The sequence below is a fragment of the Drosophila persimilis genome, unplaced genomic scaffold (genome assembly GCF_003286085.1).
Source record: "Drosophila persimilis strain 14011-0111.01,24,50 unplaced genomic scaffold, DperRS2 tig00000663-arrow-arrow-pilon, whole genome shotgun sequence".
NCBI lineage: Eukaryota > Metazoa > Arthropoda > Insecta > Diptera > Drosophilidae > Drosophila > Drosophila persimilis.
This window is the reverse complement of record NW_020825331.1, coordinates 441,874-585,302: the sequence shown is the minus strand read 5'-3', so window position 1 is coordinate 585,302 and position 143,429 is coordinate 441,874. Positions and strand designations below refer to the sequence as shown.

Genomic DNA, 143,429 nt, shown 5'->3' with positions numbered 1-143,429 from the left:
AATTAAAAAATGGTAAAAAATAAAGAAAAAAAACCTTACTGATGGGACCCATGTGTGTAGGGTTCAACTTGGATGAAATGTTCCAGAAATGCACAGACATACGAAGATGGAGTGGAGTGCAGTGGAGAGGAGTGCATACAATGTGAACTTTCTTAAAGGCTATCTCTTTGCTTAGTCACAATTCTGAACAGTGTCTGGTAAGTAGTTCCTTGCCAGTAGCAAAGTCCTTCCCAACGGTTCAAACATGTTTTTCCCCCATTACCTAAGGACGATCCCGCCGCACAGGATACGCACACGTAAATTAGAAATACTCCTCTTCAGGCCCTGCGAAACATGAAAGGATGATCCGTGCTTCCGAAATTCAAGAACAAACCATATATCCTTTGAGCGTGTGTGGTCCATCTAGCGATCCCAATCTGTTGGCTGGTCGCCTTTTGTTTGTTGTCGCTGGCACTTCAACTGGAGACCACTTGAGGCCGCCAAGCTGTCTGCCTCCGATACTGCCGTAGTCCATGTCCTTGTCAGCTGACAAATGTCTTGTAGCCTGCTTCCGGCACTTGAGGCGGCGGCACAGCAGCGGCGGTCAACCAACAAATTTCCTCACCCAAGCACCAGCCACTTGACCAGACCGGGCCGGGCCATCACAGCCAGAGACAATCTGGCAGACATATCGGAACTTTGGCTATCCAATATCAAATGCGACGACGGAGTGGACGTGGACCCATCCGCCGCGAGGATAATTAATGATTTGTTGTTTTTGGTCGGGATCGTTAAATGTTGTGATCCGAGAGGCGGGCCGAAGGTGCGACGAGAGTTCTAATGATAGATCTCTGCCCACTGATTGATGGAGCTACGGCACCAGTAATGATCTTTGTGGCATCTTGAAGGAAGTGAACGGAACATTTTTAAATTTGAAGAGAGAAACAGAGTGGATTGAATCGGCATTTATTTTGTATTTAAATTCCGTTTGAATAAATATTTCCCCTAGTCCATTTCGCTGGCTGCCATTGTAATTAGCGATGCTATATATTTTTCTTGATTATGTACATTTATCCTTGCGCATATAGTTTCCCATTAATTGGACTTGGAATCTTCTCTCAAATTAATCCTCATTCTTGAGTTTTGTCTGGGAAGCAAAAGCCAGCATCTAAGCCAACTCTTCTACCCATCAAAGCAAACATAATTAATGAGCCAACACACACTGCCACCCATTCGACAGCCCCTTCTATATAGTATACCATTTTCTTTCCATTTGCAGCCGCCTGCTTTGCCCCACACATGTCGGTCAAATTCCGCTGGAAAACTTATTTTAAATTGCTTGGATCAAATGAGAACAAAGAACAAGATCCGACTAGAAGATACCTCTTGGTACCTCTCTCGGTTTGTCACAGATGTTATAGCCAGATGTAGTCTCTGCCAGTACATATATCGACTCATCTTTTGATCATCAACATTAGTGTAATGTTAATAGATAGAACATACCCTTCTACTCAGCGAGTACCCGAGGTACATTTAACAAGCATAGTTTAGCTTATGGCAAGGGAAAGATAAGCAGATGTGGAGAGATATTTCGATATAGGAGAGCAGCATGAAGAGAGTGAGAGTGAGAGTGAGAGAGGGACACAGGGTGACAGTGTGCATGTGTGTGTGTGTGTGTGTGTGTGTGTGTGTGGGTACGTCTGGAGCTGAGTGACAGGACCACCTCAGATGAGGACGCCTCGTGCTGTCACTTTTGACAAATTATAAACGTCATTGCCAGCGACTTTGATGTGTTGTTGGTTCGGTTTGCTGGTTTTGGCTTTTCCCGAGGTTTTTCCCGCCTCAAACTGTAAACTTTCGCTACAGCCAGGAAAGTTTATCCATCTGATTAATGCAATAGTTTCGCCAGACGTGAAATTAATTAAAAATTTGCTTGAGCACAAGACCGGCAGCGGTAGCGGTATGGGAGTCAATCAAATAGGGCCAAAATGTGTCGGGCCATATCCTGCTCAGGGCCAGCAGTCTTCCCGGCAACAGCCATTCTTCACTCTATTTTTTATGAGAACCCATTGTCCCGTCTTCAATTCCAAGTATTTTCCCGAAAAGAATGGGAAACAGAAAACAATTTTGTAACAACTGTCCGAACTGTTGGCTGGGCTAACAACCCCCGAGGGAGCCGATAGCGGATGAAATTTAATAACACTAATAAAGCCATTCAAGGAGCCCAGGCCAACACGGGCCAAGAGCAGCAAGATCCTCAACCTCCCCATCATCATCATGATCGAGGAAGATCATGAAGATCGTGTTGATGGCGCAGGCGTATAATAAATCAATTAACAAACGATCAATACAACAGCCTGAACAGAACTGAAATGTTACTGCCGGATTAGTGTAGGGTGGACCGAGCATATAGTGTGTGCATAGGGAGCCGGGCCATATTTATTGTTTACAGTTCCGGCTGGACGAGCGTGCAATAGGATCATGATCCCAGGCTCTGCCGGGCGATGAGCCATAACGTAGGCGCGTAGCGCGTAGCACGTATCCTTCGTACAGGAAATGGCACGCGTTTTGAGGGCCAGGGTCGGGGCCGCCTAACGTTTCAATTCCAATTAACGCATCTTTGGCATCGGCTTACTCCTTTGTCCCCGTTTTTATGAGGGGTCTTGCCCCATCCCATTCCGAGCCGATCCTCAACAACTGGCGCATATCCTGTGGCACCCACACACGAAGCTGGGGCGAACGTGCCCCGGATAAGTCCCTCGCGTGTGTTCCATGTGTTTGTTTGTTGCTGCAACTCCTCTTAGGGCTAATCCCTGAAAGTAATATCCTTTTGCACTGTATAAATATTCTTTGGTTTGTGCTGTTTCTTGTTACAGCAGCCCATCCTTCTGAAGATAGTTTTCAGTTCTTAGCAGTCGCTGTTGCCTAAGGGAGGGCTCTCTGCGGCGCACCCAACTGTGGCATACTTCTCGGCTCCCAATTGAATGCGCTACCACCACTTGAGCCATAGATGGCGCAAGTGAGATCGATAGCGGAAAGAAGATCGATAGCGGATAGAAGCAATTCACATCTGTATATCGATAGTTTCCGAGTTGCCACACTGAGGATGATTAAATGATCGCATTCAAAATGATATAAGCTATATTTTGGTGGGTTTTTTTGCTTTCCAAAGAAGGAATGGACTGCTTGATCATTAGGGAAAGTAGAAGAACAAAAGTCAATATAATAAAGGAACATAAAACAACTGTAGGTACCGCCACAACTCCACAGGATAGAGGAGTTGCAAAGCCGTGGCATTCCGGTTCTGGATGGCTGTATGGACGATTCAGTTAAGAGAGATGGCACCAGCTTTGCTCAATTGTGGGCTCAGAACTTGTTTAGCCTCCACCGCCAGGGACGAGAGATCCCCTCTGTGTGAGAGTGATGGACTAGTGATTGTGATGCATAAATTCGAGCTTAAAACTACGCTCCATTGCTGTTGGCTTGTATCGATACAGACAGCAGACATATCGAATAGAATACTCACTAAATCACGAAGAAACCTGATAGATGACACCTGACACCACATGATGGATGATACATTTTGCTGGTGAGCCGCCCATTAACTATGATTGACCACAGGAAGAGTTCATCGCACCCATGCATTAGATATGGAAAGGCATACGCAATAGTCAAGTGAGTTTTTTTCTGCCTAGTCGTATTATCTATTGGCCCTATTACTCCTATATCTTGCTTTATAGCCGACTTTCCCCACTGAGAAGAGCTTCCACTGCGTGCGAGAAGGAGACAGCCTCGAACAGGTAAACTCATTAAATAAAAGTCTTCATTCCCATTCTGATGAATGCCTTTTCTGGCCTCTGTTTTGCCGTCTCCCTTGAACTGAAGGATCTCCAAATGACCCGCAAATACGCAAATTCTCTAATACAACTAACGAAGTGGACAAAGGACCCAGGCAATGGGTTTTTGCTGCAGCTCATGATGGGGTGCCTGGGACCTGGGCCCAGGGCCCAGACTCAGACACACAGACACCCCAGAGAAGGCCAGAACAGAGAGCAGACCCCAAAAGAGTTGAAACGAAAACAAAAGTGAAACTATGTGGCCCAGATGGTGGGGGCAGAAAGTGGGGCTGGGGCTCGGGCTGGGGCTGGGCGGCCAGGGGGAGGGTAACACCCATAGAGGCAGAAAGAGTGAGCGAGAGGGGCAGAGGCATGGTCAACAGGAGGAGGTTAAATGAATGAACGGATGAATGGATAAAGGCCACCGCATGTTACACAAGAGTCTGCCCGGCTGACTGGCTACATGTGTATGTGTGAGAGTATCTGTGTCTGTATCGGCGTGTGTGTGTGTGTGCTTCTAAGTGTATCGCTGTGTCCGAGTATTCGTGAGCTTTTGGGTGGTTCACTCTAGTTTACTTTGGGATTTATGAATGCTTTATGGCGGCTTGTCTGGACAAGGTCTGGGTGGCACACAGTCTGCGGAGACTCCAAGAGTGGCATGTGGTGGGGGTGGTGTGTGTGTGGGGTGGGGCGGGGTGGGGTTGGGGGTCTTTTGGGTGGTTGAACACCCAACTAATTTATTGCCAACTTCCGGCAAAGGCGAATAATTTTGTTTAGTTTTTGGTGTTGATAATGAACGAATGGTCAGTGGAATAAGTCAGATGGACACAGAACCCTACCCACTCCACTCCTCTCCATCCCCTTTGCGGCGGTTTTGTGAAAGGGTTGGAAAGCTTTTGAGCCATCAGCTCTCGCTCACTCACTTCTCAGAACTTTCATTTTTGAGATCTACTTTTCATCGTCGTCTCTGGACGGGACTGGACCTGGAGCTGGACCTGGAGCTGGACCTGGACCCACCATTGACTTCCAGCCAACCTCTTCATCCTTCTCCTACTCCTTCTCCTTTTCTTTCGCCCTGTGGGAGTGGGAGTGGCAGTGAGGGGTAGTACGTTTGACCAACCCTCTGAAAATCCTCATTTAATTTTCAGATATTTGCGCATAAAACTTGCCCTGAATTTATTGCTTTTTAAATAAATAAACGAGCAAATAAAGTGCAGAAATTAAGGGGCTAGGCAGATGAGAGGGTTTTCTAAGGGGAGGGGGCAAAGGGAAGGGGTAGCTGCCTCCTTAGTTGCGGCACAACTAATTGAAAGTCACTCAAGTGTGAGAAAGACAGCAACAGAGAGAGAGAGAGAGAGAGGGCTAGATCGGAGGAAAGATAGAAGCAAATTTCCTGTTTGTTTAGTTGGAAAACATTCAAATAAATATTTAATTAAAATATCTAGCAAAAAATTACAATTTTATAGCAAAAGGGGCGCTCAAGGGGGTTCAAGGATACCACACATATATTACAATGATCAGAACCGATTAGCAGTGTTTTATGATTTACAAGAAATACTTAAGATTGGGATTGAAAAATAAAAAATAAATTAGTCAAAAAATATTCCCATTTAAATTTCGAATAAAAGAAATCAATAGCAACTAGGCAAATGTTTATATTTTTGTATTTATAAAATTAAAATATTTTTCGTTTAAGTAAATCCTGTATAAAATATGTTGGATTCAAAATATAAAATACCAATAAATATGCCCAAAATTGTTTCAACGACGGTATATGATTGTGACCTTTCCTTTGGGTAGTGTGAAACCTTCATGGCGGCTCCCAATAGAAGGAGCCGCCAAAGCATATTTGCCCAGCAAAGAAATAATTATCTGAATTAGCCCCAAGTCCACACACAAAAAGCATACGAATGGCAGTGGATTTTTCTTGCCATTTTCTCTCTTTGCTGATAATAAAAAATGTAACTTTCGTTGGATTTTCTTTATGGTTTTGCCATTTGCTTTGTTTGTTTTTGGTAAGCACACACACCACCCCACCCCCTTGGCTAAGCCCTTCCCCCAGCTCTTCCGTCCCCAAACAGTAAAAAGCTTTCAGCAGAAACGCAACCTCAAAATCGTCTGCCATAACTAATTAATGCTATACTAATAGTGATGGCATACCCCGCGCCACCAGCCCGTGGCCCGCAACCCTACCCCTAACAGAGCACTCTGCCACGCCTGCCACAAGGAACACCTAACCCCCAGTGGCAGTCCCCTAATTTCCAACCATCCATATAGATGTATGTATGTAAATCCATATACATGCTATATATATGTGTATGTTCTTCTTTCTGATTCTGTTTTTTATGTGTCTCCGAGATGGTGCTGTTGCTGCGACGGAGGATGCCCCCAGAAGAGGGGGCGGGGGCGGGGGCGTTGGCGGGGGGAAGAAGAGTCGAGACAGCCAACCACAGCTACGCTGAGGCCGAACCACTGCCGCACCGCCAACCCGAACCCGAACCACCCGCTAGGGGCGCCACTTAGAGCAGAGGCCAACAGCAAATGAGAATCACGAAAACTTTCGTTTTTCTATTTTTCACAAATAAACGCACACACACACACACACACACACACACAGAAAGATACGAGAGAATGGGGGAACATTTTGCTTGCATTGCATTTATTTTTGTTTTTCTTCTACTCGTGAAACCCCACCGCCCACCGCCCACCGTCCCACCCATAGCACCCGCCGCTATGCCCGCACCACCCGTACCCCCCGTACCTTGTCTGGCATTCGTTTTGCCATTTTTTGCCCCATCGCCGTCTCTATGGGAATGGGGCATCATCAGCCGCAGCAGCAACAGGAGGCTATGAGGAGGCGGCACCAGAGGAGGCTGCTGTTTTCTGCACTTTTCCAATTTTATTCAGGAGGAAGGAAGGTCGGGGGGCTGCAAGGGGTATGAAAAAATTCTGCGCATGTTCCCTACCAAAAATGGGAATACGCAAAAATGAAACAAAAACTAGAAAAACAAGAAAAACAAGAAAAGCGAAAAGCGAATGCGAAGGCAAAATGTATTGGATGAATGACAAAATCCCGGGGTGCCAAATGCACTGTGCACCGAGTGCTGTGTGTGTGTGTGGGGTGTGTGGGGTGTGTGGGAGTGCCCCTCTGGAGGTTAGTGGAGCACCATTCAACGTACACCAAAATGGCGGAAGAAGCAGTGCACAAAAGTGGCCACGACTATCGGACACTCTTCCTTGAATGAAGGCCAATGGGGCTAATCGGAGATAAAGGCCATCCGGTGGCAACTGCAGCACTGATGAGGCCACCGAATGACAATTCTAGAGGTTTGTTGAATATTTCTTCCGCATTATTATGCAAATCTACGTTTAAAGCAATTTTAGAGTATAGATATTTCTGCAGCACCTTGGATAAATTTTCAAGAATAAAAAGCAATATTTTCTTTCTTTTAAATTGAAAAAAATGACTATTAAAACTGGACTAATATACAATCACTACAATTAATACACTACCCTACATGTACATACAGTCATGCACAAAATACTAGAAACGACATAGCTGTTTTTTCGTATTTTTCAAAGTGATCCTCGGTGCGTATTTATTTTTTTAAGTTTCAATCAGATTAAAAAATTGTTTTGCACCGAAAATACATTTTTATAATTTTTGAAGGGCCTGTTTTAAGATCAAACCCCTTCGCTTTGCCCTACTGTTCAAAATGCCTCTGGTAGCTGAAATGGCCACCCGCCTCATTTTCCTGCACAAAATGAGCAGAAGAGCAAGAAAGTAAAACGAAATTGTCACCCACAAGTATACCCAGGCAGGTCGGGATTGAGGCGCCACCAGCCGCCAGCCGCCAGCCGCCAGCCAGTGGCACACGGCCGCAAAGTGCAGCATGATGAGGAGGTCGAGTGGAGTCGGCAGCCCCCAAAAAGGGGTGCCCCCGCCAGAGGGGGGCGGCCGAGTCACCCTGGGAAACTATTAAGGCATCGAGTCGAGTCGAGTCGACGGTCGGTCCTCTTCCAATCAGCGGATCGGATGGCTGCGCATTTTTCTCATTGCAACAAAAACAACACGAAAACAAAAGGAAAAACGAATGAAAAAAGATGAAAATCCGGGCACAGAAATAAACTAGAAAAGAGACGGCTCCGCCTGCTGCTGCTGCACTTGCAACACACACACACACACAGAGAGAGGGGGTGGGAAACGCCAGATGAAATAAGAGAGACCCGACCCCCTCGCTCGTTCGAGTGAGAGCCGAAACGAGTGAGGCGGCACTGTGAGTGCAACTAAATTGGGAGCCCGCTCGGAGCACAGTGCGATTGTGGCTCAAACAGCAGCTAGAACAGGGTTGCCAGGTGGCCAGCACTTACAGGGTTTATTTATTTAATTTATTTGGTATAATATTTTGCATGCAAAAACCATAAAAACCATAAAGAAATCTTCAAGAAGCGTTAGGTTTTTGCCTAGAACATCCACAGACGCTGGCAACCCTGGACCAAATGCAAATTGAGCCCAAAAAAATACTCAAAATTGCAACTGGGCACGGCAAGGCCATCGGGGCAGCCCAAGGAGGTGGTGAGGGGGGGGGGGGGGGGGGGGGTTTACTGGGGGCAGGCTGTGATTCTTTCTTTTGTTTTTATTGCCTTCTGTCGTGGCACGTGGCACACAGAATGTAAACAAGCCGCAAGAGTGAAGCGCGTGGGAGGTCCACATAGAATCGAATGGATGCAGAGGAGGGGTGGGGTGGGCGAAAGGGTGCCAAGGGTGGGGGGGAAAGGGTGCTTCAAATGTGTCTGGGATTAGGGTTCTGCGGTAAGCAGGAGAGAAGCTTCAGTCCTGCTCCCCTCGAAAGTGCATTAAATTAATGCGAAAGCTGGATAAATAAAATCTGCACATGACAAATAGATTTTGATTGTGTTTGTCAGCTCATCGCTTCAGAATTCTAGTTCTTAATTGACAGAAAATAAGTCCAAAGGTATGGAAGGTTTAGTTGAACAACATTTAAATAAATGTTTATTTGTTTTGATCAGATGAAAAGTATATCAGAAATGATCATTACTATTATTATTATTATTAAATAAGACCAGGGTATGTGTGGTTTCATTAGGTTCTGAAAAGAGTTCCTATTTCCCTATTATTATTTGCGGTAAGGCTTCTCTGGATTTTTCTGGGGCTTCCAGAAGTTCAATTGTAACAGAGAAATCTTTTTCTCATCTCTGATAGGACTGAAAATGGGACTGGTGTTTCAGGTTTAACAAAGGAAGTCCCAAATTGAATAAGAGTTTGGTGCCCATAAGAATGGATACTCCTCTCAGATCAGCCAATCCAGAAAATCCCATTTGTATCCTTAGAGAAGCCTCCCCCCAGGAAAGGCAAAGAAAAGTGTTGCATTTGCTTAATCATGATTGGATTGCCTCGCTGTATTACGCACTTGGCAACGGGGATCGAGGATGTTTCCCCCGGATACGCGGACGAGTACGAGTACTAGTATTTGCCCCACCCATTTCTGGCTCAGCGCCTCCACCTGTTCGACACTCTCTTTCTCTCTCTTTATATCATGCAAAATGGCCGGGCCATGCCGATGCCGTGCTCCGTGCTCCACCTGGTCCGCTGGTCGTTTGGCTCCTCGGATTGCATGTGCATTGGTTTACTTTTGTTTAGCAAAATGTTCATGCAAATCCGCGCTGCATTTGCATTTGCATAAGCGGCCCCAGGACGAGTCGGTGCCGTGGCTGGGTCGGTTTCGTTGTTGGTACGGTTTCGTAGCTCCATCATTAACCGTGGCTGGGGGACGGGGCGGCGTGCACGGGGCACGGGGCTCAGGTTGAGTGCGGGATTCAACTTTTCCGTGCAGCAAGCAGAGTGCGTGCCACGCCATCCAGCCAGCCAGCCAGCCAGCCAGCCAGCCATCCCATGCCTTGCCACGCATATTCTCGCACGCACAATGACTACACGTCGCCCTCCCCTCCCCTGCACATCCGCATCCATTCCCCTTGGCCAGACCATCCCATCTCAACTGAATCCTTTTCGAACTTGCCAAACTGGTTGGTTTAGTTTTCAAAACGGCGCGGCGAGGCGCGTCCTTTACTCCGGCTCCGGCTCCGGCTCCGGCTCTGACTCAGGCTACGACTACGGCTGCGGCACTGGCTTCTGCCTCTGTGTCCTCCTGTGTGTGTGTGTGTGTGTGGAAAACCATTTAAAATTACTGCAAAAAAGCAACAAAAGTTTTTCCCTGCTAAAAGTGGTAATGCACACATGGACAGGGGGCTGGGGGTTGGGTGTTGGGGGTTGGGGGGAGGGGGGAGGGACTACGGGTCTCGCGTTGCGTTAAATTAAAACGCGTATGTTGCACACATTAATTGCCAGGAAGTAGATACAGCAAAAACAACAACGGTCCGAGGGGGGGGGGCGAGGGGTGCTGGATGGAATGGTTGTGGGAGTGTGCGATTGGGTGAGTGGGCGTGGGTGGTGGCGAGTGTTGCAAAGGTTTTTCTAATCATTAACAGAGTTGCCATCGCCATCGCCATCGCCATCGGAGTTTGTTTTGTTTGCAAGGAATTACACACACAAGCACACGTACACACACGCAAACGCACACGCACACGCACGGTCACCGATACGCGTACACATGGAGAAACATTTGCAAATTAGAAATGTCCGTCACACATATGCCAACCTGCCTCTGACTCTGCCTCTGCCTCTGCCCCAGCCGTGTGCCACGCCACGACACGCCTCCCGCCCCTCACCACCACCCCCACCAGAGTGCAGACAAGTTGAAAAGGTCGCATCGACAACGCTCAGATGCCAGCCCGTGGCGGCCCGCTGTAAGGATAATCCTGATGATGTCCTGGGCCCACGCCATTGGAGCACTGCACGGCACGGCACATGTGAAGACAGCCACTGAGGCACAGTGTGGCAAGATCACATTAGAGCGGAAGGGCAGTCCGCTTAGAGCTGTGGAGCCTTCGATGGATAAGCTCGAAGCCCATAAGAGGCCAAATCTCTTCTTAGATGGACTATTTTTGGATTGAAATTATGCTCAAAAAGTAGGCCAAGGCAGGACTTCCAAACACTCTGCGAAGACCAAAAAGATCTGATGTCATGAGGGTTCCAGCATACTAAAAGCGTCTGTAATTATCTTGGAATGTTGATTGACAAAATAAAAATATACTAAGATTAATTGAAGAGCTGAAAAATTTGGTTTTGTTAATGGGAAATTCTTTAGATATTTTCTAGAAATATTTCAAAATTTTTACTAGAGCTATCCCAAAATCATCTGCAACCACTGTGCATTATCTTATTTAAAATAAATATGCAGCACAGAAAACAACAACAACAACAACAAAAACAATTACAATCAATTTAAATTTAAATAGAAACTTGTCTAAGTACAGTCCCGCTCGCCCGTCACACACACTCGCACACACCTGCAGCACCCCCCATCTGGAATAAAAAAAAAAAATAAAAACAAAACAAAACAAAAAAAAAGAAAGAAGAAAGCATCAGACGAGTGTCAGCAGGAAGGAGCATACGAATGCGAATCCGAATCCGAATCCGATTCGAAGTCAGCAACAAACTAATGGCAAATGACGATAGTTCTCTCGCTCTGCCGCCCCTTTGGCGGAAAATAGTTTAAAATTCATTTGATACACACATATATATATATACGTATGCTATATACATATGTATATGTATATATGTAAATGTGTAGCTGAGACTGAGAATGAGAATGAGAGAAACTACTCAACTCTTTCCGGCTCGCTCTGGCGGCACTCAGTCTCTGTGGCCCACTCCGTCTCTGTTGCTCTCCAGCGGCCGCCGTGTGGGACTCTCTTTTGAGTATCGCCTGTATATATAATTCTGAGCGCTCTAACCATATATTATATGTGCATATATCCGTGTATGTTCAGCGTTCTGTGTAAATCTCCTGAAACTACTATATATGCCCGTTTGGGGGTATATTATGTAAAATGTTGCATTTTACTGCTCAAAAAACATTTGCGCCTGGGTGGATGTTGCCGTTGCTTCTGCCACTGCCACTGCCACTGCCAACCCATCTGATTGTTGTTGGAGTTTATGATAATGAGCATTTCGCTCATGTGGCACACACACACATACACACACATGTGTGTATCTGTGTGTATATAGAGCCATCCTATGGAGAGCAGAAAGCCCGCACAAAATATAGCCATCTCGCTTCATTTGTCTATCCCACCGACCCCGACCCCGACCCCCACCCGCCACCTCCATCCCCAAAGCGCATACCGCAAACTTCCTTCCCCACCCCCTACCGCACACTACACGCTCTCACCTCACCCCCCCACCCCCCCAACCCCACCCCCACCCCCATCCCCTCTACACACTCTCTCTATAGGGTTGCTTTCTAGTCAAAAACACACTCACACACCCATACTCGTTTAACCCGTTCAGATAATGATGCAAAATTTATGTATTTTGTGTAGAAATAAAACCTGATTTTCAAATGAGTGAAAATTTTCGAGTTTCCAAAAAGGGGGTGAGGGACAGAGACACAGAAAGAGAGAGAGGGAGTGAGAGAGAGAGAGAGAGAGAGAGTGAGACAGCCAGCGAGCAGGGGGTTGGTCACTCGTTGGTCCATTGGGGGGCGGACTGACCCTGGGGTTGCTCATTTATTATCAAAATTTATTCATTTCCAAAATTTTTGGCGCGCTTCTCCAAGGCCCGAAGAACAACTGACCAAAGGGCCGCCCTTTGGAGGCACTGTGGGTTGGGGTACTACCACTACTACTCCAACTTGAACCCCATCTTGCGCCACTGTTTTGTGCTCTTTTAATTGTTGCATAAAATGTTACGGTAAACACAGGCCCCTCGACAATGAGCCTGAGATCTGAGACCTCGGCCGCTGCGTCGTCGTCGTCGTCGTCGTCGTTTTTGAGCTGAAACTCAATTTCCGTTTGAGTTATTTAAGGCCCTCTGTGCCATATGTGTGTGAGCCGCCACACATATGTATCATCATACCACCCACACACATACACACACACAAACACATGCAGAGAGATAGGAAACGCCGACGTGGCGTTGTTGCTGCTGCTGCCTGCCTGCCTGCCTTCTTTGAAATTTGAAAAGTTTTTTTGTGTGAAAATTTCGAAAATTTTCAGCCCGAGCATTTTCGTGTGCGTGTTATCATTTGCAATTGTGCCGTTAACCGGTTCAAAGCGTCACACGCACGGCACGACAGCAGACTCGGAGACTCGGAGACTCGGAGACGACCCACGCACCAACAACGCATCCTATAGCTCGTTCAGAACGAACTCGTATCGGGCTTCGTGTCGAGGTTCGGGTTCTGGTCGAGGTCGAGGTTCGGCACTGCTTGCCCTTTACCAATTGCAATCTGCAAATCGGGTGCGCTCAAAAGCTGTTGTTGTGCGTGCCATTCGGCGGCACTCGTGTGCGGCACACGAACTGCATTCCCATCCATCCATCCATCCGCAGCAGCAGCGGCAGGCAGCAGGCAGCAGGCAGCAGCAGCGAACCGAAGACAGCTTCTGTGGGGCTCTGGATGCTGTGCAGGTACCCCCAATGTGTCACTCTGCATTCTGACCACTAACTCGCCGGCCGTGTGCTTCCGTTCCGTTTGCGCTCCGTTCCGTTTGCGTAGCCACTACGTGAGTGCGAGACCCTTCGGTGTTCCTTCGCTGCGTTCTCCGCTCCGCGCGCCCTCCCGTTGCAGCTATCGAACGTTATCGAAGTGTATCGCAAGTGATTGAGGAGATCGATCCTGTGAGCGATCGGTTCGTTTTGGATTTGTGTGATCGATCGCCCGAAATATGCCAGGCCAATCGTTTATGTGGATGGTTTTCTTTTTTTTGTTTTGAGTGTGCTCCAGCTTCAGAGCGGCTCTCTGAGCGGCGCCCAAAGGAAAGATCGAAAGTTGAGTACAGTGAAGAGAGAGAGAGAGAGAGAGAGATCTTGCAGAGAAAGAGAAAGAGTTCTGTGTCAAAGATAGTTATAATCGATCAATCCAATCGTTCCAACTGTTCATCATCACACCAGCAGCTGTCGATCCCTTGACACGTGCACTCCGGTGCACACACAGCGGAAGCCAGCGGGTGAGTTATCCGATGGAATTTCTTACATTTTTTGGGGTTCATTTGGGGGTATATTCCGGGAGAGAAAGAGTTCAACTTGAGCGATTACCAATCAATCCTCAAAGTTCTTCAAATAATGCTTTGGAGTGGAATAAATTCAAAGTTGAAGATCTAGAAATTGGCATACACTTCAAGCTCCTTAATAGTTCTCGTATTCGATTCTTTCGAATCACTTTGGCATGAGAAATCTATCCCAAAGGTGATTGAACCATCTTTATAGCTTTGTGATATATCTTTTCTCTTGGGGACAATGGCGAATTCCTTCACATTCATCTGCACAAAGTCTCCGTAAATCCAAAAATATGCATCTTCAAATTATCAACAAATTGGTGGGAGAACATCTGTTGGGCATATTGCAACAATTGGGGAAATAAACTCGCAAACAAATGAATTGGAAATGGAATATTATTTTCTAGATTAGGATGAACGCAGAAAAACATCTAAGAAAAGGTGAATCAATAATTAAGAATAATTCAGGGGATAGGCTCTTTGATCTGGTATTTAATTATAACAATCCAGTTTTAATTATCCAGTACTCATTCACTAAAAAATCGCATCTAAATAAGATATAGAAAAACTTTAGTAAGAGCAATTTTATATATGCTTGAATGGTTAAAGAAATGCTAACAATAACATTAATTGAACGAATTGAATAATTGCATTTCGCAGAAAAACAGAAGCATAGCCGAATGCCAGAGAGAAAGCGTTTCGAAGAGCATTTAATGAAGCACTTGACATGTCAAAAATGCAACCTGCAGTGAACCATTTTTACTTAATGTAATTAATTAAAATTTAACGTATTAATTTCGGGCTACGAGAGTGTCAGTGCGATTGTGTCTGTGTGTATGTGTGTGCAAACAAAGACAACAATTATAGGACAACTATATGTACAGGTGCTCACCCGCACACACAAACACACAGACGTATACGTGTATATGTATACAATATGATACCTTGGAAAACTCATTGGTGAACCGCACTTATGTACCGCAAGTTCAACCGCGAAATTGATAATTCAACGGTTAACCAAGCGGGCCAACAACTAAAAAAAAAGAGACAGAGGAAATACGAAAACAACAGCAGAAAAAGGGCAGCTTCTCCAACGAGTGTTAAACGTTTTAAATCAACTGAAAACAGTTCGTAAAAAAAGCAGAGTATAAATGCAAACAGAACTCAGACGGAGTGGGTCGGATAGAAAGGCACAGAGGAGAGTACTTGACGATACTTATGGGGAATATGGGGAATAGCGTTCATTCATTGGGAAGATTGGAGTTGAATGTGGTAGAGATCAAGCTGTGCTATGCGATCATCCAGCTTGCTTATCCATCCATCTGCTCCGACATTTCGTAGATTTCTCTGGTATATGTATATACAAAGAAGTATCTATCCGCAGTAGTTGTGTTGGTTGATCAAACTTCTAGTTTACTCTCCATTGCAGATAGCGATTCAGTAGATATAAACACAAGTGGAACATGGTCATCGGTAAGCCTTAGATTGGGGGTCAACGATCGGCACAACCAAGAGTACTTGGGGCAAAAAAAACAGAGTAGTAGACTTCAAATATTGTGCATAATCAACAGAGATTCGGATATGGATCCAGGCCAGTGAGGGCGCGCCAGTCAGTCAGTCAGATGAGCCGACAGCTCAAGTGCGAGAGGGATTGCGATTGCGATTGCGAGTGGATTGGAGCCTGATGTTGGACGTGAGCATGGGCAGGGGCATGGGTGTGGAGAAAGGTCGGTGGGCTGTATTTGAAAGTGGTCAACCAACTCGTTGACCGCAAAAGAGAAAAAATAATAAAATGAAATAAACACACGCAGACAGATGGGTCAGACGGATGTATCTGGATCTGTATTTGCAGATGTATCTCTCTCTCTGTCTGTGTGTGTGTGTGTGTGTGTGTGTGTGCAGATGTGTGTATGCGGCCTGGCAGTCAAATCACAAACAAAACAAATTGCAATGGCAACAGCAACAGCAAAAGCAACAAAAAAATGCAAAATTTTTGCAGCCTCCGCTGAAAAGTAGGCAATGAAATTATTATTTTTCCCTTTTTCACTTTATACTTTTTTTTTGTTAACTGCAGAAATGTTGTTTTCCTGTTTTCCCTCATTGTTGTCTCTGTTTTTCCATATATTCATCTATTTTTTTTTTTTGCATGTATTTGCATATGTATGTATATATTTTTGCCACGGCCTAATGCAATGCGACAGTTGAACGTTTCATTTTATAATATGTATTTAATTTAATTTCTATAATTTATTGCGAAATGTTTAGTTTTTGTTGTTGTTGTTGCTGCATTTGCTGCCACTGCCGCTGATTGGCCAATTTGAGAGTTTTGGCTGCCACTTTTTGTGTGCCGGCAAAAGCTTTTGTGTACACTTAATGATTTATTTTAATATGTTAAAATTATATGCGTTTTTTGGGTGGCAAAAAGTTAACAAAATTTTATACTGCACAAAGTCCAACATTTATTGGTTCTGAATGAATTTCATTTGCATTTATTATGCTATGAATTATAATTTTGTATGATTATCACCGAAGTGTTAAATGTTTGTCGTGGATTCGAAATGGCTTGAAGTGAAATAAAATGAAGTCCCATGGAAATCAAAAAATGTTCGCATTCCGCCTGGCATTCGTCAATCAAAAAAAAAAAAAAAAAATAATACAAAAAATAATGCAGTAGGTCCGATGGGAAATGTTTTAGATAAATTTGTGGATGCTTTTTCGAAATTCCAAACTGAGTAATAGCTTTCTGTATATGTTGATCATTCGAGCTGGCATACATATGTGTGTGATTTGGCTATAATAATGATTTAATACAAATTTCAACATAAAATGCCTCGGTTTTGTGTCATATGTCAACTATTTTATCTAGTGTTCTTTGATGCAAGTCCAATTGGAAGTAAAGTGCTTAAAATTGCGAATTTCAAATATAATTTGAATGGAAACCCATATTTAAATGTATCAATTTGATATTTATTCTAGTGCAAAAATTACGAATAAGCTGTGTTCTTTTTCTGTGAAGATTTTCGTGTGGAACTGTGGGTTTATTGAGATAATATTGTTTCCAATCAACACGTTTTTGTAGCACTTTCATTAGCCTCTGATAAAGCTCTAAAATGCATTGTAGTCTCTCCGTATTTCTATTCCACATTTGTTTTTTGTCATAATTACAAATTTTCCGACCATTTAATGGCAAACACCAGAGTGGAGGAGATTGGTTGGGGGTTCGGTTCGTGATGGGATTGTGATATACGGCTGAGTCTCTTTATAGATGAGGGTTGCTTGCAATTATATTGTGCACTGTGTGCGATTGTTGTTGTCTTCGTCTGGGTTTTTGTGTTGTTTTTGTGCGAATGCAACTTTTATCGATTTAAATTAAAAACGCATTGCTGCAAATTGTAAAAATTATTGTGCGTCTGTCTCGCTGCATCTCTCACTCTCTCTCTCTCTCTCTCTCTCTCTCTCTCTACATATGCCTCCTCTGTATGTGTGCTCTCTCTACGTCTCTACGTCTCTGCTGCTTTCTGTTCTCTGTGTGTGTTTCTGTCTCTCTTTGTGTGTTTGTGTGCCAGGAAATGCCAGCACATTAAGTTGGTAGGCCTTTGGACAGCATCCTGGTGGCTTCCATTGCTTCCACTGACATTGCTGCCATCGGCATCGGCATCGCCACCGCCATCGCCACTGCCACCGACCGTTTCGCCGTGCTCCGTTCCCCATGCCGCTGCCGCTGCCGCTGCGACTGCCACTGCCATTGCTACCGCCATGTCCATGTCATTGGCCGGAGCAATGCGGAAAATCGCATTTTCTCATTTGGCTTCTGTCATGCAAAAATATCAAAAGCGCGTTGCGAAAATCTCGTTTATTTTTCACACGCATTTCTGACATTCTCCCACTCTCCTCTTCCTTCTCATTACCACTCCCTTCCCCTGTCCCTTCCCTTCCCTGAACGCTGGTGCAGCAGCAGCAGCAGCAGCAGCAAGGAGATGAAGTAAGAGGAAAGGAGATGGCGGCCAAACAGGAGCCATACAATTCTTTAACGTCTCACACACAAATTGGCTTAAAGTTGTTCGATCTGCGGTCGAGTTGGATGAATTGAGTGAAAGGCCGCTGCAGTGACAACTTCAATTTGCAGTGAAATTCTCCAACATCCAACGTCCAACAGTGTGTCCTTTATTTGATATACTCTCGCACTCGCACTTCGCAATGGACATTCCATGGCATGGCTATTGAATATTGAGTATACGACGCGTTGTCACAGGGACCTTTGCAGTGCTGCATTGGAGAGTTGATGGAAAGGTGAACAAGAGATGCCATCTTGAATCCAATCCAATCCAATAGAATCTTTATTCCGTTTCTAAAGGTATCTCCATGTTAATCTGAAAACAAGTTCGCACATTGAAATCTTTCATTACAGACTCTCTGAATATCAATCAAATAATATGAGAATGAGAATTTATTTACCATAGTTTTGAATAAGTAAATCCTTTCAAGTGTATTCAACTTATTTCGATCCGAATTTCCTACTGGAATTGTCTCTTAAAGACTTAAAGTTATTCGAAATCATTCGTGGATTTCCATATGCCTTCCCATTCCGATTTCGCTTGTTTCTCCAACCAAAGAACGAAAACCTTTCGATTCTACCCATCGCCTGTCGATATCTTTTGCTGCTGCCTCCACAGGATTCCGTATTCCGCACTCCGTGCAGCATTAAATATTCAGGCAACCTGCAATCTGGTGTTCTATTTAAAAATGCGCAAACTGAAAGAGTTAATGCTATGTCCTGAATCCAATGCATTAATGTCCTGGCCGCCATTGCACCAACACCAGCAAAATCCCTGAAAATTAAATACCTATACATGTGCATATATGTATGTAGTGTATTCGTATGTGTTTGGTGGGTGGCGAGGGGACATGCAACAACAGCGCACACAATTAATAAGAATTACAAGTTGCATGATGAGGGGGCGGTGTCTGCCCGACGTTCTCTGCTGTATGCGTGTGTGTCCGCATCCTGGTTGCATCCTGGCCAGCGAGAGGAAACCAGGATAGGGGGCGGACTACCAGCAGCAGCAGCAGCAACAGCCGCACAAGTGCTAATGACTTAATAAATCATCGCGTGCGACAAAGAAATATATGGGATATATGTTCCTGGTCGGTTGCTCCCCAGCAGAAACCGCAGCCAGGAAGAGGCATGGCTGCACTGCCCCCGGGGCCAGTGCGGGCTGAGGTTGTGATTGGTTGCGAGTGGGTGGAGCCGTCCGACCAGCAACAACAGCAACAAAATGCATAATTCAATGAAAATCCTGCAGAATTCCTTTAATCCTCAATATTCATTAAAAAATATGAGCGGACCTCATGTTGCTGCTCCTGCTGCTGTCGATGTCAATGTCGTGGATGCTGTAGTGGATGTTGTTGTGGATGTTTCGATGGATGTCGTTGCACTTGTAGTTGTTGCTGCTGCTGCTCCTGATTCGGTTCATATTGTTGATGATCTGGCGGATCGTTAAGCGTTTTACCCATGGGTTCTATAACTAAATCCTATTGAAATCCCTCTCCACTTTTGCCGCTTCTTGGCTGCAACGCTTCTGCTTCTCCTGTTGCTCCATTTTCCATTTAAAGTGTTTCTGATCTGGGTCCTTGACTCCTTTTCTTTAATTTTTTTCAATTAAAGCTAGTTAAAAACAGCCTCTGTGTGCCTTGTAGTTTATTAAGCCGAACGTGGACATCCTTTTGCCTGCCGGGTTGCTGGTTTCTGCGGCCATCGGCCAGGTGTCACACCTCCCTCTACCCCTTTACCTCTTTATCTGTTTCTGCTTCTGTTTCTGTCTCGTTTTTCTTATTTTTACCATCGCTGTGTGTCTCTTTCGAATGTACGGCATACAGGTCATTACATCTTTATGTGCTTAAGTACATAATATACGGAAATGCCCTGGTGGAGTACATAATGAGTGGAGTGGAGCGGAGGCGGAGTCAGAGTCAGAGGCCGAGCTTAATCAGCAACTTAAATGTGTCGTGTGGCAGAAAGGATTTAATGCATCGGATGATTCTCCCCCGCCCCCCACCCCTGGGCCGCCCACGGGCTACTCCCATGGACGCTGGAGCCTGGGGGCGAAAACTTTTGCTGGCCGGACATTTGCACGTTACAAAAATTAATTCGATTTGCTGCTCGGCGGTCATTTTAATCGTTTGCCGTCGTGCGGTGTCGTTTAATGAAAGGACCGAAACCAGGACATACACACACACACACACGAATACAAAGAAAATGCAATTAAAAATTAAAAACGTGAGCAAAATGCATAATGAGCTCTCCAGCAACACTTCATTAACGCGTTTTCTTTGCCTCCAGCTCCAACTCCAACTCCAAGTGGCCTTCAATCCGTGCTCCTGTTAATCCTCCTGAGCCTTGTCCAGATCCTCCTACTCCTCTGACCCATGCTCCTTCTCCTCCTCCTTGCGTGAGCCTGTCAAAATAGGTTACGCTCCTTTTGTGCGCCCTGCCCTCTGTGTGGCGTGTGGCAGTGGCTGTGGCATGGGTTGTCCGTGTCCAGTTCGTTGCATTTCCCATTGATGGGCGACAAAATGTTAACAAGCTGTTGAAAAATTGGCAAACAGGCAGTGCGTAACCAGAGAAACTCCCACACGCCGAAGAGCCGAAGGACAGAAGCAGCAGGAAGGTCGTAGGGCACGACTGACTGATGACCTGTAAAGCGGCTGGAGGTTGTGCCCCTCTTGAAGTGCGGTCCAAGCCGACTAGAAGCCACCTTAAACGCTGCAGCGGCTCTAAATGGTTCTACCATTCCAAGATTCGGTGCAATTCCTATTGGCAGCAGATTTTATGATTCTTTGAACACATTGAATATGGATCATTTGCCCAAATAAACTTTTTTGGCGGCATTCAATCAGCTGTTCTTCGTTTAGACCATACTTTGACCATTCGCATGTGAACGGAAGCGCAAGTGCTGCGATTATTGTCTTTCAGAATCATTTAATTCGTTTCTTAAGCTACTTTCAAAATCAATTTATTGAAATACATTTCAAAATAATATGAATCAAAGGTCTTTAAATCAATTGTTGTGCAAAATATTGGAATAAATTGAGTGTCGATAATTTTTCGATAATTGAATCCGTTGCTCAACACTGAAAGTAGATTTTCATTCTAAGAAGCAATATTTATTACAAATTACACTTTGTGGCAGTGGAAAACCTAATCAAACAGTTTAATTACGAGTTCACCATTATATATCACCGCTGCTGCTCCTGGGATACCCGTTGCACTACCGAACGAGGGTATCTGGCTGCAACTACTTAACCAGCGTCATAAATTTACACACCAGCCGAGCCAACAAGGCCGAAAATAAAAAATCCACAACAGCCATCAGCAACAGGAGGGGGAGGAGGGGCAGCTCCGTGTCAAAGGATGAGGAGGAGGCACCATGTTACCATTGCCCTGTCCATTCCGCAGTTCGTGGCCTCAATGTTGGCCTCAAAATGCAAAACCCCAAAAAGAAGCAAAATGCAAAAGAACCTGGGCCGATGCGATGTGTGGGAGTAATGGCCCAGGAGGCAGGCCTTTGCATGCCGCGTCGCGATGCGTCGAGTCGCGGCAAACGTGATTGTCAACAAGTTTGACTGCAATGGCTGTTCCTGGGAAGGACTCCCAGTCGCCCTCTCTTTTTCTCTGTGTGTGGGGGCTGTGGCACAAGACGGACCCCACCATGGGCTTGCACTTTTGTTTGCTTGTCTTTTGCCCTTTTTGTTGTGCTTTTTATTGATTTTTTTCCCCCATTTTTCGCTTTTCGCTTTTCGCATGGCGCTTATTACGCATACGCCACGTGTGCAGCGGAAACCAGCCAACTGACCAAACGCGTCCTGCCAGGTCCCGCCGATCAGCCCTGTTTGTCGGTCTGCGTTTGTACAGCTGTCAGACGACCCAATCTCCCCCTTCTTCCCCCATACCCTGTCGCTCCATCTCACGCACCTTACAGCCCGCAGTGCAACGTCATGGTGTACCCGGGACTCGTATACGTATGCGTATAAAGGCGGGGAAAAATGGGGCGCTTGAATGGGGCAGCCCACTGCGTAATTGTTGTTATTGGTCTCGCAGAAAAAAGAATGTGTAAAATAAGTGGTAGCGCTGTCGTTGGGTGTGACGACTGAGGGATACCGTCGATTCTCCGATTCTTTATGTATTTACATATTTTCGTAGAAATATTAGACAAGAAATGTGTCTTTTTCTTCATTGTTTAGTAAAGTGTTGAGCTCCTAAAGTCAAAGTGCATTCGTAAATCTGGTGTTGGGGCTGCTGAGCTTGCCTCTGTGTTCTGCTCGTTCAGGGTATCACAAAAAGTGAAGCGGCTGGCACGGAACCGGGGAGTGCTGGACACGCGTGTTCTCCCATGTTTATTATTGCAGCAACAAATTGGGTGTGGAGCGGAGACCGATGTCCACACGTGGGCTTTGCTGCGGATTGTTGCATTGTCCTTGCCCCAAAGTTGCATTGCAATCGTTTCACTCTCTCTCTCTCTCTCTCCCTTTGCACAGCTCTTTTTTGCTTCTTTGACACTGAACAGACAGAGAGACAGCCAGGGAGGGAGGGAGATCGAGAGAGTTGAAAAAAATTGACCACCAAACAACTCACCTGCTGCCCATCCCCTTCCACCTCCCAAAAAGCACGCCCAAACCACTCGCCATGGGGCTCTTGGGGATATGTATTCTCTGTTTTGGGCCTTTTGTTGGTGGCAACCACATATTTGGTTGCTGATTTTTGGTTTCGTAATTTTTCCTACCCACAATGCAACACAACGGCAACAGCCAACAGCCGACAGCCAACAAGCAACAGCCAATTGTTGTTCCTCTCCGCTGGTTGTTGCATTTGTTTGGACCTTGTTTTTGTTTGCGTGTGTGTTTGGCGGTTTTTACACACAACATTTTTTTGTTTCTTGCACCTTCCTTTTTGCCTGGTCCTGTTGTTTGTTTCCCCGGTTGGGGGTCTCTACAAATTATAACGGGTGTCGCTTTTTCTTCGTTTTTTTTGCGAGATTTGTAAAATTGCTTGGTGATTGAGTACTGGCCGCTTGCTTGCGGTCTTCAGTAGGGGGAGGTCATCATCGTAGATGACAGTTATTGGGGAGCTCTTAAGGGAGCATTGAATTTCAATGATAGCTCAGGAAGGATCATCATAATCCTTACAATAGAAAGTCGAAAGAACCTCTAGAGACATCTTAAAGAATCAAAGGAATTCCCAGCAGACAAAAGCTCTCAATTAAATGGACCCACACCTGCGCCACGTACTGGACACACTCACTGGGGAAATCTGTTCATCTGTCATTCCCGAAATAGAGTTTAGCCGGTTGATTATTTCCTGGCTGCCAGCCTGAGAGGTTTCGTTCATGCACTCTATATTCAATTCATCAATTGGCCGGCATCTCCTCCATCACCCGAATCTGAATGTGCCACACTCTTTTGTGGCACCTGCACCTGCCCATACATATACATACGTGTGTGTGTGTGTGTGTGCGAATAGGTAATAAAAGTATTTGCAACAACAATCATAGCAAAGGCTTTTTGGGTCTACCAATATTATTCCACACAACTTCAAACCCACAAAATGTTGGTTAGTTTTTCATAATAACTTCAAATCTGCACTTGCCACTTTGTGTGTGTGTGTCTGTGTGTCTGTGTGTGTGTGTGTGTGTGTGTCCAGGGGATCCCTAAAATGCAAAATGCAACCACCCGCACAGCCCCACAGGGAGCCACCCAATGTGTTGCATATGCAACGCATCTCATGGGCCCTACAAATTTCAAATGGCATCGAATTTTGTGTTCAGGTTTTCCTCATGTATATCCCATTTTATTTCTTTTTTTTTCTGTTTTTACTCATGGGTTGGGTTGGGTGTTTTGGTTTGGCATTTTGGGTGTAAAAATAATTTAACTAAAAATTGCACACAAATATCTGGGACCCCTTCCCTTCACAGGAACACCGGAACACAGGCACAGACACCGCAAAATGTTGTTGTTGGTCGTTGTTGTTGTTGTTGGTCGTTGTTGTTGTTGTTGTTGGTGGTGGGGCAAAAAGCCCATACGTTGGTTGGGCAAGGTGGTTGAAGGTGCGTGTGATTAGGCCAACTGCAGCCCTGAAATTTACACGGGAATAATGAAATCAGTGACGCAAAAATATACATACACATGTGATGGCGGAGGGCAGACAGACTGAATTACTCAAGTGAGAAAAGCAACAAATTTTTGGGTTGGTATAGAAGCAGCAACGTCCGCTTTAGAAGAACATTTGGGCAAACAATATATATATATTTCGTGTGAAAGAATCAAATAGGATGTAGAGTTTTGTAAGGGACATAAGAAAAAAGGGAATCACAGGGATTTTGTGGAGGCAATTCTAATTGATAGGAATATGTGCATATTTCTTTGGTTGGCTGGCTTTTTATACTGTCTTAAATTGATCTTGCGCTTAGCCGTTGAGAATTTCCCTATAGGTTACGACTTATGACGATGCCGATCTGACTTCAGACATTCTCCCATAACTGATGTATTCTGTTTCGCTTTTGAAAAACTACGAATAACGATGTCTGATAGTTTTCTTTGCAGAGATTTAGATAGATTCCACAAAGGATCGTTCTTCTGGCAAATAAACCGCAAACAGTTCGATTTTCCTCAATAAGGAACAAAAACTTGCACATTAAAAACGTAATAGAAAAGCCCCAAAAAAAAAGCTGACCGCACGTATCCTCCCACGCACGCACACTCCTGCACGAGACACACACAGACAGAGGTGATTGCAATGGCCTGCATCTGGTGGGGGCGGGGTCGCCGTTTGGGGCGACTCAACTAATTTTTGAGTGGAGCAACACAATGGCGAGAGCCAACGAGAGCGAGAGCCCCAGCACGGTTCAACCCTTGCTTGGGGCACGTAAACGAACACGAGCACACGAGTGCAACTCTGCGAGTGAGTGCCTCTGTGCGAGTGAGTGTGCGAGTGAGTGTTTGCGTGAGTGCGAGTGAGTGCTTAATTTGCTAATTGAGAGCCTGCAACGGCGCATTACAGTGAAGACAAAGTGGCACAACGAGTGAGAGCTCGAATGGAGTGCCGGACTCCACTCCGAGTTGAGTGGGGGAGGACACTTGAGTGGAAGTACGAAGCCGCTCAAAGTTGAGCCATAAAAAGTGAACGGAGAAAAAACGAAATGAAATTCAATTTTTATCCTTTTTTCCTGTCCGTATGTATGTACGTATCATCAAAGGCGGCAAAAGGAGCGTCAAAGACGACTCAAATGCCATACACTCCCCCCGCACACAGCCACACATATGTATGTGTGTGTGTGGGCCAACGGGATCCAATGAAATTTGCCTAGCCAAGACAAGGAAACGCTTCAGGATAGCTCGGAGACGAAAAGTGAGAACAAACCCCAACCGACTTCACTCAACTGACGGCAGACAGAATCCGTTTGACACTGCGGTTGCCTCCTGGCATTCCTCCTTGGCTGGCTCCACCCCCTAGTACAAGCCATCTCTATGTGGGTGGCGCCTCCGATACCCACACGCGGGTGTGACTACGAAAATAGTTTTGGCGGCTCGGCCATCCACCGTCTACATATCCACATACACATCTACCCATTTTTTGTCTTTTTACACACATATACCGCATCGAATCCACAAATTGATGTGCAATATTCGCGGTGAATGCTTGAGCGAGAGTTCACCTTTTTTTCAAGAATGAAATGAAAGGAAAGTGAATTTGTGATAGGTGGAATTCAACGAAAGTTCTCGCAGCTAACAAGACAATAAATATTTCTGTATATCTGATTAAGGCCCTCACGAATTAGGAGTCAGAGTGGCTCCAAAAAAGGTCAAAGTATTATAAACGCGATCTAAATTCCCTTCAAGATCTATGCATATGTTCGATTAAAATAATTGCGGCATCTCTTCCCCCAATCTTCTCTCCTCCAGGGCACCTTCGGCCACTGCGACTTCCCCCGCGCTGTGGCACACAGTTTTTTATGGTCCATCGGTTGGGACCAAACAAGGCATAAACAATTTTCTACCTACCACACTATATATCCCCCTTATATGACGACGATCAAGTGCAGTTTTTGTGTATTCCCGTTGTTGAATGAAATTTAATTGCCATAAACATAAACAAAATAAGACGACAGGAGGACGACAAATGGTGTTCTGGGTATGGGATGGGATCGGATCCGAGCAGAGATCATTTCTCATATTTTTCGTTTGGGCGTTTTTGTGTATTTATAAAGACATTAAAGAGAGCGTAGATCGTCAGAGATCGCGGAGATCGCGGAGATCGGCGCAAGACAAAAACGGGTGCGGGTGCGGCCCATAAAAATGTATGAAATGTATCAAAGGCGGCGCAAAAATGATTATTTTGGGTGGTCCAACGGACCAGATGGGAGCTACGGATGAGGGCTGGGCTATGGTGCGGCATAAATAGTTTCGTTTTGTTTTTTTTTTGTGAATATTAATATTCCCTTTGTTGGTGTTGGTGTATGGCCCGAGGCAGACGCAAACCAAAAACCGTTGCAAAACCAAAATGTTGACTGCAGTTGACAACGCGTCATGGAAAGTGCAGTTACCGGGTACGGGTACGGGTACGGGTACGGGTACGGGTACCAACAGCCCTGCCAGCAGCAAACCTTCATCCAGCTTCCTACGTGCTGCACCCTACCCCTGGCCCTGCTCCGGCCCCTGTTCCCCTGCCCTGCAGTGGTCGAGGTGGGGGCCCTGTCAAATGCCTCACATTGCAGGTGAGCCCTGACCCTGTCCCTGCCATCCACACGGCTTTCCTGAGTGTCGAGCAATCAACAGCAATTTGGCATAGTCCAGACGCTGCCCAAACTCCCGTGACTCCATGCTCTCTGGGTGCGGGGAGGGCGGTGGAGCTGGGGGCACATCCGTGTCAAAACAATGTACGCACTAGAAGTCATTTAATTTGTTAAACTCGGTGATTTGGACAAACTCCTCACACACCGGACGATAGGCCGACGACCGATGGGCTCTGAGCATGTCAATTGCTGTACTTTTCATAGCAGGACCCCCGCCACCGAAGAGGGGTGATGTTTGCAGCATGAGACATATGCCAGACATGGGTGATAACATATTACACTGGTCAGCAAGGTGCAAGGTTCCTAGTCCCTTAGAACATGCAATTTTGTGTAGCTGTTCCGGCTTAACAGGCTGTTACCGCTGCAGGTTGCAGATCTCCAGTAACAGCCTGTTACTGCTACTCGCTGCAGCTCTCCGTTAACAGGCTGTTACCGCCACCAGGTACTTACCGCTCTCTGTTAACAGGGTGTTACCGCCGCCAGGTGCTTACCGGCATCTGTTAACAGCCTGTTACAGCACCTGGTTAAAGCTCTCAATTAACAGCATGTTACCGCCACCGGTTTCAGCGAACTGTTAACGCTCGCTGAGAGCGCTGGGAGATCGGTCTCTAGCCGGCCGCCTCTCCACACGGCTCCCCACGGCGCTTAGCTTTCGAACTAGAATTACTTATGCCCCAAATCCCCAATATGAACAGAGGGCAAATATACTGCAGTAAAGTTGTATAACGATTATATGTAGACATATTTGTGCTCACCTCCACCCGACTTTTCATTTTGCTTGCTAATCGTTAGAGTATTCTTTCTTTAGCCATCCTCTACATTACGCTTCCTGAACTATTCTTTTAAGAATGGCTCCCCAAAAATTTGAAGAGTTCCATTCTATAAGAAATTATCTGGACTGTGTCTTCTTCGAATCTAATTGCTAGCTGGACAGTGTTGAAGTGTCTGAAGGTGACACAACACACAGAGTGCAGATGGAGATGGAGACGGAGAACGCCGGACCGAGATGCAGATAGACACGCGTGGCATGGGGCATCATCATCATCATCGAGGCTTGGGTCCTTGGATCCAAGGGTGTGCCTGCCTTCCTGCGTCTGCGGTTGGCGACGATGCAGCTGCCGTTGCCGTTGCAGGCATCGAGAGGCAGCTCTCTCTCTCTCTCTCTCTGTTCAAAGCATCATTTATGCATTTAAACAATCCAATGCCCCAAGGGGTTGGCTTGGGTGGCGTTAGGGGCAGGAAATGCAAATTATGTTTTGTGTCAAGTAACCGGAAAATGCATTTTAATTGCCGTAGAAATACAATATTGAACTTACACCCTCACATGGTCCAACCGGAGTGAATGGGCGTGGCCGAATGGTGGGGGGGTCATGCTTGGGCGCACAGCTTAAGGTGCTAATAAACCGTAAATGGGCGTGCCAGATGGCTTAAAGCAGCTTAAAGATGGAAGCAGCATAAAGAAAAGGCGTGTGGCACAGGACACAGGACACAGAACACAGAGCACAGGAACAGGAACCGGAAGGGGAAGAGGGGAGCGAGTGAAACAATTGCATTATCTCTTTGTGTGTTGCATAGAAAGTGTGGTGGGGTGGGGGCAGGAGCAATGGGGCATGGGGCATGGCCGGCCACATGCATTTCACCGCAAACGAGCCACTCAACGAGTATTTCAAAATAACAGACAGCCGCAACCCTGGCTGACCAGCAAAACCAAATGAAACCAAAACCAAAGCCGACTTCATCAACAACAACAAAAGCAACAAAAGCAACAACAACAGCAGCAACAAAATTTCGGTTGCAACATGCAGCCGAGTCAGAGGCAAGTGCAACCCAGCAGCTGCTCAAAATGCAATTTTTCACTTTACGCCCAGGCCTGTGTAAAATCCAATCAAGCCTCAAAAATGTTAAACGCCTCCAACAGCCTCCGTTCTCCACTCGCCCCACGCACCCCACTCAGCACTCTGCTGCTGCGCCTAGTCCTAGTCAAACTTCTAGTCCTAGTCGTAGTCCTTGTCCTAGTCCGGCTCCTAGTCCTCTGGCTTAAAAGCAAAAGCCAAAGCAAGCTCTGCGGGCAGAAGCAAACAAACCGAGACCGAAACAGAAACAGAAACAGCTCAAACCCGAAATGGCCCCGGCAATGTGCGGTGTGGTGTGGAACGGGGAGCGGAGAGCGGAGAGCGGGGTAGCGCCGTGGATGGATTGCGAGACCTCAGGACAGGACCCAGAAACAGGCTGCAATCTGGACTTATTACGCCACTTAAAGCTTAAACATAACACACAATGGAAGCAGGGAAGTAGAGCAGCAGCCACGCCTTCAACAACGACCTGGAAATACTCTGGGCACAGAGCTTTGTCCTTTGCGGGACAACAAACATGATTCAGTGTGATATCACACGAGTCTGGATTTAAGATTATGTTGCTCTAGCTGTTATAGTCTCTGAGGACTAGGTGTCAAGGTGTCAACACGAGAGACAGACAGACAAGGCTTTATCGATGCGGCTACGGTTGCTGATCAGGAATATATATACTTTATAGGGACGGAAAGACCTCCTTCTAAGCATTACACACATCCACTTTCAACTTTGAGCACCGGCTATAAAAATACAATCAAGTTTTATAGTATGCTTAGGGTCCGTTAAGCAGCAATACGTATTTCCCCTTATGGCAAAGCTTTTCCAAGTCTCAGAATATCTTATGTGGAATCTCCATATACCCCGCTAGACATGGAGCACTTAACACTTAGTCCACACATCCCATCCCCACACAAGACTGAACAAACTCCATCTCCGGTTCGTGTTGGCCTGCGGACATAACGGACCCCTTGACACCTCGGTGAGATAATTCAGTGCGGTGCTCTCTCCAATCCCCATGGACCATCCCCAATACCCATACTCATACCCACACCTATCTCACAAAGGAGGCTCTCATTCCTGGATCTCTTGGCCTTAAATGTCGTCACATTGTCGCCTCAAAAGGGCGAGGGCGGGGGCGGCACTTCCTCGTCGTAGTAGTCGTCGTTTGTCGTTTGTCGTCTCCTCGTCGTTTATCAAATGGCCAACGGGTCGCATGGCCAACAGTCGGCCGTCGGCTAAGTGACAAGCAAAACCGCGAATTGACCAGAGAAAGTCCAACTCTGGCTCCAGTTCCAGTTGCAGGCTGCAGAAGGATGCACGCAGCACCACGATAGAGGCAGAAGGAGAGGCGGAGGCAGAGGCAGAGGCAGAGTCAGAAGCAGGACACGTTGCATGCTGCACACGTTATTAATGCCAGCACACACACGCACAGAGAGAGAGAGCGAGAGAGAGAGAAGAAGAGGCACGAAGGAAGAGCACAAGATGCGTGCCCCATGTGGGTTTTTCTGGAGGGGGCTTACGCACGGAGCGATGCCAGCAGGGAGGTCCTGGGGATTGGGCATTGTTTTGGCCGAAAGTTGACCGAAAACTTGGCATTGTTGGTTGCTCGCTTTTCGGGTTTTTACCCAAACCCCCGCCCTCCCCCACCAACCGCAGGACGCCAGGGCAGACAGAAGGATTGCATTGCATTGCATTGGATTGGATTGGATTGCAGCAAAAACTGCATCCATCTGCCGTTCCAGTCCGAAAGTTCTCCTTCATTTTTTGGAGAACTGCATCTCCTGGTTGGGCAGAAGGCAGAAGGCTGAGCAAGAGCTGAGGGCAGGGCGTGTTACTGCATCAATTTATGGTTGAATTTTGGTGTCCTCCTTTGGCCATCTCTCCTTGCCTCCTGCCTCTCCTATTCTTGGACTGTTGATTCCTGTTTGGATCTGGCTCCGGCTATGGCTCTGGTGTTTTCGTAAATGTTCTCGGCATGCCGGAAATAAGTTTGCTGCCCACAAATTTAGTTGATTTAGGCATTAAAGCGAACGTTGTCGGACTCCTGTTACTTGACTCCCAGGACTCCCAGGCCTCTGGGATCAGGCATCAGGGGCTGGTACTCGTACTTTGGCAGTCCTCTGGTTCTTTCCGGGTGGTTTCTGTGGTCCCCACTTGAGCACTTATAAACAATGTATGACTTAATTTGTTGTTAGTTAGCAAATGTTGTTAATTTCGGGCTTTGCCGCCAGCCAATGTCAGATGGTTGTCCGTGTCAGATGGGACAGATACTCGTACACGTCTGTTGATTGGTTTGGGTAATGGGCTAATGCGAACAGATCGAGTCTCCGGCTGCTGACAGAATCTGGTCCAAGTTGTATCTCATGGGCTTCGAATACTCACTGATAATGTTGGATAGGTTGGGGATTCTTTTATTCAACCTCTTTCTGAGGAAGCAGCACCTTTGACTTGGTTTGTTCTACTAAGAAAATAGCCTTTCTTTGTTGATGACACTATATTTGACCGGACAGTACCCAAAAGGAGTACAATGTCGTTGCGTTTGATAGCATCTATGGCATCGCCGTCGCCGCAAAGGCAGTGGGAGTGGGAAATATATACTTTAGATGTAGTCGGGCTTGATGAAAAACATTTCCAATCGATACTTCAATTTTCTCTATTTTGTATCGCAGCATTCGCCAACTTTTTTCTTGTTGTTTGTTGCCAATAAATATTGCTAAGTATCTTGTAGCACATTATCTTCTTGTTCATACCCAAGGGTTTCATGCGAATGCAAATGTGTTTTTAATCACACGAAAGCGTCGCTTTCCAACACTGATACGCTGCGAACAGCTGATCGGCAGATGTTTTGTATTACATCACTAATGACTGACTGACTGAATTTAGACAAGGTCCCAGGTTTGATTTTCCGTGAGCAAGGGTCGCCGAGAAACCGAAGACGACGATTTCCAAGGGCCGGGCAATGGCAGAAGAAGTGGGGGACTGATTCCTCCTGCAGAAGTCATTGCGAGGGATTGACAGTCCAGAGGCTTGAATGCCCATCTGGCAGTGTCCCGTGATGGGACTTGTACACTACTGAGTCTATACAATGACCCATTAATATTCCAAAAAATGTAGATTGTCGAATAAAATCTTTATGACTTCTTCTCCAGTGGCCAATCAGTTCCAGCACATCGGACTGCCCACACAAGCGACTTCCCTTTTGCTTCTTTAGACTCTTTTTAGCTGCTGTTTCAGCGCTGAAATTGGTTAACTTAATATGGGAGTAAACACACACACACACAGTGTCGTATATAAGCCTGAACCCCTGCGCATACTTGACATAGTTGCTGTTGAAATACCGCAGACGGGGAACAAAAACCCAAAGTCCAATTAAAATTTAACTACATCAAAGTAGCAGCAGCAGCAGCAGCAGTGGCAGTGGCAGTGGCGTCGTCCAGTAGCCCTGTATTAGATGATACTGCGACACCCACACATGTGCCCATATAACCCTAATACACCCACACAGACACAGGCAGAGGCACAGACACACGCACATATTCTATATATACATTTAGCCATAACATTTAACAAGTTTAGTATCTGGGTTTCCCATTTTTTGCCACTCATTCCGAGAGGATTCGATGGGAGCCCAACAGCTGGACACATACCAAACTATGGCTGCGAAACCGCCGCCCCCCTTACACAGATACTGTCACACAAGGGTGGCTCTTCACGTCCAGTGCGTGTGTGTGTGTGTGTGTGTGTGTGTGTGTACCTATGGCATGTCGAAAATTGCGCAGCTTTACGGCAAATGCCGCAAATTGAAACAATTTACATGTTGTACATGTGTGCTGTCCGGATCAGATCGGGTCAGGAGCGCGCAACTGGAGACTGGAGGCTGGAGGCTGGAGCAGGACTGGGAAGAGGTCATCAAAGGGTTAAACTTGCGTGTAACCCATCGCCATCGCCTCCATGGTCCTTGTCTATCGATACCCGGTTGCCGTTTTAACAGAAACCATGAATTTTGATTTAGCCACCCATTCCAGACCCCGGACCAGGGTTCAGGCTTCTGATGAGAAAACAAAAACAAAAAAATGAGTCTGAACCAAGAGGCAGTGGGGCATGGGGCAGCAGCAGCAACAACAATGAGGTGACAAACCGCGCGTGACTCGTTCGCTCAGGTTCGTGATGGTGGCAGTGGCAGGAACTTCTGGGTGACGGCAAGCGCGGATTATGGCGCGTTTGTCGAGCACTTGCCGCTGATTTTTTTCGCTCTTCTCGCATTCTCTTTTATTGTCTCTATGGATGGTCAGATGGCCAGGCACTCTGACCGTTCGTTTAGGCCGTAGAAGCTGTTGAATGACCTGCAAAATGGCCAACTATTGGTGGCTGGTGACCCCGATTGTTGGGCCTTTCCTAGGCTTCCCTCTTAAGAACATTAGTTCGAGTTCTTCTACAGCAAAGCTGGCCTGGTTTATTATAGGGGGCCATCCCCGGCGTGCCCTCGGCTCACTCGCTTCGCCCGCTCGGGAAAATGAAGGTGATCCGTCAGCCTCGGATAGCTGGAGCCACTTCTTTGCCTTAAATTAAGAGTCCAGTCTGCTGCCCCGCCCCCTTCACCGCTTATTTTGAGCTCGGTAATAACCTTTATAAAGTAAATTTACAATAAAAGGCAGGAAAACGAAATGAAAGGCAAATGACGTTGGCGACTGGCGACTGACGACACCGCACCACGCACCACGCACCACGCCCCATACCCATTTGCATATCTCTATAGGTCTTTCTCCCCCCAACCTTTCTCCTTTCTCCTTTTGCACTCTGTTCCTCCTTCTTTTTTTTGTTTTTATGCTTTCTCCCTCTCTCTGTGTGTGTGTGTGTGTGTGTGTGTGGGATGTGTTGTCTGGATTCGCGGCGACACGTTTGGCTTCCGTTGGATTTTTGCCGCGATTTCCTCTTTGGCATTGTTCCTTCTTGTTCCTCTTTCTCCTTCTCCTTTTGCTTCTCTTTTGTGTGACAGGCACGGTTATTTGGTGTCCTGCTTTTTTCACAGCTTTTCATGCCCGGTTTTGTTCGCTTTTTTCTTCTTTTCGTTGGCAACGCTGTTGGCCAAAAGTCAACCCATGAGCTGTGGCATTTTTAAGTAATTTTTATCGGTCAGCAATGTGGGGTCGGCTGTCTGGGAGTGGGAAAAGCCCTGCGGGTACGCGAGAATGGACAACGAGTGGAGAACGACGACATGGGGCAAGGAGGTCGAGATTGAGATTGAGCAGGGTCGAGGGTGGAGAGCATCTATACTGGTGTGCATCTATAAGTGTTACCGAAAAACATTTCCAGTTACGAAATTTTAAAGTTGTTCTGCGAGGAATCATTTAGCCAAAAGAACAACAGCGTATGCGGTCGGGTCAATCTTCCCCCACCACCAGAGGATTTCTTTGTATCTGTGTCTGTGCCTCCAGGTTAATCTTCAGTTCTATGAGCATCTGTATCTGTGGCTCCATTTACTGCTTTAGATCCACCTGTATATCCGGCTATCTCTCTCTTTTTGTGGCATCTGCAGCTGCCTTTCTCCTTTGCACTTCGGGACATGCGTCCAGCATGTCGACAAGTGACAAAATATGCAAGTATCAAACCACAAATTCTCACCCGTGAGTCCACAATCATTTTGACACTGGTTACGGGGTGACGTGTCCCTTGTCCGGGGTGCTGCTGCTGCGTGCTGCGTGCCACTACCCACATGTGCCACATGTGCCACATGCCACACACCCACCCCGACAACCCACACATGAGGCACAAACGCATCCCGCATCGCAACCGGCGCGGATGTCGACTAGATTTGCGTTTCGTTTGGATAGTGCTGCATGCCAGGACATTTCCACACTTCACTCCCGCACACACAAGCACACATACATGTGTATGTATGTGTATATGCCGAGGAGAGCAATGAAGTCCTTTGCAGGAAATTGAAAAGTGCAGCGCAAATTGCGTTCCGCACACACACACACCTCTGATCCCATTCCAAGTGCCTTGTGCTCGTAGTCTTCCTGGTGCTCGTCCGCGTCCTGTTCCAAACCGAGAGAGCCGTCTGAAGCCGTCCCCGTCGAGTGGTTGACAATTGATTTGTGTTTATGGTTGCCATGCCCAGGGCATGCCTGGCCTGCATTGACCTGCAGTTTGGCTCTGGACCTGGACCTGGACCTGGAACTGGGCTTCTGCTTCTGCTTCTGCCTCTGGTTTGGTGACCATGTAATATGCCATTTTGGTACTGTGATTTAAAGACATTAACCTGGGTTAGCTCGCAAATTTTATGGCATGCGACACGACAAGTTGAAATGAAGTTGCTCGGGATGGATTCGCATCGGGGCGATTGATGACCTTATCAACTTGGGGACCCCACAAACATTGACTGCCTTAGTCGTTCTCTCTCTCTCTCTCTCTCCCCCTCTCCAGTACGTGGCTAGATCATTAAGTGTTCTCGTCATTGGATCAATTGGTTTAGATCCTTCTTGATATTCACTCATCCCTTAATCCACCTTTTCAAAATGTGTTTTAACTTCGTGGACTTCGTGAACCATTTTAAAGCCCAAGTATTAGGCAGTACTTTAAGTAGTATTTGGTATTGATAAAAGCGACGATAGGCCGGAATGAGTAGATCACTTCCTTATACTTGAATTTTCCAATATACCCCCAACATCCTCCCCTTTTACAATACACTTACATATATACTAAGAAGTGCTTGTTTAATTATAATGTTAAATGTTTAAGTACAATTCCAAAAAGGTCAAAACAATCATTGTTTAGTGTAATAATTTTCAATAATAAAAGGCCAAGGCTATGGTGGTATAGTAGAGGCTTGGGTCACTGTCCTCTGTGGTTCCTAGGCACTGTTTCTGTTCTCGAAACAAATTTATTCAATTTAAGTGTACTCGTAATTAAGTGTTAACGAAAAAACCGTATTACAACTACAAACTTTGGCGGGCCTTGCGTGCTGGGGTGTCCCTTAGATTGTATCGGTGACGGGGCATCGGCTTTTGGTTACGGCCACGGCGTGACATCAGAACGAAGAGAATGCAGATTAGAAAGATCACAGCTGCTCCCCACTCCAAAGTAGTGGAATGCTCCTGCACCATGGCCAGGACCTTTCCAGCATAGTCGCCAATAGCCACCAGAGATGTTTTGTAGGAGTCCATGGTAGTGTGGAATAATATTTTATTCAATTTTTGATTTTATTTTGTGTGTGCTGTGCTGTGCTGTGCTGTGATGTGCTTTGCCCTCAAAGCTGTAGAAGTTTATTGTAATGACTGCTTTTCGGAGCTGAATTGATTTTATTTTGTTGAAAATTTAAAGGAAATGTGCGATCTATGTAGCCTATCATGCACTGACAAATTGTCAACCAATATTTAACAAAATATACATATATGACCCTCAAGGCCTTAAAGACCCTTATAATGTTAGCAGATATGGTCATCTGATTGATTTTATTATTCTGTATCGTCTCCACACCTTAGAAGTATTATGCCGCATGCAAAATGTATGCACATTTTATTTGATATCCAGGCCTACAAAATGACTGTCACACATGGGGATCTATGGGGAGTATGTATAAGTTGCTATTCCGTCTTAATCTCTTCTTTATATTCTTGCAGCACTATCCACGGTCTTCAAAAGGCAATTTGCTTGAATTCCAACCGACGGTGCGATTAACAGAAGACAAAATTGTGCGATTAAAAAAAGTGCAGGCTCACGCTCAGGGGCAACTGGAGCAGTTTGAGCAGCAGCAGCCACATCCACATCCACATCCAGAACAGCCGCAGCCGCAGCCGCAGCAGCACCACTTGCAACAGCAGCCGCAGCAGCAGTTACACCAACACTATAATCACAACAACCACTTTAATAACACCAATAGCAACAGCAACAACAATCACTTTAACAGCCCCAACAGCAACACAAACAACAATTACAAAATGCATCTAACAACAACCACCACCAATTCGACGGCATCCAATGCCAACAACAACAACAACAATTCGACAACAAACAACAACAACAACTCAACAACAAACAACAACAATAACAGTTCAACAGCGAACAACAACACGAGTAACACCAATGGCACCAACAACACCAACACCAACAACAACAACACGGAGCAGAACACACCACCCACACCCGCCCAATTATTGAACGAGGCATACACGAAAATGACGTCGGACATCCTGGCCGAACGGACCCTCGGTGACTTCCTCACCGAACACCCCGGCGAGCTGATCCGCACGAGCAGTCCGCTGTTCGTCTGCACCGTCCTACCGCCGCACTGGCGGTCCAACAAGACACTGCCGGTGGCCTTCAAGGTGGTGTCGCTAGGCGATATCATGGACGGCACCATGGTCACGGTGCGGGCCGGCAACGATGAGAACTACTGCGCCGAGCTGCGCAACTGCACGGCGGTGATGAAGAACCAGGTGGCCAAGTTCAATGATCTCCGGTTTGTGGGCAGGAGTGGCAGAGGTTAGTATTAAGTATTAAGTTCTTATGTATATGCAATGTCCCTGTCCCTGTTCCTGTTCCTGTGCTTCTCATACATCTCAAGGCGTCCTTAACGTATACTCAACATACCTTCTGCCCCTAATCGCATCGATTCGTTGAGGTTCAGATCATCTTTGATTTAAAAAAATCTAGCTCCTACCGCAAATATGCTACTCTCTTTTAGATCAATGGATATCCTTATATCCTTATATCCACGCTATATCTCAGTGATACGGCAGCCGATCGAGGCGTGGCATGTCTTTTTATGGTAAAGAGAGTCCTGCCTGTCGACTGCCATCCGAAAAAGGGACATCCATTTGTTCACGATTTTTGCAAAAAATCATGATGGTTACATCAATAAATTTGCCAAAAATCGGCCTCCTTTCCGAAGTCGAGATTTTGATGGCAGTCGACAGGCAGGATTCCCACGGTCCTGAAAGAGTAGGTCCTGTACCGATCTGGCCCTATTTGCTTGAGATATAGCCTTCCGAAGATTTGGATGTGCATTTGTATCTTTGAGATAGTGGTTTTCCGGCACGCTATATCTCAGTGATACGGCAGCCGATCGAGGCGTGGCATGTCTTTTTATGGTAAAGAGAGTCCTGCCTGTCGACTGCCATCCGAAAAAGGGACATCCATTTTTCTCACGATTTTTGCAAAAAATCATGATGGTTACATCAATAAATTTGCCAAAAATCGGCCTCCTTTCCGAAGTCGAGATTTTGATGGCAGTCGACAGGCAGGATTCCCACGGTCCTGGGAGAGTAGGTCCTGTACCGATCTGGCCCAATTTGCTTGAGATATAGCCTTCCGAAGATTTGGATGTGCATTTGTATCTTTGAAATAGTGGTTTTCCGGCACGCTATATCTCAGTGATACGGCATCCGATCGGGGCGTGGCAACTCTTTTTATGGTAAAGAGAGTCCTGCCTGTCGACTGCCATCCGAAAAAGGGGCATCCATTTTTTCACGATTTTTGCAAAAATTCAGGATGGTTACATCATTAAATTTGCCAAAAATCGGCCTCCTTTCCGAAGTCGAGATTTTGATGGCACTCGACAGGCAGGACTCCCACGGTCTTGGGAGAGTAAGTCCTGTACCGATCTGCCCTATTTGGTTGAGATAAAGCCTTCCGAAGATTTGGATGTGCATATCTTTCAGATACTGGTTTTTCTGCATATCTTTCTGCATTTCTATATCTCAGTGATACGGCAGCCGATCGAGGCGTGGCATGTCTTTTTATGGTAAAGAGAGTCCTGCCTGTCGACTGCCATCCGAAAAAGGGATATCCATTTTTTCACGATTTTCGCAAAAAATCATGATGGTTATAGCAATGTCCCTGTCCCTGTCCCTGTTCCTGTTCCTGTGCTTCTCATACATCTCAAGGCGTCCTTAACGTATACTCAACATAACTTCTGCCCCTAATCGCATCGATTCGTTGAGGTTCAGATCATCTTTGATTTAAAAAAATCTAGCTCCTACCGCAAATATGCTACTCTCTTTTAGATCAATGGATATCCTTACTCCCGGTCATCCTTTCATGCTTGGATCGGCTAAGAGCTGCTCGAATAATCTGTATCTTGTGACCACTGCAACCTCTGTCTCCAGCTACATTAATCTCTGAGGGACGTCCCCTTCAAGAGAACGCCTCTTCCATCTACAGTTTACAGTTAATCTCTGCTCTTTACGCAAGGACGCAAAAGTTTTTTCGCCAAGTGGCGCCTCTTATTGGCCCTTGTCAGCACTTGAGGACCGCCCAACCCTGTCCCAGCCAAACCAAACCCAACCCAACCCCTTGACTGCACTCGAAACAATTTGTTCAATTATCGCCCAGAGTCGCGTCGAGTTCGCCGAGTGGCAAAACTTTTGCCAGCTCCTGCTCCGGCTTTGGCTCCTGCTTCAGTTCCTGTTGCTCTGTGGCCCCCCTGGTGTGCTCGACTCGCTTTTGTATTATTCCGGGGCACTTTTTGCATTGCTGTCATCTTTTTTTCGGTTCATTTTCTTCCTTCTTTTTTTTTGTGCTTTCTGTTGTCAGTTGTTGGTTTTTGTGCTCGACAGGCTTTTGTATCCTTTTAACCGCTTGTTAAGCGCTGCACAAATTGTCAGCAGTTCATCAGTGGTCGCCATCGCTTCCATTCATAGAATACAAGCGGATTCCTCTGCTCCATTTTATTTTTGTTCCGCCTTTTTTTGTTGGTTGGTGCTTTGTCTTAAAGTGTTTAATAAACTGTCAGAATGGAATGGAACTGAAATGAACTGAATGCCGGAAATGTAGAGAATGGATTGAGCCTAAGGAGACCCCACAAAGCACCGAATTAATGTGGGATTCATTGCGGAGTAATTCCAATATTAAATCGCCTAAATCATTTTCGTAGTATCGTTGAATTCTGAAGAAGTTCTTTCCTCCAGTTGTGCATATATTGTTCCCCTTTTAAAGACTCTTTCGTGGTATCCATTAATCACTTGAACAATCAGCAAATGCAGAGCTAGGACTAGGACGTTGGCCATTTCAGGAGGCCAAGAAATGGTGGGAATGCAGCGGTGGCGGTGGCCGATGGGCGATGATGGGCTTACGCATCCGCTGCGGTAGAACCGCAAAAACCAAAGCCTCAACCAAAGAGGAAGTCGGCGGAGATAGGGAGACGTTCAGAGGGGGGCGACAAGCGGTTTTTGGTGGAGGTGCAGGGGCGCAGCGAATGGATGTCTGCGATTCATTCATTGTCATCATTCGGCCAATGCCAAATGGATATGTGTCCACGTCTATCAGTCACTCCTTCTCTTCACTCTGAGGGCTTTTGTCCATCAGTTTGCCCTCTCTCATACTTTGTGTCATTCGTTTTCCTCTCGTCCATCTTCCATCCCAGCTTTTTCACTTGTATTTCACATTTTCCCAGCGTGCTTGCTCCATTTCCATTTCCATATCCAAATCCCAACTCCGCTCACCAGTTTCCCCAAACGTCGTTTCCCGCATTGAGGCGTTTTAATTGTAAACTTCCCATTCCCATTCCCCATGCCCGACAGGGCGCATGAGACCATATATTCATCATCTTGCATCCATCTTTGCCTACTCCCCCTTCCGGGCTTTCCCATTTTGTGGCCTTTGGCCTATGGTTTTCCTTTCACTAGGCCTCCTATGGGTGCAGGCATAATTTCAATCGAATCTTCAGCTCTTCCCTGCACCAATTAGGCGTTTGAGTGATTTACGCGATTTGACGCGACTGGGGACGCCATTTTGTTTGGTCTGGTGCTGGCTCTGCTCCTGCTGTTGCTTCCGTCTAATTACAATAACAAATGCATAGTGCAACAGTACATTAGCTAGACCGCCGGACGGATGCCGAGGCTCGGGGCTCAGGGCTCGGGACTCGGGACTAGGGACTCGGGTCAGGGTCTGGGTCTGGGTCTGTCATGCAATTTAATTACCCGGCCATCGATTTATTTGGGGGCTCAGCGCCCTGCGTTAGGCTACACTTTTAATTAGCAAAGTGCCATGCACATGCACGCACACGCACACGCACACACACCCACTGCCACACCCACTGCCACACCCACTGCCACACCGACGATGATGATGGGGAATTTGATTGTGGGCAGGTGGTGGAGGGGGGAGCTACATGTTGGGCTCCCTTCGGTGCCAGTTGCCGCCTGTTACGCGCCCCTCTCCCTTCTTTTTTTTGGCTGTGCGTCAATAAATCGCTCAGCAGAACATACGTGAAACAGAGAGAAAATCCAATGGAAAAACATTTCCGCCTAATCGAGAGCAGAAGTTAGCCGAGCCCCCTGCGCCTTCGCTTGAGGTTTTTATTTACACAATTCTTGAGCCATTTAAGACGGCCCCAAAACAGCCGCAAAATGAACTGAGCCAAGAACTCCAAGACCCAAGACTCCCTAAGACAAACAGATTTGCTACCCGAACATTGGGGACAAAAGACACTGTGGGAGCGACCCGAGCCGACCCCAATACCAGACCCAATTCCCACAACCCACCCAAAGATAAATGCCTGGCAAAAGTCGAGGCGTTAAAAAGGCAAAGAAAGAGGGCCGACAGCACGACAAAGCAGCTGCCGAAAAAAAGGGAAACTTTTGCCAGCCACTGACACCTTATCCTGTGAAAAGGACACGCCTGTCTTAACTCAGCCAGGGAACGGGTGGGGGAGCCAGTGGGGGAGTCATGGCAAATTGTGCACAATTTGCCGTTGGCTTTCCTTTTTCTATTTATGTCTTCTTGCCTCGATTTATTTTTCTTTTTCTTTTTTTTTTTTTTTTTGTTCCTCAGCATTTTGTTCTCGTGCTAAAAGTTGGCAATTGTGTGAGGCAGATTCGGTCGGGGGAGATTGGGGTAGGGGGAAAGCAACAGGCAGAAGGCAGAAGACAATGGTGCAATTTATAAATATGATGGGCTGATGGGTTTCAGTGTGGGGCACACAAAGAATTGTATGGGATTGGATTGCGTTGAAAGGTAATTTCAAATTATTCACACGGAAAGGAGAGTCTTAATGGGTTGGCCACTAATTAATAAGCCTGTATCTAGCAGAGCTCTATGGCACCTGCCACCAAAGGCTAGACTCGGGCTTTATGGCATCTGGTCTTATAGCTTCGGATGATCATAATAAAGCAAATCTTCAGAGGCAAACAATAATGGATTTAATAAAATCAGTATCCGTGGCACTATCCCCAGCTTCATGACAACACAATCAATCATCTGAACACATTTTCTTCAGGTAAATACACACAAGAAATCAACAGGCAAACAAATGTGAAAAAAAGAAAATAAAAGAAAACAGCAGAAGATGAAAACCAAAGAAGCCGCAAAATGATTTTCTTTTCGTGTTGAACCGACTTGTTGGCTGACTTGAAAAGCATTTAAGGGCTTAGTGTTTGGCTTGAGAGACTTCAGTCAGGTAAATCGCCGAAAAGATACCCGATACTTGGTTGGGATTTTAAGAGTAGTATTACGCACTCAAGGTTGTATTGTCTTTCCAGCCATCAGATGAATGTTTGCCAACCTGAACAAATATTTGTGCAAAAGGTTGCTTTTGGGGGAAATATGGAGCAAAAATTTTAATTGCAAATAATCCGTAAATTGAATAACGTACGCCCCACACCGATTACGTGGTGGGGGAAGAGCACCAGCAGCAGCATCGACGGAAACTGGCAGCAGGTTGGAGGTAGGGTGGTATGTCTTGGGGGTTCGTTGTTGTTTCTTGGTGATTTGTGACACGGCCACAAGTATTGACAGATGTGATAGGTGTGGGGGTGTGTGTCTTATGGCAGAGCCTACCCCTTATCCATACTCATATATGTATATGTGTATGTATTTGTCGCCTGTCAGCATACCTCTACGAACGACAATCCCCAACCAGCTACACGTGTGTGTGGGTGTGTGTGTGCTTTCATTACCCCCAAATTGATTTATGACGCCTGTGCCTCGGCAAATTGCCAAGGATTTGGCAAGCAGGGATTTCAAGTTATTTGTCAACAGGATTTGATTTTAAATGTCGCAACAAACGGAAGTGTTCTGCTCCTCAAGTGTTGATGTTTCTATTTGTCGGAGTCCGTGGAGGAGTGGGAGGTGTGTGGGGGTCGGGATTAAGATGAATGTGTTCTGGCGGTGGGACAGGTCGCAGGATTAGGCATCGTTGAAATTGGGTCAGGGGCCAAACGCTTGGTTAGGTGAAATCTACTTAAAAATCAAATAAGTACAGATATGGGAAACCATAAACCGATAAACGTACCGGATAAACGGAAAGAAAGAAAGAAAACTATAATAATTCCTATCCTTGCTTTTTACAGAAGAATATATATTTTTTTATTCCAAAAATACTCAAAAAATTGAAGGCATTTTCTAAATTGAAAGACACAATATATATATATTATATTTTTATATACGCCTTTCAAGGCCTTTCAGTAACAGGCTTTGCATGATTTCCCATGTTTAAAATCAGAAATCGAATTAAAGACACGTTTCTTTGTCTCTCTTAAACGATCGATTATATCACTCCCGTACCCCGTACCCCGTATCCCGTACTGTCGGTTTCCCAGGGCCAAACCCATCGAAAGTGGCAAAGAATTGCGCAACAATGAACTGCACTTGATGGCAGTAAACACAAAAGTGTTTTCTCATTTCACCGCCCCTCACGCCCCGCCCCTCGAGACGGCCCGAGAAGGACTACCAATTCATTTTTTATGCAGGAAGGTTAAAGGTGGCGGTGGCCCGCCCAAGACATAAGCCGAGGAAGACAATGCAGGGGGGCGGGGAGGGCCCAGTGGAGTGTGCCAGGGAACATGTGTAAGCCATTGCCTCTGTGTCAGTGTCTGTGTCTGTGTGTGTCTGTTCGAATACTCCTCGTATGTGTGTGTGTGTGTGTGTGTGTGGGCGTCGGCGGTTTATTTGTATGTGTCGAAATGATTTACGCTTTGTTTGTCAACTTAAAAAGCAAACCCCACTCCACAGGCTCACAGATTCACAGATTCACAGATCCACAGATCATTTCCCCCACTGCTCTGCTCCGCGTTGTCATAGACAAGACAGGAAATGGAAGAAGTGCCAGCATCTCAAGGAGCCCGAAATGCTTTTAATTGAATCCCGGAACGGGGTCTGGCTGGCGACAAAGAGTGCGGCAAGAGCGTGTCTCCGCGTGGGCCTGGCAACACTTGACAATGACACAAAAGGCGTGCCCCAAAAAAATGGGTGGGGAGACGAGGAGCGAAGCAAGTTAATTAAAAGAAAACTGCGGCCCAAATGAAATAAATCTTGGTAAAAAAAAAAAAGGAAACTTGTTTGCAGAACATTCACATGTGAGAGGGCGGCAGAACAGGAGCGAGAGGCCTTTTTGTTGACAGACTAAAATCAGTTTAAATTGTAATTAATTCTTTATTTTAGATGTGAGGAGAGTGTGCGGGGCATCAAGTTAAGGAAAAAAGGTATTTGTGGTGTCACAGGTGCTCTGCAGTGGCAAGTACGGGGGAAAATAATGAACGAGCATAACAAAAACAAGCTAAAGCGACAATAGTAGAAGAATAATTAAATAATGCTTTTAAAAAAAAGTGCTGCCTTATTAACGATTGACGGAGAACAAGTCTGTGGTCTAGTGCTGGGGCACATCCCGCACAATATGTATGGTATATCGTATATATCGTACATATCTACGAGAGCCCTTCTCTCGAATTGAATCCATTCCGTAGGATATTCGATCGTAATTTTTACTGTGTCAAATCCGAAAATTTCTATTTTGCCTCACGCTCACTCTCTATTTGAAAATCTCCTGTATCATTATACCTAGCATAGATGGCAATTCTCAACAGGCTCTAGCCTAAAAATAACGTATACGCACCGTGTGGCAGGACAGAAGTACAACACTTTGCCTTCGACTCAGTCGCGTCTTAGTTGGTCTCAATTCGCCGATGGAAGCATTCCGCGAGGAGTATAACGATATACTTCTAATTTTTTTGAAAGTTGCCTGGCAGTTTTATCGAAGATCCATGCATACGCAAATATGCAACACCAAATGGTGTTACACACGAAAATGTTTTGCTCTGAAAAGTAGATATCCCAAGCGGATTAAAACTAGAGAAAACTTTCTGGAACACTATGCTAAATCAGTCCTGAAAAGCGCATTCGAATTTGGAATATTAAAATGGGCAAATGCTGTTTCTTTCAATATGTCTATAAAGAATGTGGCACTAGTGATTTGATTGCTGTATTTAAACTCCGTGGTAGACTAATTTTGATCTAGGCCCCTAAAGACCCCTTAGAATAACAATAATTTACTATCTCTCTACCCTCTACAACCAACCAACACATTGCAGTTTTATGGCCAACATTTTTACGATGTGACAATACCCCAAAAACCAAAAAACATTATTGATTTGCATGTCAGACGCCCATTAGCTGAAGCCATGAAAAGAACCCATAAATTTGTTTGCCGCTTGTTTTCTTTTCTTATCAATTTTGTTGTTGATTTTTGCAGGGAAAAGCTTCACGCTCACCATCACCGTGTCAACGAATCCACCGCATATAGCCACCTACAACAAGGCGATCAAAGTGACTGTCGACGGGCCACGCGAGCCCCGCTCCAAGACAAGTAAGTATGCAAAGAGCCTCGGCCATGAAGCGTTCTGGCAGGGCTCCTCCTCCACTCCTCGATTCCTCTCCTTCACTGTGCAGGCAGATAACTGTATTTCATTTGCAGGACAATGCATAACAATTTATTAGTTGCCAAATAGATAAATTGTCCTTGCAGCTGCAGGCAGCAGTCAGCAGGCAACCCAAACAGAGAGAGTGAGAGACACAGGAGGAGGGAGGCGGACACAGACGTAGAGACACAGGCTCAGAGTACCACTGACTGGGAGTAATTGGGGGCTCAAGTTGAGGTCTTAGCTCCTGCATATGGATAGAGATTTCATTAAAGTTTAGCTCGGCCAGAGATGGCACTCTTTTGGTGCGACATCGAAATGCGTGCAGTGCAACACTATCATCTGTTGCCCCTTATAGTTTCCTATTAAAGATATCCACTAAATTGGAGGCAGATTTCTACGGTATGAGCCACAGTTCGATCACTCTGAAAACTTAATTTGAAAACTCTCCAATGTGAAACTTGAACAACTCTCCGCTCATCTCTGATTGAGTCATGGGGGAAATAGTCGTATTTCTTGGCTATCACTTACTCACTTTCCCAACTGTACCTTTCTCTTTCCCTGTTGGAGATAAAGTTTGGTTCCTAATACCTTGCTTTACACTTTCTCATCTCTCAGCAAATTGCCATTTTCTTTAAGGAATATTCATTAGACAGCTCTATCAGACTCTTCCTCTCTCTCACTCCCATATACATGCCACATACAAGAGCAGCATCCCATTCTACCCATACATATTTATAAGGATGCAAATATTTTACTTTGCATATGTTTTGGGGCCATCAACGCGCTGCGCTACTCGGCTCAGACAGAGGACAAAAGTTTTGCTGGTCTGTGTAATCTGGCTTCGGTCCGAATACGAATACGAATACAAATAGAGCAACAAATTCGGATCCATGAAATGATTTATATGGCCCCAGAGCCAGACGGGTTATATTCCAAGAGGCAGAGACAAAGAGAGAGAGGGAGGGAGACCGTTTTCTGCGGTATTCACACAGATACAAATACATAGAACCCTAGACATAGACAAGGACACACACATGGCTTGTTGTTGGGGGTTTTAAGCTGCCTCTTCAGCAGACAACATCAGACAAAAGGTTATTATTTTATAATGAATACAATCTGCCAGATAACTGCAACTCCTGTTTCGGAGAGGAAGGTTGGAGGTCGTCGAAATAGACCAGAGGACCGGAGAGTTATAGTGGTAAATGTCTCCGGGCTACTTGCCGGGGCAAAGTTTTTTGGGGCCATTGTCATTTCGCACACACACACAGAGAGAGAGAGAGAGAGAAAGCCTTTTGTCAATAGTTTAGTGCAAAAAGGTGTTAAAAACATGGGGTTTCAGGGGGCTCAGAGGAGGCACTAACAGAGTCATAAAGGGTGGTTGAAGGGAGGTCTAGGAGGAGCCATGCCATAACCATTTCTACATCTTAAGTGAATCAAACGCTACAGTTTTCCATTCATCAAGTGCTTGACACTTAAGTTTCTCTCACATCTACACTTTAACAGAAGGACACAAGCCCACACACACATACAAAGAGACACAGACAAATGCAATAAAACCATTTAGTTAAGGACAGATAATTAAAACTGAAAAAAACTTAGTGCTATCCCTTTTAGGACAACAACAGCAGTTCCACTTTGCCTTCGGCCAGCGACCATTCCACTTCTCAACGGATCCCCTATCCGGCTTCCGTATGCCGCCCATTGGCAACTGTCAGAGTAAGTATTTAACTATCATCCACCATCTACCATCCACCGCAATCTCTTCCTTCTATGGTTTTTCTTCAATTTTGTGGAATATGATTTTGTATAATTTTTTTTGTTGGACTTCAAATCGGTAACCGCAGAGCAAAAACATAAACAAAAACACAAACAAAAGTAAAAGCAAAAGCAAAAGTTAAATTTTTGGATGAGGATACGAAGTGCTTGGGTGGTTTGGACATGTGGTGCACCCACAAATGCAACCACAAAAAATCACACAAAAAACCGATTAGCCAGCCAAGCCATTCACATTGCAGGCCAAACAGAATAGACCACCAAAATGCGATATAAAACAAAATTTATTCGCTCTAAGGACATATATAGTAATGCACGAAATTTGATTACAGTTTTGATGAAGAATTTTGGGTTTGCATAGCTTGCAAATCGTTCTCTTTTCAAAGCCTCTGAAGAACGTCCCACACCTTTGGGTTGTACTCACAATTCAAAAGAAATACTCTATTCTGCGATGTGATTTGGAGAAGATTGTTTTGAGCTTTAATCCCATACGAGTATCAGTCTATCAATGAACTTTCAGCTTTCAGTAAATGGCCACAAAAAGTGGCACAAGTGTGACTCATGTGTTAATGAGTAAAAATAACATAACAAATTAAAGAGGACGACAAAAAAAAAATACTTTTTATATGGTTGCTGTTTTTGTTGTTGCCGCTGGGCAACCATTTGAATGTGGTAAAATTGTGGGTCACCTTGCCATAAAGGATTTTTTTTGTCGCTCCGGATAAGTGGGTGTGTCAGTCGGTGTCGGTGTGTATGAGTTGTTGTTAAACTGTTGGCCACTTTATTTAACCAAAAGTTTACTATACAAACAAATAAACGTTGGTCAACACACAATCACATACAGCGACAGGGAGACAGACGGACGGACACTGACAGCAGCCAGTACTGGCGAGTACTGGAGGGGACGAGAGAGCGTATGGCAAAAAAGTCAAAGCCTAAAAAACTGTCTGCCTATTTGTATCTGTGTGTGTGTTGATGTTTTCGTATCCGTGTGCGTAAATCAGAGCTTCGCATACAAATTATGATTGCAATGGAAAAAAAAAACCCAAACTACAAAACATTTTTTTTTGCGCCAGTCAAATATATTTAAATGAATTTATCCAGGCGAATATAAACCATTCTGACGGGACAATCCCTAAGCCATGAATGGAAGAAAAGAGTGCTGCAGTCAGACGAACCTTTGGATACCCTGGGAAATATAATCGGAGTAGTATGATTTTAGTCCTTCGTTGATTCAGATCAGATATATTTACATTATTTACGCTTACCCCCCTCTTCCCTGTGGATAGGGCATTTCAAATAAAATCAATAATTAATCTTGTGGGCGACACGCTTTTTCTGGTTATTTTGCTGTTGTTTATGGTGCTGCGTAGGTGAAATAAATTTAATTGTACATTTTAAAATGCATTTATATTAAATTTGATGTTTCAATTTAAATTGACAATTAATTGCATTACAACAACAGCAACACGAGCAACAAAAACCGTACTAGACATTGTCCATCCCCCGCAGCTGCGGGGCAAACTATCTGCTCCGGGCACAACACCAACAACACCAAAAACAGCAACAACAGCAACAACAGCAACAATAAAAACAAAAAACCATCAGAAACGACAAAAATGATTTCCTCTTTAGAGTTTGATGCTATTAAAAAAAACACACACACACACACAAAAGGGGGGAGAATAATAAAATTAACACATTAATGATATTAAAGCATAAAAAGGCCATAGACAAAGTGTTTAAAAAATTCGCTAAATACAAGCAGGAATAAAAAGCAGAAAAATTAATTGAGTAATTTCGCATCGGAAGAGCTTCACTCCAATGAAAGAACTGTTCATTGACGATGACTCCTGAATGGACACTGAACAGGTATTTCATAAATTACAAGTTTTTTAGTTGCGAGTTCAAGAAATTTGCAAAATCCAATCAATTTATGTAACCAGCGTTCTTTAAAGCTCTGAAATTTCTCAAATTTCCTGCGGCTCTTCTATGGCTCCACCCTCTGGAGCCCGACGGCCCTCTCATTACATTTTTATCAGCCTTTAATTGGTTTTCTGTCAAATTTACCAACACTACTTGTGACCACTTATCTTTCATTACCGCCACTGACCAAAACCATTCCGGTGAGCGCGAAAAAAGCGACCAAGTAAAATAAATAAAAATTACCCATAAATATAAAATGCAACTCAATCAATGCGCAAATTGCCTGCCAATCTGAGCTTGCCTTCACATATCATACCCTGTCCCCTCCCCCTTTCAGCCCCATGGCAGTCCCCGATTCAATCATCTCCGCCCCCCAAGCCGTCGTTGTCTGTCCAATATTTAACCGTCTAGCCCAGTGCACAAATCAAAATGCAAATTGCGCGATTTACAGGATTCTGACATTTGGCCGAGGTAAAAGGCAAGCCACACACACACACACACGAATGCAGACAAGCACACACAGATACTACCTACAGAAGCCATTATATAATGTGTAATTCACATATGTACATATGTGTAAGCCATGTATTGTATGTGTGTACATACAAATGCGTGTATAACACAGACAAGTAAATAATGATTACTGAAAGCGTCTGTTGATACTGATTACCCATAAATTAATTGTAAATATGCAAAAAGCAAAATATTCTGAATTATTTATTAACAAATTTTATTGACAGTCGCTGCTTGACTTAATTACTGGCATATATTTTATTAATTTCGAAAAAAATAATCAGGAAATTGTATGCCTCGAAATGAAGGCACAGAAACAGTAAGGGGAAGGTCTACAGCTGGATATACTCGTACAATATTGATGGAATGGTTTCATTCATGACATTGGCATCTCTAATCCTCTAATACTATCTGATAGATCCATGTGTATGAAATTCTGAGCTGGAAAATACTGCTGGTTGGCTGTTTAATCCTTGGAACCTCTCCCATAACATATCCTTACCTTTCTCTAATGATAAAACGGTCTGCGCTTATCCCGAGCCTATGGCCATTTGATTGTTAATAATTCAGAGCCCAAAAAATGTGCTCAAATAAAGTCAATCAGTGTGACAACAAACAAGCGGACACACACACACACACCCACACCCACACCCACACAACGAGCACAGGGGAGTGCCTGATAGATACGCACACACAGACGGAGATACACACATTTACCGTGAGGCCGTAGCCCACATCCCACATCCCACAACAACAGCAAAAGCAACGAAAAATTGTGCACAAAAAGCCACGTAATTAATGGAGGTAGAAACATTTAAGCCAATAGCATTAATAAAGCCACCACAAAATCAATATCCGGCTACGAAAATGCGCCCGTCGCCTATAAAAACTAATTAATAATTTCCGAATGGGCTATTAATTAAGCCTAATTATCTGTGCATGGGTCCCGGAGACCCGCAAAATGTTGGCCCCATCTCTTTCTCCCTCTCGTTGGCTGTCTCTTTCGGCTTCTGTTTAACCCCCACTGCCCCCCCTGTTCTGTGCGCCGCGGTGTCCTCTATTGCGAATTGCTGAACGATTTCCGACGGTCAGAGACAGGGGACTGGGACTGGGACTGGGACTGGCCCGGCACCGAGACCATTCAATTGATTTGCTTGTAATTTTTTCTCGTATCTCTGCAAAATGGCCAAATCGGTGGTAAAAGGTCCCGCATAATGAGCACCGATGGCTGGGAAATGGTGGGTGTAATGGCGGCAGAGACCTCCAATTAGCGACCCACATGAGCGATACATTTTGGATAGGTGGCCAGAGGGTTCGTCAGATGTTCATTTTGGCCACATCAATTTGGTTTCTAACATAGGAATACACATATTTATTATCCTTTATTTTGGTATTTTTCTTGGGATTATCGCAGCCACAAAAATCACTACAAAATAATAAGCAAAAAATCGTATTATAAATCTAAACATTTGTCGCTTTTCGTGAATTATTTCCATTGTTTATTTCGCTTGCCATTCATTCATCATTCATCAGTCGCTTCTATCGCTTTCTTTTCATTCACTCATTGAATATTCCAAAAAAATACCATATAAATACCAACAACAAAGATGTGTCCCAATTTGGTTTAGGTGCCAGCAACACGCACTGGGGCTATGGATCCGCAGCATCTGCCTACTCTCCGTACTTGGCCAGCAGCGGGCTCTCCTCCTGCACCACCCCCACATCGGCACAGTTCAACAATCCGGCGCTGGGATTCACCTGCTCCTCGAACGATCAGAGCAACAATCAGGACTTTGGCGGCGCCACCAATCGCGACTGTGTGCCAAGTAAGTGGCATTTTATGATTTTATTGCACACCCTTTTAGCGGCCTCGTTGATGGACCTCTTGAGACTCAATTCATGATAAATGATTAATGTTCCTCTTTGCCTTATTCTGATTTTCCTTTTTAGTGCTACCCGATTCGACGGCCAGTGATCTGGACCAGCATCTGAGCAGCCTCGTGGGCTCCACCAGTGGCCAGATGACGCACCACAGCCTCCTGGGCGCCACCGGGCAAACGTCCATCTCCTCGACCGTGAACGGAGCGAGTGCCGGCAGTGCTGGCACCGGCGGCACTGGCGCTGGGGGAGCTGGCAGCGGCGGAGCCGGAGGCAACTCGATCCTGGTGCCGCGCTACCACACCAATGCCAGCAACGACTACAACGTCCACTCCAGCCAGAACGGGCCGCGCAGCCTGAGCGACAGCTCCCAGGCCGAGTCGCCGGTGCAGGAGGATCTGCTCTCAACGAACACCCCCAATCTGGGCAGCGGCACCGGTGGCGGCGGCGGCACAGCCAACGGCGGGGCGGCCAATGGCGGTGCGGGAGCGGCAGGAGGGGGCGCCGGCAGTGCCTCCTCGGCGGGTGCCGCCGCAGCTGTGGGCGTGGGCAATCCAGGCGCCATGCTCGGCGCCAATCAAAACTTCCCGGGCATCGTAAACCAGGCGCAGCACGCCTCGGCCTCGGCCTACGGCGGCGGGGCTGGAGTGGGTGGCGGACACGGCAGTGCCGCGGCAGCAGCGGCCGGATGCAATGGATCGCTGTACCCGGTCCTGCCCGCCAGCCTCCTCTACTCGCAGCTGTACACGGCGGCCAATCAGTCGGCCCACGGCTTCCACTCGCACACGCTACCGGCCCACGCCTCGCCCAACTCCTCGGTGCATGGGGAGCTCCAGAGCGTGATGGATCACATCAGCAATGTGGGGGTGCGCCAGCAGCACAACATCATGGCCGGCGGGGGTGTGACCCATCCGGGCGACCTCACGCTGATCGGCAACTGCGGGGCGTCGGTGAGGAATATCGAGGACGGTAACAGCAATCGTCAGGTGGCCGCCTTAGCTGCCCATCGCGGCCACCACAATCCCACTGACAATGGGGGCAGCGTGTGGAGGCCATATTGAGGTCAGGTTCTGTGGTGCGGCTCTGCGGTTCTATAGTGCGAGGGGCGCGCAGCGGAGACGCAGCACGAGGAGCAGGGGTATGGGTACGGATACGGGTATGGGTATGGGTATGGGGAAGGTCTTGGTCATGGTCTGGGTCTGGGCGTGGGTATGGGTATGGGTATGGGTCTCGGAAATGGCTGCCTCGGTGGCTTCTGATTGTACATACGAGTACATATGTGTTGAACACACGATGGAATCTTTCTGTACATAATGTTTTTTTAACCCAAACACTGACACACACACACACACACACACATACACGCACACATAACACCATATATATATATATATATATATATATAAATACATACAATGAAAATGATCAACTTTTAGTAGAATTTGTTGGAGTTCTCCATGGATCTCTAGAATACTCGTATTATAGTTAAATAAAAACAAAGAAATAAAAAGAAAACTAAGCCAGAACTACTTAGCAAAATGAAGGAGAAGGAAAGGAGGTAGAGCAGGACAGGGAGACGGAGTGCAAGAGCTAGGGAAAATGTTCCGGAGTCTTGCCAAAGGATTTCTCCTTCAGCCGGAACATTTTCCTTCACAATTTTAAACTACGAAACGAAAAGAAACGTAAGAGAAATCTAAGAATCTTAAGCAGCATTGGGTCTGTAATGTGTTTTTTTTTTTGGATTTTTTTTTATCAGGCCCGTGGTATGCCCGAGCCATAAAACTAGTCATATATATAGAAGCGATAAGGAACATATACCAAAAAAGAATACGAGAGAATACCAAAAAGAATACAGATAATACCAAAAGAATACTTAGCAACTTTAAACTAGTGTTAAAGCAAATTGTAAACCATGCAGCCAGCCCTTCGTTGAGTTAGTATTTTTGCCTCGTTTTTGTAAAATATGAATGATCGTCGGATCGGGTGGGATAGGAAAAAGATGGGGTTGGGGATGGGGATGGGATTGGAAGGTATGGGTATGGGAATGGGTATCTATGGGCTTCGTTTTGGGGTAGCGGGGGATTGTAGAGCCGATGTATGTCTGAGTTCCTAAGCCGTAATCCATGTTCGTGAATTTGTTTACTGTTCATTTCATGTAATTCGATATGCGTGTACTTTAAATGTGTATAAACATGTGCAATCTAAGCTTAACTATAAATGTAATCCTAAATATACGAATACGAATACGAGTATGTGCTATATCCATGTATATGTATATGTATATGTATCACGATATCTGTATACTACTTAGCCACAACAGTCTACGAACTCTTGAGAACTCAAATTGTAATTCGGTTTTTTTTTTGGTAGCTCCTAAGTGGAAACAGGAAAATTCCATAAGACATCTTTTGCGGGGGCTCCGGTTAAGGAACGGAACGGAACGGAACGGAACCCCCAGTCCAGAAGAAAAGAATCATTATACGAATTATTATGTACTATGCAATGGAAAATAGTGTTAAGCGATCGGTAAGAGATGTCCAAAACAGCACATTCTTTAAAAATACATATATACATGTAGGTATATACCATATATATGTACGTGTACTGCATATGTATTACCTAATAGAATCGAAGTAAATATTTAATTGATGTATACCACGGGAAAGAGCAACAGAACAGAAACAGAAATCCAAATCGATAGAAAATACTGAAAATAGCTACTGTATGTGTATAATGTAGCAACAATGCAAAGATCTCGCATACATATATTATACATAGTACATTAAAATAAAATTAAAGAGAATTTTGTGCAGAAACCCAAACAAAACAAAAAATACAACAAAAATGAAAAGAAATTATTTCTTTTTAATAAGAATAAATAAATGTAATTACAAAGTTTATTTGAGAGATTAACGTAATCGAATCAGAGGTCGAATCCGTTGAGATGTCAATGGAAATTAAATTAACAATTATATTAAATAAAATTATGAAAAATTAATAACAAAAAAATAAGACGATCGTTTTTTTGGCTTGGGAAAAAAAAGGATTAACAGACAGCTTAACAAGTTTCACAGCAGTCAGCTTTAACCGCGCATGGCAGACAACTTTAGTAGCTTCATAGCATCCAGCTTTGATAGTTTCATAGCAGCTAGCTTAATATATGCGGTTTGCGCGTGGATACTGCTCAAACAAAGGCCAAGCTACAGCTACCGAACGCTGCCGAGTAAATTGCGCAGCTGATCGAACAGAATCGATACAATAAATTGCATACTACACTTACGAGTATATACCGCCAAGTATTTCCAATTTGATCGTCGCACGACTGGAAACCCGAATAAAAACTCTTGCCTCAGGACCTTGGAAATGTCATCAAATATGCAGCCTTGCTTCTTAGAACTTTGGTTTTAGCAATAGATGTAGCGGATTCCGACTCTCCGCAGTTGGAGTGTGTCCGGAGGCCCTCTCAAACATCTTTTGGTAGTACGGCATCTCATTGGTGCCCTTAGATGGCAGGTTCTGCGTGGCAAGACACGGACAAGACAAGTCGGAGTGCTGAATGCGGTAATTCGAAGAGGTCGCTTTAATATGGGATAGGTCAATAATCGTCAAGAAACTCCAGATAGGCCAAATCGGCCAAACTGATTAGGAGCATGGTTACTGTTAAAAATCTTGGGCCTTCTTACAGAACCTCATAATGAACAGTAAAAATGGTTTAGAAAATAAAAGAAGAGATACAGAAACATTCAGCTCTTCATCTAGCACATATGAGTGTAACAATCCTTAGGAGTTTTCAATGGCCTTACTCCTTCATAGTCTCGTATAGGCAAAGTCCCTTTGCCGTTTGCTGCTCAGACTGAATGGCCAATCAAGGTTTTCCGCCGTTGTTCAACACTTTAACGACACCGGCGGGGACAATGGCCAAAGCTGAAAACTTAGGGCCCAATCCATGTGCCTCGTGTGGAGTTTATCTAGAGTGCGGTTTAGATTTGGCGGGCAACGTAATTTTCTGCTCAATTTATTTCACATTGTGGCATCCAATTAAGCTGCAAACCGAGAGTGGAGTGGTGCCCGGGAAGGCGGCTGGCAAATATCGCAATCCAACCAGAACGTAGAACCGTAGCCGGAGCCAGAGCTGGAGCCAGAGCAGGCAGACTAGTCGCGTAGTCGATAGGTGGGGGCTCTCACCTATCCTGCGATGGCCATAAAAATACAGTCAACTACAAGATGAAAGCGGCACTGAAGCAGCCCAAGGATATGTGGCGGCTGGGGTGGTGTTTCAGGACGCGAAGCGTAACAAATGAGTGGAGAGCAAATGGAGAGGAAGCGGTAACCGCAAAAAGGTAGCCGGATCCGGACAGGCACAAACGAGATTAAGCAGCAGATAAATAAGAGATCGATAACAGACTAGGGGGAGTGGGGGGGATGGTGGGGAGAGCGGGCGAGGAAGAGTACTAAAGGGACTTCCACCCATTGGAAAAAACTTTTTAATTATTTCCCTGCTGAAGATGTTTCGCATAACAAATTAGCCCAGTCCCGAGTCCTGGCGCCCACCGCTCCAAAGTATGCAGCCGTGTGTGTGTGTGTGTGTGTGTGTATGCATGAGTAGGGGGTGAATAATTAAAAATTCTACCCATTACTTGCGATGCTTGATAAAATTTCAAACAAACACCAAGACGCAAACGTACACAGAGTCATATGGGGCACTCCTCCGACATTTACGAGTAGCTAAGCGCCAGGAAGGGCTAGAGGAAACCACTTGAGACGCTGATTTAGTCCTTTGGCAGGCATTCTTTAACCTCCTTAACCACTCCAAGCGAAGCAACCCAAGCCCAACCCCATGGAACGTGTGCTGCCTCGAATATTAACACGTTTCACATGGGGCACAATGCGAATCCCGTGGCGACCATCGCCGGCTGAAAGCGTCAACCGGAAGAGGAGGAGCCGACTTGAGTTGAGTGGAACGGAATGGCGCAAAGTGGAGTGGAGTATGGAGTGGAGTGTGGAGTGAAGTATGGAGTTGAGTGGAGTGCCTTCATTTGTTGCATGTTACTTTGCCTCACAATAAAATTCATTTTTCTTATTAGCCATTTGTCGTTGCCGTTGCCTTTTTGCCAGGCCTTAATTAAGGTGATAAACAAGCAAACCGAATTAGACCTCTTCCTCTCAAGGAGACAAGATGAGACATCATAAAAGTTTCCAAAGTGTCATGGGGGCCAAGGGCCGCTCAAGGAGTTTTGCGGCTAATATCGAAGGGGAAAACTTTGCCGGAAGAGGTTTTCCTTTGGGAAGAAATGTATCACAATCTTTGCTCTACTCTAAAAACTGTCGGAACTCTGGGGAGCACAGCAGCCATTTCTTAAAGCGGATACCTTGTATCTTTGAATTGGTAAAAGGAATGCCTGATGAATCGATCAATCGGTTATGATAACCGATGATAGCCCGGTCCACATTTGGCTAAGAGTCATGGGAAAAGAACTATAAAATATCCTCAAAACCGAGTGAGAACTGTTTCCAATGCAATGTACTATACATACTATCCCTATATCCATAGAGTAGGCATATATTCTGGCTATCCTTCACAAATTTCTTCCTCTGGCGGTTGCATCGATCAACCCTCGCTGGCGTACGGCTTACACCTGCTGGCTTCTTTTATTGGCCCACTCATAATGGAAATAATCTTTTTAGCTCTCGCTTCATTTGCTTTCCTCCCCCCTTCCACAGGCTACCGACATCCGAAACTTTCTCTCTCGTCTCTCAATTATGCATGAATGTGTGTGCCAGTGTGTGTGAGTGTGTGCGACTGTTTGGGTAGGTGTATATTTAATTATGATGCCAATTAAATGGTGAAAGGTGAAGGCAGGAGTTCAGTGGAACTCTTTCGTTGGTGTGGGGTTTAATATAGGACCCTTTTTTTTCCTTGTTCTTCGACCGGAAGGAAGTTTGCTTAATTAAGCGCGGCTTCCCTGCGCCGAACCGAACACTTTCTCTGGTAAATATAAACTTTCTAATTAGAAAATTTGTTATACAAAAAACGAAACACCAAAAGGAGTCACCAACATAAGGCGTCCTTGCTGTACAGTACCCTCTCCAATCCTGTGTCCAATCCTATCCATCGCATCTTCAGTGACCATTAAAATAATGCAGTGATTTCTGAGGTCAGGACAGAATTATGCAGATGCTGGCTCAATCCACGCCCCTGGAAATCTGTTCATGAAAATATTTAACGGCTTGCACATTCTTGCACCTCTCACTGTGTGCACTCCTCACACCCAAATGGCGCACATACACATGTGCGTATGTATATATGTATGTATGTGGCATGCATATACATATGTATTTACAGACAAACAAAAGGTATGAAAACATTCTTCGTTGCGGTTTTTCCCATTGTGCCTTTTTTGTTTAAAACATTTTCCGCTTTTTGGCCCGTTGCCGTTGGCCGTTGGCCGTTGGCGTTGCACATTTTTGGCATTCGCGCTTTGACAAGGCAGCACCACCCATACCACCTTATCTACCACCCGTCCACCCATATCCAAACCAAACCGATAGCCTTCTTCCTCATGGGCACCCTTGCATGGCTTTTCTGCATTACAGTACTTGTTTCCCCTCCCCCCCCCCCCCCCCCCCCCTCCTCACCATTCCAGCGTCCCCAGGACTGACTGAATTCAATTCCTTTCATTTTCCGCACCTTTTTTGCTTCGGTGTGTGCTGCCCTGCTGCTGCATTGGGTTTCTGGTCGAGCGGAAGGAATGCAGTGCCGGGCAGTTCTGTGTGGACAGGTATCTGCTGGGGGTCAAAAGGTCAGGACACAACGGCCACAACTAACGGGCTACTGGCGGCTGGCATCTCAGAGCTCTTCTTGGGCGTCTCCTAGGTTCAATGAATGATCACTTTGATTTGATTCCACAATACCGAAATCCATAAACTTCCATGCCTTTTGGTCAAGCAGATGCAAGACCGCTTTCTATATACTTAACGGAATAGTATATGTATGTATTTATGTATGTATGTGTGGATGCACTAGTGGGTATGTGTATATAGATATATATACAATATATATGGTACGTACGTATTTATGTGGCTGGGATATTTGGCCGCAATCAACTGCGTCTAAGCCCGTGTGTCACCTACAGCAGCAACGGGCAGCAGTAGCAGGCAATCATCCTGCCACATTTGCGTACCATGTTGGCGTTGCACTTCTGCTGTGGTGGATCGGAGTGGGGATGGAGATGGACTGGCCTTAGGGGTGGTGATAGGCATGCGGATGGCCCTATGGGAAGCCGAACAATGTTGGACATCGGTTTAAAACTGTCAGGCAAATCAAACTGAACTCTTAACGATTCGAGTCGAGCACGTATTCAATATGGTTTGTTAGTGCGGCCATCCAGGCTCTGACGTCATGGGTAACGGCAAAGCTATCGCCCAGAGGATGCATATGCTAGTGGGATGTCGGATGAGGCATGGTTTTTGGTTGGTTTTTGTGTGTCGAGCAGAACAGAGCAGAGCAGAGCAGAGGCATGGTCCGAGGCAGAGGTCAGAGGTCCGAAATGCCGAATATTGATTTGAATCAATTAATTCGTGCGGTTGTCGCTGGAATTACTCCCTCGAATCTAATTAATTTTAATGCACGACTACACACACGCACACATGTACATATACGTTGACAAAGCGAACGAGAAGGATAAAACTAAAAATAGAGAGACAGAGAGAGAGACAGAGAGAGAGAGAGAGAGAGATAGTAAGAGAAAGAGCGAGCGAGCGAGCGAGAGAAACATGAGGCGACACTTTGGGCAACGTTTTAGGCGCAAAAGCACGAAAATTTATATTGAAGTCGAATTATGCAATTTGCTACTAAATTGATTGCATTTGCACAGCTGCTTCTCACTCACTCACTCACTCCTGCCATGTGCCTGTGTGTGTGTGTGGAACAGAGACACACAGAGACAGAGAAAGGGAGAGCGACAGCCATGGAGTGTCCGTGTCCGTGCTCGTGTCCTGGCTGCCGTCTGCCTGTTGTGTGTGCATGATTGAATTTCCTTTTAAAAATTATAAATAAATAATATACCCCGAAAAATTCGTAGCCATCCATTGAGTTTAGAAAACATTTTGTTTTCTGCGGTTCTCGGACCGCTTCCCTCCACAAAAATGTTCATTATGTGGCTGCTGAAGATTTGAAAATGCCACTGCAATTGACTGCCTCAAATCTGGAGAGGATTTACTCATACTACATTTTGGAGATAAACTATCTCTATCTCCTAATAACCCAACACACACACACACAACAAATGTAATAAAATTCTCTGAATAAGAGAAGAAGAAAGTTCGAAATTGAATTTCTTGAAACCAGCAAATTTCAGCTGGAATCATAATCATCCTTCAAAGAAATCCAAAAAATATAATTTCAATGGCATTCAAGTTTTATGGATTTCTAAATCTTTATCCATCAACATCGGTTGGTTAAGCTCACGGGTCCTTTGTGGAGAACTAACATCGGAGGACAGGGCACCTTATAGAGCATTCTTCAGTCGGCCACACAAGCTTGTTTTCGGCAACTAATATTTCATTTGATATTAGATTTGGCATTTTTTTTGACTGGTTCTGGTATGCTCTCAATTGGGGAAAATAAAATCATATTTCATATTTAATAAAATGCATTCGCATGCATTATGATATTCATTATATTCCGGCATATTTGTATTATTTTCTGGCCGAAAGTGGCAGCAGTGGCACTGGCACTGGCAATGGCAACAAAAACAGCAGCAAACAACGACAAAACTCAAACATTTGACTATTCAAAGAACCCAAACCCATGCGATCCCATTCCAACCCGTCCGGATCTGACCCGACCCGAGGCCCCGATTTGACCACTCCGCACATTTTGGGCGAAGCACAAAGAGCGAAACGCGCTTACCACACAAAAGGCCAACACACACAGAAATGCACACATGTATTTAGATATAGATATAGATATATACATATGTACATATATTCAGACCAGAACAAATATTGTTCTAGCCATGTTTTTGGGGCACACACAGTGGGCGAGGGGAGGGGAGGGGAGGGGAGGGGAGGGGAGGGGAGGGGAGGGGAGGGGAGGGGAGGGGAGGGGAGGGGAGGGGAGGGGAGGCGTTGCAGCGGCCAGAAATGATTTTGAGTTTGATTTTGATTTTTCGACAATTGCAATATAAATGCGATCATTTTAAAACAAAATGGCGTCCGCAGGAACAACACAGACCAGACACGCCGAGTGTGCGTGTGCGTGTGCGTATGTGTGTGTGTGCCTGAGTGGGTAATACCAAAAGCAGAATGAAAAAAAATATTTGTACAACGAAAATTTTAATGTATGATATGATTTGAATAACATTTCTGATGCCACGCGGGACCCCAAACGGAGGGGTGCCCTGCCTGTCCCACCATGAAATGATTTGAAATCGTTTTGCGGTTTTTACGAGTTGCAAATCATTTTAATTAAAATATCAAAATTAGAAAATGGAAAATGATTACATTATTCATTAGTTTTCATTACGCATGTTTATTTATTAGCACCAACAACAGAGGGAAAAGGTCAGCGCATAACACGGGAGGCGAGTGCCGGGGAACGAGAGCCCAGGGCCTAGGCTGAAGGAGAATCTGGGATACACTTCGACGTAGAGGGATATATGACAGAACCTAGCAACTGTACGAGTCCATGTGAGAGCTGGTGGATTCATCTGCGTACGGCTCCCGGAAGTCCTCTTAAGATCTGTCTCTTATTTTTGGCTTCATTTTACTCCCTGTGGCTCCATCTAGCAGACAAAGTCCTGCGAATCGCGAAGAAAAAATCCAAGGAAAAGGGGGAAAGATATGTTAATAAGCACGCAAAGCTTGCGAAAGTTTTCTTAAGAAAAATGCCAGAGAAAAAGAAATTTTCCAACGGAAGCGTCTCAAGGAACTTCGGGGTTGTCTGCTCCTTCTCTCAAGGCGCACACACGCACTGGTGTGTGCGTGTGAGTGTGTGGGTGAGAGTCTGCGCAGAACCCTCTCGGAACTTAGACATTCACCCCCTTTGGAGTACGCTGCCATGGGTCCCGTCTTCCGAGTCCAAGTCCAAGTCCACGACCAAGACCAAGACCAAGACACTGCTCCCTCAGAAGGCAGGGCGAAACTTTTTGGCGTTTTGGCGCTCCGTGGGCCTCCGTTTGTTGTTGTTGTTTCCAGGATATTTTTTCTTTGGCTTCTGGATTTTTTCAGCAGCTGTTTCAGAGCCAAGACGCCAGATGGCGCCAGGCCAAAAGCTTTTGGATGGCCTAACTTTTCGCTGAAGTCTTGGATTTTTTTAGATTTCGATGAGTTGTGCGTTAGTCCAATTATGAATAATTCTTTATTGATAGCTGCCATCAATATATTGAGACACACATGGCACACACATACACTTACGCAGTCGCACTCTGGCTAAGGGTAAGTCGACCCCGACACACACACACACACGGAGAGCGGGCAGAGGCAGGCGTAAGGCATTTCGACCAATTATAAGTTGTGGTTAACCGCAACATTTATTCAAGAAAATGCTCGACACGGGCCCGACACGAGTGCGAGCGGGATGTGCGTATGGATATGGCCCAGTGACAGAGCGAGAGAGCGAGAGGGTGGGCGAACGAGAACGAGAACGAGAACAAGCCAAGGCATTGGGTAGGCGATGAGGTGGTGACGCATTTCTTTTGGGGGTTGTGTGGAAGACAGGCCCAAGGAGACATTTACGGCAAGTGGTGAAATTTCAAAAATTTCAAATGATTTTCCCTTTTTTTAGTAGTTTTTTTTTATCCTTTTTCAGTTGGTTTTTTTACACCGAAAAAAAGGGGAAAAAAGTGGTATTTAAAATTTTTTTGTTTTCTTCAAAGATTGGTATTCAGTTAACGAAGCAAATGAATACTAAACACTACAAAATCTGGGACGGATATATATATATATAAAGTTCTCCATCAAACGAATTCTTAAGAACATAACCTTACGAAAACTTACAGCCTGGATTAACCCACCATAAATTGGTTACAAATTAACCAAAGAGAACCTCACAATTCCATGACGTCGATGACGAATTCTTTTCTCAAGATCAACTAAATTTCGGAAAATAAATTTTGTGAAACAAAATATATAATCTTTAAAATATCACCTGGAGATCTCTTTTAGATAGTTTTCTTCCAAAGGTTTTTGCATAGAAAAAATCTCTTCAGAACGAGATCTACAATGTACAATGTCTACCTCTGCTTGGAGCTATTTGGAATAGCCTTTATTCCATTTATTCATTGTTGCCTGGTGTCATCCATTCATCTAGTCACCGTCTGCTATCCATTATCCTTCATCTTACACCATTTCCACATTAGAATTTTCCTTTTCCTCTCATACACTCCACATGCCTCACAGGATCCACCAGCAACTATCCAGCATCCAGCAAGAGGAGCCCTGCTTCGGAATTAATAGTTTTCCGAGCTGAAACGAATCGCCTTTCAAGTCGCTAACCGCCGACAATATGTTGGACCAACGGCAGACAGCGAGGACTGGGAGGACTAGGAGGGGGAGCTTCAAGTAAAGGACTTTACCATCTCTCTCTCTGTCTTTCGCTGGGCACCACACAACCATCCCATCCAACCACATCGCAGTGCTTCTAGTGAGGAGACAACAACGGAGCTGGAGCTGTGACATTAGTTTAACGCCAAAATCCATTAAAAATCCATACTAATATATGTCAGGGGCTAAGGCAGCGAGTGCCACAGCGCATAATGAGTGACGAGGTGGTTGAGGGAGGGCTGATGGTGGTGCAGAGCTGACAGCTTAAAAGAAGATACCACACACACACATGCACACATACACACATGCACATACACATACACTTTGTGTGCTGTCTTTGCACTTTCCCCATCTAACATTGTTCGCTTTTCCGCTTTTTACACTTTACCTTTTGGCTTAGCAACGGAACGACGTCGATTTTTCAAAGCCATCCCATCACCCTCTGTCCCGGCCCTGTGGCCACGCGGCGCTAATGAAAACTACCCAGCACTATCCCACCCCTTCTTCAAGAGACACTGGCACCAGCACTCGCAAGCCAGAAAACAAAAAAAAAGTAATTAAGAGTGCTCCACGAAGGACCCAACAGATCCATTTCATATTGATCCTAATTATCCAAACTTTCTTATTAGTGTGATACCAAAATCTATTTCATACGTTTCTCGTACAAAAAAACAAATGAATATCCATATAGATTCTGGTGCTTTCTACTGCATCCCTTAAACATGATTACACTGCTTTCTACTTCATTCTACTGCTTCCTTCAGAGCAGATTATACTGCTTTTGCACTGCATTCTTCAGTCCCACAAGCAGAACATCTAAAAGTTTGCTTCTTCTTGAACAGTTCTTCCATTGTTTCCTTCGCCATTCAACATGCGATTCTACTGCTTGTTTGCGCACTGCTTCTACTACTGCTTTCTACTCGACCATATGTATGATACCTCTTCTTTCATCATGCACATACCCGAGACAAGTGAAACAAATGTTGTTGGAGAGGTTCCATCTTAGAACTTATGAAAGAAATTCCTGTCAAATACGATCTAATCTTCAGAAATCAACCTTCTATGGTCTTCGGGATCGACACAGTGTTGTGACAAAACAGAGATGATAATTTAATTGGTTCCTCTTCTTTTTGCATTAATTTAAATCTCACTTAAAGCAGCTCCAAGGACGACGCGACACTAAGAATTTGGCTAGCTCTTTCAACATTGGCGGGGTTTTTTGTTTTGTTTTGTTCTCTTCATTTTATCTTGTTATTGATTTTATGAAATTTGTATTAATAAACATTCGTGGCACATTCCAAAGCCATTGCCTTCCCCAGCGACCATCCCACGAGATTGAATGCAGAGCGGAATTTTTTAATACAAAACGCCAGCGAAAGAGCGAAAGCTAAAGCTGTTGCTGAAACTGAAACTGAAGCATTTCGCTGAGCTCGGAGCCCGGAGCTCATCGCCAAAAGACTACAAAATTTAGCAGAACAAAAAAAAGGCTCCACAAATCAACGTAATTAAATGCCCAAGGAGCAGTCGTGGCTCCTGGCGGAAGGGGAAGGGGATGCTGGCTTGGGTTGACGGTTGACGGTCGCCGGTCGCCGGTTGCCTGGGGAGAAGGAGGGCGGAGAGGAAGCAAAATCCCGAGAAAACCGTCAGCAATTAAAATGGCGCTTGGTCCGTCAGCCAAAAGACTTCAAAAAATGCCAAAAAGTTCAAATACTAATGAATTATCCTTTATTAGGATAATGTATGATGTGGTTCGTGAAGAGTTTGCCGTTTCATCGTTCCGCCTTTGCCCTCTCCACTACTACTCTTCTCTTCATCTACTTGTCATCTACTATGAGGGGTGCGCAAGGAAAAGACGGCAAAGAGGTGGAGGGGGAGCGGGTAGCGGGGATAGACGAGTCCAAAAGTCGGAAAAAGGTTCATGGCGAGTTTTTGCCAGACATTTCCCCTTAGCAAATAGCCGAAGAGCACCCGAGTACATTCACTACCTCAGGGATTTAGTAACATATGGAATATTTTTTTCCCCTATTTGGCGGAAAGTAAACAAAAACAAGAGAGTGAATCGGAATTCCCCAAATTGGAAAAGCCTCTAGAACAATACCCATTTCAACTTTTCTGTAATGTTTAAGAACCGTTCTTCATATTTAAAATTGTTGGGATTTCTTAAGGTGAGGTTAAGGTATCGGAAATTCGTTAGTTTTTAGCGGGGATCTGTTGGGCTGCTGGCCTGGTCCTCTGCCTAGATGGGCTTGGGCTCTGGAAGAGGTGGCGCGGCAGCCGGGGCCCTAGGCATGGGGGGCGGCGTGGCATGGGGTGGGCGGTGTTTGCTTAAGAGGCTGGCAAGCTGCGGCTGGAAGCTGTTGGCAATTTATGAAAAGAGCCAAATTAATCAGACTAATAACGAAAACACGCCGAAGAGCCAGAGCCGAAGAAAAGGCGTCTAGGCAATAGAAATGACCGAAACAGGGGGAACGAGTACGAGAAAAGAGAGAAAAGGGCAAACAAGAAGAAACTGCGGGGAAAACTTATGCAAAGTTTTCTTAATGAAAAGATTTACGATGGCAATACTCAAAATTAGCAAAAACTGAGGTTGTGGTAAACAATAAACGGCCTGGGGGGGTTGGACGACAGGGAAGGGAAATGCTTATAAACTTTTTACTACTTGGCGAGCGCATGGCGGTTGCCAGAAAGGAAAACTTTTAAGAAATGTTGCAGTCGAGAAAATATGCCAAACATCAGCCGAATGGAACGCTGGAGCAGCCAGCCAGGATGCTGGTCAGGACATCATCCAGCCAGTCCAGTCAAGGAATGGACTTCTGCTTCAGATCTTCTGCCGGCCCGCTCTTTCGACAAACCCAATTAGTGCGTAGTCCAATTTGTGGCTCTGGCTACGGACAGAAAAATGTACAATTCTGAACACTAAATCAAATTAACAAACTCTACTCGATTGCCATGGAAACATGGAAATCAGCTCCTGCTGCCATTCCCCCAGCTCCTGCTGCTTGTGGCCAAGGCTTAGACATTAACAATCGGAATCCACAAGCTTCGATGTCAGTGTGGACTCGACTGGACTGGATTGGACTGGATTGTTGACCAGAGGTATTTCTTTTGTTCAAATTGACTCGCATAGATTTATTAAAATATTTCGCATGAGAGAACCCTGATGCTGCTGCCGATGCTGACGATGCTGATGCCAAGCCATGGGCTAACGATGAGCTCAGGTGCTGCAGATCAATCAAGTGGAAGTACATACACTTGTCTGGGTGTCAGGGATGTCAATTTGAATAAGTTTTGTAAGTTTGCCAATATGAAGAGCATATATATTTTCTTTCATTATGAAACCATTATCATATAGAATGTTCTCCATAAAAACAATGACCTGTAGACATCTGTAAAGATAATTTTAAAGTGCAAGATAATATAATTTTATTTGTTTTCGTTTGACCAAAAGCAAACCAATGTGCCACCTAGTGACTAGTGCTCTAATTATAGTTACAATTACTATACAAGCCCCTTGCTTGAAGCCCTAAGAAGGCCAATAAATAAATAAATATACCGCACAGATGTCGTATCGATTAAGATGGTTGCCTAATACAATGTAGTTCTGGATTATGGAACGATGCCTTCGAAGTCCTTCGACCCAATGATTGTTCCTCCATTTATGTTTTCCGAGTGTTTCATTTCGTTCTGTTCGTATTGATTCGGTGCCAAATGCCAAATGTTCAGGCCAAGAACCTACAGCAGGGCCTTTTGAAGGAGGCCAAAACAACAAGTCAAAGGGGTTTTGGTCGCCACGAAAACCGACAAAAGGAAATGAGTTTGAAAAAGGAAAATATGAAAAAGACAACCGCGCCGACGACGGCGACATTTAAAGCGTGACGAGTCGACCATGCCATGCCCACACAGCCGAAACTCATCCACATCCCCAGCCTCATGGCATCCTCATGGATCCCATATCCCGGCTTAGACTGTTGGGTGCTGTTATGCAAATATTTGGCTGTTGCTGCCTTCTCCTATTCTTGCCCAGGCCCAGGCCCAGAGGCGCTGGCTCCAGCTCCAGCTACAGCTCTTGGGCTCCTGACTGCTCCCGACTGCTGGCGCTGTTGCTCCTTCATCATCATCTGCTGCTGCTGCTGCTGCTGCTGCTTCTGCTTCTAGTGCTGGTCCTGGTGCTAATGCTCCTGCTATTCCTTGTCTGGCTGCTCGTTTCAGCTTTTCTTTTTTCCGCCTTTGCTGCTTCTGCTGCTGCTGCCGCTGTTGTTGTTCTTGTTTTTTGGTATTTTGTTCTGCTCGAGTTTTTACCGCCAACACAAGATTTAATTAAACCAAAGACTTGATTTATGAACGAAAGGATTCGATGTCCGGGGCCGCCGTATTCAGCCCTCGGGTTCCGGGTTCCGGGATCCGGGAACCGGGAACCGGGATCCGGGGGTTTGGGTTCGTGCTTGGGTTGAAAAATGTCGAGCAAATGGGGCGCACAGACGGAGGCCGAGAGCACGGCTGCTGAAAAGGAGTTGAGCCGGCCAAGGAATAAGCACGGAAGTCGGCGGGAGCAAGTCTCTCCATTTCCCTCATATTGTTTTTGTAATAATGATTTGGCGTGCAGGATGGAGGAGTGGAGGCACAGCAGCTGAACGGGCCGTTAAAAGCGTTCACAGCATTACACCATACAACATACAGCGTACAACATATAAAGAATTGTTTTCCATCCAGGCACAACCATACAACCATACAACCATACAACCATCCAACCCCAACCTCCAATCCGATCCATCGCTGGAAACATTTTCTATTGTTTTAACCCTTTTTTTCGGGTGTATGGGTGGCCCTTCTTGTTGTATTTTTTATATTCCTGCCGCCGCTGCTCGTGCGGAAGTGGAAGTGGGATTGTGGCCATTGCCTCGGGCATCGATTTAAACTTAAAACAAGAACGACAACAACAACATCGATACAAGTATTACATTCAATTGAATTTACGCTGCTGAAAATTGTGAAAACTCAGACTTAAAGCAGCAGCAGAGGAAAAGCGGGGCGGCGAGGGGCAGCCATCGAAGATGAAGAGTCTGGCCAAGTGGAAGGAAACTAAGTGAAAACGAAGACTGGTTGATCTTCTTGAAGGGGAGACATTTGAGACAAGTTGAGCGGCAGCTGAAGAGCCAAATGAACCTAAATTTGCTGAAGAATATTAATAAAATATCGATAAAGTTGTCTCAACAGATAGCCTTTACGAAGCTCATAAGTGTATACCATTATCTTTCAGGCTTTGAAAATTAGTACTTTAAGGAAACCAGCTACTTTTCGTTACCGACTTATATTTTATTGGCCCTATTCCATCCACCTTAAATCAGTCATCAACCAACAGACTGCCCTAATAATCGAGGGCTTGATACAGTTAGGAACTCTTAAACTCTTAAGCCATGTCGGGCCTAAAAAGAGACTGGCAAAGATAAAAACTGATAGTGCGATAGCAACGTATCTGCACGGATCTGGAAGATTATATGGTACCCAGACAGATATCATCGTCACTGAGGGATAGACCTGTATCAAGTATAATGGATAGCATCGACACAGGCAGATCAAGAGGTGATCTTTCTCCTCTGGTGAGGATATAAAGTGTTAGCTCTTTAATGGCTTTAAGTAGAGCAGTAGGGTCAGCCTCCCTTTCACGAATAAAATGTTTTATTTAGTTAGTTATAAGTTTTTTGTTCCCTCATTGTAAAACCTTGTAGAACTGAGTAACAAATACGTATGGTATACATTATTCATGGCGTTTACTCCCAAGTTTAGACCCCAGCCCTGACAAGTGGCACATACATAGTTGGGTGGGGGGGTCAAGGCATTGGTCAGGGGAGGGGGTCTGACTTGTTGACCAATTGTGTGAATTATGTGCCAAGTGGCCTGTCTGGCATATCAAACAAATCGTCCTGCCATCCGAAATCCGAGATCCCGAGTCGAAATCGAGGCGCCAATCGCGGCCGGCAATTGAAGAAAATTAATCAAAGCGCCAAAGGGCTCCCCGAAGGCGGTGGAGTGCCTGACGGCGAGGCCTGGGGCGAAAATGATTTATGTGCGAGCAAATAATTTGGACATAAAGGTAACAAATTCTTTGATAATCATAAATCACAACAACACCGCTAGGCATTCATCTCTCTCTGCCTCTCTCTTCCTGGCACGCACACACACACACACACAAACACACACACACACAAACCGCACATTGGAGCGTAAGAAAGATAAATGATATTAAATATAGTAGCTGGAGACGCCTGTCCCCTGTACGCCATCCCATCCAAGACCGGTCCCGGCTCAGGGCTCAGGGCTCAGGGCCCGGCAAAGTAGTTGACCGGACTAATGTGTGAAACATTTCATTTCGTTGCCAGGAGGAGAAACAAATTGCCTATTGAATGATTAAAGGCCCGCAACGCAACGGAGGCGGTGATGGCAGCGACGGTGATGGCTGGCAACCGATGGCCAAGAGACTGGCATGGGTTCGAGGAGGCCTAGAGATGGTGCAAAGCGAACAATGGCAACTGGGAGTCACGCCCAGGGCAACTGTGTTGATATTGAAACTGGTTCCCTTATGGGTCAAGTACAGAATATACGTTTGATTGACTGGAAGCGCATCGTGGCATGCCCCTCATTTGCCCGATTCTTTAACTTGACAGGACTAGAGGAGTGTGGAATTCTGATAAAACGCGGCGATATACATACAATAGGTGTATAATTTTTGTATATAATAGAACATTTTCTCTATTCTGCACGTCGAGTCGAGCTCCATGCTGAAAAGTCGCTACAACCATCGTGTCACGAGCAGAGGCCCATCCCTGGGATCATCCTCGATTGTGAACAGGACTTGTCCTCTATCGCCTTTCATTTTGGGATTCGCGTGCGTACATCATAAATCATCGGGACTGGCCTGGCCTGTTCTCTCGGCCAGCCTCAGAACATATGAATTAGAAATTGTTACGCAGCCCTCCAGCCCTGATAGAGGAGGGTGGAGATGTTGGCCAGGGACTGGTCAGGGGTTGGGGGCCTGAGATGCCTGTCAACGGCATTGTCGCTGCCAGGACGTGTTGACGTGCATGAAATTCTTACGGTAAAGGATTTCATTTCATTTCATTCGTCTTTCGTTTCATTTGACTCTCGCTCGCCTGCCGCACGACTGAATCAGGCCAAAAGGAAAGGGTTACCAGCCCCAGCTCCGAACCCAGCCGCATTGACTCACGTATATATTTTATCTATAATTTTCACAGCAAATTTTCGGAGCCCGAACCTTTTGGGGCCACCGCTTGCCACCGCACTCCTTGCCCCATGCCCCATGCCCCATGCCTCATTCCCTGATTTTTAATTTCTACCCCACTCTCTCCTTGGGCCCTGTTTATTAGTCTGCGTTTGGCGGCTGCTCCTTGGCCATAAATCCTGCAACGTGTCTTGCATTCAATTTCTCGTTTCATTCTCTCCACACTTCCACACTGCTCTCCACATTGTTTCGTTTCGTTTGTTTTACTGTCAAAGATTACGCGGGACTTTAAGTGCTCTACGAGGTTCGCCTGGTCCTTGGCCTTGTCCTATGCTCTTTGTCCTCGAGGTCGGACCAGAATGTGCGCTCCCGAAATCAAGCCGGAATAAGCTCCACAAGAGCTCAGGTCTGAGGCAGCAGCATTGGCAAATTTCCTTTTTTATGTGCGTGTAGTTGTTGTCTTTTTTAATTTTAACCAGCAATTTTTTAAAAGCTTTTGTGGAATTGTCTGCCATAAGGGGGTCGCCTGGTTGGCAAGAGTTTCTTGATGCCTGCACTGGATGGCAATTTTACAAATTACATACATAATACACATTTAGATATACATATGTATATACCAAATATACCGCCTCAATTTCCTGAGGAAGCTTCAATAACAATGTTAACGGAAGAAATTTTCGCACACTCGGAACCGAGATTTGTACAGCTGTCCGCCGAATGCAGCTGGGGACCCCATCCTTTTCGAATACCCTCTTGACTTCAGGGCCCCGGTAAACAGGCCAAGTTACCGATTGGCCCTACTGTGGCGCCACAGACTGACCATATTCAGAAAGTCGTAGCCGGCCAGGCTTCTGTTCGTTGCAGTCTTGCTGCGACTGGTTCTCGGCGATCTCGGAGTATCTTCGGGCTTCATTGAAACCACGAGAGCTGACGGTTCTCTGTTTGCGCCGGTCTTCAGCACGTCACTAGTCTGAGGATCGTTTTGCGCACTAGATTTGTTCCCGCGCAGTTGGAATGCAGCACATAGTGTCGGTAAAGGGCCGATAAATTGCTGAATTTCTTCTAGAACTTTTATAATGTGATAACTATTTCTAATTGTTTCTATCATCCCGTTTTATACGAATTAAAAAGAGTTTTATATCGCACTACATAAGGCGCCAAATCAATAAAAAAAACAATCATCGCTTTCCAACATTGAAATGCCGCGAACAGCTGATCGGCAGGTTATTAATCGATGCTGCTATTGTTTTGTGCAAATTTTTTAGTATATATCCACTCGATATGATATCGCAGCTAGCTTTATTTCGTCGCCATCTTGAAATACCAGACGGAATGTCAAATCTTTCAAGCCTATCGATAACTCCTTACATTTTTTCCTGACCGACACGTCGAATCGTTTCTGACAAAGTAAAATACTTCCATTTCTGATTGAAAACATATATTTTTTCGCGTTATTTCTCGGGAAGTTGTAAACTGATCATCCATCTACGCAATCATGTCGGACAAAACACCGAATCCTACTTGGGCTGATGGGCTCAGCGACAGCCGTGAAATGCCGTCTTCTGCTGCCACAGCTGATGGTGCTGCACAGGAGGCTCCTGGCTCCTCTGAGTGGGTAGACCAAATACCAATTGGAACAGACGATGAGGAAATCGAGGAAATTGAGGACTTTGGAAACGACTCTCTCGTTTATGTCCCGCCAATTGAACCGCCGAAAATTCAGCAGAATACGTTTCTCCTCATTCAACAACAGCCAACAAGCTGGCAGGGCGGCCAGCCGCTACACAAGCCGATTCCACATTACGCTGTTCAAGTAGAACTTGAACCGCTCCAGGCTCCACCAAGCGCACTGCCACCACAGGCAGAAGCACAGGAAGCTGCACAGGAAGCATCATCAAACCCAGAGATCCTACCACTGACGAGCCTTGACATAAATGTTCTGCATGAGCGCTTTCCACCTATGCAGCAGCAGACTTGCAGGCTGCAGGGCTCCATGCCCCAAGCTTGGCGAAGTGGCCTGTCTAGTGCCTTCGTTCCATATCGCCCAACTGGTAAGTGGAATCATCTTGGACCGTGGCTCCTTAAACCCTTCCGTCTTATTCCGTCCACCAGTTGACCCCGAGAACGATCCCCCGGGAGCACAAGCACTGGAAAGCTTGGTACACGGTCAGCCGACAGGTGCGCTGAGTGGCCGCGGACACGCAGGCAGACACGCACACGGACGCGGACGCGAACGCCGACGCGCACGCGCACGCGGACACGGACACGGACATGGACACGAGCACGAACGTGGACCCGGGCGCGGACACGGAGCCCCATTGCTGGACCTGGCACCCACCAGAGGGGCACAGTCCATGCTAGGACAGGATGTGGGTGTGTTGCCCGGGACAAGCCATGACGATAACGCACCAGGGCCACTGCTGGACCTTAATCCTGAGTTTCGTGAAAGCCCCGAACCACTACGTTCCACATTATTTTCACAGTTTTGGAAAGAGTAGCCATACATATCTGTCGGCCTGCCCGATTGTATCTGTCGGCTGGGAAGAAAGTCTTTGTTCCCATGGAAGCAGATCATACAAAGGTACACAAATGAACTGGACAGGAGCACTGTATCCACTGCCTGTCCCCGACCTATATGTACACCATCTTAAACATCACTTGCTCATCTCAAACAATGTTTCTTACCCACAGGCGAAGCACGACTCAAGCCAGCTGACGGGGACCACGGCCACAGGAGATGGGTATTTTTTCCGCTCGAACAACACACATATCACTCATACACCATTCTATTTTTAAAACTAGATCTAACAATACACTCATGGTATCAGTTCAAAATTATATAAAAGTTTCGTATACAAGACAATACACAGAATCGATCGAACAAAAAAGAATTGTAATTTCTTAAAAATTATAATGATTCAATGAAAATATATTTATGTATACATCCGACAACATTCTGACGATAAATGTTCAAACAATTCATTAAATCGAATATGCAACGCATATCTTCAGCGAAACATGCCAATTTATATTTATTTAGCTCACAAGTGTACCTTTATTACTTCTAAATTTTGAAATTATATTTAGACCTTTCCTTTCTCGGAGGAAACAGTTTTCTATATGCGTACATATATGTACCTACTTATATGCTATATGTGTGCATAATATTATACAAGTTTGCTGGTTTATTGTCATTATTTGTGATGATCATAGCATTTAATGGTTATATTTACAAACAACCCATTGCCTAGCCGAAAAATGTGATAGTTTTACATAATGCTTTATAGTATACTCGATTTAGCCATATGTAACCCAATTTGTTTTCCATTTTGATATCTGTGGGTATATACCCATATAGACCAAATGCAATGCCAATGCTTGTAAATGTGGATATGCATATCAATTTTAAGAATGATATAGAATCGAATCGTGATAGTAATGATTTATAAAGTCATTTAATTCTCCTCAAAGTGTGATAATTCTAGATAGATTCTAGAATTCTTCCACTCACATCTAACAGAAAAAAAGTAAAGTCTAAAGCTAGTTACGTAATGTAGGCATTTAAGATAATACCCCCGCCATCCGGCTGCCACATCGAGGGCATTTGATTAGTCAACAAGCCACGGCCCCGCCAACTCCAGGCCCAAAATCTATCCAATCAATACGAAAGAATCTTGAGAGCAAACTCAGCGCCAAATGAATTATTTATTTGGATTTATTTGAGGCCGAGTAAAACAAATGACCCAAGCCAACAACAATCGCCGGCCGCCTACCAGAAACATTAGAGGGAAAGCCATTCTCTTGCTCCTGCTGCTCCCCACGCCCCCCACACACACACACACATACGCACGCACAGGAAAATAATCGAGAGAAAAAAAAGATACGGGGAAAGCAACCGGACGGAGAGTGGAGAGCTGCAGAGCTGACAACAAAGCGAAAGTGGCATAAATAAATAAAGAGCAAAACACAAAGCATATTAGGCTAAGCTACTTGCGATTTCCGTTGCACGTCCGTCCTGCTATAAAAATGCGGAAGCTGATTAGCCAGCCCGGCCCCAGAACCACCCACAAAAACCACCTTCGTCTCCACCGACCCACCGACTCACCAACCCCAACCCCAAACACCATAGCCAAGGAAAAAATGAACTCCGTGGCAATCTTGGATAGACGGCGGCGAACCATTCAGCAGACCCTTGGACCCCAGACCGGGGGTGGTTGGATTTTATGAGGCACGAAAATTTACAACGCCTCTGGGGTTGTCTTCAGACCCAAGACCAGCCAAAAAAAAAAACAACGATGAAGACTGTATAAAAAACGAAGAAAAGAAAGAAGTTGCCAAGTCTCATAATCGAAATTGGTCACAGGTGGCCCCAAGCTCAAGTTGACCAATACCCGGGCAGCCCTAGGACCGGTCCCGGTCCCGGTCCCGGTCCCGGGACTGGGACTGGGACTGGGGCAGGAACTGAGCTTATTGAAATTAAATGTGCTGGCCAGCAGATAATACCCATTTAAGGCGTGTTTAGTTAACTTGAGTTTGATTTGGGTGACCGTGACCCCTCGCCGGGTGTCCCATCGGAGGTAATTTATTGTGAAACTGAAGCTATTCTCAGGACATTCGATTAGAGATTGGAGTAGGAGCGAACGATAAGGAGGATTGGAAGGGGGGTTGTCTTCTCAATCAAACGCCCACTCTCTATCGCCTCTACTTCTGGCCACGTAAATTAAGAAAAATTACAAAACAAAAAAAAAACCAAGGCCTTCCTTTTGGGGCAACCTCCTCAGACGAGACGAGTGTGTCAACTCAAGACAACATGACATCTCCTCGCTGCTGGCCCTCTGCGTTCTATTTGGACTAAATTTTTAATCAAATCAAATGACAGAAATCATTAATTTTGCTTCAGCTAGACATTTGGACCATTTCTCAAAAAAAAAAAAAAAAAAAAAAAAAAAAAAAAAAAAAAAAAACTAGAATGAAAAGAGGGAAGAAGAAGAAAACAAAGCAAAATATTTTCTATTTGCATGCTTAAAATCTTAAAGTATTCATTGAGGCAGAATCTACTAGAGGGATTCGTTGAACTTCAGGATTTTTTTTTTAATCCTCTTTAATTCCTTTTTATACAAGTATGATATTCCTTTCTTTAATCGCAAGATTCAAGATCTCAAAAGGCTCCAAAATATTTCTTATCGTGCTCTCTATATAGAACAGAGCCGTCCATCTATCATGAGCAGATAATCTGTGACAGCCACCAGCTGACTCATCCCGTGAGAGGAAGGAAGGGGTAACTGATCCTGGCAGCAGCCCACGCCATCGTCCTGTGCTAGCAAGTCATCTATCACAGGGAGCTGATCTTTAATTATTTGAACGATTCAATTGACATTTGTAATAGTTTTTGCCTTGCCCAACTCCCACATCATTTTGGGAGCTGGAAACATGTGTCCCTGACACAACATGGGAGCTGCCCTGCCCAGCCCTGCCCAGCCCTGCCCACCGAGGGCTAGTTGGATAGGACGGATGCTGACGAGCGGACATTGATAAATCACATATGGATGTGCGCTTGAGGTTGGGCGTTGGGCGTTGGGCGTTGGGCCATGGGGCTATGGCTGTACAAACGTATACGTTCCGCTGTTGTTATTTCTTTCCACTTTTTCTGATGTTTCGAAAACGCGACGTTGCAAACAAACCGGCAACCGAGCGACCGAGCGACCGACCGACCAGTCAACCAACCCCGCCGTAGTCCGTACCCCAACCCCCAACCCCCCCACTCTAGCGGCCCAAAGTGCACACGCTTTTCTGCAGCGACATCAAATTACGAACTCATTATTGTTAGCGACGACAATGGGGTACCGGTACTAGGGTTTTCTGGGATACACGTACCCATCTCACTCTCTCTCTCTTCCTACTTCTCCCGTAGCTGGACAGGAACTCGGTTTCTGGAACTGGGGACTGGGGACTGGGGACTGGGCACTGGCGACTGGTTCCTGGGTTCTGTTGGTGCTTGCATTTACCGAAAAATACTTGAATGAAAGCAGGGTCAGGGACCCGGTCGCGTTCCCATTCCCGTTCCCGGGATGAGGGTATTTGTTGACGTTGATAGCGAGCTATGCGCGAATGAGCTGGTATTTTTTCTCTCTCTCTCTTCAATCTCTCCCTCTATTTCTCTATTTCGCTCTGTCGCTGTGTAAGCGAGGGCAAACGACACCGAGAAACGAAAACCCACATCAAACTGACCAAAATGCATGGAATGCCTATGAAAATTGTAAAGCGTTGTTGCATTGTTGGCAGCGCCGTATAGCGTTGTGCACCCTTTCAACACCCCGCGATGAGCCCCGCAGTGCTGCACACTGCACACAACCCGACCCCCATCCCACGATGACCCCGTAGCGCTCATTAAATGACACTCGCAGGGAAGGCGGACAGAAATTGCATGCTATAATGCACACAGGGCTTCGCAAGCTACGCTAGCTGCATTCTGCATGGAGGCAGAGGCATATCACAAGAGGCGTGGCATTGCATAATTTTAGTTTTTCCATTGGAGGCGCTAAAAAGCCAGAGAGGCGACCCATGGGCCCCTGCCGCCTGCCGCCTGCCGCCTACCGCCTACTAGCTGCCGCCTGCCCGTGCCGCTCATTCGCTCGTCCATCAGCATATTTGCCCTGTTTCTGTTGTCACACGCAGAGCTCGGAGGGGGCTTGGGAGGTGGCTGCTTTGTTTTACTTTTGGCCAGGCCGGGCCGGGCCAGGCCACGCCCCCACCTCCGCCTCCTGGCCCCTCTGTCTATAAGTTTATGTGTTGTTTCCCCAGAATCGGGGCATAGTGTAAAAATGAGCCAGCGATAACATTTGATTGAGCTCAATTATGTGCACATATAAAATATAAATATATAAGAATCTACTGGCGAGGAGTGCATTAATTATACGACATATCTTTGTAGAACTAGGAATATTCAAATAGGCAAACAAATCAATTGATATTATTTTAATAGTTTTATATATGCTATGGTCTGCTCCTATAATACGATACGATTCTAAGCTTAGGGTCCAACTGAAAGGAATGGCGTAATTTATCCCATCCATTGGATCATTTAAAATTTAATTTAATTTATTTTAGTGCCATAAAATATGGAGTTAAAACAGAAAATTCGATTGAGGATTAAGGAACTGTTTGTCTAAGGATCCTTCCATTAATCCTGAAAGGGGGTTTCATTGGGCGATTTATGTACGCATGATATCATTCTCCCCTCCGGTCAGGGTATTTCCAGCTGCGACTATATATGTTCCTGCTTTAGTTTTTGTTTTTATCATGAGAGAGAGTGGGCGTGGAGATGGGCAGAATGTGGCACGAGCACGAGGGAATTTTCGTCTAACGTATTTCGTTTTTCGTATTTGCGAAAAACCGTGAAAATTACATGCCGCTGACGCAGCGGCGCCGTCACTCATGACCTGCCTTCCCATGTCCTCTCTCCCGCTCTCCCACCATTTTGGCTGCACTTTTATTTCTGCCGAATTTCAGGAGGAAGCCGTGTGTTTTATTCTCCCCCGCCACCCGCCACCCGCCCCCTCGCGACCCCTTCCCACTCTCTATCGCTCTCACTCTGGCTCCAGTACTACCCGTCTCTCTCTGCTGATACGGCACGAAGTTGTCGCTGACCGCAACATCGCATGTTGTAGGTGCGCCAATGACGCTGATTTTGTTCCTGCTCTCGCTGCTGGGGCTACACATTATTAACAGTTCCTGTGACAAAGCCCCACTGAAGTGGGGCTCCAGCTTCAGCTTCAGCTACGGCTGCGGCTCGGCTCGGCTCGGGGTACAGCATAGGGTGGCGTCCCAGGTCCCAGGTCCCTGGTCCCAGGTCGCAGGTCGCAGGTCGCGGGTGGTCGGGGCGCGCCACCTGTCATGTTGCAGGCAAACGGGGCGACGCTGTCGTTTCGATGTCCTTTGCCGGCCGTTCGCTGTCCAACAAAATGTTTTGTGGTTCCCGTTGCCGTTACGAAGTTTGTGACGCCGCCGGCTGGTTGTTGTTTATTCTGGCTTCTAGAAAACTGCGCCACTGACATCCCCATCCTCCACTCATTCCATACAATACAATACCTCCTTTAATACGAGTACGGGTACGCGCTAGAGAGAGAGAGCACAATTGTGTGTACGTTTATGTGAAATTGAGAAAATCTCATGTGTTTTCCTGGGCTTGGAAGTGCCCCTAAGTGTGTGCGTGGAACCGCTGAAAGTCAAGAGATTGTTGGGGATGCCAGTGCCAGCCACACTACATAAGTGCTTATAAGGATTCGCTAAATATTACAGCCTATATTTCTTTCTGGAGTGTTAAGACAACCATAACTTGCTGGCTAAACTTACCTGATCCTGGGCTCTGATCTTTGCCACTCAGCCTGTAATCCCGCATGGTCAAGGGAGGAGTGTCGCGCACCAAATAAATGTATGTACTACTTATATTGTCTTAAGGAGGCACTAGATACCCTAATCTATTGGGTTCCCAGCCACCAAGGCATCGAATGAAACGAGGCGGCGCACGTTCTGGCTGAGGTCGGAGTCGGGCTGGCTAATGTCTCCCTTAGAACGCTACAAAGCGATTCAGAGAAGCAGGCCACCCTAGGGATAGAAAGCAGGCGGAGGAGTACCACTGCAACACCTGAAGCATACCCGAGCGCCCTGGAAGATGCCTCCAAGAGGACACCAGGGGAACTCAGTACTTGCCTTTGCTAAAAAATACCTCGATTCTCGAGGATTCTCTTTCAAACCTCTCAAGCACTCCCCCATACGGATGACGAAGGGTCATACTGGCCTATGGGTGGCCCCTCATAACCTCACCTTTTATTGTCTTTGGTCAGAGTCTGGATTCCTCTCATGAAACTCTTTCATTGCTGTCTCATTGCCATACTCGTATGTGTCGCCTCCTCCGGCTGTCCAGTTTTGTGAATTTCCGGTTCTTAAACTTGTTAATTTACCTCAAAACACCTGGTCAATACCCTAGGATCTACTTATTACACACTTTTCAATATGCATTTTCCATTTGCCTACAAAAGCATTCCGTTTCCATTCCCTATTTGAAGATTCCAAATTTCTATTACATTCCCAGCATCACCCCAAAATGGGGAATGCGGCAATTACAGGCCCAGGTACTAAGCAGCAATTTATTAATAATAAGCAGAGCAATTAGCACTGCAAGTGATTTGATAGCCAGGCCTCTGAAGGAGCTCTCTGAAAGGTGTTGCGCGGCACACATGCACATGTCACGCCCCATGCACGCACACACGTACACCGAGTACATGTGTGTACTCGTATCTGTGTCTGCTTGTACGAGTACTCTGCTTGGATCTGACGTTTGTGTTTTTGGTGTGTGGTGTGTGACAGAGGCGTCATAATAAAGACACCCACCCACGCCCCCAGAGATCCAAGCAATTTGCAGTAAACTGAACTCGGATGATGATACCCGTGCACGTACGTCTTTGGAGGGGGAACAAGACAGTTAAATTTATTGCATGTGTGTATGTGTGTGTGTGTGGGGGTTTGGGGGTCTCTAATGATGGCATAATTAGCAGCAAACGGTAGGTAACTTGGGCCCTGCCTCAAGTGTCTATGGCTCGCTCTTCCTTCCAAGTTTTTGGCATTTGATAATGACATAAAGTCAAATTACTTGCAGGAGCCAGCGGCAAGCAGCGGCAAGCAGCGGCGGTGGGAGAGTGGAGTGTGGAGAGGCAGGTGGTGTCGGGTGGGGAAACATGTTAATTGAAAGCCCACTTATTGAAATGAAAACGCGATTGAGAGATGCACAAGAGAGTGGTTGGCTCTCTCCATTTCCATCTCCATCTCCAGCTCCAACAGGCTGTCTCGGGCTGTCTCAGGCCGTGTCTGTACCGTTGTGTGAGTGGACAATTGTGCAATTGTGTTGCCAGGACACACACAGCCATGCGGCCACACAGGAGTGGCCATCAAATTTTCTATTTAACGCTTGAGCGACAGTCCCACACAAAGAGGACCCAGGACAGATGCTTTAATTTCGAACCTGTTCAACCTCAAACACGATATGAAAGTTTTTGGTCTGCTCTGTCCTTTGTTAACAACCATCTGCCAGAGAGGTGGAAAGCTGGAAAGGTGGAGAGTTGGAAGTTGGAAGTTGGAAAGGTGGAGAGCCAGTGTCAATGCCGGTTGTCCTGGGCAACAGTTTATTAGGTTGAGTCCTTGCCGTTTCTTAAGATTGCCAGCCAGCCGCCGCCCACACTTGGCCCGTGTCGCCATCGAATGCCAGTCATCATTTGAGGCAGAAAACGGGTAGCCAGGACAACGTCTCCAGACAGCGAGGGCCCAACACTTGACGGCAGCACAAATTTCTGATTTTCCACCCGACAAAAAATAAAGCGAAACAAAACGTAACGAATATAAGTAAAAGATAAGTAAAAGGCCAAAGGCCCAGCTGCGTCTGTCATGGCCATTGACCAGCCAAGCCAGCCCGTCCAGAATGGGATGACAGCCCAGGAGAAGTCGGTGTCAAAAAAGGTGACACGAGACAAGCTTGACTTGATGACGAGAGAGTGCGAGAGAGAGAGAGAATAGAGTGAGTGGACCCACCCCCCAAGGGCTAGGCCTTGGCCTTTCATTTTATGTTATTCATTTTTAATTTCTTTTGCTCCTTTTTTACACACACACACACACACACATACAGCTGTGCGAGTGTGTGTTTGAGTTTGGGCTTAAACTCACATTCGAGTATGTTAATTTTCGTATTTTAACGACAAGGATCGGGTCAGGAGAGCAGGACCAGGAGCCCGGGTCCCAGGACACGTTGACGATTTGTCAGTTCCAAGTCATAAGGCAAAGTTAATTTTCTGCCATTTGTTTCAGATTCGGGCACGGTAGATAAACCCTTTCTTTACTTATTGTACACATGATACTCGTACCCGCTCTCCGCATCTCCGTAATTGGATTGGGTTGGAGGGGTGTCACATATGGGCTGGGGGCTGGGCTTAGTGGCGGAGCACTTGACAAATGAGTCGCTGGGAGATATTATCCCACAACAAATATAGATACTATCGGGGTTGGGTAAAAAGAGTATACATATATTAGAACTACTTGAAAGTTGTAGGCTTCTATCAACCTTCAGAAGGCGTTCCAGCTAAGTGGAGATAAAAGAGTTAACAAAGTTCCCGCGAAAATAAGAATAAGATAAATAATCAGAGCTGAAGACAAGCGATTACATTAAGACCCAAAGCTCGCAGAGGGATAATCCCTTTTTTTGTGCCGTCTTAGAAGCCATTCGCTAATTGCTTCTATGCTTCATTAGACTGGGCCAAGGGGGGGGAAAGAGGGTAGTGAGCGTTCTTGGATCGCCGCCAAGCTCATTTAATATGAGCTGGGAGAACTCATTCATTATTCGCCGAGACTTAAATAAGGCTGCCCGGCAGCCAGGCAGCCAGAGCGAGTGCCAGAGCGAGTGCCAGAGCGAATGCCGGATTCCCCGGGAACATATTCGTATCGCAAGCTGAAAGTCTTTGCCGCCTCGTCCTTTTTGGCCGAGAGACCCTTTTTCCAGAATTTTTCTGTTGGCTGGATTTACTTTTAGACGCCTTTTTTCGCTTTCAAGTTTGACCATTTATTTAAACTTTTTATTTAGCGAGACTTCTATTTGCGCCAAAGTCTCTCCAGCAATAAATTCAATTCTCCTTTTCGCCGCTTTGCTGCCCCCCCCCCCCCCCCCCCCCCCCCCAGCAGCTCTTGTTAACCCCTTTGATGGGTAGCCAGGCCGGGGTTGGGGTGAGATTTGGGGCAGGAGGGGAATTAATTTTCTTAAAAGCTTTTCTTGGCGGCGCTGATTATCCAAATCCCACCTCCCATTCGCTCTTTCTGTATCTGTATCTGTATCTGTATCTGAGAATGAACAGGATTGGACTCATTCCATGCGCATTGCAACGGCATTGCAAGTGCTTTTTCTCAGGATCAGACACGAAATAAAATATCACTGAATGCGAGTACGAGCACTCTTTGCTTCTGGTCTCGTTTTAATCAGTTTTGAATTTTTAATTGAAATTTTTATTAACGAATCTTTGGCACACTACTCGAAGTACCTTATTTACAATTCATCTCTGGCTGACTGTCTTTCTGTCTGTGTCTGTGTCTGTGAGTGTGTTTGTGTGTGTGTGTGTTAGCTTAAATTTATTTTTAATAAATTTTAAAATATTTTTGTATTATATGTGTATATCTATTCTTTTTCTTGCAAAAAAAAACTGGTACATTATATTCTTAAACATCTAAATATATAATTGTTGCAATATTTATTTTACGTGGCAGAAACTGGGAGCAATATATAAACAATTTACACAGATCTGGTATCTACATCAGTAAAGTATCAGTAAAGTATCTATATGTATATATAATTACTTGTTTGGTTTTTATATTATAATTGCCCCCGCCTTGAACTGCATATATACTCGTATATATTATATGTTAGGGTCATACTAATTGATTTAAATTCGATATGTGAGCCGCTTAGACTAGGGTTGACCATACAAAAAAATAACACGCAAAAAACATTACATAGTGCGGGGACTGCTCAATGAATTTGTGGATAGATCCTTCTGCTGCCTGGCAATCGATAAGGTCTCTCTGCTGTACATGTATCTTTGAACTTGATCGCTGATAGAATGGTGAAGAAAGTCCTTGTGAGACTACTGCAGAATCGTTGCAGATCTTTTCTTTAAGACTTTCTCTTAGTAACATATAATGCATGACCAAGTGTCTCTACGTGCAAGCCAGGGATATATATATCTATCTGGATGTCCATGGAGCAACCCCCGCCAGCTGCGATATGGCGACTATTCACACAACACCACAACCGCAATACTCTCACTCTCTCTCTCCTCTCCTCTCCCTCTGTCTCAATCTCTGTCCCCGTATCCCTTGGGTTTGGTCTCCTGGGCATCCTTCCCATCGATCCGCTGCTCGCCCTGTCCATGCGCCGCCAGGCAGGTGCCCAGCAAGGCGACCGCCAGCCGCTAGTAGGGGCGCCACACATCCGCCGAAGGCTTGGGAGTGCGCGTCCGTATGGGGCCGCCACCACTGGACCCAGACCCGGAAGCAGAGCCGCTGGCGGAGCGAGATGTGGTGCTGACATCGTCCAGATCGATGGTCTCAACGGGCGACGGCGAGGGCGAACGGCGCGTGGAGCTGACCGGCGGCGAGGAATTCGGATTGGCATTCTCCGCATCCGGCGGATTGTGCGTGATCAGTGTGACACAGCGCTTGATCAGATTAACGCCGTCGTGGTCGCCGCCGCTACTCATCAACGAAGTCGCTGAGTCCTGGGGCTGCGCCTGCGTCTGGGCTTGGGCCTGGACCTGGGCTGGGACCGCACTGGCCGCTGCCGCCGCTGCGGCGCTCCTCAGCCAGGGTAGATCACTGTAGCTGCCATAGAGCTGGGTGTACAGCCACTGGCTGGACTGCGGCAGGAGCGGGCTCTGCAGGAAGAGCTGAGCGGCCAAGGCCGGATTGAAGCTGTGCGAGGGGGCAAAGTGATTAGCGCCGGCCGCCGCAAAGCCGCCGAACAGCTCCGATGGATTTTTGCTGCGCTGGATGAGGGCGGTGAATGCCCCACCCGATCCGGGGGCGGTCTCGGTCAGGGATCCGGCGACTGAGCGTCCACTGATCGTGGCCAGGCTTCTGGCATCGCCGCTTAGCTGTGTGCCGGGTTCCGCTTCCGCCTCGCCATCTGGTTCCGCTTCTGCCTCAGCTTCCGCTTCCGCTTCAGCATCCGCTTCAGCCTCCTCTTCGTCGTGTGTGAGCGGAGAGCTGATGCTCTTCCGGGGCGATCCCGTCACCGAAATACTATCGCTCTCGAAGCCCGCATCGATGTTGCTGCTGTTGTTGTTATTGTCGTGCTGCAGCGAGGTGAGGATCGTGGGTGGTGATCGGGGCGAGCCGAGGGGACAGTGGATCGCTGGCTGGACAAACGCACTCAACGTTCCACTGGTCGTTGTGGTGGGGGATCCCTCCGGACTGGTGGTGCTGTGAGCGGCACCCACTGTCGCCAATTGCTGTTGGTGCTGCTGCTGCTGCTGCTGATGCTGTTGCTGCTGCTGGCCATCTGCTGGAGGAGATTGAGAGAGTGAGATATAAATCTATTTCATGGGGTATATTTCAGGGTGCACCCACCGCTCAATCCTCTCAAGCCGCTGGCCGCCGGAAATGCCGCATGATGCCCGAAGAATGGGCCTGCTGGGAAGCCCGCTGAACGCCCACCTAGGGCCATGTGGGCACGCCAATCGGGAGCATGCAGATGACTGTGCATCCCCACCAAATGATGGGCGAAACCTGTGTGGGAGAAGAGAGCACAATATTGAGATTAAATCAATTTAAAAAGCATCGTATTGTTTACACAATTAACTGTAATGAATTCGGGCTCTACTGAGAAGCACTTCTTTTGAACAAAACCTCTGAAACTCAGCGAGAATATCGTCCGATGTTGGACACAACCAACATTCATCGCAAAAGTGTTTCTATTTCCCAAATTAAGTATTTTCGCTTAGAAGAAATTATACTAAGTATTGTCGATGAGAGGAGCAATTCCTGTACAGAGAATGAGGAGAAGTTCTACGCAGAATACAAGGAAGTTGCAAGACCAGGAGCTTCCCGGGTGTCTACACAATAGCCACACATTGGCGGAAACGGATCCATATACATTAGTGGCATGTTCTGGGTCGGCTAGTGTGCTCTCGTCAAGTCGGCCCTTAAACAGGCCAACGATCACGATTCGTTCATCTCCAAGGAAGGCGTCACCAGCACTGGCAAAGTCCAGGCAACGGGCACGACTGTGGCAGGGCCAAGAAACCTGGCGAGTCTTAAAATACTTTTGAATAAATGTATGCATAGTTCTTTGGATTACTTACACAAACAACAAGTTTAATATTTTATGCATTTTATTTCAAAGTGTTTGATATTCTTCTAAGTGGAATATTGCCATTTTTCTAAGTGTAACTATCTCTGACATACATACATATTTATACCAAATCGGATCGCTATACGAGTATCCATCAAGCAGTGCAGTTCACAGTAGTCAATGCCTTCTCGTTGCGAGCGTTGCATATTTAAACATAATTTTGAAAGTAATTTCTAGTACTAATAGTTCAGTTCCCATATCCCCCAGATGTCCCATCTGCTCTGCCAACTGCAGGCTTCTCATAAGCACACTTCAAGGGTATGAATAGGAGCACGAAGGTTAGGCCAACTACATAAATCATTCGAGAGACGGCCAAGTGCACTGCCAAGACCAAGACCAATAACCGAAATCTCAAAACCAAAAAAAAAAACAAAAACAAAGAGGAGCAACAACAAAACAAGCACCAGACCCAGACTCAGACTCAGACTCAGACTCAGGAACACGGACACGAACAAAAGAAGAAGTAGACGGAGAGCCTGCAAAGCCGTCTCGACCACATATAGCCCACTGTGCAAGACCAAAAATGTTGCCGCACATTTTGGTTGCTGCAAAACAACATTGGCAAGGCCTCCATGGCGGATGGATCCCTCCACTCTGCAACGCTCTGAGGCAGCCATTGCTGCTTGCTGCTTGCTGCTTGACGCTTGCTGCTGTGTGTACATATGTATGGGGCAATACATGTATATATGTATGTGTGAGTGTATCCAATGGGAGCGCCACCTGCCGCTGGCCGCCGGCCGCCGGCCGCCTTCCGTCATGGGAGCCGAGACCAAGACAAACTCCTAAATAAATTCATTAAAATTATCCCCCAAGCTGGGCCGTCCCACTCGCTCTCTCTCTTTCTGTCTCTCTGGCCGTTTATCTCTATCTCTGTCTCGCACGCGGCTGGCTGGTGTGTCCATGCGGCCGCCATCAAGTGGCAGCCCACATTTGTGGGCAAGTGGAAGGAAGCCAGTGCCAGTGCCAGTGCCAGTGCCAGTGCCAGTGCACTTCTGCCATTGCAGCAGCTTCCTTATAAGAGGCAGGCGCAGACACAGACACAGACACAGGCAGTGGCAAGGCGCGACTGTGACGCTGACTGAGACTGCGGCATTGGCAGTGGCAGAAGCTGAGGCAGAACCAAAGACGGTCGAAAGGAGGGGTCCTGGCTTTGGGGTAAGGACAAATGCCGAAGCTTAAGAAAACCGTCTCTGAGAATTCTCCTCTCTGAGACGCAGACCGACCACAATACACTCACATGCTTTTGTGCTCTCTTCTCTCTTTCTCCATCTCTACTTCTCTCTCTAATGGCTAGCTGGCTCTCACGCTCGCTAGCGTTGTCTCGTTCTAACACACTTGAGGCCAAATACTTGGCCAAGTTTTGCCAAAGTTTGCAAACCAAAATTTCACCGAAAATGTGACACCAACGAACCAACCAAACGAACCAAACAGTCGGCGACAGTGGCGGCAGCCAAAGGGGGTGTTGGAGTGGTGGCGGGGGGCCTCCCCCGCCTCCACTACTTGTAGGCAGTGCAGTGCAGTTCAGCATCTTAATCATCTCATCGCTTACGCCCAGCCAGCCCCCATGTCTTGAGCAGGTTCTTCTGCTGCATTACCTGATTGGCATGGCTGCATTACGATTTCCGTTTTTCCACCTATACAGCTCCACACACACACACGCATATATAGTATAGTCATTGATATCTGTACAATACATGCAAACTAGGTCAAACAGGCAACACTCAAGACGAGGAGGGGGGGGCCGCTTTTGTCATACAGACTCTCTCTCTCTCCGCGTCTCTGTCTGGGATCTTTTTGATGAAAACTTGTATTCAGTCAAAACAAAGCCGTGGAAAACCTTTCAGGCAGCGGAGAGGGGGTATCGGGGGCTGTGCAGCATCTGCTCAGAAACTTCGAAGCAGATTAAGACTATTTTCTGTTGCTTTTCCAGAACTCAAGCATTTTCGAGTAGAACTATGCATTTACTATTGAGATCTGCCAGCCCCTTTAAGACTTATGGCTTTCAAATGCACTTCTCAAAAACTCCAACGATAGTAGCAATGCACACATGGATCCTTCCATGGCCGAATTGAAGCGCGACTGTCCTGCCAGATGATGCGTATACGTAAACGTTCCAAGCCCCCTTAAGTAAAAGCCACCTGTGCAAGGTATAATGAGAGAGCGAGAGACAAAAAAGAAATTTTCAGATTTTACACAGTACAAATGACGATACGAATACCGAATCGATTCCATTGCCGGTTTAAGGAGGGCTCTCTCACATATGTCGGAACTATATACTACACAGCTTGACCAGTCCTAGAGGCATTCGATTAAGATTCAAGATGCTGTTCGAATAGGTCGGATCTTGCATACAAACTCTCTCCATGAATACCTTCGTCCCTTATTATATTTTTTGTCCAAATGTCCTGGCCATATTATTATGTGCTCTTCGGCAGTATATATACATAAGTACATATTTACATATATCTCCATTTATGTGTAGGCGAGCTGCTGTGTATCCCAGATGGGACACAATTTTATAGTTGGGTTTTAGTTTTGTGTCACACAAAATGGCAGCAGTTACAGCCCACAGAAGTACGACCGACTCGACGATCGGTGATGGTGGCGGGGGCCTCTCCCCTGGTCAGTCCTCTTCTGCATAGCATCCCCTACCCTGCTGTCACGCCTCCCTCACCGACACACATACACATACAGACACAGATCTGAGTAGTGCCCGCCCACGATGTCGAGTGCTACTTAAAGTTAGCAGCGGCTCCTCTGGCGACGGCGACGGCGACGACGTCGCAGCAGCAGCAGCAGCCTCAGCAGCAGAGCTGTGGCAGTGTTAGTGGCAGCGCAGAGCAGCAGGCAGAGGCATACCATTGAGCAAATTGTGTTGCCATATAATATAGCATCATGTCGATTTTGGGTAACCCAAAACTATGTGCATACATACATACACATGCCACTGTCTGTGTGGGCAATGGCCAAGCCCCCCAAACACACACACACACGCACTAGCAGCGACGTCGACAGTGGGTACCCCCCATAACAAAAACCTAAATATGCGGTCCTGTAAGGGAAACCCTATGTGCGATAAAGGGTTAGCCACGCTTGGTGTCAGTTTTGGGTTTGCCATTTCTACAGTTTTTTTGGTGTTTTTTCCCCTTTTTTTTTTTTTTGGGTCGGACTTTCTTCGGCACACCACGTAACGGTATTCGTCGATGCTGCTGCCTTGGCGTGGCGTATTCCCATTTGGGGCAGGTGCCGGTGCCTCCCCCTTCTAGTAACCCTCTCCTACGGCATTTCGATGTATGTGAGTCTGTATGCGTCTGTGTGAGTGTGTGTGTGTGTGTCGGAGCATAACGCGGTGCCATTGGTGCGCCACAAAAAGCTTTCATGAGCCCCAACGTCCTATGCTTATGTTTCCCTTCTCGTTTTTTGTTTTTGTTGCGTCTCTGCTTTCGCTTCTTCTCCTTATGCTACTTCTTCTCCTACTTTTTTTGGGTACCGCAATGTGGGGAGATATTCTGGTTGGTGGGTATGGTCAGGGGATGGTAACCAGGGGGCTTTAGAAGCATCCACTGTTGTAGGGAATGGGCGAGAGCGGAAATTGCAGCCATTTTCCATCTAGGGAAAAACTTGGACTAAATTTTGCCAAGATTCCAATGCGATTTCATGTGGCAAGTTCGCTTTAATTGTTGGTGGGTAATCTCATAGAAACTCGCAAGAATAATATATTGAACATGTTTGCTAGGTATTCAATACGTGATCTTATTTTCTTCAACCCATCCCTCCCACCATAATCTTCGTAATGTATTCGAAAAGTAAAAGACCATTTCACTGTGTAAGATCCGAAAATTTCCTTTTTTTTCCCGCTCACTCCCCATTTTCTTGCAAAAAATGCGCGGCCCTATCAGTTAGGGCCATGCTTATGAGAATGGGTGATCGCTGACTTGTAACCGTGTCCACAGCCGTGGCTCAGAATAATAATTCAGTTAAAAAAGCTTTAAAAATATATCAAATTTAGATATATTTATTGCGAAAATCCTTTAACCAAATCCTTTTGCCAACAAATTTGTATTTAAAAAAGAATTTATAAAAAGAAAGCTAAAGCTAAAAGAAATCCTTGGTCATTGATACAAACCACCAGGATATAGACAACATAGGAATCCTATCCTAATACAAAATAACCATCTCATCAGATCTGTTCTTGGCTCTTAGTACTGGGAGCATCTTTAGCGGTTTGCCGACGGCAAATGCAGCGCTTTTCCTTTTCCCTGCCGCCGACGGCATTTCGATGAGGGACGCACGGCCCGGCGCCCAGCGAGAGAGAGAGAGAGAGAGAGAGAGAGAGAGCTAACCAAAGACCGACCCACCCACTACACCCGCCCACACCCGCAACGAAATCGAAAGGCGCTCCCAAAAAGAAACCCAAAGCAAAGGCAAAAACAAAACAAAAAAAGAAGAAAAAAACTCAACGGCGCGCAACAATTTCTCACCACAAGACGTTGCCTTGGAAAAAAGACAAGAACAACAAAAAGGAAGGAGCAGAGAGCAGAGAAAAAAATCAAACCCACTCGGGCTCAAGCCGATTTTCTAACTCACCACATGGTCAGGGAGGGGGGCTGGGGGCTGGGGGCTGGGGGCTGCTACTGTACTTTGGTGCTGCTTGCCGACAACCCATTCCACTCGCCGACGGATTTGAGCCAGTCCGACGAATCAGGGGAAATCTCCGGCAACAGTACATGGCCCGAAAGTCACTCAAAGCCCGCGACTCACTCAAGGGGCGAGAGCGAGAGAGCGCCTGCGCTGAGGCACACGCACACACTCGCACAGTAGCCGCGACGCCGGCAGCGGCTGCCTGAGTGGAGAGCGCAGCGAAGGAAGCTTCGAGTTCGTTTTCTCTGTTTCGTTTCTGTTTCGCGGCGGATGCTGCCGCTGCCGCTGCTGCTGTTGCTATCTTTTGGCTACCGATATTTTTGGTTACTTTCGTGCGCACTTTGCGGTAAATTTGAATGCTTTTCTTTTTGGTTTTTTTCGTGTTTGCTTTACCGTTGGCGATTTCTTTTTCGTTTTTTTGCCGTTGATATACTCTATTCTTCTAGATTAACCCATATTTTACAACGTTGTTGGTTTTGTGCTCTGAGAAATTAGCCAAAGTGCTATGAGAGTGGAGAATGGCGAATGAAGGATTGACATTGAGGATCCGAGAATTGGGAACAGAGACGGACGAGTAGAGATGAAACTTGTACAACGAGCACACAGTCGAGAAGAACGAGACGGAATGACTAAAAGGTCTAAAAAGACTATACAAATACTTTTACGGATAGATTTCATAAGCTATGTCTTTTATAAACATCATCCAACACTCTTTAGCACCTTAAAGATACTTCACACACAACACTCACCCTCCTGAAAGAACCTGTGTGATGCCTGGCAACCCTGGCACCGGCAAAGGTTAATCACCTAGCACTTACGAAATATTCGCATCACATCATCTTGGCACAAAATAATTCAGCAATTTATAGATATTTCATAAAGTGCCAATCACCAATCCACCCCTGCTGGCGTGGCAACCCTGGAACTAGCCCAAACACACAAAAAAAAGGAAGAGGAACAAAATTGGGAGCAAGTTAATAAAGACTTTGGGCCAGGCAGCTGTTGCCAATCACTTATCAGTGGCATTCGCCACAGGTGAGAGCTCAGTTGGATGGCCTTTCCCCGTCGCCTTTCCCCTGTTGGCAACCACCCACTGGAGAGCCGACACCCCCACCACCTCTGGGGTGAGTAGGTGGGGTGTGTTTTGTCAAGTGTCTGTCATATCAGTATTTACATGTATTTGTTGTAGATTTGCAAATTGTTTTGGCAAATTTGTTGCTATTTTGTGTTCTGTCAGGGATCCGTGGAAACGGCGACGGGGACGGGGACGGCGACCCCATCCATCTCCATCCATATCAACCGCCCTCCCAATACACGCACAATACGCACAAATTTACCGTTACACAAGTGTTGTCAACACATGCGTTCGGTACGAGATTGTGTGTGGGGGGGGGGGGAGGAGTAGGGTGAGGAGAGATCCAGATTGGGATGTAAGCGGGAGACGGGATCCAGATTGGGGTGGTGTGGAAGATGTGTGGCTGGGTGAGTGTGATGCCCTGGCATACCAATCTAACCCACACATACCCACACGCGCGGGGCCAAGGCCAAGGCGTAACAGGCCGCAAGTTATTACCGAGACGGGGCTGCTCAAAAAAAACATACGTAGCATACTTTTTGGGGCAGACCTAAAAAGAAAACAAAATTTCATTGCTGCTGCCTCTGTTCCCTTTGGCATTTGGCAAACATATTTTCGCAAATGTTGTAAATAATTTTAAATGCACACCTTGTTGCCACAGACCCAGACCCAGCCCCAGCCCCCGTTCTGGTTCTCTCCCTTTCGGCCTGGCATGATAAGGGGAGGCCAGGCGATAGGCCGGGGACAGGACTCTTGGGCGGAGTCCACGACCCTTGGCGTATTAGTGTCGCATTGACACGTAAATTGACATGAAATTGAATCAATGCTGTAATATGTCCTTGGGGGGCAGCGGCAGAGAGAGAGAGAGCGAGAGAGAGAGAGCAGGCCCCGAGGCTCTTTAGACCTACAAGGACAATGACTTTAAAATATCTCCCTTTCTATGTATGTTTTGCTCTTGTCAGCCAAATTGAGCTGTAGGCCTTTGGGTATGCCTGCTCTACCCTTAGCCGCTCTCACACTCCCCCCTCAACCGAACTGTGACTGTGCAAATTTTGTGTGGCTGTCTGCATGTTTGATTATATGTACTAAATCATCTCATTCTTTTCTTTCACTCCCTTTTTTCCGTGTCTTCTTTTTGTGGGAGGTGGAGTGGCGGGACTATGAGTTTATTAACTTGTTTAAAGACTGCAACGTTTAACCCTTTAAAGCCACCCCCATCCAGCCAGCAAAAATAACAAACAAACAAAAATGAGATGAAAAACGTGTTGGAACGATGACAAAAAACATGAAAGAAGCTGTTCACTTTTTACTGGCACTGAGGGGCTATGTTAGAAGATATGAAGGATTCGGAGGCGTAGAGGATAAAGTGACTTTGACAGAAACAAAAACTGCCACTCGAAGAGTTTAGGAATGCGCACAAGGTACATAATTTATAAGCTCACGGATCTACTGACTGAGTATTGGGCATAAGGGTAGAGCCGCGGCCCGTGCCGCGTTTAACATGCATTTAATAATAGTTTAAACTGGGGGTTAATACATTTTTATTGAATTAAATATATTAAATTTTAGATATCAATAAAAAAATAAGGTCTTGTCGTAAAACTAAATAAAATTAGAAGGAAAATTTGATTTTTTTTTTCTTGTTGGAATAAATTTCATAGAAACTGGTAATAGTTTATTATTATTCTTATTTACCAATCTACCAGTGATTTTTTGGATCATTCTTTTGCCTTTTAAAAACAACAGCTGACTTGAAGTTGAAATAGTTGATTTGATCTCCTCTCGATTGGCATTCTTTGGCTTTGAAGCAGACCTCAACACAAAGTGCCCGGACCCACAATCCCCTTACTGCTCAAAGGATAAACCAAATGTGGTGCAGTCGCTTTACAATTGTATGTATGTGTGTGTGTGCTTATGCATGTGTATGCGTGTCTGTGGGTGTACCAGGGTGGACTCAACAGACTTTGATCTTTGCCCGGGCGCCTTTGCCTTTGACAGCAGCCAAACAACAGCAGGACCAAAAAAAAGGGGTTTTAAATAAATAATCTTAAATGAGGAAAAAATATACACACTCACATACATATATACATACATATATACAATGATGTGTGGGTGGGGGTGGGGGTGGTGCTCCGTCTGCCATTGTCTTGGGACGTTTTGGGGAAATTAATTCGAGCAGAAAATTCATTTACAACATTAGCGAGACATATGCACACATCTATGTACGTACACACACACACATACATGCATGCATAGACACACAGGAGGAGCCCTGGCTCTTTAGGGTTTTATGACATAAATTACATCAAGCGCAAAATTTTAATATAATTTTCACTAAAAACGCAACGTGAAACTTTTTTAGTTACACTTCGTGCTCGTCAAAGGGTAGGGTAGAGGGGATGGTGAAGGGGAAGGGCAAAGGGGAAGGGCAAAGGGGAAGATGTAATGCGGGGAGGCAACGCGTGTGTGAAACAGGATATCCGCTGCGGAAGCTACAAATTTTCCACTTTTCCACACAGAAAGTGGGTGAGTAAGAGGGTAGAGGGTAGCGACACCATGTCGCAGGCACCTTCCGAAGGATGTGTATGAGAATGTGGGGTAAAATGGGTTAAATTTGAGAGAAATCGAGGGTACGGGGTGGGATGGGGTGGAAGCTTGTCACTAATGTGCTTTTGCTTACAACGCCATTTTATATTTATTTCGTTGCAACGTCTCAGGGGCGAGAAAGGGCTCACAACTACATATTTGCCGAGTCCTTTTAATCATTTGGCAAACTTTCTCTGACACGCAGCAGCAGCAGCAGCAGAACCTTTTCGTATGCCAAAAAACTACTCACTACTCACATACATACATATATAAGTAAGCACTTACACACACACACACACACACATACGAGCATGCACGAGAAGCACAAAGTCCTTTTAGTTTTTAATGTAATTTTTGAGACTTTTTCAGCTGCTGTGTCACTTTGCACCGTCGTGGAGAGATAGTGTACGAGTACGAGTACGAGTGCTGCTCCTCCACTCAGTCCACTCAGTCCCAACGTCTCTCTTTCTGGCTTTCGCCATGTGTACTCGTACCCCTCTCCCTGTCTCTCAGCTCGGTAGTTGTTGGCGAAAAGTTTTCTTATTTTTAAATGATTTGCCAGGACAGCGGACTAGGAGTGGCCAAAGGACATCCGAAGCATGTAGTTGAACCACTTTCAAATCAATAGGACTAGCAGGACTAGAAATCAAAGTGAACCCTTAATGGCACATTAATCATCTTTAAGACTTTTTTTTAAGCATACCCAAGCGAAAAAAGAGATAAGAGATGTTTATATGCACCACTCCTTATTTAAATCTAATACAGAAAAAACATATTATACATTTTAATTAGAATTCCGCAATTAATCTTGTAAATTATATAAACAATCAAATTAAGAATTTTAAACTTCTCATCATCATCTGACAGCTTTGTAATGATCAAGAAAAACGAGAGCCCAACAAATGATGCAACATCTGAAGCAAGTGGTACGTAAGCCCTTTGGCGAGGGTCTCAGGCACCGGCAGCATACCCATCGCCAGTCCCCAGACAAACGAAAACGAATCGTATTGAATCGAACCAATGCGAAAAGGAACCACCCGCAGAGCTCTAAAGGCATCAGCAGAGGCAGGCCTCATAAATTTCATAGTGAAATTGTTAAATTTTAATAAAATCAAAGCGTATCAAACGCGATTTGTTCACCAGGCGACGACTGTTTCCGTTACTGTTTCAGTTTCAGTTTCTGCTTCTGTTTCTCGGGATCCCCCTCCAAAGCCCAGTCACAGTCGTCCTTGCCATCGTTATCCTTGTTCGCAGTCTGGTTATATCGCGTGTTTATTGTTGCAACAGTCGCGCGGGGCTCTTTTAAATAATTTAAGGCTACGCCTGCTGCTGCTGCTGCTGCTGCTGCTGCTGCTGCTTGGGGTTGGCTTCGGTCGGAAGGACGGGGTACGGATTCGGGTTCAAGTAATATCCAAGAGGATATTACCATCCCCCGCGAGACGATGCGCATTTCAACAGCAGCCATATCCTCGAGCACATTGGAGTCAGCCTCCGCGAGCTGCTGCCGCCGGGCTGCTGGCGCTTTTTGTGACTCGTTAAAGGATTAAAATCATTTTAATGGATTTTTCAAGCTGTTGTTTTGTTGTATAATTGTCGCCTCTATTGTGTCTCTCCCAGTGTTTCCATAAATAGGGCACACAGACACACACACACAGCGTGCGACAGGGTGGTTGTGAATCCGTCTCTAACTGAAGGCCGGAGACTTGTCCCCCCTGATCCATTTGTCATCATCTTTATGCTAATGGCCGGAGGTGTTAATGAAGCCAGTAGTGGGTTACGGGCACAATTTGGTTTGGATAAATATGCTGGCAGTGGGACCCATAAGGTTCAAGCAGTTGAACAATATTTCAGAGTAGCTACTAAATCAATACCTATTTCTAATCAAATATCTCTAAGGAACTACCTACTTCCAAGTACTTCCCATAGAGGCTTGCAACTTCTATGGACTTTCAAGTCTCAAAGGGCTCAGGGGATATGCAAAATTAAGCCCAATCTTTTAAGATACCCAAGAAATAAATGTTCGCCGCAAGAACATTTTCATATTAGCTCCAGCCAATCCATTCAGCATCGGCTCATCTCATTAGGGCATATCTAGAGACCCTAAGGCTGGAGATGAGTCGACTGGCCCTCCCAGACAATTGCATGGAAATGGAAACTCTGGCATATAATGAGGGGTATCCAATCGGGTTATATACACAAATCTCTAATTAACCTATAAGCCAATCCAGATGGAACTTCGCCCTCTCTCTCTCTCTCTCTCTCTCTGTGCATGGCCCATAGCCTTTGGCATTCGGTATTCGGCATTTCGGGCTTCGGTTCGTTTAACCCCTTAAAAAGGTATATTTATTTACAGCTAATTTCGCGTGCGGCCCCGCGGCTAAAATAGACAAGCAATAAGCCTGCCTCACCTCTCGCCCAGCCTCCTGCCACCCCACTGCACGCCACCTGACATTGATACGTGTGGTTCGGTGTCTAACGAGCGACAAGCCCTTGAGGCCATTTGACAAAGCCGCTTAGTTCCGTTCGTTCCAGGATCCCATCCGCCCATCCACCCCATCCACCCCATCCGTCCCTTCGGCCAAGTGGTAATGCTATCGTTTAAGCCGGGTTTTTTCATAGCCCTTGCCACTGTTCTTGTTGTTGTTGTTGTTGTTGATGTGCTTACCTGGCAACTTGAAGGGCAATCCGGCCATAAGTGGATCCGGTCCGAAGCGCTGCGGCCCAAAGGCGAACGGATGGAAGCCCTGATGTCGGACTTTGGAGCGTGGCTCCCGCGGCCCGTCCACGGTCACTTTGATGGCCTTCGTGTACGTTGCTATCTGGATGGGATTCGTCGAGATGACTATTGTCAGCGTGAAGCTTTTGCCTGTCAATTAGAGGATGAGAAAATACCAGAAGGTTATCTATCAGAGGCGATTTTGATTTGCCATTTAAATGGGATTATGGTAAAGGTCAAATTTGAGAGCTAAGAAGTGGGCTTTTTAAAGATTCATTCAACGACATCATTTAGGAATATTTGAAACACTCTAGAACTCTAGAACCCTTTAAACCAAGAACACTTTCAGGAGCCACCGAAATCCCAAATTCGAAATCCCACACACAGAGGGACGATGCTCTCGGTGTTTGGTTAATTTTTTGGCAACCGTTCCCATGCAATCAAAGTGCACAAATCCAGCAGCGATACCCCCAAGGCGTCCGCCCATCCATGCCCCCCGACGCTGCGAGTATTCCAGCAGCTGCCAATTATGCTGTGAATTTATAGATCCTCTATGTCCCTATGGGTTGCCATGGTCCAGGGACCAAGTGAGAGACCAACCATGACAGATGGGGAAGGCACATGGAAATTAAAGTGCGGAATTTGGCATTTAGCAGCATTGAATCCGAATATTTTCGCGACAATTAATGCCCGACGGAGTTGTGAAAGCTTCATAAAAACAGAGCACACAAACATATCACAAATGAAGCTCTGCCATGCAGACACCAACGGAATGAATTACTGAATGTGAGGGGGGTGGGAGGTTCCTCCTAGGGTCCGTGAGCCGGGATCGGAACTGCATACATTTCCTTCCTTCGCTTACAATGCAATATTTAAGCACCCTGCGGCAACTTTTACATGGCAACTATTGTGGTCTGGGTCCGGGTCCATTCCATCCCCCAGTCATGCCAGTCATCCTTTCTCCCCTCTAAATAGAACTGTGCATTTTTGAAATATCCATAAACTGGAACTCCCAGACGACGCGACGCGAGAGATGTCGGGGGGGGGGAGCGCGAATATAAAATTCATTTGCCAAACATTTTGAATGCCAAAATGCTTGAGTTAATCAACAAAAGGTGCGAGGGTTGTCCTTGCCCTTGCCCCTGGACGGGATGGGATGGGAAGCCATGGGGTGGAATTCTGGCTGAGGCAAAGGAAGGTCGACTCGATTGCATACAGGATTAACCTCGATTAACCCACAGCTAAGATGCATTGGGTAAGCTTTAAATTAGCCACGGACTCGTAGCAGATATTAGAACCATCAAATAGTTATCAAACTAAGCCCAAACTAAACCATTTTTGTACTTTATCCTAATTAACAAAACTTCACAAGGGCTTAGCCATATTTCTCTGTCTTTTTGGGAATGTTTTGCAGCATCATATCATCATTTCACTTAAACGTAAACCAAAGTCATTTGCAGCTTTTGGGTCCACATCCAGAGCCACATCCATATCCACAGCCTTAGCCAACCAAAAGAACATATAAAAAACAAACAAACTTCTTAGATTAATATTAAATTAAACGAAGCATGCAAAAAACGCAAGAAGGCGGTAATCATTAAGACAAAAGGCAACAAACAACTGACGACAGTTGTTGGGCTTGGGCATGGGCCCACACAATTTTAAGGGCTGGAAAATGGCGGAGTTGTAGAACAGAGAAGAGAACTTGGGGACCAGAAACCCCAGAAACCTACACAAGAAAACAAATGAACATAAACAGGCGAAACGAACCAAGAAACCCAAGAAAATGAAATGAAACTTTTTTAATTATGCGCCCTCAGATACTCGCAACAGCAGCAGCAGCAGCGGCAGCAACAGCAACAAACGGCGAATGGGGGGTAGAGTCCTGGAATGAGGACAGAAGTGAGTGGTGTAGTGGAGTGGAGAGACGCTCGATGTAACCAAAGAAGGCTCACAAAGTGGCTAAAGACAAAGGACTTTGGCGTCTATTTATTTTAACTTCTTTTCAGTTCGTTTTGTGTTTTTGCCAAATGAGCAAAAATTGCAAATAAATCTGTTGTAGCTGTTGGCCATTTTGCACCACCCTCAAAGCACCCATCACCCACTCCCGTCGCCCTCTGCAGCCCTCTGGCTGTGTGGGCGTGGCATGGAAAACAACGGCGACAAAGAACTTTTCCCTGCTAATAAGATGAAAAACCATTAAAAGTCGACACAAGTCGCGTCCATTGCAAGTTGAGACCTTCAAAAGTGGTGTTGGAATGTGCGCCGGGTGGGGGTGGAGCTGGCTTGTGTGGTGGAATTGGGGTGGTGGTGGTGGTGGTGGTGGTGGAGTGCTGCCGCTACCGCTGCCACTGCCGCTGCCGCTGCTGTTGTGCCGGGTTAAAATGTTGTCATTTTCGCAACAAAGCAGAAATTATCACCACTTTGCAAAAGGCGACGACAACGACGACGACGACGATGCTGGAGATGGGCATGGGCATGGGCATGGGAATGGGAGTGGAGAACAGTCTGCACCCTTTTTGAACGCTGAATTCATGTGCACGTGTTTGTGTGTGTGTGTGTGCGTGGGAGTACAGTAGAAACTAATTAAAATAGACCCCAGAAAAAAGGGCTATGCCATATTGTTGGATAATCCAAATAGTTAAACAAGAAGATGATGCCATTGGTATCTGGGAAATTCGCTTTGAATTTAATATGATATGGTGGTGCAGCTACAGTGAAACCTATTTCAGCGGCTGTCTCTCGAAATGGTTAGCTATGTTTCCTTTTCTTGGACAACTTTTCCAAGATAGCAATTCTCTAAAATCTTCCCCTTCATTCTGGAAGCTTCACTATACATCCATATATATATATATATATGTGTGTGTGTGTGTACTTGTGTCTGTATGTGTATTTCGGGCGTTAAGTGATTTTAAAACAAAGTTTTTGAAACGTTTAACCTTACAGAACGAAAATGTTTCATTTGCTGGCAGCAGCCATTGCCTGCATTTTAACTTTCGATGCTGATAATGAAGGCGAGACCCAGGACCAGGAACAGGACGAGGAACAGGACCAGGACCAGAGCTAGAACCCAAGCAGTGTGGGGCACAGTGCGACGCAAGGACAACAGGGACACCCAACAACAAGGGTTCGTATGCTTAGGCAATTTAATGGCTGCTGCTGCTGTTGCTGGGTCGGTATTCGGGAGCTGTTAATGTCGTTAGTAGCATGGCGCCATAATTATAATTTGACATAAGACAAGAAGTCTGAGGTTGACAACAAAATGACATTTTAAATACACAGCACAGCAGCACAGCAGCAGGACCGTTGGAACAACCCTCTAGGCCCAGGGCCCAAGGCCCAAGGCCCAAGGCCCAAGTCCCCCACACCTTTCTCACCCGTTCTGACGACTGCGCTCGTATTTAGACACTTAACAGATCATAATTTTAACACTTTGCCTTAATGCCAGAGAATTTGCTTAATGGCCATGGCTCGACGAGGCTTTGCCAAGCGGCTGGAGGTCGCCTGTCTTCACACATATGTGTGTACATATGTAAAAAAGTTCCGTAGGCCGCTTTAATCCTCGCCCAAACTTGCATCTTGGAATTCCCAGTCATTCCCTTCTTAGCTATAGCTTACACTCCTGTCTTTGGGATCCCCAGCAAAAACTCGTCCAACCCAACAGAAACAGCAACATTATCGTCAGAGTTTATTTGCATAAACTTACTTAAACTACCACTCCACCCACCGTTTGGCTGTTGCACCCCCCTTTTTGGGAGCCAAAGATAGATGCTTTTGTCCGCAATAAATATTCATATATTTATTTAATAGCAAATAATAAATAAAAAGAAAGGCAGAGAGAATGAAGATGTAGTGGAGTGCCGCTTGAGGGTAGACTTTCCGTTTCTCTGGGATGAAACGGTTTTTGAATACATCATGTACATATTTCCTATTTAAGTTCCTTTGGCTTGAGCTGATGTTTCAGGAAAAGGTTGTCCAAAGGAACTGTATTTGTCATCGCAGCAGGCTGTATATGCGGCAGACAGAACCTCACTGCCTGAGAAGCATTTCACTCAGTCACAATAAACTAAACAACTCGACAGAAAATTTAATTCCCAAAAGTTGAAAACCTGAATTTTTTTTTGAAAACTAACTATACTGTAACGAAAAATCATCAGATCAAGCAGGATGATTCTTCATATTCTGTCTCGCGGTGAGTATTTCCATGGTACTCCTATTGGGGACCTTTCGGGGAATTATCACCGTCGATTTCCTAAACCTACAGGTCCGCTGCGGCACTTTTCCGTGAGGCCACTCCGCTGGTCCAAGTCTAGTTCCCTAGTGGATGCCCAGACTACTGACGTGTTGAAGACCGTCGCAAAAAAAGAACCATCCGCCCTCGTGGTTTCAGTCAAGGCCAAAGCTGTCTGTGAGGTGACCAAGGACCAGTCGCAGGAACTTAAGAAGAGCGACATTTTGTACGACGCTATGAAGAAAATGCACAACGATTACAGCAAAGACCACAACAAGCAGAAGCCTGGCCCGACTCCGATTTCTGAATGTGGTCAAACAGAGACCTCGCAGTGGCGCAAATCGGCGCCTTGGCCTGTTTACCGGGGCCCTTTGCTCAAGGAGTTAGTCGAAAAGGATTCCACCCCAGTGGCCGTGGTCCCCACAAATGAGAAGAGGAAGCTGACCCGCCGCGACTACTTGAGACTGATGTACAAGGAGGAGAGACTAAAGAACCCCAAGGAGAAGAAGCCGGTCGCCGATACCAAAATGGTCCACATGGAAGTCGACAAGGAGCCACTGAATCCTGCACGAGTGGAATTCGTGAATCTGAAGTCGAAGAAGCGCCAGAACGAGGTGGGAAAGCGGGTGCAGGAGGCAGACACGAAGAACTACGACTCGCGATTCGAGATGACCACGGGGAAGAAGGGGAAGATCGACTAGACCCCCCTCTTTGCAAATACTAGCCTCCCTCCCTCCCTTAAATTGTTAAAATTCTTGTTATGATCCAGCAGTGATCCATCACCAGTTGGTGTTTGTGGTCCGCTTTTGCACTTTGATTGCATTCAATATATAAATTATTAATAAAAATGTGAGAGCAAAAAAACAATTACCGAATAACTGATGAGAGGCTCAAAGGGTGTGGCCATGAATAGGGAACATTTTGTCCATATTTTCTCCCTTCAGAAATCAGTGAACAAGCAGTGCAAGGCTTGGTTCGTTTTCCATTGACATGATGCAGAAGGCAGTTCATTCACAAAACCTGAAGCTTTGGTTCAAGCAGTGCGTCATTGAACAGTACATATATCTTAGCGTTGAGTGTTTCCAAATTTTTGGATAAATTCATTTTTTGGTGAGAGTGGATATTAGCATCAAGAGCCAAAGAATTGCAACAACGGTGACAGCAGCAACAGAAGCAGTAATATCCGCTAAAGCAGCATCCACAACTTGGAGTAAATATTGTAGCATACATTTTACTAGCTGGCTTCAAGCTTCACTCTGCTTCGCCTCGCCTGTTGCCTGGTGCCTCGTGCCCTCCTCATTTGCTTAGCTCCTGAGTTCCTGAGTTCATGAGTTTTTCAGTTGCTTTTTCTTTAAAGCTTCCGGCATCCATTAAACTTCATTAAAAATTAAATATGCGCCCCAGCGTTGGCAACAGGCAACAGGCCCACTGTACACGGCCATGTCTCTGCATCTGGCTCTGGCTCCTGGCGGCACTGGGAACTGGGCGTGGCTGTGTTCTGAGTTGGGAGTTGAGAGTTCCTGGGAAACCCTTTTCCACGGACACGCATCAATTTACTGGCTCCTGGTGGCCCCAAAAAATGCTCAAGACTTTTAATGAGATGAAGGTGAAATTTCATTATGAAGTTTGCCGCACTAAGATGTCAGGTCTCGCAGGTCTCGCAGGTCTCTCCACCTCCTCCGCAACCACTCGCCCTTTATCTCTGGGCTGCCTAGTTGGGTAGGGGTGTGGTTGCGAACGGTAACCTCGTTAAGCTTAATTAATAGCAGCAATGTGATAAACACCCAGCGAAGAAGAGCAGAGCCCAAAATGGTCGCAGCCCAGGCCGCCATTTTGTGCCAGGCTAAAACCAAACCGGAGCCAAGAGGAGGCACACAGACACAGACAAAAGCACAAACTTTAAGCCAGGTGTCAACTACAGCCCCCAAAGCGGCAAGCGACTGGCAAGCGGCTGTGGATTTGGATGGGAGTCGAAGGACAAGTTCGCTTTTTTAATGAGCCAACGTCAACGTTGCCGCGCGCTGGCTGCCACTGACATTTGACAGATTTCCTAGGAGCAGCCGCTTAGATACTTTTGTGTGGCCCTGAGCCCAGAACCAAGGGGCGGCGAAGGGAGGGGACAGAATTTTCTACTTATTTAGGCATTAACAGAAGTTGGGCATAAGCCACGGCAAGAAGTCACCCATCCATCCACCCACCTGCCCTCGCTGTGTGGCAAGATTCTTTCGGTTCGACGGAGGAGGAACAGAGATTGGTAGATGTTGGAACAAATGTTGGATGGCGCATCGTTAGGGCCCCCCACCCTAGACCAGAGTAAGTGTATTTTCCATTTCGGTTTGGTCTGTTTCCAATTGGAAAATGGACCGCATCAAAGAAGGAGGCTTTGGGATCACCTTGGAAATTAGTTTCTTAAGTTATACTTAGTCTAAGACTGAATTTAATTGTTTTTTAAATGCAGGTTTAGCACAGACTCCCCACCGATATTTTATATGACAGCCATATGGCAAAGTGGTTTGACCAATAAAATCAGGGAATAACCTATAGAACTACGATTTTTAGTCGGGACCTTAGAGCGGACATCTATGGATATAGATATGGAATATTGAAGGTAAATTTTTCTTAAATGTCTGCCCTAATCCATCCACTCATTTTTTCTGCAGTCTGAGAGCTTAATTTGACCCCATCTCTTGGTTTTTTGTTTTTTTTTTTTGTTGCTGTATATGTATAATCTTCTTTGTTCTTTGTTTGTCTGTTTGCTCATAATGTTTGTTTGCCAAGCTTTGGCGTGCTCTGTGTGTCTGTTGTCTGGTTGGTTGGCTGGTTGGTTGTTTGGCCTTAAATTCCTTGTCGCTAAAATATTTTGGCCAAAGTCTAAGCAGCAAGTCAGAGAAAGAGAATCAAAGACAACAGACACACGTACAGGGAGTCAGTGGCAGAGACAGTGGCAGAGACAGAGACCAGAGTCAAAGGCGGTGGCGAGCGAGCGTTGCAAATATTTGCCGAGGGACAAGTATGCGCAATTAAAATTTGATTTAATACAAATGTACAGACACCCGATATATACCGAGAGACAGACGGACAGATAGATAGATAGACAGACAGACATTTGTTTGCATATGTATACGAGTACGAGTATTTGTTTGTCTGTTTGCTGGTGGCACACTCTCGTACTCGTATGAGTACAGTATCCAATTTCGGAAATTACTTGCGCATCATCAGATCTCGAAATTCCTTGAGTATCGAATGGAATTTAATTGAAGTCACGAAATTTTACACAAATTCAAGCAATTTCCACACACACACATACGCACACACACTGACATGCGAAGGAAATTAGGGATGGCGGTAGGGCTTGTACATAAATAAATCAGATAACACATTAACACTTCTTTTGTGGGAGCTGTGGATTTGGGGGGGGGGAGGGGAATGCCTTCCTTACATTTTTCTTGCTTTTGATGTTGAATTTTTAATTTTCATTAAAATTTTCCCGCCTTCCAAGCCGAAGCCGAAGCCGAAGCCGAGGCAGAAGCAGCCCTTATGACAGTCCAGTTGGGGGTTGGGGTTGGGGTTGGGTCCGTGTGGGTTGCTTGTTTCCGGTTGGTGGTGGCACACACACACACACACACGCATACTCTGCTCCATACACACTTACAATTAGTATTTGCTGTGTGCTTAATTGATATTTGTATAATGAAATGTGTCATAGGATTTTCTTGCCCGCATCATTCATGAAGGAAGCATGGCATGGAGGAAGGTTGAGTTTGTGAAAGTGGAGTGGAGTGGGTGGAGTTGGGGTTTCCCCACTCTTCCGTATCTCAAGAGTCAGTATTCGAAATCTCCTATATTTTTTCTATAAATTAGGCTAGACCCAAACCATATTACACTGCCAATAAATTCCCCAATGAGATTGGTCGGGACAGCTGCTCTCCGTCCCTTTTCTCGCGTTCTCTCTTATCACATGACACTCCTACAAATTGGATTTATATAGAACTCTGAACAGATTTAAAAGTCATGCTCTGATCTCCGATCCCCTCCCCCCCCTTCCCTTCCTGCAACCGCAATCAATAAATCTGCTGTATATACATATTATTTTTACCATTTTTGTTGGGCTCCTTTGCGCTCTTGATTGTTTTGGTTGGATGTTTAAAATGCGATAAATTAAATTAAATAGCTTAGGCCGTTCGGCAAGGAGTAGCAGTGGGAGTGGCAGTGGGTGTGGGAGGGGGAGCGCCGGGTCTGGCCTTTTATTTGGCTACTTACAGATTATGTGACATTTATTGTTCACGCTTAAATCTAGAAAATTGCAATTTAGCGGCCTTTGCCTTTCCACTTGGTCATTTGGTCCACGGGATTCTGGGGTCCGTGGGTCCTGGAGGATGGGCCCAGTGGGCTGTGTCTTTGTGAATCAATTGTGGGGTGGTGGTTGTTGTCACGGCGTTGGGGGTCTTCAAGCTTATCAGCTAGCCCCAAGGACAGAATTATGTCCTTGTCGCCATCGCCATCGCCATCGCCATCGCCATCGTCTTTGTCGCGTTTATTTTCTTTCTTACTTATTTTTCACTGTTCTCTTTTCTGGTTTGCTTTTTTCTGCTGATGTTGATGCCGCCGCCGCACAGTTGTCTCGAGTTTCCGTTTTAATAAACGTCGATTCCGGCTTCCTGTTTGGCAACGTTGCGTGCCTCCCACCAGATCCCAACCATCCGCCCATCAAGCCACCGTCCCGTCCCCATGCCCCGAGGCAGCCACCCCCGCAAATGAGAGGTCGTAATTGCAGGGCGCGTTACGTCTGGCTATGGCTCCAGCTACGGCTAGGACTCCCCGGCCGTGTCTTCATTTATTGCCAATATAATTTTTGACTTTGCTGGAAATTTAATTTCCTTTTTTCCCTGTCGCTTCTTTGCCTTCGCTTTTTGCTGGCATGTGGGAAAGTTTTCCCAGCATCAGCATCATCATCATCCGCATCATCCACATCGTCCACATCATCCACTGATACTGACACTTGCCTCGGGGCCATGGCCATGCAATACAGAATCAGTTATGGCGTCTGCCAGCTACAACAAAAAAGCGGATGTCAACACAGTGGCAACAACTACAACGGCTACAAGAAGAGCCAACATCCAACAAACTGCGCGAAAAAAGGGTTACAATATCTGATTATTAAACTGGAGCTAAAGCTGCAAGTGAAACCGAAACGAACCTCAGATCCTTGACTGCCTCACACCGCCACAAAAACTAAAAGGGATAGCAGAGTAACAAAGATGGGATATAGCTGAAAGAGAAGGTAAAACAGATACAGCAAGCACAACTGTTGTTCCATACCAAAAGATAACAAACGCTACACCAACAATAAAACAGCATCTCAAACAACAAGAGTATTGGCTTGCGGCTGATTTGCTACAAAATTCCTACCTTTCACATTCTTTGGACAATTTGGACAACGCCATCAAAGAACTAAATTCTACAAAAATATAACCATACCATGCAGAAATTGGCTGTCCCAAAACATACTCGTCTTTCGATGACTTTGGAAACACCCAACGCTAAGATATACACTGTTTATTGGCGCACTGCATGAACCAAAGGTTCAGGTTTTGTGAATAAAATGCTTGCTGCATCATGTCAATGGAAAACGAACCAAGCCTTCAGGTTTAAGCGGTGCACTGCTTGTTCACTGATTTCTGAAGGGAGAAAATATGGACAAAATGTTCCCTATTCATGGCCACACCCTTTGAGCCTCTCATCAGTTATTCGGTAATTGTTTTTTTGCTCTCACATTTTTATTAATAATTTATATATTGAATGCAATCAAAGTGCAAAAGCGGACCACAAACACCAACTGGTGATGGATCACTGCTGGATCATAACAAGAATTTTAACAACTTAAGGGAGGGAGGGAGGCTAGTATTTGCAAAGAGGGGGGTCTAGTCGATCTTCCCCTTCTTCCCCGTGGTCATCTCGAATCGCGAGTCGTAGTTCTTCGTGTCTGCCTCCTGCACCCGCTTTCCCACCTCGTTCTTGCGCTCCTTCGACTTCAGATTCACGAATTCCACTCGTGCAGGATTCAGTGGCTCCTTGTCGACTTCCATGTGGACCATTTTGGTATCGGCGACCGGCTTCTTCTCCTTGGGGTTCTTTAGTCTCTCCTCCTTGTACATCAGTCTCAAGTAGTCGCGGCGGGTCAGCTTCCTCTTCTCATTTGTGGGGACCACGGCCACTGGGGTGGAATCCTTTTCGACTAACTCCTTGAGCAAAGGGCCCCGGTAAACAGGCCAAGGCGCCGATTTGCGCCACTGCGAGGTCTCTGTTTGACCACATTCAGAAATCGGAGTCGGGCCAGGCTTCTGCTCGTTGTGGTCTTTGCTGTAATTGTTGTGCATTTTCTTCATAGCGTCGAACAAAATGTCGCTCTTCTTAAGTTCCTGCGACTGGTCCTTGGTCACCTCACAGACAGCTTTGGCCTTGACTGAAACCACGAGGGCGGATGGTTCTTTTTTTGCGACGGTCTTCAACACGTCAGTAGTCTGGGCATCCACTAGGGAACTAGACTTGGACCAGCGGAGTGGCCTCACGGAAAAGTGCCGCAGCGGACCTGTAGGTTTAGGAAATCGACGGTGATAATTCCCCGAAAGGTCCCCAATAGGAGTACCATGGAAATACTCACCGCGAGACAGAATATGAAGAATCATCCTGCTTGATCTGATGATTTTTCGTTACAGTATAGTTAAATTTCAAAAAAAAATTCAGGTTTTCAACTTTTGGGAATTAAATTTTCTGTCGAGTTGTTTAGTTTATTCGTGACTGAGTGAAATGCTTCTCAGGCAGTGAGGTTCTGTCTGCCGCATATACAGCCTGCTGCGATAAAAACTACAGTTCCTTTGGACTTTCACTTTTCTCTGTTTTCATTTGATGTATAAAAGCAAGTGCGGAGTCAAATACTTCAAGCGGACTGTTTGTTTTGGGAACAGCTTGAAATACGTAAATATTTTGAGCACTTAAGCCACGTTTGCTCGTCGTTTCAAATGTAGTTTGGAGAACTAGCTACCCTTTAATCTTATAAACCCGATACTCAGTCAGTGATTTTAGTTGGACAAGCAGGGCAGACCGCGATCTCTCTCAATTTTCCATACATACTGTAATGATTTAAATATTTCTCCGTTGATTTTCCTCGTTTAAATGCCCTTTTCCATTTACATTTTATCGCCTTTATCGATATTTTACAATCAGCCTCAGAGAATAATCAGCTAATGCGTTGCATATTTCGATACAACGAAGGCTGTAACCCAAGGCCGCACACAAGCAGCATTCGTTTGCCCAAAAATGTAAGTATCTACGACTGAGTGTCCACCTCCTCCGACTCCACCACCACAAAGCTAACTCTCCCTGCCCAGTGCCTCCATTTGTACAGGGTTTCGGGGCTAAGCTGAGCAATAAGCAGGCAATAATCACTTGCAGTTAATTAACATATTATCGCAAATGCAGCTGCAGTTGCAGTAGAAACAGCAGCAGCAGCAGCAGCAGCAGCAACAATTGCAACAAGAACGCTTAGATGCTGCTGCTGCTGATGCACTTTGGTAATGCACTTCAAAGTGCTTACACATCAATGCAATGGGCAGCCTCTCATTTACATGCATATAGCATATACAGCAACAATAATTACATGTGCCGGATCCCCACCGTCCCCCGTCCCACAGCCTTCGCATTCGCCTTCGCCGCCCCCAAGCAATCTCTTTCAGGCCCATGCCCAGGCCCATACCCCGGTCGGTGGGCGTTGGGAGTTGGGCGGTGGCAGCATCCAAGTGATTGTAATTCATTAGTAGACAACAACCAAATGCATTTCCCATGTGCCTGTGTGTCCGTATCTTTGTGTCTGTGTTTCCGCTTCAATGCAGCTGCAGTTGCAGTTCCACTCCCACTGTTGTACGCTTGTACGGTTGCACAGTTGCACGGTGCAGTGTTGCAACTGCAGCTGCTGATGCCGCCATTTTATCTAATTGCGTTGCCATCACTCCCTCGCTACGTCCCTCCTTCCCTGTGTCTCCTCCAACTCCCTCTCTTCAATACGCATACGCCGCGTGGTCCATATCATTAAAATTACGAGTGCTGCGCACCAAAAAAAACAACAAAAAAAAAAACAAAAAGGGTTGTGTAGCCAAGGCACAGCGAGGGCGGGCTCAGGAGTTTGCCGAAGGCACTAAGAAAGGTTAAAGTGGAATTTATTCGGTATTAAACGAAAACTAAACTAAAAGAAACCAACGATCGGTGTACCTACCACTCGTATTAGCTGGGAACAAGGCTTCTGCTGAGTTTTCTACCCACATGCACATATCAGTTCATATCCGTCGAGCCAGCCTCGTAGACCCTCATCTCTTACTTTTCTTTCTGATTGGCCCTCATAAATTTGTTGCATAGCGGAGCGCCCTGGAGTGTCTGCAGCCTTGACAACTGCAAGTGGCATTAGTTGTAGCAGCAGCCAACAGCAAACGGCAACGGCAACGGCCAATGCCAATGGAAAACAGCGAACAACAATTACAATTGCAGGCTTTGCATTACTTTTTCCTAGTACAAGGGATTTGCATTTGTTTGCTAATTGAAATTAAGCAAATAATGCAGAAGGAGGGGCCTGCTAGACCCCCCCGAGTATCCCCAAATTCCAGGGAGAAGTCGGATAGAGAGAAAAAGGGGGACTTGACCCACGTAATCCTTTTGTAGCGCATTAAAACAAGATGAATCCGTCCCCCGAAAGACAAAACAAAAAAAAAAGAAAAAAAAAACAGAAAATAAAATAGAAAGGGTTTCCCGGCTGGGTTAAATAATTTAAATCCATTTGTAGAACATTTGATGCTGCTGCCTTTTGGCAATTGTCACGCCGCCCTTTATATTTTTTCTATTTGCTGCCCCCCCTTTCCACCCCCAGATAATTAGTAAGGAAAAAGCGAGCGAATCGCAAAGGCGGAAAGGGAGATCCCCATAATCAAATGTTTAAAAAAAGATTTGCCAAAGTAAATCCCAAGGAATTATTTGCCACTTGAAACGTTTAAAAATGTCAAACAAGTTTCATGGATAGATGTTCGGCTGGTTGGAGGGTAGAGGCCGAGGCCGAGGCCGAGTCGAAGCTGATGCTGATGAGGGTGCCCCAAAAGACGTCTGCGACCCTCCGCCCCCAAAAAGCAATCTCTCGCCTTTTGAGGGGTCAGACAAACTTAATGAGCAAATTGTCAAATGCCGCGGCAAAGCGAGCACTTAGACATGCCCGGGGACACCATACCAAGCCCCCTACCATTCCCCGGCACGGGCTGCGGAAATGAAAAATAACTTGGCGAAAGCGGAGACCCTGATAAAGCTGCACAGCAAAGGAAAAGTACAAAGTTGTCGCTGTTGTTAGCCATGTTTTGTTGGGGATTTGAATAAACAGTTACGCTGATTTAATTTGGCCAAAAAAAAAAAAAACAAAAATGAAGAAGTCTAAGAAAAAGAATAAGAAGGAAAACCGAAAAGCGAGAAGAATGGAGACGGGAGACAGGAGACGGAAAATTCTATCACAGTATGTTGTCTGTCACCCTCGATTTGATTTTTAAATTGCGTTCGTGATAAATTGACGAAATGAACAGCAATAACGCCCCAAGAGCGCCAGCCCACCAGAACCCCAACCCCAACCCCAACCCCATACCCAAACACGAAAAAAATCTCAAACAAAATTGACAACTGTCAAGACTGTCTGCTGTCTGAACGCCGCGGCGTTGCCGCCGATCCGCCACTCCCCAATAGACATATAAAAATTAACTACAGACTACTTATCTTATTTGTTGATGCCAGCGACGAGTCATGAGCCTCAGTCGCAGTCGGAAGGGGACAGGACAGTGTCAGGACAGGGAAGGACAATATGAAAGCCGGAATCCCCAGGAGTTTGTCAGCGGCTTTTGATGTGTCTGAGCGTGAGTGTGTGCGTCTGTCTGTTGGTGTGACAATATGCGTAGATAACATGCGATGACTGGGCAGGAAGCAAGCAATCAACTCAACCGATACGATATTCTGAATGGAAATGACCAAAAGCCAAGGAGGAAACACTACAGAAAAAGGTCTTGACGGGGGCTCAACTTATGTCTAAAACCAGCTAAAAAGTACTGACATTTCCCATCTCCAAACTTGTTCTTTCAGCACTCTGAACTATAATAGTTTTTTGTAGTTTAAGCTGTGGATATATTTATGGGCCTCCATAGTGGATCTGACTTTGCTATGGCCTTTACTTACCTCTTCCGCTCCTTCCCACAAATCGAAGATCATTGAACTTTGCCACTTGGTTCTTCATCACCGCCGTACAGTTGCGCAGCTCTCCGCAGAAATTCTCATCGTTGCCCGCCCGAATGGTGACTATTGTCCCATCCATGACCTCGCCCAAGGCCAGCACCTTGAAGGCAATCGGCAGCGTCTTGTTTGATCGCCAATGCGTGGGTAATGTGGTGCAGACCTGAATCAATTATGCATTAATTATCCAAATTATGTTGAGAATTTTGGCAACATGTTATCGACATGGAGTCAGCGATTTAATGCCACTTACCACATGGGGTGAGCCCGTCTTGACCAGCTCGCCGGGATGTTCGGCGAGCAGGACGTCGACGGTGCGCTCGATGAGGTTCTCTGGTGTCAGGTATGGACTAGTGTCCACTGGTTTTGTCTTGGCATTGTTACTACTACTATTATTATTATTATTATTACTGTTGTTGTTGTTGTTGTTGTTGCTGCTGCTATTATTATTGTTATTATTGGAGGAGGACTCTGCATTACGCCGCTTCGTGGTGCTGCCGCCCGTTGTTGTCGTTGCTGTTGGAGTCGTTTGCTGTTGGTGTTGTTGGTGCAACTGTTGGTGAAGCTGTTGTTGTTGCTGTTGCTGCTGTATTTGATTTGAGGTGGTCGAACTGACCTCAGCAGAAATGTGCATTATTGCAGCTGCTTATAGTCGGTCCAAGGTATTCAGGGCCTCTCTCTCTGGTTTCAGCTTTGACTACGTCCTTTCAGGCTGTACACGGCTGCTGTTGTGCTCCTGCTGCTGCTGATGGTTTGGTTTTTGGTTTGATTTCAATGTTGCCTCAAAGAGTCGATGCTTTCAATCCGATCATTGTCAGCTCATTTGGTCAATCTGGAAAATTAATGTGGATTGCGAATGAAATTCGGATTGAAAATGCTCCGTGTGGGGCTGTTCTTTGAACTGAAATTCACTGGAAATCGACTTTAACAAAGAAATGTCGAGTTTTTGCACCAAGATCTTGTGCTGAAGCGCTTTCAGGAGTTGGTTTTATCAACAAAATAAACGCATAAAAGACGAAATTAAAAGATCCCATGACAATTTTTACTATTAAAAAAACTACACTCTCGCAAAAGCTTTGTAGAAACCATTTTTTGGAATGCGCCCAACGTGAGAATATTAATTTGTGTTCTGTTTTTTTTTTTTTTTTGTTTCTGTAATATCCTCTTTTGTTAATTTCCTTTCCTTTGTATTCACACTCGCTGCCCGCATAAGTATGCTGCATTCTTTTTTTTGTTGCTGCTGCCGCTGTCATCGCTGACAACAACTCAATTATTATTGCACTTTAAACCAGAACAGAACAGAACAGAACAGAATCGGTGGCCGATATCTGTATCGTATCTGCATCTGCAACTCCACCTGCATTTGTCTCTGAATATGGCCAAAAGCGACATGGACTGGAACGAACCCGATACCAAAACCGAATCGAAACCAAACCAAACCAAACCAAACTGAACCGAATCGAACCGCACACCTTTGCGCACAATTTGCATTTAAGCCGACATCGGCGAGAGCAGCTCAATTAAATATTAAAAAATCATAGCCAATAATGATGAAGAGCTGCATCTGAATGGGAGGATGTGTATGGAGTCAGCTGAGCCGTGGACCATGGGCCGCAGCATAAACTAAGATGTATGACGGCATCTGTTCCGTGCCGCATGCGAAACAAAAACAACAACAGAAAAAAGTTCATTTCATGTTCGTCAAATGGGAAAAAAACGAGAGAAAAATTATCGAAAGCGCCAGATGTTGCCAGCCTGTGTTTGGCCACCAAAAAATCAACAATGCTCTTTGTCCCCCACACAGACCCCATATCCGTGCCCATATCCTCGTACACGCAGTGTGGGAGGGGTTATGGTAGCTCTTGTATAAATAAAAATCATTTGCAGGACCCAACCAGTCGCGTTTGGTTTTCGCCACGTTTCTTTTTTACCAACTACTTTTGTAGATTCCCTCTTTAAACGGGAGGACTTAAAACTTTGGTCTGGCTTTTGTCAGATCCTGGGGCAAAACATAATCTTCCCATTCGGGAAGTTTTTCTGTTTAAATAAGACCTTAAGGATAATGCCAATAGGTACCAGTACGGGGAAAAAGTAAAAAAGAAACACACTCCGAAACTGATCTGATGATCGAAATAATTGCTTCTAAGAATAGCGAATAACAAAATATATTAAATAAATTAGCTTACTAATGCATGTCAAATATTGTTCAGATTTAGGATGAAGAAGAATTAACAGAAACAATAAATAATACAAACAAAACACGGATACAACGCAAGTAAAAGTGGAGCTTTTTTTTAGTTCATTTGAATAGACAGAAAGGCACGGTATCAAACGGTTCAATGAATAGTTTGCATTTGTTCTGATGGGAAAACTCTTCCTATTCAGATATACCTCCTTTCAGCCTATGATTTGCCTTAATTGTGAAAATTAAGAATGATTTTTCGCTAAAGTTAAAATTTTATGCACTTTGAGATTGCATATTTGACAAAACCACAGAGTTTGCAACTAACGATTAAGCCTAGTGCAAATTGCTCAAGAAAATTACCCAGAACGACGAAATTAGGATAACAATTTTAGACCTTATTTAGTTTACAAAATTTAAAAAAAATAATTCAATAATTTTACGCTTCTAAAAATAAGCCAATCTTATAGAAAATTATGTTTTTATCGGATAGAATAATTCTTCGCAATGGAAATACACTTAAAACAGCAGTAAACTGAAAAGTAGGTCCGTCCCTGTATACCTCAGGCGTAAGAACGATCGATCAGCTGCACTTCAGGTAGGAACATATGGTTACCATGTTGTAGATCTCTGTGTACATTGATCCGCAAGGGTATTTAAAGCTTCGTAGCATTAGAAGCAGACCATTCCCTTGTGTTTCGTGCTGTAGAACCAAGTGTTGCCTGTTCATATACACACACACACACACACACACACTGACGCATGAGGAATCTGTAGTTCATATGTATATGTATTCCCTTTTTTAACAACTTCCGCTTTGAAATGTATAAATACATATATGCATATATATATTTATATACATTTTTTTCTGCCGCTGAATGCAGCTGTCCGCTGGCCAAATGAACTGGCCAAGCGACTATGTGGCGACATATGTGGCCACAGATACGAGAGACAATGGCAGTGGCCGAGCGACATTGGAGGAGGGCGGGCACCAGCAGAAGGTGGTCTATATAATTGGTTAACAAACAAGTTGGTTGGTTGCGGGGCTAGCCACACAATTAGATCAACAAATGCAAATAACTTTTGTGGGGAGATAACTGAATTAGTCGGTCAGGACAGAAAAATAGCAGTGCATACCAAACGATACATAATACAAACAAAGAAACATCACCGCTTAATTAAAATAAATATTTCAAAATGAATACCAACAAAAATGATCAAATATTCCAAAAATAGATCAAAATGAAAAATTCCAAAAGCCTTTGGCTTAAACTTAAATCAGGGGAGTAGCAGATCTTCTGCAATCGGATTTAAGTACCCTTGAAAATTATGAAAACTTGACGAATTTCTGCGCCAAACTTGAAAAAGATGTCGCAATAAGTCTTTCTATTAAGTAAAGAGAAGAGCTCAATCTACAAGTCAAATTTTCAAAAATGATTTCACATGGGAAAATAATGGCTTTTAAGTGGTTGGAGCGAGGAAAGTTCCAGGTGTCCAGCTCAACAAGATCTTGACATCCTTCCACCGGCTAATCACTCTTTTATTTGATCAGATACTAAGCACTGAGCTTGCGATCAGAAGAACCAATTGAAGAAATAATAGTTTATGAGTGTATGTGATTATTTACTTCTGATAGAAAGGCCGTGACTTGTTGAGAGCCACATAGGCTTCACGATTCCTTTTATATCCACTAGAAACTAGTGACGCGCGTCATGTGGCAGTGCCCCTCGGTCGATTGGCCGGAAGGAGGGCTGCGTTTCTGCTTGGGATCCGCGCCTAACAGGTTTCGGTTGCGGTGTCTCAAGGGCCAAGAAACATTACATCATTGATATCAAAAGTTTTTTCACTCCGGTGATCCTTGGCATTAAACTGCGAGTCGAGTGACAAAGAAAGATATGAAGACCTCTAGTAATGTTGAGGATCTGTCTACATATCCACCAATAACTTCCACCACATCTTTCCTTATATCCGTAACTTGCTTGTGATGTTCTTTCACATCCCAAGTATCTCCATATATGATGATGATGATCCAAACCATATTGATTCCGATTTTGGGCTCTTGAATATTCCCCTATATTCAGCCCATTGATCTTTAGTATAATTTCACGTAATTTGACATAATTTTGGACCCTTTTTGGTTGTCCAAAGACATCCTACCATCAGCGATCACGTTCTTTTGTCCCATCAACTTACATTTATTGATTTTTTGGAGATTTTCCACTTGTCCGCAGCACTCGATATCGGGATTTCCCTTTGGTTGTGGCACAGGAAACACTTGAAAAAAATGATTGAATTTTGTGGCACTTCTAAAATATCAACTTCCAGAATGAATTATAAGCTATGAGATTTATAAGAATTTGTCGAGCAGACGGCACACTAACACAGAAGACACTAGCACGAGCACACACACACACGCGCGCCTGCACACACGTACAGGGAAAGTGAGAGAGAGAAAGAGAGAGAGAGAGAGAGAGGCAGGCGAGCGAGCGAGCGAGAGCGGGAAATTGTGGCTTAGATTGAATTTGGGACTCTGGATCTGAGGCCGAGGCTGAGACTGAGACTGAGAGACTGGCAACTCTGGCGATCGAATCAAACGACACGGAGATATTAAACTATTTTTTGCGGTAACCATGAACGCGACCACTACGAGCGGTTGGCAACGCCGACCACGGCGTCGCGGCGACGCCAGCCGCGGCAGCGCCAGAGACAGAGAGCGACGACGCAGCACAGCCAACGAGCAGGACGAGGACGAGGACGAACGAGCTGGGGGCGGGGTGGGGGGAGGCAGAATGTTAGCGACGCCTCATCATAATCATGGACGAAGGGTCCTGGGTCCCGGGCCCCGGGTCCAGCCACCCACTTCCACTCCAAAAAACGCTGCTGCGACATTACCCCGCCCCCAAATTGATGGCGGCAGCAGACGCCCTCGTCTTTCTTTTTTTTCTGCTCTTGCTGTTGCTGTTGCTGTTGCTCTTGGGGTATATAATTCTTTCTTTCGTTTTGGCTTAACATTTACCGCGAGAACCAGTAGCAGTGGTTTCTCCAAGGCAGCGACGCTGACGCAGAAGTCGGCCGCGCAGTTGGCGCCGGCAGCGAGGCAGAAAAAGAAAAGCTAAGACTAAGGCAAACGAAAACCGAAAACCGAAAACCAAAACCAGAAAACGTCAACTACACCACAAGCAGAAAGGCCGCAACGACATCTTCAAGTTGGTCCACCTCAGCATTCACCACACCACCCACCACCCACCACCCATCACCCGGCACCCACACAAGCAGCAGTCCCCCCACCTTGGGCCCCCCACCATAAAACTCGAGCTCAAGTCGCGGCATAGAAAAATGCGCTCAATTTTTTGGCGCACCTTTGGACCAAGCAGCGCCATAGACTGGAAAAAATCTTGAGAATGAGAGTGAGACCAGCCTGAGAAGCAGAGAGCCAGAGGGTGAGTCCTGTCTTGAGTTGAGTTTTCCCCAGTCTTGGAAGGCGCTTCGGCGTGGTGAACTTTCGATGTGTGTGTGTGTGGGGGGGGGGGGGGGGGGGACACCTCTTTTTGTTGCTGCTTATGAATTTCCATTAGGATTTTTTCTTGGCTCCTTGGCTGCTTGGCTGCTTCAACCCCCAATAAGAATTTCGTCTTCGGAATTGACTCAAGCAGCGCAAAAAAAATCTCAAACTCTGGCGGAAAGAAAAAAGGAAACAAAAAGAAAGAAAAGCACGTGGAAAGCAAAAGCAAAAGCGAAACGAGACGGGACGAAGCCAAGCCAAGCCAAGCCAACGCGGCTTTGCGGCAAGCCTTTAGCTAACCAGGAATTGCTGGGGCCAGGAAGGAGACCGAGAGAGAGAGATGGAGAGAGAAAGAGAGAGAGAGCGAGAGAGCGAGCTCCAGTGTGACAGAAGGAGAGAGAGTCAGAGCTGGGGCTGGCCGCACAGGAGCGAGTGAGAGAGGTGAAATCTTGCGGCTGCCATTTGCGGCCAGGAAGACGCAGCAATATGCCACCCCCCACCCACCTAACCTTGAGTGAAAAATTGCAACCACATGAGGGTGGGGCAGAGCTCCGAGATCCCCTCTCAGGGCGGAGTTTCCTTTTCGGTTCTTGACACTTCTTTTCGGGCTCGGGCATTACTTCTGTTTGGTTTTTTTTCTTTTTCTTTGCCGCTCTGCTCCTTTCGGTTGCACAGCATATTAAGGATTCAACCCTCCTCCATTTTGCGGTTTTCTTCGCACCACGCGAAATATCCAAAAGATATGCGAGAGGGAGGCAGGAGGGCGGGCGCCTGCGACTGCGGTGCTGGTGCTGGTGGTGGTGGATATGTGCGGATGTGTGTGTGCCAGTCGACGGTTGCGCAGCAGCTGAGGGGTGTCCTGTGCCCGCCTGTGGTTGGGCATTATGAAACCGCAAGAATTATCATACGCTGCGGTCGATTACTCTATCAAAACCCCTCTAATCAAGCAGCTCTGGTGCTGATGCTGATGCTGATGCTGGTTCTGATGCTGACAGGGCGTCCGAGGCCGCGCCGCAACCACTATTCCGGGCGGGTAACTGTAACCGTAACCGTAACCGTAACCGCAAGCGAGCCCCGCGGCCGCGGTCTTCTGGCCAACCAAAACTACGCGTTCCGCTCGAATTCTGGCAGCCAATGGGCGGATCTTAAGTATCTCAAAAGACGCGCTCTGCTCCAAAACATGGCACTGCCCGCTGAGTCATTCAAAAATGGTGGAAAACAAAGGAAACAAGCAACAACAAAAACCAGAAACAATTTCAATTTGTGTGAATATGTTATATTTTCTATTTCTTTCTTTGTGCGATATTCTTCATGTAGATAATAAATAGGTACAATGATCTCTCATCAATTGATTCATTGGCCTTCTTGATTAAAAGAAGAATTCAATTATCCTCAAAGAAACTGAATTTATGAATGTTATACGTTTTTGAACAAATTTGTATCTCTAGTTAAGAGAAAGGATATTTTTGAAATCAATTTCAATCGACTTTTAATACTATAAAGAACAGCATTGTAGAGGCAATAATATTTGGAATATTATTGGGTATAGAGTTTTCATGGGTATACAAGTTCGCATCGTTTTCATCGCTTTACAGTTCCCAAAATTTAAAAATGAATTCAGACAAAGAAAGCCATTGAAGGATGAAAAAAGCACAGGAATTATGTATGTTAAAAGTTATATATAATTTGGTCTTGAAATATATTCCACCAACTCTATGGTTTAACAATCGACCCCCAACAAAAGTCCTGTGCCAATTAAGAAAATTTCAGCATATGAGGAATATGTAGGTTTGTGTGCTTATCATTAGCCAAACACTCATGCACACTGCCACACACACACACACACACACACACACACACGGGGCTTATCGATAACATCCTTTCACAGACCATGCCCGAGCCGCGTTACAGGCCACTAACCGAACCCCAGTCTTGGCACAGGACCTACAACGGAACAGAAGAAACCAAGCCAATTAAAACGATAAACCAAAAATGCCCAGAGGCGTCAACCGAGAGGGTAAATAATAATGAGAACTGCCAGAGCTAAGAGATATGGAGATCTACTTAGGGACGAAGTCCTAAATACCCTTGCAAAACCACAAATCGAATGAACATCATATATGTTTGATGATTCCTGATGATTCCTGAAAGAAATATCTGTAGATATCTAGATATACCTACACTTTGTTTGTGCTTTGCAAATATCTGTTAATAATCATAATACCATCTGCAAGGGTGTAGAAAAATCGTTGGAGAATAACGAGTTTTTAGAGTCGTCACTCCTCTAAGCTCCAGTCTATTGCCCGCCTTCCGTCAGCCGGCGCTCAAGTGCCCGTAGTTAGAGGCAACAAAAGGCGTTCAAGTTGCAAGACCGCTAAGCAACGACCCACCAACAACCACTGTACCCTACCCCAAGCCCAAGCATACCCTCTGCGGGGAGGGCCATGGGAGAGGGGCAGGGGCAGGGGCAGGGGCAGGGGCAGGACAATTATGAAGCAAGTTGGTCCGCACTTCAAGGCAAAGAAAGAGATTTTGTGCAAATAATTCCAAAGTGGAACGACAATAAATGGAAAGCGGCGACAAGTGGAATTCAAGTGATGCAGGCAGGTGGCAGGTGGCAGGTGGGTGTGTGTATGTGTGTGCTTGTATGTGTCTGTGGGGTGGTGCCACTTTTTAATGGCCTTCGGCGTGCCATCCCCCCACCTCTCGCTCGCCATTATTCAGACGGCCCCTTCCTGACGGCGTTTTGTGTTGATTTTTCTTTTAATTGTTGCGGATTTGCATTCTGACACATTTGTCAACCTCAACGTCGGTGACACAAAAGGATGCCCCGGGATGCCGGCGGGACGGGGGCCCACGAAGGAACCATGGATGAGGCAAGGTTCGTTTATTATTTATTAACCCAAAGACACGGAAAGGGCCAGGACATGTGTGTGTGCGACTCAGGTCCGTTGGGATAATAATAAACGCCAACCAGTCGGCCAGAGAGTGCCCAGCCCCGACTCAAGTCATTTATCAACGGGGGAATAAGACCCAACAAACCAGAAACACTCAGACAAAAACCTTAAACCTTAGGGTTTTCTTTGAAATTTTCGATATATGATCTTTAAACAGTTTTAGATATATTTAGGCTATCATAACTACGCACGCAAGAAACTATCTTTATCTATGGAAACCTATATTTGATCCAACCTCTAGCATGATTGCGGCACTTTTAGAACACTTTTTTGTTTTCAGTGCATTTTGTTTGTATGTATGCACAAGTATGAGTTTGTGTATGTGTGTGTCTGTGTCTGTGTGTGTGTTTGAGTGACATGTGTCAAAACTGAAAAACTACGCGAATTTGTGTCAAATACCCTTGTCAGCACGTTTCAAGTGCTGCCACACTCTGCCCCTTCCCTTCCCCAGCCCATTCCTCTAAAGCCATCCTGCCACTTCCCCAAGCCCCATCATAAAAACAATGATAAATACTCGTACTCACTCGCCAGGTAGCAAGCAAGGAGCAGGGCAAGTGTTGTAGTCTGTGTGTGAAAAAAGCGAAGAATTCTGTGCGGAAATTCCGTCCGACACTTGGCCGGTCATAATGAAACAGTTCGAAGATGTTGGAGGGGGCGATGTACACTGAAACATGTTATGGAATCAGTAATACAATATCGAAAATATAAAAAAAAAAGATTTGGAACTATCAAGACGATGCTGAATCAAAATGGGAGAAGTTTTTATTATGATCCAGAAATAAGGTGTTCAGAAAGCACAAGTAATCTCTCGGCGTATCTCTGGTCGCATCTCTCTCGTCGCATCTCTCTCGTTGCATCTCTGGTCGCATCTCTCTCGTCGCATCTCTCTCGTCGCATCTCTCTCGTCGCATCTCTCTCGTTGCATCTCTCTCGTCGCATCTCTCTCGTCGTATATATATTCGAGCTAACGGGAGGTCTCTCAATTTTCCTCGAATTTAGCATGAGAGAGAAAGAGATGTGGTTCCCCTAGTTATGTTCTAATGTTACTTCCTGCACTCCCTTTGTCCCCTTTATACCTAACGACCTATTGGATAATAACTATAGAATATTTTACCTGTTTTTCTTGACATTGCTAAATGATAAAGGTAATAACCAAATGATTGGTTCAATTAATATTTATCATAGATTCATTTACGAGTAACATTTGGATTGTGAGAGCATGCTTAGCCGCCTTCGTATTCCCACCTTGGTTTGCAGGCCGGATGGATCTCCAGGACTCCATACTGAGTACAATGGATGCCCCTCTATCGACAAATGGACAGAAAATGATTGTCAAGAGGCACCTTGCATCGAAGGAGGAATTTCCAAGGATAATCGGGCGCTCATCGAGTTTCAGCCGCATTTTCATTTATGAAATTTTATGATCGTTCAATCGTTGTATACGAGAGGGAGCATTACCATTAACCCAGCGGAGATGAGATAAAGATGAGAGTCAAATAATAGTCCCTAGTCCCAAAAGGGAGAGCGATATTTGAGCTTCCACAGCAGAAGTGACTGTCCCACAAACCCAGACAATACGAGGGGCAAAGCAAAGCTCCTTCCTGAGTGTCCACGGCCTGGTCGGCTCTTTTGACGGGCCGCCTGGTGATGCCACGGAAGTACAGAATGATCTTCCCTGGAACAACGATTGGCCATATGCCCACTGAACCACTTCTGGACGCTGATTGTTTATTTTTTATTTTTTACTTAACATTTTGTTATATATTTTGTATTATCTTCCTAAAGCCGGCGGTCTATTTAATGGAAATATGGAAACTACACAGACTCCATTTCATGCAGTAAAAGGGAAGGTAGGAAGGAAATCCTCTTTCAGGGTACAAAAATATTTATATCTATTGCTGGGAAATGGCTTCATCTGTTATATATTTTCAGCCCTCGAAGAGATTGTCAAGTGCCCCGATCCGCCCCCTTCCATATATGTACAGGGAGGCCATGTATCCCATATCCAATCATAAACAAAAAATATAAATGACAAAAACTGCAATGTCACAAAATTCGCAAGGTTTTTTTTAGCAGAGTCTATAAAGCGGGGCAGGTCCATAAAAAAAAATCGCACTGACATCTATCGGATCGGTTCCAAAACAAATCATAAAACGCGGTTTACAGCTCCCATGTGTGTAATCGGCGACGTTTAACGTGGGTCTGGCGACGGGCTATGAGGGTTGCACTCTCGCCCAAGGCAGCGCCCGGATGGGGGGGGGGGGGGTAACAACTGAGACAAGTCCTGCACACAGCCACACGAGCATATCCATACATATATACACACACACACACACATACATATACGTATAAGTAGAACTCTTGCGGGTCCATCGTCCTGGGAATATCCAGAAATGTTGCAGACAACCAATTTTAAAAAAAAAAACCTAACAAAAAATGTAAAACAAATTGAAATCTTACTTTGATTCCTCTCCCAAGGCAATCACAATTTTGATATGAGAATAATGGATGGAAGAGATGGGCTTAGCCGAGAAAGGAACTAGAGGCAGATCGGTTCAGTGTCGGTTCTCTTTGTTGATCCATTATCCACCGATTTGCTGCCTACTCTTTCGCTCCTCTGAGAGTGAAATTCAATTTTCTGGATCCTAACGTTTGCCGCCCCACTGTAACCCCACTGTACATCCAAGGGTCCAAGCGAGCCATAAAAAACTGAATGGCAAAAAAGTGCCGAGCTGTTGGTGCGTGCTAAGCATAGTTAAAATCGAAATCGAAATCCATATTTGTTTTAATGGTCGCCGACAACAGGAAGACCTATCCAGTGGCTGGCCGGGAGAGTGGGTAGAAGGATGACAATAACCATAAGGCCAGGGTATAATAATAAGCGGAGTAAGTGAGTGGTTGAGTGGGTGACAGTGAGCCTGGGGAGGGCGACAGATAGCCTCAATAATGACCAGAAGCGTTCAAGAAATGCTAGCCATACGTGCTCGATATTCAATAACCACACGGCAAGGGCAGCTTGGCAGGGGATAGCCAGGGGGTTGGGAGTCGGAGGGGGGCAGGACATAAAAAATTGAATTGAACATTTCCGGGACGAAAAGTTGGAGCGCTTATGGCAACCATGTGGGCAACCGGACAACGGCCCATGACTGACCCATTCAATTAAGCATGAAAAAAAAAGCAGTCGAAGATGTAGAAGGGCGTGTGGGGGGCAGTGGACGTGCCATGGATAGTCCATAAAAAAGGACATCACTTAAGGAGGTTCGGAACTTCGGTATTCCGAGAGGGGGGGGGGAGGTCTGTTCTCTGGGCTCTGGACTCTCCGGCCGCAACAAAACACGCATCACTTGTCACACATACTTAGCAGACGGCCAGGGGCCGTGGCCTGGGGGAGTCCTAGAGCCCAGCCAATGGCATGGACCCCTCATTGTCATGTCCTTGGTGTTGTTATTGAGGTGTAATACAATTTTTTGCCATGATACCCCATAACAATGGCCAAGCGCGCGATACGGAGAGACAGAGAATCGGAATCGGAAAAGGATAACGAGGACCCCAACTCCAATCCAAATCCAACAGGGTCACATATGGCGGCATAAGTTGTTCAAAGTGTGTGTATGTGTGTGTGATAGGGAGGGGGGAAGGGACACAACGCATAAACTTGCAATTGAGCCAATTTGTAAAAGTGCGGCAAGCCCATTAACAAGAGTCACGACAGAGAGTCAGTCTGGCATCATTGGATGGTACGGAACGGAACGGAACGAAACGGAAGCTGTCCAGGCTAAAATCGAACGGAAGCCAGAACACCTGCTCCATACCCACTCCCACCCCCTAGCCCTTACCCGAAACCCATACACAGACCTATACCCCAGCCCTATCCTATCCCATGATTTGAAAAGCTTTTGGCTTGGGGGTTGGCAGAATCCTACTTTGCATTACAAGCGCCCACATTAAAATTAAAATAAAGTTTTCCACTCTTCTACTGGGGGATAATATCCCTTTCAGTCCTTTCCTCTGGTTCGTTTTTTCGTGTTTTTTTTTTTTTTTTTTTTGAGAACTACTCGTACAAATAAATCTAAAACTCGCACATTTCTGATGGATATGGACCACGTCCAGGACTTACAGAGCGACAGAGGGAGAGAGAGAGGATGGGGGAGGCGGGGTCAGTGTTGCATGGTTGAGATATGCCAGGATACGGGTCCGGCCGCAGTTGGCAATTCGCAGTTTTATTCGTATTTTTGCATTTACATCAGCCCACATGCATTATGCATACATATATACTTACACACACACACACACATGCATGTATTCGTCTGAAGTTGTGCGTGTGTGGGCGCTGTATGAGGTCCTTTTTGGGTCCTCGGTATACACTCCCCAACGGTGAAGTTGAACCACTGTTTTGAGATGATTTTAAGAAGTAACTTTTGGAGGAGTTGTAGACATTTGTTAGGTTACTTTTAAGCTTGGAAAAACATTTTAAAGCTTCAAATTTCTTTCGATTTAAAATATATATATATAAAAGAGGTGAATATTATAATTATTATATTATTATTACTAAGGGTTGCTCCATAAATAATTCCATTCATTACCAATTACACTATTCCTTTATCTATCAGCCGAAACCGAACAGAATATTCCTGAATCTTGCAGTCGAAAGATCTATGTATCTACCCTTAAGAGTATACCGGAAGAGTATTCCATCAGATCTATGGGAAACCGAGAGCTTTACTTTACATTTTCTTGTTGAATTTTCCGTTCAGATACTTTGCTGTCTTTGTCCCTTTTTTGTTTCTTCTTCCTTTTTGCTGTTGTTGGATTCACTTTGGACTTTGAAACAAAGCACAGGACATAACAAGAGAAAAGCGTAGGTTGGGCGGAAAAAAAATAAAGTATGTATGCAAAATGAGTGAAACAAAAATGCTTCGGGCACAAAGGATGCAAGGGATAAAATAATATCCTTAAGCTACAAATGCAACATGAATTTTTCTTCGCTCGACCATTTTCACGCCCCATCCCCATACAACCTTTTCCATTCCCATAACAGCACTACGCTACTCGGCTATTCTGTTGCTCTTTCTTCGAATAAGACAGAAAACATACATACATACATATATCTCGTGCATCTACGGGATCTATGGGATACGACTATGGGATCTCCTAATAAGGACACTTGGACACTAAAATTTCGGTTTTCAGATCAAAACTGATAATTTTGTTTATGCTGGAATTTTGTTCAATATTTACCCATCAATACCCATTGTTCATTGCAATGCCCAGCCCACTGCCAATATTTTTGCCCAAAAATCGCCGAAACATTCAATAAGACTCAAGAGAAAACACCTGGATAAGATTCACTGAGGTGCTGGGATTCGTGAGACAAGTCCCATTTAAATTTTAAAATAGTTAAACATAAAAATTACTATGGAGGTAAGGCCTTCCTTATAACAAAAATAACTTAAAACTAACAATCTAAAATCCAAAAGACCACGGAAAGTTCCATGTCTATTGAAGAAGAAGGATGTCCCAATATGACGCTAGTTGCTGTAGAGGATGCACAATGGCAGCCCCATACCATAATTGATCGTACTCCGTTCTTAATAGTCTTAACAGATTCAAAATTGTATTTATAGGTCTTCACACATATTGTTACTATTTAGTTCTATATTATATTACTATACATTATCTTTCCTTTGGCTCCAGCTGATTCCAAAGAATTCCCTCTGTGACTTGGCATATACATATACATATATCTTTCACATTAATTCAATATACCCGTAAACTCTACGATTAAAGGGTATAGAAAGGATACTCGAACCTTACAAATGCATGCACATTAGAGAGATTTGCGTGTTCGTGTGTGTGAGAGCTTTGCTTTACTCTACTTTAGACACACACACACACACAAACACACATATAAAGCCAACGACTTTGGCGTCCGTTGGTCCTTTTTGCCTTTGCCTTTTGCTTCGACACTTATTTTAATTTATTTCATTTTCATTTATGTCCTCCCATCCTCCTGTGCATGTGCATGTGCTTCTCTATCTCTGGCTGTCTGTGTGTAATTAAATAAAAACAACCTTAAAGCAGGCTCCACACACACACACACACACACACCCATGGGTCCTGCTCCCGGATGGGTGTAAATTCTTTCATCGGTCTTTTATTCCAAGCAGCAAAACAATCTGTAAATTACGAGAACAAGAAAGTATCAAAATATATTGACAGGCTAAGTGTTGACACATCTCACGATCCAGAACTCAATTCATTCACAGTATGAAAATATATTCCTAGACAATTATTACAGAATTTAAATTAAACTAATTTCGAAAATACATATAGGCAGGACATGAATGATATAAGTATACATGTTCTCGTTCAAATGTCTTCCCAGGCTCAAATAATAATAACCCTAGCTCGATACCTTTAAATAAAAAGGACCACTTCTGATCCAGCAAAAATAGAATTTAAATTGTAATACAATTCACATATATTATGTGTACTTCAACCACAAAAAAATGCTTCGATTCGACGCTTAGGACACAACGACTCAATGCCGAAAAAATCATACTCCAAACATAACCTTAATTATAAAATTAATCATTTTCAACATTAATTTATATTTATACATTCAACATTTAAAGAAATTCGTATCGGATTTAAGAGAACGGTCCAAGCGATATTTTCCATTTTCCCATATTAAATTCTGGTTACTTTTAGAAGATATGTCGATCAATTTAGATAAACAAAAATATAGATTTTAGCATTTTCGCTTAATTCGATTATTTAAGCTCACAATTTTAAACGAATTACATTTTTCATATTCATTGTATGGAACTTGTATAAATTTTCCAAAAAATCCTTGGAATATTTTTGTATATGTATTAAAAAATTGCTTTAAATATCAGTCTTTTAATATACATGATCCTTGGAGTTTTTGGAGATAACAAAAAAACCTACATATTTATGGAGATTTTGGATATTTATATTGATATGGGGATCAACTATCATATGAGGATTATATATATATATGTATATACTTGTAGTATACCATTTATAATGATCTAAAACCGATTATGTAATATTTTTGACTATGAGCCTTCATCATTAAAAAATAGGTACATGAATAAAAAGCGTATACATCTGCGATGTCTGTATAGCATATTTTATCTCCTGTGTACAATATCATAGATGGACATAGATAGACGAAGAAATAGCTAATTACGTTCATATCGAATTATCACACTTTGAGGCGAATGAAACGATTTTTTAAATATTTAGTATCACGATTCTATTCTAAATCAGACATTAAAGTGATATTCATTTCCACATTTACAAGCATTGGCATTGCATTTGGTCTATTTGGGTATATTGGTCCTATATGTATTTATATAGATGAAGGAATAGTTCAAATAATTGAATACAGATATCAAAATTCGTTTTTTTACATTTTGATATCTGTATGAAATTATTTGAATTATTACATATGGGGTTACATATGGCTAAATCGAGTATTCTATAAAGCATTATGTAAAACTATCACATTTTTCGGCTAGGCAATGGGTTGTTTGTAAATATAACCATTAAATGCTATGATCATCACAAATAATGACAATAAACAAGCAAACTTGTATAATATTATGCACACATATAGCATATAAGTAGGTACATATATGTACGCATATAGAAAACTGTTTCCTCCGAGAAAGGAAAGGTATAAATATTATTTCAAAATTTAGAAGTAATAAAGGTACACTTGTGAGCTAAATAAATATAAATTGGCATGTTTCGCTGAAGATATGCGTTGCATTTTCGATTTAATGAATTGTTTGAACATTTATCGTCAGAATGTTGTCGGATATTGTTGTATACAAAAATATATTTTCATTGAATCATTATAATTTTTAAGAAATTACAATTCTTTTTTGTTCGATCGATTCTGTGTATTGTCTTGTATACGAAACTTTTATATAATTTTGAACTGATACCATGAGTGTATTGTTAGATCTAGTTTTAAAAATAGAATGGTGTATGAGTGATATGTGTGTTGTTCGAGCGGAAAAAATACCCATCTCCTGTGGCCGTGGTCCCCGTCAGCTGGCTTGAGTCGTGCTTCGCCTGTGGGTAAGAAACATTGTTTGAGATGAGCAAGTGATGTTTAAGATGGTGTACATATAGGTCGGGGACAGGCAGTGGATACAGTGCTCCTGTCCAGTTCATTTGTGTACCTTTGTATGATCTGCTTCCATGGGAACAAAGACTTTCTTCCCAGCCGACAGATACAATCGGGCAGGCCGACAGATATGTATGGCTACTCTCTCCAATACTGTGAAAAGAGTATGGAATTTAGTGCTTCGAGAGTTTCACGAAACTCAGGATTAAGGTCCAACAGTGGCACTGGTGCGTTATCGTCATGGCGTGTCCCGGGCAACACACCCACATCCTGTCCTAGCATGGACTGTGTCCCTCCAGTGGGAGCCTGCTCTTCCAATAAGGCTCCGTGTCCGTGTCCGTATCCGAGTCCGCGTTCGTGTCTACGTCCGAGTCGACGTTCGTGTCCACGTCCGAGTCGACGTTCGTGTCCGCGTCCGTGTCCACGTTCGTGTCCGCGTCCGAGTCCACGTTCGTGTCCGCGTCCGAGTCCACGTTCGAGTCCGCGTTCGTATCCGCGTTCGTATCCGCGTCCGTATGCGAGACTGCCTCCGAGTCCGCGGCCACTCAGCACACCTGTCGACTGACCGTATACCAAGCTTTCCTGTGCTTGTTCTTCTCGGCGATCGTTCTCGGGGTCAACTAGCGGAGGCAATGGCACTGTAAAAGGAACGACTTAAGATCCAAGATCCACGGTCCAAGATGATTCCACTTACCAGTTAGGCCGGCTAGCATTAAGGCACTAGGCTGGCCATTCAGCCAACCTTGGGGCATGGAGCCCCGTGCCATGCAAGTCTGCTGCTGCATAGGGTCCTGTGGTGGCATGCGCATGCGGGTCTGGTTCGGAAAGGGCCCATGCAGAACATTTAGGTCAAGGCTCTTCAGTCGTTGGCTTTGTGCGAATGATGATGCGCGTGGAGTTTCCTGTGCTGCTGCCTGTGGTGGCAGTGCGCGTGGTGGAGCCAGTCGCATTGCACGTTCTGCTCCAACAGCGTAATGTTGATTCGGCTTGTGTAGAGGCTCGCCGTTCTGCCGACTTGTTGGCTCTTGTTGAATGGGAAAAATCGTATTCTCCTGCATTGTTAGCGGTTCAATTGGCGGGCCAAGAAACTCAATGTCTCTGACATCTTCCGGTACATAAACGTGAGAGCCGTATAAGATTTCCGCCACGTCACTGCCTATTCCAATCGGTATTTTGTCTGTGCACTCATCGGAGCCACGAGACTCGTGTGCAGCAGCATCAGCGGTGGCAGCAGAAGACGGCACTACACGTCCCTTGAGCACATCAGCCCAAGTAAGATTCGGTGTTACGTCCGACATGATTGCGAAGATGGATGATCAGTTTACAACTTCCCGAGAAATAACGCGAAAAAAATATTTTTTTTCAATCAGAAATGAAAGTATTTTACTTTGTCAGAGACGATGCGACGTGTCGGCCAGAAAAAAATGTAAGAAGTTGTCGATAGGTTTGAGAGATCTGACATTTTGTCTCGTATTTCAAGATGGCGATGGGTCATAAATCACTTCTGCCAGTGTTGGTTAGTTGTGTTACTATTTGTTTCGTGTACTGCAAATTTTTGTTTGAAAATTGTTGATAGAATGTCGCGGGAGTTTACCGCGAGCTTTAGCTATATATTGCCGTCGTCAACTACAATGATGGATCGCAAGCCGTTGTCGCCAGCAGCCGCATACGCCAAGTGGGCCGGTCGCGAGACGACGCGAAAGAGACCGACAGAATCCAAACCATTGCATATGAATGTAGCAAAGGTGAGAGAGCCGAAGCTGGAACTGAAGCTGGGGCTGGCGCGTGAACGGGAATGGGAGGGCAGCTCCCCAACGCCAAGTATAACCTTTCTACCCAAGTCGCAACTGTGGTCGGATGTGATGCCGGAAATGCCACAGCGACCTGTGAGAATAGAGGGCGATGAACCGCCGCAGGTGCGGGCCCCACCACCTTCGCCTCGTCTACGTAGCCTGGACTTCAATCAGAAGATCTTCTCCCGCCTCTTCGACGAGGCTGTGGCCACCACCAAGCGCCGTCAGCAGGATGCCAATGCCACATTTTTCGCCGCATAAAAGCGGCGCTGCTAATCGAAACACACCCGCCCGCTATGCAGCCGTCGCCTCCAGAGAATGCCAATTTGCATAGTTCCAGCTATACATATTGAAATGGTCACGCACAAAATTGAATGTAGCTTTTTATTAAATTTAAATTCGAAATGGACTGGAAGTCTGTGATATCGATAAATGAAAACGCATTCGAATCGCGCCGATTGCTTACACACTGCTACCATGTAGCGGTTAAAAGTATCCGTAACAGAGTGCGCTACATGACAATAAACATGTTTTCACTTACTTTGCATTTTTTTATTTTTTTGTTTCAGACACAGCCCAATAAAAGGTATTACTTAAAGTTAGCATAACTTGTAGGAAATTGATTCATAAATCGGATAAAATAATATGTTCAGTGCTGAGGGTCTTAGCTGGCTATTAATATTAAACCGAATATCAAAATCGAGGAATATGATTTTTAATCATGGCAGGAACGATTAACCCATTGTCGACCAGTGTGTTTTAAAACACTGTCCACGAAATTCTTGAATCCTGTAGAAATTTCACACAATTCAGGTATTAGATATTGTGGTCATTTAATTTGAAAGTAAGGAGAAGTGATGGATATAAATGAAGAATTGACAAACAGTATTGCCTTCCGTTGTTTTTCATCTATTGAAATTGAGGGGGTCAAGTGGGCTAACCTTGTTTTTCATCGGTATATTCACGGTATATTTTGAAAATAATACAGTACATTTCGGTATATTTCTGGTATTTTATGTTTATTGGTTTGGCCAACACAATAAACAGTCACACTGCGAAGCCAAAAATCGAAAAATGAGAATTAAATTTTATTAAAAAAAACGCTAAAACGCTGCCCAAATAGACACAAACTACTCAAGTGCACCCACTACCCAATGCTGATGCGCTCCATGTGACAGGTGAGGCCAGCCAGCTGTTGTGTGTAGTCCGCAGGCCAGGCACACGTTCCCCCAGACCCCGTTTCGGATGTGGAGGATGTGCGCATCTCTGCTGGTCGATATAAAAATTGTGCCTGCTCCGCCTGTTCGCCCATAGATGTCTGCAGCCCCCAAGGGCTGATTACAAGTAAATAGTCACACACTTAACACCATCCAGCCAGCAATCCAATAATTGGGCGGAGCACAAGCACCTGGGGCGCCAAGAAGAATCTCCAGCAGCGGCAGCCTGGACATGGCCACCGCACCGTTGGATGCACTGCAGGCATTCTATGTGGACTTTAGCGAGCTAACGTTGCGAGAGGTGAGCATGCACATCGACGACCATTTCATGCACCCGTACCGATCTAATCAATTTTTGTATGGCCTTCACAGAAAGTTGGACACGGATCCTATGGGGTGGTCTGTAAGGCTGTCTGGCGCGACAAACTGGTGGCCGTCAAGGAGTTCTTTGCCAGTGCAGAGCAGAAGGACATTGAGAAGGAGGTGAAACAGTTGTCGCGCGTCAAGCATGTGAATATCATTGCGCTACATGGCATCTCATCGTACCAGCAGGCCACCTATTTGATTATGGAATATGCTGAAGGCGGCTCCCTGCACAATTTTCTGCATGGCAAGGTCAAGCCGGCCTATTCGCTGGCCCATGCCATGAGTTGGGCCCGTCAATGTGCCGAGGTAAGATCAACATAGATCCGATCGATTCTAAGTCTTGCATTCGCTTCATTCCCTTTGCCTTTTGCTGGTCTAGGGCTTGGCCTATCTGCACGCGATGACGCCAAAGCCATTGATACATCGCGATGTCAAGCCACTGAACTTGCTGCTGACCAACAAGGGACGCAATCTGAAGATATGTGATTTTGGGACTGTGGCCGACAAGTCCACCATGATGACCAATAACCGTGGCAGTGCTGCCTGGATGGCCCCCGAGGTAGGCCACAACAAAACCTGAAATTAGATCGATCTCTAATCAATCGTGTGTGTCTTTCATTCCAAAAGGTATTCGAGGGCTCAAAGTATACGGAGAAATGCGATATATTCAGCTGGGCGATTGTACTCTGGGAGGTGCTGTCGCGAAAGCAGCCCTTCAAAGGCATTGACAATGCCTACACCATACAATGGAAGATATACAAGGGTAGGGGAATGCATGGCCTCCTCATGGACTTCAAAAATACTAAATCCGTGCAAATGTTCAATTAATTTCGATTTACAGGCGAACGTCCGCCGTTGTTGACGACCTGCCCCAAGCATATTGAAAATCTAATGACAGCCTGCTGGAAAACAGCACCCGAAGACCGCCCATCCATGCAGTATATTGTGGGCGTCATGAATGAGATTGTCAAAGACTATACGGGCGCTGACAAGGCCCTAGAATATACATTTGTGAATCAACAGGTGAGTGGGTAGGGTCTACGCTTGAATCCCTTATTGCTAGTGACCGATTCTTTGCTTATTCATTTATTCGTGACTGCAGATTGTCACCAAAGAGAGCGATGGCACTGTGGCCGCTCAATATGATAGTAGTCTCAGTTCAACAACGGATCTGAGTCTCTCGTCCACACAGTTAACACCGACAACGGCGGCAAATGCCAATGCCAATGCAAATGCAAATGCAACAACGACTAGCTCAACGACAGCCGAAAATACTACCTCATCAACATCATCATCATCGGCAGATATAACGCCGACAAATTCGGGACATCTTGACAATAATCCTCTATTCCATATGAGCAGCAACCGATGGGACGCCATACCCGAGGAGGATAGCAATGAGAGTCAGACGAATGATAGCTTCAATTTAACCTCATCTGTGGAGGCCACACAAAGGCTCGAGACCATCCGCAATGGCATGATCCAAATGGCCTGCACACCCATGGAACAGTTAACCCTCGATGTGGAGGCGGTGCGTGCTATTTGATTGAAATACTTACCCTCCACCTTCTTGATCTCTCTCACTCTGTCTCTCCTCTTTAGAATGGCTTTGGTCTGAGTCGCAGCGAGAGCAGCAGCAGCAGCACTCATGGTGAGTTCTCAAACCCAACTAGCGGCATTTATTGTTGGTCGAGGAGACGTTGCTGAATCACACGCGAATCCATTGGAATCGCAAACGATTTTATGGCCTGAAGATCGGGGAAACTGTGCTCATGTCCGTTTTGGGGGTAAAGGTTACCTATAAATAGTCAGAAGAAAGTGTTTTAAAGCCCACCTACTTGGCTATTCTATTCTAACTTTATACCCACGGATCATATCCATTACGATTTCCTCTAAGGGGACACAGGAAATGCTCTGATTTCTGTTCTTTGACACAGACATTCCCTAGAACTCGCGAAAAAGTGTGCCTAAACTTCGAGCTGCCACTCAATAAATCAGCTATAATTGTAAGTTGACTTTTGTTGTTGCAAATTGCTTGGCGCATTGTCAGCTCTGCTCTGGTGGGGTGGCACCGACAGCTGTGGCTGCTGTGTAGGTGACGCATTTTGTTTTACTCGCATGTAAACAATGCAAAGCTCTCCTTCTCTTTCCGATTCGCCATCTCTTTTCCGTACAGGCTCAATGAATGTTTTTGGTTAATTAGCCGCTGCGGTGTCTCTGCCGAATGCATTGAAAGTCTTTTTGAACATTATTCAATTGTCAATGTCTGTACTCTATGCAGAGATGTGGCTGTATCAGTGGGCTCTGAGCTGCATAAATTATAAATATTTAGTGCACTCATTCGCAACGATTCACTCATTCACCAGCGACCTCTAAATGCTCTAGGGTATGCTACAAACGACATTTATTGAAGTTTGATAGCCTCCAAAAGGAGAGACAAATTGCATTATTTTGATATATTGAAGTTGTTTAGGAGTTAGGAGTTACTCTATTCCATCTGTTGGGACACATAGTAAAGGGCGACTGCCATTTCCGAGTTTCCAGATAGTACATTAAAGGGGGTACAAAGTACAGTCATTCTCCAAGAAATATATACATTTTTCGACATGTAATTCTTAAAGAAAAAAGTATTCCCCCAACAGCACAGCAAAAAAAACCTAATCGAGCATCATGCACACGACATTTATGTGGGTTTCGTACTATACATGGACATTCTCTTCACTTGAATGGTTCGATGAGTCCATTTGGGAGCCCAGCTCGACCTCTACATCCATGGGTTCTGTGGTACGCTGATTCCCAGCGTACCTTTTGTTCATTTAGGATAGGGCTATCGATATCCCTACCAGAACAGGCTACAACCGTACAACAAATCGCATATCGAGACCGGTATACCCGGCTGTAAGGATGTTACGGCAAAACAGAGGCACACCAAATAGTTGCACAGAAATTTTGCTGCACAATTAAATAATTTGTAATTTGTTAGCTGGCCTGGCAATTTCGGGACAGATTTATAGCCAAAGGCATGCTCCGTCGCTGAACAGAACCGAGCAGCACCAGGGGGTGGGGTATGGGGAGGGTTGAAGCCATACAGCTCGTACGAAACGCACACATGACGATGCCCCAACAGCCCCGCCGCCGACATGACTCACTCGGCAATAATCTCACTTTTATTTTGATTTCGTCTAAATGGCGCACACTCGTATATATGTGTATAGATCACACACACGAACACACACAGATCTCTATATCTATATATATATACAGATCTACACAGATATATAAGAGACGAGAGGCAGCAGAGCCAAATCGTTTGGCTCTTCTTTGAAACAGCCAGACCGCGTTCCCAGAGGCACAATCTCCCCCCACTTGAGACGTACTATACTATATACTCGTAATATAGCATAGATATGTATGTATAGCGTACACTTTGCAATGTGTAAATAGTAAATGCATCAACAGCCAGTGGCCAGAGGATACGTTTGAGATACTTTTTTGCCAGCGGGCCCCCTAGCCGGCCGTATCGTAGAGTTCACTTCACTCACTGGCGGGCTGGGCCGGCTGCTACTGCGTCAGTGCTACGAGATATAGCAAAATGATTCCCATTATATGATCCCATACCATGCCAGCCCTCTCTCCTCTCTCGGTCTCTCTGTCTCTCCTTCCCACCCTCTTGGGGGGCGATCTGTGTTCGAGATTTCCCAATTGCAGATGCCAACTGCATTAATCATCGAATTTGATCAATGTTCGGGGCCTGGCATCGGAATGAATTTGAATGAATCTTCATCAGGTTTTGGTTCGTCATGGAAATGGGCTACCAGTCTCTACCATGTGTTGCATGTAGTGGGAGGAACCAATACCCTTCCCCCCCCTTGTTTCTTAGCGCTGTGCTCAGAGATTTTTCATCGTAAATGGAAACCTTTTTTGGGGGGCAAAAACTCTATAACACTCTCTATCTCTCTCTCTCTTGAATATTGAATAATTTATAACCAATTTATTAACCTTTTTTGGATGTATGTATGTCCATTTTTCTATTAATTTCAATTCTCAAATAATTTATAACCTTTTTTTTCAATAGCTCTATAAAAATGTGTACATTATTTTTGCTTATTATTTTGATATTCCCGAATACCAATAATTCGATTTTATTGATTTAAAAAAACATTATTTCAGGTTTTTTCTATATTCTAAAATATACAAAAAACCTTGTACACCTTTTTTGGATATTTTAAAAGGCTTTTTAAAAGCTTTTTTACATTTTTATATCCCTTTATTTTTCACATTTTTATACAATCTTTTAAATTTTTTTAAAATTATTTTTTAATTTTAAGTCAGTAATTTTTAATTTTAGAAGTGATTTTTGTGCTTTTTTCTTTATTTGTTGATTTTTATTAGCTCTATAAATATTATTTTCGTCTGCTATTGAGTGGATTTTTATGGATAACAGTTTCAAAGAATTTATTGATAAAAAAAAATATTTAATCTTAGGTCAGTTTTGTTTTTGAAAAGATTTTAAATGGAAAAGGACTTTCTGAATAAGCCAGTATTTAATTCGGGATATTTGATCCATATTTTCCCATTTTCATTAAATTTCTTAGTCCGTATTCGAAAGAAGGCGGTGCACAAATTCCACGAAGGAATACGTTTTAGGGCTTCGATAATTTCGGAATCCCTTTCTTTGTATGAGGACTGAATGGGAGAGAAGGGCGAGAAGAGAAGAGAAGAGAAGAGAAGAGAAGAGAAGAGAAGATCTCAAACCCCCCGATGAGTGATGCCATTTAGCGCGGTAATCTTTGGGCGGACAAAGCACATCCACTTAAGCCACCCCCCAGCCGCCAATCGTCGAGCGATTTGCCACCCCATGGCAGGGGGGTGGGGGGGCGTTGTGGAATGATGCCACAATATACTCATTCTGGGCGCGTCATCAGCAGCAGCAACAGCAGCAGCAACGATCCGTACGGTCTCCGCCTCTGCACCATCTCGGCACCATCTTGCCACGTCTGCCGAGGCAGTAGATCCCCGGCGAGAGTCGTCTGTTTGCTTGGATGCCTCCGTCTCGGTCTCGGTCTCGGTGTCGGTGTCGGTGTCGGCCTCTGTGTGCCTCGGTCTGCCTCAGTCTGCGTCCGAGCGCCGTGCGGTCTTGAGTGCTCTACGAGATGTTACGGAATTGTCGGGCGACGCACCGAAACGCGCGAAACATTGTCAATTGCCGCCGGACTCTGGCCGGAATCGAGTTTGCGAATACCACACGCCCCAAGCAGATTCATATCTGACCAAGAATCCCAAACCGAAACCCCACAAAAAGGCCCAACAACAACAAAATCAAGTGAAATTTCCAACAGCTTTTACTATTTGTTTGTGGTTTGTTTTCCCCAAAAAGCGATTCTGTGGAAAATCAACAAGCACAGAGACCAGAGAAGACCAGACCGACCTCTCTCCCGAGTAACGGGCGGTGTGTGTGTGCGCGCGTGTGTGTCTGTTTCTGTGCCTGTGTGTGTGTGTGTGTGGGGGGGAAAACACGTCATCGGAAAAGAAAAACAGAAGCAACAGACATCGGAGAAAGAGAGGGAGGGAGGGAAAGATCGATCGATCTTTCAGTTGGAAACAATGTGAAGGATTTCCTCCACATGACACATACAGCAGCAGCAGCAGCCCTCTAGTTTGGAGTCTTCTCTCTGTATTATTTGTGAAAATGAAAATGATCTAGAACCAGGGGCCATTATATAGTCAAGCCCTTGAACCTTTTGGGAACTAAAGGGCGATTCCCATCGAACATTTGCCACAGGAACCAGGAACCAAAATGTGCGACACGCGGGCTCTGATCAACACCAAACAGACCAACGATCTGCACAGTTGTTGGATCATATATAGTAGGTTATAGATTATAAGCTAAATAAACCCTTTTTTGAGGCAATTCCTTAGCGCGAGGTTACACCCAAACGATTCGTACTTCAAGGCTCATTTGTAAAATAATATTATTTCTTGGATTCAAAATTGTTCTTATACAAATATAAGCTGAACACAAATTCTGGGAAACTTTAAGAAAATTATCTGTATCTTTTCTGTAAAATTTGTGTGAATCATTTTGCAATTGATAATTAAGAAAATTCGGACAAATTTTTTAATTGCCTTTAAATTGATAATAATTTTGAAATGAATAAAATCTGTATACCATTATCTTTTTCTGGTTGACGTTGATGTAACAGACAATGCGTTGCTTTCTTTCAACAATATATTTCCATTACATTCAATGCAATTTTATAATATTTTCTTCGATTTATTTAAACTTAAGTCAGTTTTTACTGTTTTTGTTTGTTTGTGAATGTTTAAATCCGTAATTTGTATTCATAATTTCACGGATTTTTAAGCAAAAATAAATTAAAAAACATTTTCTTATAATTTCTCTACAATTTGCCACAATAAAGAGGCATATTCCATTCCAAGAAGGAATAAAATACTCGTAAATTTCTATAAAATGCGCACAGATTTTATGCCGTACAAAATTATATTTCTATATTCTGTCGAAAATTGAGAACAGAATGCGTTCATATATTTCTGGTCGTCTACGGGAAACGTATATCTTTGGGATATTATTCCATAATTCTCGAATGAAAGAACGTTACATTGGCATCGACCGAGGGGCGCTGCCGCATGACATCTGATTTTCCTAATCGATTTCGATGCTTGCTTGGACAGATCGCTTGAGCCATATTCCTCTTCGATTGGGATTTTATTTATGTACGAAATTTGAATCTTTGCAGCCAAAAGCGATGGCCGCGAGCGACTCACGGTGACGGACACCAAGCCGGTGATCATGACCAGCAACGATCTGACGAACAACAACGATGCCCACGGCCATGGCCACACGAATGGATTGCTGAGCCATGCCCACCAGCAGCTGGAGGCCGCGGATCCAGAGCAGGAGGAGATCATCAATTCGCTGGACGTGGACGTGGACGTGGATGCGGACGAAAACGACGGCACCGAACAGTCGCTGGCCGAAATACTCGATCCCGAGCTGCAGCCAGAGCCCCCCATACCGAACAATGCCGAGTCGCAGTCCATCTACCGTGAACACCGTCACATGGCCAAGGAGTTCCTGAGTGTCGACACGAACCTCTACTATGCGCAGGACTTTAAGGACAAGCTCATACTCCAGATGGATCTCGCCGAGCGCGACCAGAAGCAGGAACTATTGCGCAAAATCAAGGATAAGGTACATCCATCATCACTTTATATATAGCTAATTAAATGATTGTATGTTTTGTCCGTTAGGAGGGACTCCAGAGTCTGTACAACAATTTGCAGCAGCAGTGGGAGAAGCTACCCGCCTCGCGGCAACTGCAGGCCAGCCACAATCCGCACTTGCATCCACATCCCCATCCATTGACAGGCGCCCCCGGTCAGGTATGGGGCGGCAACGGTAGCCAGGAGGTGGGCGTGGCAGGGGGCGTAGGAGGTGGACCCATAAGCGGCGTAGATACAGTCGAGAACGATGGTTGGGTGGTCATACCGCCACATCCGAACGCGTAGTCGCCGTAACCGCATTCAAATCGCATATGACTCTCTAAACAAAAATAAGTTAAAGCTGTAATATCTGTAATCCGTAATTTAATCTGTATCTCTAGCTATAGAACTCTCTCTGTCTGTGTGTGTTTGTTTTTTGTCTCTGCTGCGTTTTTTGTGAATCGTTTTAAGCGTTTTTTTGTTAGTCTTAAGTGAGCTTTTAGCCCGTGTGTTTTTTTCATTTTACGAACTCATACCTAACCGACAACTTTCCCCAAAAAGGCATTCTCTGAACACTTAAATATTTATAGGCTAAAACTATTGTACTATATGCATTATATATACCCACATACACAACAGACACAGACACACCAGACAGAGACACATCAGACACACACACATCTGTCCAAGAACAGAGATGCCAAGGCGTAGACCAAAAACAATATAAAACCCATCAAAAACAAAAAGACAAAAAAATCCTGCTTCTTGCTTTAAGAATATTCTGGAATTTTAGGTATTCTGGATTCCAAAGATCGAATATTTATATATGTATTCTATTCTGTTAGCAATGCATCTAATAACTTCAACTATTGACCAGCAAAACAGGCCCCAAGACGGAACGTTTAGGATAAGTTATTTTCAGAAGATACAGATATCTATTGTAGATTCTTAAACGCTTGTATTTTGTATTTTCACGGCTTAAGCATTCCATCCCAGGCTGAGGGGCTCTGTTCATACCTTATTCCATTTAGCTTGGCAGCATTTTGTTGAAGTTAGTAGCAATGAGAGCCTCATCACGCACACGGTATGTATTTTGTTTTCATATTCTCGGCCATTGGCTGGCGGCCGAGAAAGAATGCTTTAGAAAGATTTCCTCTTGGCTTGAGATTTAATTAAATTTTTTCAAGGAAATGTTAATGAAGGATTTATTGAAATAGCAAACTTGGGTAGAAATTTCTTTCTTCATTCCATAAACTATAGGAGTTCACTTTTGGGCCTTTTAGGTATGAAACTTGAAGAATTATAACGCAGACCACGTTATAGATATCGCGGTAATTGTTTGTTAAGAGAACTTACACATAGCATAGTTTTCCATAGCTTATCTACAAAATTTCCCCTGTTCAAATATAGGGCTTTTATTGGTCCGAAAAATTCGAATGAAAAGTGCCAAATACCCAAGAGGTATGCAAATTCCTAGCAGCCAGATGAAAACAATTATAATTGTTGGTTTCAAAATAGAAAGAGTAAAATGTTTCCCAAAAAAAAGGGGCACCCATGCCATATCGCAAGGCGTTTTGCGTAGGTATCCTAAGAGCTGTCTATGAGCGGCATGGAATGCTTTGATATAAGGATAGTCATACGAATACGAGTACGGTTTATATTCTATGAAATATGCACTATTTTGAGCCGGTGCTTGGCACATTTATTTGTCTGTACAGGCACGGCAGCACAGTACAGGCCTTGCCGCATGTTGCAGGCTGCCGTCTTGTGGCTGCTGTTATTGTATATATTATTGTATAATTATGCTAGTTTAAAGTACATTTTTAGGCTACAATTGTAGGTTTTGAGAATCGTTAAATTCGTTTACGTAGGTGCACAGTTTGTCAATGGTTTCCGCCAGTTAAGGGTTGAAAAAGACGACGAGAGAGGTACGCAGATTGAGTGTGCAGCGTCTGGTGTATTTTTAAATCTTTCGCCGTTGCAGTAAAGTGTTTAAAAAGGCGCTGAGAGAGGGTGTAGCGTGTAGTCTTCTGTAGTGTAAAAAAATACACGAGTAAAGTTAAGAATCACAGATAGGAGCATAGAGGCTGGCGCATGTTGACTCCCAGACATCGGAGGGCGTGTCCCACGAATCCTTGCGATGCCACCAACACTTTCTATCCACATCGTAGGCCATGGTCGCCGAGCTGGCTCGATCGATGGTCTCCGTGGAGTCGAGTCCACCCACAAAGAATATGGTGCGCCCCATCATCGCTATACCCGAGTAGAATTTGGGCGCCGGTATGCGGGTCTCCATCTGCCACGTATTCGTCTTGATGCTGTACGCATAGATGTGCTGCACAAGGACACGGGCCTCCGCCTGATTCTCGTGCCAACCACCGCAGGCAAAGATCCGATCATTCAAGGCCACCAGGACATGATCACAGCATTCGGTGGGCATCGGTGCGAGCTCCACCCAGGTATCGGCCTTTGTGTCAAAGCACCAAAAGCTGGACAAAATGACGGCCATATATATGCCACCTGGAAGGAACAAGGTTACAATTAAGGAAACGCCTTCAAGCAAATGCTCGTGAAACTGACCGGAGATATACAGTTTGTCGCCGACAACGACGCCGGCATGCTGACTCCGATTCTCCTGAAGGCAGGGCATATACGACCACTTGTTGTCGGCCAGTGAATAGCGCTCCACATTCGAGACACGGCGCATACCCTCCTCGGAGGTGTCGTCGTTCTCCACAATGCCACCCACCGCATACAGATACTGATTGCCGACGGCATTCAGCGAGAAACGGCAACGATCCAGCTGGATGGGTGCTATGGTCACCCAGGAGTTGCGCAACGGGCAGTAGCGAAAGCCAAACGGATGGATATACTCCTTGAGGCACACATCATAGGCCCCGCCGACAATGAACAGCTCGTTGTTGAGCACGGCAGTGCCAAAGTTGCCTGCAAGAGGAGGAGCACTCAATTAGGGTTAATGATTCAAGGCTTCATTCGAGGGACTCACATTGATCAATATGGGGTATGGTCGTCAGTTCGTACCACTTCATTTTCGATGGAGAAAAGCACATAATCTCATTTGTTAGACCCTTCCACTCGAAGCCGCCTATTTTGAGGAGACTCAGCTCCATGCCACGCAAATTGGTGGGCAAGTCTCTCAACGTCTGATCCTCCAGAGCCAGCTCCCCCTTGATGAGACGGGCCAGATACAGTTCGCGTATGCGATCAAAGTATTTCGATGGCAGCCGACGCTTCACCTTGTCATCGATCGAACAGTTCATGGCCGCCACCAGGTGCAGCTTCTTGTAGTTGATATGCGGCCAGTTGATGAGGTGCAGCAGGTCAAAGGCCACTGCATCCTCCAGCCGCTGGTCCAGGCAGTACGTGGACACCAGACGCGCCAGCTCCTGCTCGCTGACATCGATCGGATAGTTGCTGTTCAGTATGAAGCGCATCTGATCGACGCTCATCTCCTTGAAGTCCGGCCCCGCCGAAAACTCCTTAAAGTGGGCGCACACATAGCGAAAGGCACGCGCCGATAGCCCCAGCTGGCCGTAGATCTCCGCCATGGTGGCAACGGCCAAACAATTGTCCAGCCCAATGCGATGCTGCAGAAAGAACGTGCAACGGTCTATCACATCCCGCACCTGGACAATGCTGGCGGCGGCCAGTGTCTCCTCGATGTTGTCGATGTTCAGCTCTAGGCGACCGGTGTATATATACTCTAGGATGGAGCCCATGGCTCGCCCTGTGATCCCATGCAGAGCAATCTCCTTCTTGCGCGTCTCGATCATGGCACAGTCGGCGAACATGGCGCAAAAGTAGTCGCTGCTGGCAGCCAAAACCACGCGATGGGCCTGAAAAAGGGAACAATTATAGATCGAGGGAACACTCAAGGTTTTAGGAAGGTTTTTAGTGAGAGAGTGAGACGCGGCGCACCTGGTAGCGTATGCCACCTGCAATGAGTGTGACATCGGTGAGCTTCTCTTCGAGACGCAGCTTGTTCAGCCCGCTCAAAAGGCTGTCCTCCTCGGCATTGGTTTGCGTGTGGGCCGATGACATGGTGAACCACAGAACAGAACCTTAATCAATATGGGTCCCCGTCACTCCCAAGGTTGGGGAAACCCGTACGCTGCGACCTCCAGCTGCTGCCGGTTCCGGGCGATAAGAGTGCGACTGAATGCCTGCTACTATAATTAAAAATGTTTGTTGTTGATAGCAAAGGCCCTGGGGCGTCGCTGGAAGGGGGAGAGAGCGCTGCGCTGTTTCACAGTCGAACTGTTTGTGGTTCTTTGGTCCGTCGTTTCTTCTGCAGTTTCTGCGCACCCAAATTCGTATCTTAAGAATTTTTAAGTTGTGCTACAATCGTGATTTGCAGACTTTTCTTTTTTTTCCCCTTTTCCTTACGACCAGTGTGATCGCGGATTTATCGTCAATACCGTCCGACCCTCAGAAATATACCAAAATATATTGTAAATATACGGACGAATTCAAGTTATATTTTACATATTCCTCGTTTTTAATATTCCGTTGAATATTATTAGCTAGATTTTACCATGCCCACATCATTTTATATGATTTATGAATCAATTTTCTACTTGACTGGCTTATTCTAAACACTTGCTTTTTCTTTATTTCTATATACAGATGAAAATGAAATTTAATATATGGATGAAATTGACAAAATATACCATTATATACCGATATACGGTCTTGTGATCTAAATTTAACGCAAATATACCGATGGGGTTATTGGGGTTAAGTGTGAATATTAAGTAAAGTTAAGTTATCACCCGCCTTCATTTAAATACATGCTAAGCTTGAGTTAAACCGTGTAAAGTAATACTGTTTGGGAATTATTCTTGTAGATCCAAAAAAAATTACACACATCCCCCTGGTCGACACTGGGTTAATCGTTCATGTCCATAACCAGAAATCAATTTCCTCAAATTCGATAATCGGCTTAATATTACTAGCTAGTGCCCTTAGTGGTGAACATACATGTGTATCCGATTGATGAATTACTTTTTTACAAGAAACATTAATTTTAAGTACTCTTTTTCATTGTATTTTGTCTAAAATAAGGTTTAAACGAAAACGGTCATGCCTATTTTTTACATTGTCACTACTCGGTAACTACACTTTTGATACATATCAACTACATAAATTTATTGCGATATAATATATATCGTCGTCTAGAAGAAATCGAACACCACTGCCCCTCAACATGGCGCGGATTGAGCAACATTCTGGATGGATATTAGAGAGTTGAGAAAATGTCTTGTCTCTGTGCTAAAGCTATTTAACGATATTTTGCAGTTTATTTTTTTCTAACAGAGACCAAGAATAGGTATTCGGATCGAGTTATATATACAAG

At 45.2% G+C, this 143,429-nt stretch overlaps 8 protein-coding genes across 9 annotated transcripts; 4 read left to right on the top strand and 4 right to left on the bottom strand.

The window, feature by feature from the left end:
- Nucleotides 1–36,587: 36,587 nt before the first annotated feature.
- On the top strand, nucleotides 36,588–52,512 carry LOC6599439 (runt-related transcription factor 3). 2 transcript variants are annotated; one of them, XM_002024501.2, is made up of 5 exons: nucleotides 36,588–37,131; nucleotides 45,116–45,229; nucleotides 46,899–47,000; nucleotides 51,125–51,322; nucleotides 51,447–52,512. In XM_002024501.2, the coding sequence occupies exons 1-5, from the start codon at nucleotides 36,588–36,590 to the stop codon at nucleotides 52,433–52,435; spliced, it is 1,947 nt and encodes a 648-aa protein (XP_002024537.2). In that variant the 3' UTR covers nucleotides 52,436–52,512. The 2 variants fall into 2 exon arrangements, with proteins under 2 accessions (XP_002024537.2, XP_026847161.1); XM_026991360.1 differs by having other exon boundaries at nucleotides 46,884–47,000.
- Nucleotides 52,513–71,650: 19,138 nt separating this feature from the next.
- LOC6599441 lies at nucleotides 71,651–73,107 on the top strand. The gene is made up of 3 exons (XM_002024503.2): nucleotides 71,651–72,206; nucleotides 72,268–72,736; nucleotides 72,847–73,107. Exons 1-2 carry the CDS (start codon nucleotides 71,651–71,653, stop codon nucleotides 72,651–72,653), a joined length of 942 nt encoding a protein of 313 aa, XP_002024539.1. The 3' UTR covers nucleotides 72,654–72,736; nucleotides 72,847–73,107.
- Nucleotides 73,108–82,893: 9,786 nt separating this feature from the next.
- On the bottom strand, nucleotides 82,894–111,375 carry LOC6599367. The gene is made up of 5 exons (XM_002024505.2): nucleotides 110,901–111,375; nucleotides 110,594–110,810; nucleotides 96,064–96,264; nucleotides 84,313–84,471; nucleotides 82,894–84,247 (listed from the first exon to the last, which is right to left on the bottom strand). The coding sequence occupies exons 1-5, from the start codon at nucleotides 111,279–111,281 to the stop codon at nucleotides 83,157–83,159; spliced, it is 2,049 nt and encodes a 682-aa protein (XP_002024541.2). The 5' UTR covers nucleotides 111,282–111,375; the 3' UTR covers nucleotides 82,894–83,156.
- Nucleotides 100,251–101,212, top strand: LOC6599368. Its single transcript, XM_002024506.2, has 2 exons — nucleotides 100,251–100,306; nucleotides 100,379–101,212. Exons 1-2 carry the CDS (start codon nucleotides 100,282–100,284, stop codon nucleotides 101,044–101,046), a joined length of 693 nt encoding a protein of 230 aa, XP_002024542.1. The 5' UTR covers nucleotides 100,251–100,281; the 3' UTR covers nucleotides 101,047–101,212.
- Nucleotides 106,101–107,176, bottom strand: LOC113566298. Its single transcript, XM_026991333.1, has 2 exons — nucleotides 107,007–107,176; nucleotides 106,101–106,934 (listed from the first exon to the last, which is right to left on the bottom strand). Exons 1-2 carry the CDS (start codon nucleotides 107,029–107,031, stop codon nucleotides 106,267–106,269), a joined length of 693 nt encoding a protein of 230 aa, XP_026847134.1. The 5' UTR covers nucleotides 107,032–107,176; the 3' UTR covers nucleotides 106,101–106,266.
- Nucleotides 111,376–127,138: 15,763 nt separating the features above from the next.
- On the bottom strand, nucleotides 127,139–128,632 carry LOC6599369 (annexin B11). The gene is made up of 3 exons (XM_002024507.2): nucleotides 128,147–128,632; nucleotides 127,508–128,090; nucleotides 127,139–127,397 (listed from the first exon to the last, which is right to left on the bottom strand). The coding sequence occupies exons 1-2, from the start codon at nucleotides 128,508–128,510 to the stop codon at nucleotides 127,591–127,593; spliced, it is 864 nt and encodes a 287-aa protein (XP_002024543.2). The 5' UTR covers nucleotides 128,511–128,632; the 3' UTR covers nucleotides 127,139–127,397; nucleotides 127,508–127,590.
- A 1,691-nt stretch (nucleotides 128,633–130,323) lies between these two features.
- Nucleotides 130,324–138,828, top strand: LOC6599371 (mitogen-activated protein kinase kinase kinase 7). Its single transcript, XM_026991307.1, has 9 exons — nucleotides 130,324–130,763; nucleotides 130,835–131,134; nucleotides 131,208–131,387; nucleotides 131,456–131,591; nucleotides 131,670–131,851; nucleotides 131,931–132,359; nucleotides 132,431–132,479; nucleotides 137,587–138,041; nucleotides 138,101–138,828. The coding sequence occupies exons 1-9, from the start codon at nucleotides 130,695–130,697 to the stop codon at nucleotides 138,356–138,358; spliced, it is 2,058 nt and encodes a 685-aa protein (XP_026847108.1). The 5' UTR covers nucleotides 130,324–130,694; the 3' UTR covers nucleotides 138,359–138,828.
- Nucleotides 138,829–139,701: 873 nt separating this feature from the next.
- LOC6599372 (kelch-like protein 22) lies at nucleotides 139,702–142,515 on the bottom strand. Its single transcript, XM_026991291.1, has 4 exons — nucleotides 141,992–142,515; nucleotides 141,060–141,909; nucleotides 140,633–140,998; nucleotides 139,702–140,572 (listed from the first exon to the last, which is right to left on the bottom strand). Exons 1-4 carry the CDS (start codon nucleotides 142,112–142,114, stop codon nucleotides 140,112–140,114), a joined length of 1,800 nt encoding a protein of 599 aa, XP_026847092.1. The 5' UTR covers nucleotides 142,115–142,515; the 3' UTR covers nucleotides 139,702–140,111.
- Nucleotides 142,516–143,429: the final 914 nt, after the last annotated feature.

What these genes read in the sequence shown, in the direction of transcription:
- LOC6599439 (XM_026991360.1), top strand. Translation starts at nt 36,588, where the DNA reads ATGCATCTAACAACAACCACCACCAATTCGACGGCATCCAATGCCAAC. An exon ending in TGTGGGCAGGAGTGGCAGAG is followed by an intron (nt 37,132 to 45,115) that starts GTTAGTATTAAG and finishes TGATTTTTGCAG; the next exon opens with GGAAAAGCTTCACGCTCACC. An exon ending in CAATCGCGACTGTGTGCCAA is followed by an intron (nt 51,323 to 51,446) that starts GTAAGTGGCATT and finishes TTTCCTTTTTAG; the next exon opens with TGCTACCCGATTCGACGGCC.
- LOC6599441 (XM_002024503.2), top strand. Translation starts at nt 71,651, where the DNA reads ATGTCGGACAAAACACCGAATCCTACTTGGGCTGATGGGCTCAGCGAC. An exon ending in CGTTCCATATCGCCCAACTG is followed by an intron (nt 72,207 to 72,267) that starts GTAAGTGGAATC and finishes TCCGTCCACCAG; the next exon opens with TTGACCCCGAGAACGATCCC.
- LOC6599368 (XM_002024506.2), top strand. Translation starts at nt 100,282, where the DNA reads ATGATTCTTCATATTCTGTCTCGCG. An exon ending in TCTTCATATTCTGTCTCGCG is followed by an intron (nt 100,307 to 100,378) that starts GTGAGTATTTCC and finishes CTAAACCTACAG; the next exon opens with GTCCGCTGCGGCACTTTTCC.
- LOC113566298 (XM_026991333.1), bottom strand. Translation starts at nt 107,031, where the DNA reads ATGATTCTTCATATTCTGTCTCGCG. An exon ending in TCTTCATATTCTGTCTCGCG is followed by an intron (nt 106,935 to 107,006) that starts GTGAGTATTTCC and finishes CTAAACCTACAG; the next exon opens with GTCCGCTGCGGCACTTTTCC.
- LOC6599367 (XM_002024505.2), bottom strand. Translation starts at nt 111,281, where the DNA reads ATGCACATTTCTGCTGAGGTCAGTTCGACCACCTCAAATCAAATACAG. An exon ending in AGACGGGCTCACCCCATGTG is followed by an intron (nt 110,811 to 110,900) that starts GTAAGTGGCATT and finishes TAATTGATTCAG; the next exon opens with GTCTGCACCACATTACCCAC. An exon ending in TGTGGGAAGGAGCGGAAGAG is followed by an intron (nt 96,265 to 110,593) that starts GTAAGTAAAGGC and finishes TCTAATTGACAG; the next exon opens with GCAAAAGCTTCACGCTGACA.
- LOC6599369 (XM_002024507.2), bottom strand. Translation starts at nt 128,510, where the DNA reads ATGCAGGAGAATACGATTTTTCCCATTCAACAAGAGCCAACAAGTCGG. An exon ending in AATGCTAGCCGGCCTAACTG is followed by an intron (nt 128,091 to 128,146) that starts GTAAGTGGAATC and finishes TTCCTTTTACAG; the next exon opens with TGCCATTGCCTCCGCTAGTT.
- LOC6599371 (XM_026991307.1), top strand. Translation starts at nt 130,695, where the DNA reads ATGGCCACCGCACCGTTGGATGCACTGCAGGCATTCTATGTGGACTTT. An exon ending in CTGCCTGGATGGCCCCCGAG is followed by an intron (nt 131,388 to 131,455) that starts GTAGGCCACAAC and finishes TCATTCCAAAAG; the next exon opens with GTATTCGAGGGCTCAAAGTA. An exon ending in ACAATGGAAGATATACAAGG is followed by an intron (nt 131,592 to 131,669) that starts GTAGGGGAATGC and finishes TTCGATTTACAG; the next exon opens with GCGAACGTCCGCCGTTGTTG.
- LOC6599372 (XM_026991291.1), bottom strand. Translation starts at nt 142,114, where the DNA reads ATGTCATCGGCCCACACGCAAACCAATGCCGAGGAGGACAGCCTTTTG. An exon ending in CAGGTGGCATACGCTACCAG is followed by an intron (nt 141,910 to 141,991) that starts GTGCGCCGCGTC and finishes TCCCTTTTTCAG; the next exon opens with GCCCATCGCGTGGTTTTGGC. An exon ending in CATACCCCATATTGATCAAT is followed by an intron (nt 140,999 to 141,059) that starts GTGAGTCCCTCG and finishes CTCCTCTTGCAG; the next exon opens with GCAACTTTGGCACTGCCGTG.